We start from the raw sequence: 144,179 nt of genomic DNA, 5'->3' as shown, positions 1-144,179 counted from the left end.
TCCATATTTATATACAGTCAATGCACCCACTCCCAGTCCCCATTGATTAAGACAATTAGGCCACCGGATGTTGATGGAATGAAAAAGGTGGAACTCAACTGTGCGGGCAGTGCAGCACCCGGATAGATTTATCTTGTAGTTCATCCTCAAAAAAGGCAGCGATAGCAAGCATTTTTTGATTTGATGACTAAATAATTACCTTTGCAAGAAGATTGTTAATTATACTGTGAATACTTTCTACGCTGTCACTCAGTTTAGACAGCATTAAGGCTTTTGATATGATGCCTAACACTTTTTCATAAGTATAAGTGGTGAAAAATGGAGAATCAGCTGCTAAATATCATTATTTATCTTTCCCTTTGTTCTATCAGGCAACTGCCTGTCCCCCCTGAAAAAATATACTAGAGGAAAAGTTGTCAATCAAATTAAATGTCAGAAGGATGATCAATGATTAACCTTTTGTGCTCATATTGAAACAGACTTTACAAAGTGCTTCACAATTTGAAAAGATCATTAACAGGGAAGTAATGAATAAAAGTCATAAATTGAATCATTTATGTGTTGACACTGTTAGGATGCTTTCAACTGTTCGTCTTTCAGCCTTCTGCAATCGCAAACAAAATACAAACAGTAAATTATTGTCATTTTTACCCGGACAAGTGACTTTTGTGTCTTGACAAGTGAAAGGTAAATTTACTTGTCCGAAAGACAAGTGCTTAAAAAAGTTAATGTTGAGCCCTGCTTATTTTGTCCAAAATGACAGGTCTTACACCTGTATTACCCTTCAGTAGTTGACTTATCTAAAGATATGACATACAAATGCCCACATACTTGGTTGTGAGAAGTCCTATCCATACCATACTTAATCACATCAAGAAAACTGCAACGGCTTCACCTATTTACCATTATTCTGGCTCAACAATGAGTAGTCACGTCAGCAAATAATAAGCAGATGAAATGACAGCAATAAAACGTGTCCCAGCCATGCAGCTAGATTTTGGCCTAAATGTGCACACTCAGCTGGACCGCGCTGGTCTTGAAATGCCCATGTAGCTGTGAGGCTTACAGCCCTGCATGTCAAACAATTAACAATTATTTTTAGACACTCAACACAACATGCGCAATTGCCAACATATTAAAATGTGGGACTCGTAGGTCTGCACGCCGAATAATTTCTGTTTGCAATCATCTATGCAAATATTTATTCAGATCTTCTTGTCCAAGCAGAGAAAAGCAATAGTATTACATAATATGCTGACACATTTACAAACAAAACTCATGCTTACCTTGTCCATGTCCTCCATGTCCTTTACTCTGTTTGTCTATGGCGGTTCTGTGACCTTTGGCACTCCAGCGATTAGCCTGGAACTGGTTACTCTTCACTTGAAGCCACCTTAACGTTAGCTCATTTAATTTTCTGGAGGTTTAGATTTGAAGTTTACCATAACAATCAACTTTGCAGAGCAGTTCACTGGGTGTCCATACCTGGGATGCCATATTGGTTTAACGCAGATGGCACAGATTGGCTGAGTGTCGTAGTAATGCTGTCTCTCATGACCAATGAGAAGCACATTCTCTGGGTAGTGGAACATAACATGACAGACAGGCTGCAAGATAACGGAGTAGGAGGGTTTCCTTCTATCTCATAAAAATAGTTTCCTATTACGAGATGATTCTGTATTTTATGTGACGATTCCGTATTTTACAGGACAGGTGGCGACCTTGTGACTGTGGCATGAAACTTGTGAGTGAGCGAGTCATCCGTGCAGCCCAAGTTAGACTTCAGCTCAGGGCAGGGAGAGTGAGCACTGAGTTAGAACAAGCACAAAAGTGGTTGCTTTTCTCACAGGGCTAGGTTAATACAGTAACTTTATACATTTCCACAAGTACAGTTAATATAAGAGTTGCACAGTAGTGACATGTTGTCTCGGTTTTGCAGTTCGCGCTAACTTGCTAGCAGGTAGGACCGCCAACACAGACCGGATGTAATTACATTTTCCTGTAGCTATGTGTCATTATTGAATTTACTTGAGATGGATATTTGATTGAAACATGGAGGTGTTGCTACAGAAAGGGGAAACATCTGACACAGATTTGGACCTTCAGGATGCTACAGATGCTAAACCAGCAGCTGAGTCTGGGTTGGTCAAAACTCTTCAACAACTATTGTAAGGACTGCCTTATAATTTGTGTCAGACATTTATGTTCCCCATGGGATGAATTGCAATCATTTTGATTATCCCTTAATTTTCCATTTAGGAAATTTCACTTTGTCCAGTACTTCCCATCAGACTCAGCTGTAATTTGTGTTTAGTGCTAATTAGCGAATGTTAACATGCTAAACTAAGATAGTGAATATGGTAAACACCTGCTAAACATCAGCATGTTTAGTGTTGTCATTGTGAGCATGGTAACATGTGGGTGTTAGCATTAAAAGCTCATAGCACCGCTGTGCCTACAGCCTTACAGAGAAGCTAGCATGGCTGAACTGTAGATTCTGGATAATATCAGTTAGCTAAATGTTTAAGTCTGCATCTTTTCATCCAACTCTCTCTTTTCTCCTTCTCATTAGTGTCCGAATGGGGAGTAACAAGCATTTCCAACAGCTCCTTATACAGTTGTGTATACAGTATGAGTGTGCATACTGTATACATGAGACTGTATGTGTGTGTGTGTGTATGTATGTACACTTTTCTTCATGTGAGTGATGGAAAGCTTATTAACAGAGTGGTGAGCAACTGGGGAAAAAAAAGCACATCCTGAAAAACACACTGCATGCAAATGTGTTTGTCACTCTGACAGAATGTCTCAATTAAGGCCTGAAAAGCCGAGCGGAGCCGGTCTTAGCTGCCAGTTTCACTGACCCCCCACCCCCCAACAAACACTCACTCACTCACACACACACATTATGTTCACACACTTCCTTAAAGCGTGGCGAAGAGCTGGAAAGAACAAAGGAGAAAGAGGAAAAACTGAAGGGAAGGGGAAAGAGGAAGCCTTCAGCGGCGTGACAGCAGGGGAATCTGTACGGTGAATTGACAATTGGAGAACCACGGCGAGGCGGGATGGTAATGATAAGACTGGCTGGAGCACACACACCACTGATGCCAGCGCTAGCCGTAATGACAACAATAATGGCAAACAATAAACACTCAGATCCGACATCCCACTGCAACCCCCCCCCCCCCACACCTGCCATGTAACCGCCCCACAGTCATCCGCGCTGCTGCGAGATTTGACGGCTACTGTGGCATAACTCTCTACTGAAGCGTGGCTCATCCAGCAGAAGCCACACACACACGTAGAAAACACACTAGAGAAACACACATACATATACAGTATATAGGCGAAGTGTACATACACATTCACACAAAACACAGGCGCATAAGCACAAATATAATTGGACTTCTGTGGAGTCGCTAGCAACTAAACACATATCCACACATACTGGACAACTCTGCAAGCACACACAGACATACACACACACACATAGGCACCACAAAATTAATTTCCTGTGCAACTCACACATACGTGCACACAATTACACACCGGAACATGTGAACACACTGAACTGTCACACAGTGAAATACCGTACACACCGAGTAGAACTCACACACACACAAAACAAAGATGAACTGATCATTTTAATAGTGTGTGTAGCCGCGCACGCACGGAAGGACACGCACTCTCTCCGGTGCCACTGTAGCAGGGAGCTGATGGCGAAGAGAGGCTGATGATGGCTGATGATGGCTGATGTGGCGGTGGCTGGCTGGGTAGCCATTTAATTAATCTCCAGACAGACAGTGGCATCAGAGAGCGAGAGAGAGAGAGAGAGGTAGTAGAGGAGAGAGAGAGTGCTTAAGGAAAATAAAGATAGAGACAGAAGCAACGACAGCCACACAGGCTGTGTCTGTCTTTCTGTCAGCCCTCAGGACACATCAGAAGACACACTGCAGGAGTCTCCGAAAATCTGCGACACGCTGAATCTCAGAGGCCTGTCTCTGGCTCAGCGGAACAGTTCCAAGTCTCAGTTTATAGAATATGAAGGCACGGAGGGATGGGTTGAAGTTTGAAGGGTGGCTGGATGACTGTACAGTGAGTTGGGGGAGGACAGGGGACACTATCAACTTAGTTTTTTTTTTGTTTGATGTGTTGCAGTCTGTCGTGGAATTGAGACATCTTTTGTTCGGCCATCATTTCTGCCAAACTAAATCATCAGCACTCTTAGTTTTCTGCAGACAAGCCCTCAAAAATAAAACAATAATGCCGCTGCTGAAATGATGTGAAGGTATGCAAAATCAATCCTGAGATAAAGATTTGTCAAAATTTAGAATCACATTCATACTAAACTGTAAAGATTAAGCACAATTTTAACCCTGACTTTCTCACCCTGACTTATTTTATACTCTAATTTTGATCTGGCTGTTGGAAAATTGCATAGAAGATGTGACTTCTTTAATATTATTGGAGTATTATTTTACATGTTGTGGTTTACTAGTGGTGAGCATACTGTCCTGTCTTTCCATCTGCGGCTCCATATTTTTCTTTTTTTTCTTCTTGGATTCCAGTCAAAGTAGAATTGTGCAGAATAATTCTCTTTTTTGTCAACCATGTTTAGGGCTGAGTAAATGAAAAATGTTCAATATTCAGTGTATAATGTACAAGGTTATTATAACTGTGAATGAATGAATGTGTTATGCATATAACTATGTCCAGCCTGCACTGGCCTACAAGATACCACAGATTCATACAAGCCAGGCCCAGACTGCTGCATATACAGAAAGAAGAGAAACAACTTATACAACTTTCACAATCAAATCTTCAGACCATCATCATGTACAACAAAATTCATAAATCACTGACAGAAACATATACTTTATAATATTTTAGGAGAATTTAGAGTAAATATTAATTAAACAGGCTTTTGAAACAAAGTTAGCAAACTTCAACACATCAAAGTTAATCAGACATTACATTTTTGATCATCTGTACACCAGAATATATTTGTTTTATATATGCTAGATGGTTATATGCCAGCTACACCAACTCATTTTATCAATAATAAACTCAGTATATTCAATATTAGTGACATTCCTTTGGTTAGTACATACCCTAAATTCAAGAAAAACAATCGACAGCATCAGTCATTTGTTCAAACATCTAAAAGTGACGTGTTTTTTGTTTAATTGACCTGTAATGGTTGTGAATTATGACTTTATGTCGGTCAGGAGCAAAGACGAGACTAGTGTGATGTCATACAGCCACAAATCTTCCACTTGAAGGTGTAATGATGCGTTAACAGAAGACCACTGTTCATTTCCCTTTTCTTTTAAACATGATCCACAATTTAATCCTGACTTTGACCAAGTAGTTCTTCTTTCAACAACCATTAACAAACCTTCCCCAAACAAACAAAGTTTTTTTTTTTTAAATACAAACATTGATCTTTCCCTCACTCAACTCAACGGCCACGTTAGATCAATTAGCAAGACTGAAGTGACAATTATTGAGATGATGGTAAATTCTGAAATATAGTGTAACAGTAGCACAAGTAGGAGGAGAGTCACTGAACAGATTCAGTAATGGACATCACACAACAATATGTAAAGTTTACAACCTTAAACTGCTGGTCAAATATGAACTGAGGCAACGCAGTGTTCAGCCTTTTAACAAAGATCAGTAAAATATCACCTCAAATATTTCTGTTTGTCTGTTTCTCTGAAATTTTTGTGACAAATTGAGAAGATTTTTTTTAATTAAAGCTTTTATTACGAGGTAATTCAACATAAAACAGCTGTCAAAATGTTTTGAATAGAGGCCACAGCTCTCAGTCTCATCATCATGTGTAGTTTTAAATGCTTTTCTTTTGCTTGACTTTGTGTAAATATACTTATTCCATCCGTATACTGTAATTTTGCCATAAAGAAGCATGGATATCGGACCATAATGTCCACACATACCAGCGATAGTGTTGGACTGAGTCTCCCACAGGCCAAATTCTTTCAAGTTAGTATAAAATACAAAAATAGTTTTGTCAACATAGTATGTTGTTAGGATAGAAAAACCTCAGAAACAGCACTGAGATGATAAAACTCAAGTGAAACAATGATAATGATCTTTGGTCCATGTAGGTCTGTTTCCTGTCTTTATCTTCAAATCAGCAGAAATTAAACCAAAACCAGAAAACCACTTGTTTTTCATATCTATATTATCTGCCCCATCTAGATAGACAGATAGTACATCAAATGGTAACATTTATTACACATTAAAAAAAATTAAAAAAAATAGATATAACAATAAAAGCAAAAAACAAGTTGTTTCCTGGTTTCGGTTCAATTTCTATTCCAATTCCACAGATGTCTGTTTTTGTTTTTTTTGGGTTTTTTTGTTTTTTTTAATTCAATGGACCATCTCGCATCCTTTTTCCATGTATGTTTGCCTAATTAGAATCAGTTCAGGTTATCAGGCTCATATTGATCAGTTCTAATGAATCAATAAAACTGCATCAGATTCAGCATATCAGTGTTTGGCCACACTGATTGTATGAGATCTGTTGTTTTTTTTGTTTTTTTTTTATAAAAATAAATTTCATGTGACCTGTTTGTGATTGCACTGTGCAGTGTGTGTGTGTGTGTGTGTGTGTGTGTGTGTGTGTGTGTGTGTGTGCGTGTGTGTGTGGATTATGCTACATGCATGGGCCTGCACATGCGTGGAGTTGTGCTTACCTGTATATGGTGGGTGTGTCTATGAACCCCTGGTGTGGAGGGCCTGGTAACGGGGCTAATTGGGTGTAAAGGGAGGGGTGTGTGTGTGTGTGTGTGTTGAGATTTTACACTCTTTACATCAGCTGCACCTGATCCGGCTGCCTGATTAAGCTGTGTAATCTCCTGCATGAAACAACAGCTGACCAGCTCTCTGGGGGTGGTGGCCACACACACACTCACACACACACACTCGCACATACACTGGCACACACCTGTGCTGGTGGCCATGACAGCAGGCACCTTGCGCTCCCTGAGGAAGATATTCTCTATCACACACCTGGTATCTACAGCTCCCATGTCTCAAAGGTGAAACCTCACAACAGAAAAACAGTTGAACAAACCATGTGTGTGTGTGTGTGTGTGTGTGTGCATATGTGCGTTCTTGTGTGTGTGTTTTTCTGTACAGGTTTTGGAATAACAGCTGTGATTGTGGGAAAATGAAAATTGATATCTATTTTTCTGGAGATTTTGATCGTTCATTCACCATCATTCGTCATCTACTCTGTGCTGATTCTTCAGAAATAAGTAAATAATATTAATAAGTAGTAAACAGCCTGTAACCACCTATCAACACATTATACATATGTTCACAGTATAATTAAATAAACGCACTTGTGTTAAATTATTGTTGGCATACAGTTCATGAATGACAAAACACAAAATGTGTCATGTGACACACACAAAACCAAAAGAATTACATGAACCATGACGTTACACATACATCTACACAATTTCAGTTAACTTATCTAAATAACTGAGCACCAATAAGAACTAACTAATATTAACTAACAGGCTAACATTTGTGTTTCATTTGTGAATAGCTGATACAGCTATCTGTAGCTTTCTGTTTTTCTCTTTCTAAACTATTTATTACATGGTTCCCAGTAAAATTACAGTGTAAAATAAAAGGAAATCCATTATATTATGAGATGGCACTTTTCTTCTTTGACACTGACCCCACTGTCCAGTTTACAGACTTCTTAGATAAACTGTTGAGTAGAGTAAAAATACCTTAAATTCAGTTGAGTAGTTGGAACGTAAATTCTGGAAACCATTTATGCTCAGTATGTTGTGAGTTATTTTGCTGTATGTCTAGATTTAGTGACTTCATTCAACTGGAGGTTTTTCCTCGTGACTAAACATATACTGGACTATGAGGTACAAATGTAACTTTATTGACTCCCTAAACCTCTGGGAAACCTCATACATGCAGCTGGTGCACGTGATGTAAATCACATTACTTGCTCACAGTAATTTGCACTGTAGCACCAAATAACCTCAAACACATGAAATTTGTGTTGGTTTTCATAGATAAACCTGTTTGAGAAGTCATATTTCAAATAATGAAAAAATTATAATGTAATTGGAGTGAATCTCAATCCCTGTGGTAGAAAAAACTCCAGAAACAGTGTGAGAAACTTTCAAACGCACATTTTTTTATTTATTAATATAATTCCATTTATCTTGTCTTGAGTTTTTCAGAGAGCTTCCTACTTCTCCTGCACAAGTGTTTGTTTAGTTTAAATTCATTTATGTTGGCATATATGTAGGTAAAAGTATGTTTTATATATGTGAATGTATCTGTGTAAATATCAAATAATTAGCTTTTATAAAAAATGTCTTTAATGTGCAAAGCAGAAAAAAAAGAACTACAAAGAACCCCACTATGCCAAGACAGACTTGGCCTGCATATACTGTATAAGAACGTGTTGTTTCCATTTTTCAGAGTAAAGGTAACTAAAATCTTTAGGAATACATTTTTAAACACAGAATCACATCATCAACATGGTGAACTTCCACTGAAATCTAGTGTGGAGACTTTATCTGGTGTTTTCCTGTCTGAAGATTAAGATTTAGATTATTATGTTATTTGCAGATTATTCAAATACTACTGCTCGCACAACCCCACTGGAGGTATCTTATGTGCACACACACACAGCAACACACTCAACTCACACACGACTCCAATAACTTCCCTCCCCCAGCAGCGTGCTGTGGGAGCTGGTCAGCGGCGGCAGTCAATTGATTGAGCGCAGAGGAGGAGAAGGAGGAAGGAGCCGCAGGCCATGAGCAGCAGAGGAGGTGAAGACCTATCGGAAATCAGTGCACCATGAGCATTTCTGCCCCATATGGGCAAAACACGCGCTCAGACAGCTGCCACAGCCCTCTGCAGCCGGCCCCGTTGCACACTGAGAGGGAGAATTTTTTTCAGCGTGCAGGATCCACACTGTCAGGAGTCTGACTCCACATTATTCTGTTCACTTCTTGCTGATTTAATCAATTAGTATCCTTGAGTTCGAGGTCGCCTCTTCAGGAAAAATGGAGAAAAAATATTCATAAAGATGACACAAAAAATACACCGTGATTCAATTCAGGATGACAGATGTTTTTGTATGTGATAGCACATTTACAACAAATGATACTTTAGTAAGTGTACATCACTGCAGACCGTTTTCCAACTCATATCATAGCACACTGCATTATTGAATGCTTTTCTGATCTTCCAGACATTCATTGGATGACTTTTTATTTCATTCTGCTTTAAAAATCAACTTTAAAACTTGCTTGAGTCTCATCATGTCTGTTTCTACCGCAGTCCTGACTTTTCAAATCAAGCTGCACTTTCAGCTGCGTTTTCACACTATGATAACGCTACGTTGACAGTAATAGAAACAGGCCTGACCTGATTACTTGAATTACAAGTTTCACTATTCAAAAATAAATAATATTTTAGAATTTGAAACACTCAAGTCAGTTGTATTAATATAAACCCCAGATCATAAATATGTCTCAGGGGGCTTTAAAACCTCAACAACATACAGCAGAAGTAGCAGTAATTATAATATGGAGGAAAATCATTTCAATAATAAGTAAATAAAGCTCATAATATTAAGTACATATCCAGTATAATAAGTTGAGTTATCTTCTCCCAACCTTGAGATCCACCTGATATGATAATGTGGTTGCAAACTAATTTTACTAATCAAGTATAAAGTTCATTTAAATTGAGTTCATTTAGTACAACTCTTCAGTGAAATCCATATCTGTCATAAAAAAAAGGATAAAAGACATGAAATGCATTGATTTTAAAACCTGCAGGAGTTTCAGCAGTCATGTAAATATAAACGTAAGTGATTTGTTATAAATGGAATAAAACATGCAAAAACAGTGTCATGGCCCTTTAAGAGGAATCAGCTGCCATAATCAATGGGTTGACGAGTAGAAGTGTAGAAATACTGCACACATACTGAAACATAAAGGGTTATTACTGTAATAATTATGCACCAAAAATAGTCCTGGTTTGAGAAATACGGATATTTTTGAGGTAGTGGTCATATTTTTTAAATTCAAATGTAATGTTGCCTTAATTCCTCCTTAAACATTTTCCTCTCAGGGTAGAAAAGCATCTGAACATCACGGGACACTAAAACTCTCCACCAAAATCCCGACTGATGAAATTGTTTTACTGGTGTTAGCAGCTCTTTAACAGCAGCATCAAAGCAGCTTCCTCTGCAGGGTTTACAGACACTGACTGGGACGGATTATTTGGTCACTCTACTCCGCTTTACATCTGTGTTATGATCAAAATGCAAAGAGACCTTCAGCCCTCTTCCAGTCCCTGAGAGGAGCAACTTCTATAGATACAAGACAACAAACACACTCTCCCACTCCAAACAACATCTCCAAAGGTACAGTGCTGTGGTTAATTAGAGCCTATTTATAGACTTGGTGGTGGTGGTGGTGGTGGTTGGAGGAGGGGAGGGGGGAAGGGGCTGACACTGTGGCGAAGAGGCTGCAGTACCCGGTGGGTCCTCTGGATGCCAGTGTGGTGTCAGTAACAATGTGCCGGGAGAGGCGAGGGGAGACAGAGGGAATGGGTGATGAAAGCGATGGACGAGCCGGTTGAAGGCGAGGAGGAGCTGATGTTCAGAGGTGAAAAAGCGACTGCAATCTCTTCTTTTCTTCATGTCTCTGTTGTCGGGTCCAGCTGCACCTCCCAGTTCCTCAGAATTCTGCCGTGTGTGTGTGTGTGTGTGTGTGTGTGTGTGTGTGTGTTGAATTGTGCTTTTCACCCTCTCTGCCTGTTTTCCAGCATGTGATGGAGGTAGACCATGGTGTGGCAGACTTGTAGACTGCCTAATTAATGCTCCAGAGCCTAGGAGGTGTGTGTGTGTGTGTGTGAGAGAGAGAGAGGGAGAGAGAAAGAGAGAGAGAGAGAGAGAGGGAGTATGTGTGTATTTGCACTTCCAGTCTGTGCTCGGTGTGACTGTGTGTGTGTGTGTGTGTGTTGGCCCCCCACCCCTTCTACCTCACCCCCCCCCCCAACCCCCCGGGGCGTGAAGCAGACTGCAGGGGCTGGTGCAGGAACAGAGCTGGGATCATGGAGGCAGCACTGCAGGCATCTGCCCCCAGGAAGCAGCACCAGCCCCGTGCAGCTGGCACCAAGGCCTTCATGAGCCAGGAAATGGCACACCTCCCCGACAACCAACCCCCCCCACCCCCACCCCCCACCCCCTACACCCACACACACATCTCACACACGCCTCTTCACACTGTTCATCAAACAAGCAAACATCATCGATTCCCTCTGAAAATGATTATAAAATAACAGGGGGAGGAACCAAATGCTGGATTAGGAGGGGTTTCATTTGCTGTTTGTATGTCGCAAATGTTGGATCTTTTTATTTTTTAATATTCAGGGAGACAGCTTACATGACGAGAGTGTGTATTAAGGGAGGAACGGGTGTATTTTGAGTCTTGTGACATTAATTCTTGCCCATTTATCATGTATCCTAGCTGGAGAAAAAAAAACAAAACAGGAATGGCTTTAGAATTGTGTTCAACATATTTACATACAAAGTTCTTTGGGGAATTCAAAGATGGACAATTTGACAATTATAACCACCCCCCCTCCCTCTCACCGCCCCCCTCACTGAAAGCCTTGGATTCCCTTAAGAATACAGCGTGCATGACATAAATGCATGTGTATCTATCTGCCTCTCCCTGGATTTCATGTAAATGGAGTTTGATTTATTGTTTGCATGTGTTGTGAGTGGCTGTTTGTGTATGTGTTTGCACGTGCATGCTTGCCGTGCACGCCGGCATGTGCAGACGGCAGGCTCGGAATACATATCTGGCATGTTCTGCAGGGCGGCGTGTCCATCATCCTCTGCAGCCGGTAGACAACCAGCTGACAGAGCGACAGGCCCTCACCTTGGATTACTCCCATGCTGAGGAGGCTGCTCTGGGCCTACCCGCCAGGGCAAGCGGGGCACTAACAGGCCCAGGCCTCAGCCATCCTCTCTACACCCACACACAGGCAGGACTGCGGGGTACAATTAGGCGGACAGGACGCCATACCACCGCTCACCTGTCAGTTAGACTGGCGACGTGCGTGGGGTGCAAATTGACACAAGTGCCACAACCGGGCCGACAGGAGATCCACGGCAGGGACAAATCTCCCTAACAAACCCCAGTGTCCTGTCAGTCAGCGCAGGGGCCACCTCACATTGACCCCCCGGACCAGGCGTTGGGCTCTGCCTGTTCCTCACTGCTCCCCTGGCAGACACCGACCACCACAGGCCCTGTCACTGAGCTGAGATGACATGGTCACATGCAGGCACAGCCAGCACCACCATCAGCCTCTCAGTCATTACCTTCCATCAGCCGACCAGAAAATAGACTGATAGAATCTGTAGGGGAAAATGACCTAAAGGCCTGACCTGAAAATGGCACAAAAAGCTGAGAGATGGTGCTACTCGCTCCCAAAATAATAGTCTGTGTCAGCGCACCTGGCCACTAGCCACTGGCCATATCAGTGCCTCCCAAACGAGACAGAGGAGCACAAACTAGACAGAGATCCTGTTGAAAATTGCCTCTACCCTCAGTACTGTGGCTTAAAAGAACACAGAAGACCCACAGTAGTTTTGCTCGGCTTTACAAACAAAGTTGATCATTAGAGACGGAAATAAAAGGAAACTTCTTTGCGTGGTCGACGGAAGAACAGAGAAGGAAAAAAAAACATGATTCCTGACAAAAGATTACGGCAGGCAGGGACTGGGAGCAGGAACTCAGCTAATCCAGTTGTCTGACTGCGATCTGCCATTTGGAATGTTGAAAGGGTAATGCACCGCTAAATTTACTGACGTTTGCGCTAATCCATTTAATTCTCTTTTAAGGGGGAAAGTGTTCACATGAGTGAGCGGCGTGTTTTAATGTTGATGATTTAAAGATGGACGGAGTTATGGAAGCAGACAGATCTATGCACGCAGTCGGCCGGCCGGCCGGCCGGCCTGGGATGGAGGATGCTGTGGGTTGGAGGATAGCGGCGGGCTTGGGGTGGGGTGGGAGGGGGGTGGGGGGGGCGTTCTTTAGGTTGGCAGGATGGCCATTTTTCCTCTCTCTCTCCCACTCTTTCTGTTTCTGTCTCAAAATAGAGTTCGGAGCAGAGGAGAAAGGTAGCACTCAATTAGGCTTTCCATATCCTTTAACACAAGTAATGGTTCTCCATACTGGGGCCTATATGGGAGCCAAATGCTGGGTCTGTATGCAGGGCCGGTCCCCCTGGCGAGGCGGGCTCATCCCAGCCCATTGTTCTCTATCAGTGGACAAGGCTGATTCCTGTAATTAGCTGTCAGCGCAGAGCCCTCAGCAGCTTAGTGCTGTCCGCTCAAATCAAACTAATGAAATGCAATCCGCTCAAATGTCCTGGATGCATATCTGTAACAGGCCTGCGCACACGAGAGGGGAGGCAGGGGGAGCCTGCGCCACGGCAGGGAAACATCCCCCCTTTGCCAAACTTAGGATTCAAATCCACGCTCATTAATCCGTTAATTCAGCACATTTTTGACAGCCAATTAATGTGGATGAGGAGTGGGTGATCTGGGCAGGACAGGAGGTGCCTGAGCTCGGTAAGAGGACCAGGCGTGAGGGGGTGAAGGGCTAGTGGACCCCAGCATCACTCAACCATTTCTTTCTCCATAGTGATCCTGGCAACCAACAAGCCTCAGTGTAGTAATAATTCCCTGCACAACGGTAGCGCACATATTTATTCTCTTAATCCATGTATGAGCCGAAGATGTTTTGGATTTTTCCTCAACAGAGAGCGCTCAGACGAAGCAGAATGCAGCGCTGCCAAGAACTTTCATGCTAAATTTGACAATTTAACGTTAGACTTGTCTTATGGTAAAAACTTCCAGAAAACAGGGAGGTGATATCTATCTATTGTGTGTACACACACACACACACCAGATGAACATGTTTTCCACCTCTCTGGCTGGATTTACATGCACACACCGATGCAAAACACTGGCAAGAGTCTATATAAGATATTGCTATGGTATGCTAGTATAGTAAAAAGAAACAGCATAAGCACTTCTATAAAGGGTTAAACAAAGCTGATATATGTTAATACTGTAAATACAAAGAGACAAACCCTCAAACAGAACTTACAGTATATTGCCAAGCCAATACATATGTATTGATCCCATATATATTGTCTATTTTCGCTAAATCATTGGATATCAGAAAGTCATAAAATCCCCTGCCGATGAGAAGAGTAACATAAAAACATTTCTCATAACATAGTATGTATACACTGTTTCTTAAATATGAATCATAAGTATATTTGTCTCAGCTGATTATAAATTAAACATTTTAAATCAATTAATAGCATCAGTAAACATTAATGAGCTCAGTTTAATTATCTAATGTACTTTTCTGCTGTATGGTTTTAAACACTGGTACATTTCAAGTATTTCGGTGACTCAGATTGTTAGAAATAACTTTGTGTTTTTCAGTGATTTTAATTATGTGCAGACTGGATTTCTGTATATTAGGTTATATAGGATATTGTTTGAACCTAAAGTTTTATTTTATCACTTAAAGTACAATATATATTGATATTTTTTTGTGAGGGAATTATTTTCTCTGTTGATACGCTGGTCGCATGTCTCCCTCTGCTTTTACAGTTTTACAGTTTGAGAGCCTCAGTCTCTCTGAAAAGTGGCCTCTTACCGTCCAACTGTTGTAATCCAGATGAAAGAAGTTGATAAAAGACATGATAAAAGTGGAAGCCGCCTTCAACTGTTATCATTATACTACTTCTCACTCACAGCAGTATCAGTCTATTAAACTCTGATAGGTGGAGTTTGTTGGGTCCAGACTAAAAGCGCTATTTTAACCTCTTCCTCACATTTTTTGGAGGAAAAAAAAATCATTGATTTTACATTTCATTTTGCAGGTAACAATGTGGAAATGTGTTGTCAAATAAGCACATTTTATTAATAAAATAAATGTTACAGTTAAATATAAATCAGAGCAAAGGCAACAGAGGACAGTTCTCATGTTTGTTGTATTTATTCAATGGTGTACACACAATCAGAAAAGGTAGGAAAACCAATTTTATTATAATACATATTTGTTGGATTAATATGAATATATGTAAATAAATAGAATTCACATTTTTGCCTCCATTTCTGAACACAAACCTACATTCTTGTTTTTTTGTGTTGTTACACTGTAAGTCAGTAAACAATGTAAATAGTATATATAAAATGCAGACGTCATGCTTCCATGTGCTGACTCATGTTTATGAATGCCAGTGAAGTAAATGTACTAACACTGCTTACTCTGACTGAAGCAGGATCCTATTAGCATATTCACTTTCTGTTTACAGGCTCCCGTCTCACTTACAGTGTTTCAATTCCATTTGTTTGTGCACGGCAACGCGTTTGCTGCTTCAAATTATGCTGTCACTCATTTCATTCATCTCTTCATTCCACCTCTCCTACGTCTTGCCTTCCTTCTTACTTCCCTTCCTTTCTCTCCTGTGCCGTGCAGGCATGTGTGTGTGTGTGTGTGTGTGCAGTGTGATGTGGATATGATGGAAGCCTGAGGGCATTAAAAGCAGCCAGGGTTTTGCCGTAGTGTTGGTGGGCTCGTGGTCTCCACTGAGCCGTGATCAGATGGGTCTGGGCCGCTCGGGGACATGGCCTCAGGCGTTTGACAACACCGCCAGCCTCGCCATGTGTGAACACTTGTTCTCTTCAATTAAAACAGTCATCTGAATATTCAAATCACATTGCTTAATGACAGCTCTCCACCACGCATGCATGAAATCGAAGTAGAGGTCAATCAGCTCCGACGAGGAGCATGAATGGGCGGTCGGGTTGACCCAGACACAGAGTCGGCATTCAGAATCGCTCTCAAATATCTAATTAGTTTTTAAACAGACAAGAAAAGTGTTCAAATGTAGCAGTATCCATAATTTGTCTGTGTGTAGAACCAAGATACCTCAGAGAACATGGGACTAACAGAGTCAGAATTACAGATTTCAAATCTCCACAGCGCGGACTGGTTTAGCATACTGCCTATGCTTAAACGTATGGAATTATGCATGTTGTATTGCAAGTGCTGTATTTTTAGTTTCTCAGTTTCTTCTGGCCTGTGGCCCCTAACTTTTCAGTTTCCCAATGTTTTCATGACAGCAGCAGTTATGGAGGTGTCAAGTTGTCATGAGAATTTGAGCGGAGCTTGTTTTTGTATTCTGTTTTGGGGGGAGCTAAAAATAGAAATTATGACAGATTTCAAATTTATTTTAGTCAAAAATACACAAAAGATATATACGTAAGTTGTAGAAATCTACTGGGACCCCATCTGTGCATCAAGTCACCCCATGTGTTGTTAGCTTTTCTTTTCTTCTTCTCTCTTATTTATTTCATAATCCCTGATTTTGCAGATTTTCCTTTTTTTTGACTATATAATACTGTGAATATAATGACAAACAATGCTATAGGCAGGAATGATTCACATTTATCTGACTGTAATAACAGAATTAACATACAGTAAGTGCATGGTTTATGATATAGTACTTTTCCCCATTTTCACTATTTATTTGCTGGTTTCCCTTTAAAGAGAGAGATAGATAGATAAAGATATAAAACCAAACATACAGCGGAATTAATAAATAAATGTAGGAATCTAACCGGCACATGCACTGGAAGCGGTCTGATGTATGTACGCCATCAATTCATGTATCCTGTCAAACTCCAGCGTGTAACGTCTGAGGTTGAGTAGATACAAGGCCTGGAGTCACTGTGCTCTGATGGTGTGTGTGTGTGTGTGTGTGTGTGTGAGGCGTGTGGATATGATGCGACACGGCAGGCTTCATGCATTCACCCCGCACTGTCACACACACCGATGGAAGTGTGACCAGCCGTCACCGGCCACTTCAGGAGGAGGAGACGTCTTTTTTTAGTGTGTGTGTGTGTTTGTGTGTGTGCACATTTGTGGTATATGCATTTCTGATTCCTGATTCTGAGTGAATACACACTTGAGTAGTGAGCATGATGTCTATATGAGTGTGTAAAGGCTCACCAGTGTTCAGGCATTAGATAACTATCCTGTGATGTCTGTAGCTCCAAACTATCTTACAAAATCAGATCCATTCAGCACCTGATATGATGTGAGCATTATATAATTCCAATGTAAGGAAATTACCCACTTATGGATGTATTATATCATGAAGAGAAACTACTAGTTTGGTGGAACATATTCATTGTTGACAAAAGCATATGTCATATACACACAATGTGTTTGCATTCAAACATTAATGTCGTATTTCTATAATATTTAAAAAATGCTTCAAATGATGGAAAACATCTCCATCCATCTTATTGTGCCATTTCTGTCTATAATTGAGTCTTTAAAACTTTTTTAAATGAAAAAAAACAAAACATTAAAGCCAAATCATGCTCTCACTGGCAACAAATGGAACCTGACATTCATATCTTGAGAAGTGTTTGTTTCAAATGATTCAGATTTAATATTTAACCATTAATAACTCGCAGTGAGCACCAGCAGCTTCTTTTAAATATCATTTCTTTAAAAGTAACCAATGACTGGTGTTAGTGTCTGCTTGCAACTGGCTTTTATTCATTTTCACTTTCTATGAATATTCACTTAACTCAATGGAGCATTGATTAGTTTCAGATTTTGTCCCCCATCCATGTACTATAACACAATAAAATAAATAACCTTACTTACAACATAATAGACACCTTTAGAAAATGACCTTAAATCTGATGCTTTCTTTCTCTACATGACAAACGTAGGTTTAAATGTTTGACCTTCACACTGCACCTCATATGTAAAGATCTATTGAGAGCTTATAGATCTCGCTCTCTCCTAGAAATGATGATTGTATATAACCAAACTGTTTTCCCCTTTATGTTGTGTTAATAAACATTATTGCTGCCTGGATTATGTTCATCGGCAACTTTTTTCTAATAAATGAAGCTACAATTATGCTCCACAATGAAGTCATACATATACACATACATATTATATATAGGGGCCCCTTGACACCAGAAACCAAGGTTCACTCCCTATGTGAGGCTAAGTTTAGGTGACAAAAGCACTTCTTACTTGCACTGGTTCATATTACTGAATGATTGTGGTTTTGTTTAATGTTACTAAACACATTGTCTGCAGTGTCTTGTACTTCCAGTCATTAATAATACTGTAGTTACTATGAACCGACTTTGTATTGTAAGATGGGATATGTTTGTGGGAGAAAAAAATGAAATAGATTGTCCCTGAACATTTGACTCATACATTCAGTTTAACATGTTTGTGACTTGTCACATACATTAATGAACAACTTCTCCTGATTATGTCGACAGAAAACCTAATTCAGCCAGAATCACATTTCCTTCAAAAAGATATTTGCTGTTTCAATTTAGAAGTTTATAAAATAAATGACAAAGAGACAAGGTTGCATTGTTTCACAAGATGCAAAAACAGTCGTCGTAAAAGGCAAAATTCAGGACAATAGGTTTTATTACCATTACTGAAAAATTATAATATTGAAAATGATTACGCTGAGGACTGAACATCCAGTATCTTTACACTATTAGATCACAGTTATCTCTTTATTTACTAGTACAATAAGCAAACTGCACTGGACATGAAGCCCTTGTTCTGTAAATGGACTGGAAATGTGACATTTTGGTCTGAATGTCTTCACAGCAGCACGAGGTTGAAAAGAGAGACGAGAGATTAAATGCACGTCTACTTCCACCCTCTTAAGAGCACTGCAACACATTTATCACACTTATCCCTTATGCATAAAACATTTTTTTTTATTGTTGACTTATTCATGTAATTCTTTTAAAACAGGTCTTATTCAATCTTTTTCTTTCTAACCTACTATTATATTTTATTTATTTATTTAATTTACATTTTACGACTCACATGGTGTTTTACTTGTATCTTGTGTGCATTAGATCCATATTTACCTTGTTGTGCGTTTGTTTGCATTTGACTGCTATATAAATAAAGTTTGAATGGTTGATTGATTGAGTTAATGATGATGAAAAAAATCCATTTCTTTTATTGAATATTAACCAATAATTCCAAACTGTAGGATGCTCAAAAACCTGAGACTAAAGGTGTGTGTCTGTACAGTCTGTGTGTGTCTCAGGTGTTTCTTAACATGTGTGTGTGTGTGTGTGTGTGTGTGTGTGTGTGTGTGTGTGTGGAGCTGCACTGTGCACAGTTAGTCTGAGCTCATCTGAGCATCTGGGGAATTGAAAAAGCAGTCAAGTTGTTCATTTGAACCTGGCCATATTGAGGCCTGGTCGAGTGGGCTCAGGTATGGCAGCTTTTAAATACAGCTCATTACTCATTACTGCGGAGCCCGGGCCCTTTAATTTGTGGAGCTTGGCAGCTGGACCACCTGGCCACACATTAAACACTAAAGGCTGCTCTCCCTAATGGCCGCAGATTAGATCATTACCTTAACAAATCAGAGAGGAGTCTGCCTGGGCCGAGCTGGCAGCCAGTAGAGACGCAGAGAGAGGATGAGAGACCAGCTGAGTTTACATGCAGAGACACACATGGAATCTGACTCTGGGTCAGTGTATTGGCCAGGCTCATACAGGCTGATTGATAAACCTGCTCGAAGGATCATTTTGATTTATTACAACTTGAGTGTATTTTTACAGTCAGTAACTTTGTGCTGATCAAGTTCATTGCTGAGATTTTGGAAATCTGACACTTAAGTGTACAACAACATTGGTAAATGATAATATGATTCTATTAGGGTGCCCTGCTGGTCGACTTAAGGTGCCAACCACAACATTCCTTCTTTGTGTCCAGCCAGGGACCCTTGTTGCCTGTCATTTCCTATCTCTCCTCTTATTTCCTGTCATTTCTTTACCATCAGCTATCTAAATAATAATATGCAGTACTGTGGAAAAGATAATGGATACGAATCTAGATGTTTAGATTCGTATCCATTATGCAATACCATCAGGGAGGTGTCTGATTGGTCCTAAATTATCCATTTAGATTTCTGCTGTTTTACTCAACTTTCTAAGAAGTTAACTGATAAATTAAAACAATTTATAGCAATATTTTTGAAAGTATTCTAACTTTACTTTTAGTGCCTAAAACTTTTGCACAGTACTGTATATATTTTTAAAAATACTTCAAATGATAATAAACATCTCCTTCTGTCTTATTGTTTCTCTTTATAACTGAGTCTTTAAAACCTCACTTTTTTTAAATGAAAAAAGCTGGAATTTCTGTCTGTTTACAGATTAAAGATGACAGTCTGTATCTTGAGACATGTTGGTGCATTAGATTAAGAAAACTTTAAATGCCTCTATTTAGCATTTATAAGCATTTATAAGCATTATATAAACATTCAGTAACAAGTTTATAACACATTATAATGTAGTCGTCAGCACTGATTGACTTTGTCTTGCTGTACATATAGCAACACTGTTTTTGTTTGAGTCATTTCGTCTTTGAAGTCTGTGAAGCAGGAGAAGGAATATTATAGATTCTCTTCTAACATTCAACACTATTCAAACTGTACATATACAAACTATCAGACTGTCTAATGTGTACACGCTCTTTTCACACCCTGATCATAAACATTCTGTGTAGGGTATGTACAGTAATATTCTTGTAAAACATGAAAAATATCAGCAAAACAATTCAAAATAATATTGGAAAATGTTTGCCTGGGTCCAGACTTCACAGATGAACAAATTTAACAAATTTATTTTACATAGATGATATGTCTTCTAAATATCGCCTGACATCCCCTCCATTCTTAAAACCCCGATAAAACCAGCATGTTAGCATGGCTACGCGTCAGTGACATTAGATTCGGGGGGATACGTTGGTCTCTAGTGATTGGTTACGGAAAATCGAATCCCCCCTCTCCCATGTACAGCGGTTAGAGTGGAGGCAATGTCAGACTGAAGATGGAAATGGAGTATAATGAGTTGGCAATTCTGTCTGATATCAGGCAAGGAAAATGTGAACAAAGTGCTTCAAAACCTTTTGAAACGCTTTCAGTGGAAGTCTGGACTGCGATGGAGCCGTAACATTACTGAAACATAACACTGCAGCTTCTAGTGGACATGAAGGGCTAGATGTGACAGGTGGCAGACTTTGCTTTGTCCAGCCTCCTTCCTTCTGACTTCTCTTGACTTATGGCATTCAAGGGTTAAACAGCTGTATACCCTGACATGGTCAGACAAAGCAATGCAGTTCTGGTTAGAGATGTGCTGAGGATCACACACCTTCAGCAGCCAATGAGAGCTCAGTTAGCAGTGAGGTCAGGCAGAAGAGTTGTATTAAAATAATTTTAAGTCATATCAATGATGATGTATTTGTAGTTCAACAATGAATAACTTGTATAAAAATGTACGTACAGTATATTAACAAAAAAGAAAAATAAGGCTCATATACAAAAGTGGACATGGACTCAGAGTTCATTACACATAATTTTTCATCCCTCTTGGTTAGTCGTTCTGATTAAAACAAATCTGATTCCAGTCCCTGTGAGGGCTCTATACCCTCAACATCTTCTCCCAGATTTACATTTCAGTCAAGACATGCCCCGTCTATCTGTCTCTGTCTGTCTGTCTGCCGGTCTGTCTGTCAGGGATGCACATGAACTGACAGAGTTGAGATAGGAAAAGACAGAGGAAACATTCAGTGTGACAGAATGAGGGGCATGAGAGGTAGAGACCCACTGATAAACACAGTACCAAAGGAAATGATGTTCCACGTGCAAGCTGGCCCTGTGTGTGCGAGAGGTTTCACTCTCATGTATTCATGTTTGTGTGTGTCCATCTGAATCTGCTGTGGATGGAGCGATGCCCGTCCCCGGTCTGCAGACTATTCCTTCTGGGTCAAAACTAATTGGTGCGGCAATGTTGAGACTTTGCTCTGATAATGACCACAAGCACTCCGGCTGCTCTCGCATGACCGACCCAGCGCTGCCCACCCACTCCCTTCTGCCCCTCCCTCAGCCCCCCCACCCCTGAGCACACTTACACAGGCCAGTGCCAGGGCAAGAGAGGAGGACAGGGAGGGGAGGGGGGTTAGTGGTCAGAGCTATATTTTAAAGGATCACTATCTGCTAAAATAAGGTCAATTAAGTGCTGAACCTTTCATTACTGTACTCTACTGTGTTTTGTCCACTTCAGCCTCTTAGTACGGGGCTACTCTCCTTTACAACAGTCTACAGTGCAAAATTATTTGGACACAGCAAAGTAACAGCAAGTGGCTGAATTCTGAAGTCTTGGTCGGCAAAATACACAGATTCCCATCCCAGTGCCAGCTGGAGGTCACCTTGTGTTGAAGCCAACAGAACCACATCATCTGCAAAAAGCAGAGAAACAACCCCTGAGGTCCCAAAAATGGACCCTCTCCTCCCCTCGGCTGCACCTTGAGATTCTGTCCATGAAAATCACAAATAGAATCGGTGACAAGGGACAACTCTGGCCCGACACCCGCTGAGAATGAGCTCCCACAAGGTGCCCCGAGGGACACGGTCGTAAGTCACACGTAGAGAGGATGTGCAAACTCCCATGACCCCTCAAGTATATAGCAAGGGTGAAGAGCAGGTCCACTGACTCCTCTACTGCTATGTAAATATAAGTATCCGGTTAGATATCAGATATTAAATATTTAAGGACTCAGATTGGGAAAAGCTTGAATGGGACATTGCTACATGTGACTGAACTTGGCCTACTGCAACAGGCCATCATATAAATGGCCTAGTCAACATGCCGACCAGGAATCAGCTGCCGGTTCGACTTGTTTGCTGGGACTGTCTACCTCAAACTCATTCACATCCTTCAATTCAGAACATCAGTCGATAGTCAGAATAGATGAGGAGAGCAGAGGCGAGAATACGAGACAGTTTCCCTCCTGGATCTGTCAGATATTTACGCTTTCATGCTTTAACATCTGCACAGATGTTTCATTAAGTTTTCTCAAGTTCTTTTTTGACAGTATGTTCTGTGAGCACCACAGAAGAAATTCCTTTCACTCTCATTGCACCGGTGCACTCACGGCAAAAACACAAAACCAAAACCAAATATAAGAATGGATGTTCAGGTACTACCAAATAATACAAAATACACAAACTAAAAAGGCAAATGTCTGTTCTGTTGTATCAAATCAATTTCAATCCTGAACTGCTACTAGAGGTAAACATTGACCATTGCTGTCAATAGGTATATTGAAAGAAACCCAAAGCCATAAATTATTTAGGTAAACAAAGGGACATACTGTAATTTAAGTTGAGCAAAAGAGTCTATTTTTTACAAAAATCTTGCACTTGAATTTAGCATTATGTTGTAAATGCAGGCCTGTCTTTGTATAAATAAACTTGACCCTGTAAAACTCTCAGATTAGCCTATTTTTTTACATTTTCCTCCTTGTCCTTATGGCTGCTCCTTTGCAACCCCTCCCTCACCTTCTTCTCCTCCCACTGCTCTGTATCTATCAAGATCCCCCCACAACTGATACAGACATCCCATAGATCAGCTGCTTCCCCCCACCCCACCCCTCCACTAGCTTGACATTAAGTCCTCTCCCCTCCCAGCACCCAGTGCCGCCTGGCTCGCTGCTGTTTAACACGACAGCAGCCCAGAAAGTAAACAGGGTCATTATTCCACACCGCTACACAGCGAACAGTCCCTCTTTAGCCCAGCAGCCTCCTCCTCCCCTTCCCGCCCCACTTCCTCCTCACCCCCCTTGTTGTTTGCTCCATATTCTTTCACTCATGCATGTTGTACTGTGGCTAAAACGTGCGAGCAGGGCTCAGGGTGTAATCCAGTCAGATCCTGCGAATGCCTGCCAGGGGAGATCGCAGTAACTGTGCTCCCATGAGGAAGGGTAGCAAATACACATATGCACGCATATACATTCTCTCTCTTTCTTTCACCACATGCCCTCTTTTCCTCAACACCAGTCAGGCCGTGCTGGCTAAGTATATGCACCTGGCAGAGGATGTATTTCTCGACCTGCTGATTTACATGGGAGTTAAGCTGCTGTGATGCATGGGGCTGAAATGTGTGGGGGTGAGGAGGCATGTGAGACATGCCGCAGTTCAAAGCTACCCAGCAAGACAGGGAGAGGAGGGTTTCTGGGGCCAGAGAGGAAGCAGTGAGTGGCGGGTCAGCAGGAAGTGGGGTTTGGCCTGGATGGATATGTGAAATGAGTCCAAATGTTTGGGCATACCCACACTGGCAGAATAACAGAGATTATAGGTGTGCACCTTTGAAATCTGGCATACCTTGTACTGTCCAAATCCACCACTCATAAAGGATGTCATCACACTTTCTGCAGAATCTGAGTGGACTTCCAGCACGTCAAACTAATCAGAGGTGTGGACTCGAGTCTCATGACTTCAACTTGAGTCAGACTTAAATCATGAATCTGAACTTTAGACTCGACTTATTGGAACGAAGAAGACTTGCAACTCCATTTTGACTGTAACACCATGAACTCATAACTTCACTTGACTTTTGGAATGACTTGATATCCACGCCAAGCCAGAAGATTAAAAAAAGTGATCCTATGAAAAAGAGTACAGCAAATCAACTCTTCATTTTCTTGACAACGCACATACTTTAAATCAATCCCTTGACAGCCAATCACGTTGCAGAAGAAAAAGGTACAATTGATCAATAACGTGGTTAGAACATGAAATACAAAATTTAGGGCTTGGACTTGACTTTGGACTAACCTGTCTTGAACGTGAGACGTATTGTAACTGGCAAAACAATGAATTTACCCACTAAACTTAGAATTTATATATATATATATATATATATATATATATATATATATATATATAACCATTATTGTGAAGACATCTGTTTTTTTTATTTTTTGATGTAGTAGTTTATTTATGCAGAGATACAAATAATTGATTACAGGGTCAGAATCTCAACATTGGTCTTATCTGTGTCGGCGATAGATATTTCCAATCCCACCACATTTTTTTGGCCACCACAGACTTGACATGATGATGACTTCAGACATGTCACAGTAAGTATGACCAAATTCCATGAGGGTCCTTAAGGATGAACATTTGAAATCAACCGTGGGTGAATGGATTGATGGGTAGATATAAGCCGAATGGCAGAGACAGAGTGTGTCAGGGTCCTCTTTGTGGCAACTTTACACCAGCAGGTCTCTGAAGTGTCAACATCACACAGTTGACCACAGAAACACTCCCTTTATCTATTCCATATGTGGCTGGTGCCTCTCCAGACTTCCATATGCTGTGCTCTATCAAAGCTATCGCATTCACTTCTCTTATCAAACGACTCTGACTGCGGTTTCTCGAGGGAACATCTCACACTTCATCTGCCTAATAATAACTTATTGCTCCCATCCTGTGGCACCCTAGCAAAGTGAAGGCGACACCTCAGCAGCCACCTGAAAACATGACAATAAATGAAAACCAATCAATCAGTGGACGGGACAGCGGAGTGAAAGGGGAGGCGGAAGTGAATAATGAAAGGGAGGGGGGATCTCTTAAAGCTTTATGACATTCCTGTGTAGATGGAGGTGGGGGTCTGGTGGGGTGGAGTGGCCTCTGATGTTCTACAGTGGTCCCAGAACCCCACTTTCATTAGTGGACTGGCCCATAAAAGGGCACCCAGAGCACCTGACTGCTGGTCCAGCCAGCGCCGGCCCCCCTCTGCCTTCTTGCTTACTGCCTGCCTCCGCCACGCTGCCTGCCCTATAAAACATCTGGTGACACAAGACCTCGACTGTTTCAGCTAGATCTGCCCGCCGCACTCATAAACAGTCTCTGGTCTAATGCAAGACAGAGGTGGCGTGACAGTCCGGGGCCAGACCAGATCCAGCGCTCACGTACAGGAGACGGCGTTCAGCGTCTGCAGCCCAGGAAGCATGAGGTCTGGTGTTTACTCTAACATCAGATAAATCAGCACACAAATAATACATCAAACAGACTGGGGGAGCACATACACACACACAGTCTTATTATAGGCGACACTTAACAGCCTGCTTGATTGGTCCAGGGAGAGCTGAGACCTTTCCAGGTAACTCAGCAGGAGACTCTGGCCCTCGATTAGCCAGCCACTCCTTCCTACGCACACTGCTATCCATTGTCAAGCTAAGCAGTCACTCACATCAAACAGAATGCAATGGACAAAAAATGCAACAGCTTATGAAGGGAAAAGGGCTGAACTCAAAGAGAGATGTCTGTCCATATTTAATTTAAGGCAGGCTGCTGTCGGGGAGGCTGGGGCCGAGTGGATCAAAGGCCAGTAGCGTGCTGCTGCAGCTCCTAACCACTTAGCACCTTTTCACTGCCTTTGATCTGATAATTAAGAGGCTACTCCAAGAGCAGGTGGCACTGATAAGTGTACCGCTAAACCAACAGCAGAGTGCATGCACCGCCAAAATCCTGTTGTATAACCGGGGATACACAACACACTCAGATACATAAAGAGTCCAGCTCATCCATTCGAAGCAAAGCTAAAACACTAGCTAGCTACGTGTAAATAGCACAAGCCTCTCCAGTAAATGACAAGGCAAAGATGAAAGTCATAATAGTCTGAGCCTGATGGAGGATGTTGACTGCTGAGAGCATGGAGGGGAAACAGAAAACAGGGTGAGACAGAGGGGACTGTGGGAGAAAAAAAAGGGGGGGGCAGGGCATATTGAGGTGCCCTGTCCATTACTGAATGTGCTGGGCGATGAGGACTGCCAAGGCGGATGTGAAGAGAAAGATCCCTGTTGTTTTGTTGGCCATGGAGGAACAGGAAGCAGAGGTGTGCACACCGTGTCATTACACTGCCTTTGAAGATGTCCCTGATCGAGAGAAGTGGCTGCACATTAAAACACAGCTCAGGGGAATGCTCCAGACTACCTACAGTAAGGACAGACAGGGAGGATCACACTGCATGCTGGGAATGAATCTGTGAAGTGCCTTGTAAAATATCCCCTACTGCCAGAAAAGAATGTCAATAGTGTATTATTCTGCTAAACCCAGATGTATGTTCAATGACAAACTTTTTTTTTTTACATGCAATGGCATTTTACAAATTCTTGTTTTCTACAATATCTGTCCATCTGTCCAAACCACAGCATGATAAGAGTTAGGGAAAGATTGTGCCCATAACAAATAAACTATGGTTAAGGTATAGGTTTAAACAGGCTACACACCCATCCACCACCCCGACCTGAACACCCTTTCTTTCCACATCACAACAGTTTATAAAGGGAACACTACTTCCTGCACTGGTACTGAGCATTAAACATGGCGTTGGATGTGAACTGTGCAATTGTCCAATATGGACATAATGAAAAATACTTCAAAATATGATGAATTTTAACTACTCATTTCACACCAGTTGATTAATTCATTATGTTATTATTCTACCAATAAATTCATTTTGACCCTAAGTGAGTCTTTTATTAGATTTATATTGTCATTAGACATTTATTATACACTATATCTCATTCACTGTTTTATTTCACCTTGAGAAATACCACCAAATGCAAACTTTTACACACATTACCCACAAGTAATCCAGTGCCCAGAAACATTTCCTCACACGCTTACTGTATGTGTATTCATAACCTCTCGTTTGCTTGAGGCAATGTGTCTTTAACAAGTTAGAATGTAAATAACACACTGAGATATGTCTTACAAGTCTCTGCTGAAACAAAAACCCTCTTTTAGAGTCACACAGACTTCCTTTATTGTGTAGTTGATTCATCCTACTGGCGACTCTTTAGTGTGTCGACTTTTACAACCAAAATACATGGCCCTGTGTCTACAGTCAGCCAGTCCTGTGGAGATCAATGGCCTGGTGTGATTGGGATTACAGCTCCTATCTGAGTCCGTCACAGCAGAGGACAGGGAGGAACTCGATCTGCCTAGCGCCCTTTTGAAGTGGGTTTATGGGGGACGGTGTTGCGATGCGTCACGCCATGACAAATGAGGTAATGAGAGGCGAGATAGAGGAGAAGATATCAGCCACAGGTAGTGGACCAGCATCCTCAGATGGTTTCCATAAATCACTGCTGTGGCCTTTCCCCTCTTGACAGGAAAGCACCCAAACCGGAGAGAGGTGCCAGCACTCTCTCTTCTCTGTGGTCAACAAAACTGTCCTGGGAATAAGAGACAGACTGTAGCATATATCCTAAAAACATCCTTCTCCGGTTATACAGAAATAAGTCATTGTGAGCATTAAATTGAGCCTAAGTAGCTTTTGAATTAGTAAATAACTCCTCATGCAAATAAAAAGTTGAATTCATATGCAATAAAACCCACCTTTTCTCACTTAAATAAACTCATGGGTTCTGCTGTTACAACCTTATTCGGTAGCTTTTGGTGGCTAATGATAGCAAACTGCAGATAGATATCATTGTGTAACTAAAATGACCAAATTACTTGGACTTGATAACTCTTCTCTACTTATATACTTATACCGCAATCACTCCTGGCCACAGAGACTGTTTAGATAAAGTTACATTGGCTCAAATTCAAGTTGATCATTAAATGTCAGATGAGCTAATCAAGGATCGGATAAATGCTGCAAGAACTTGGTGCACGTTCTGTATGGAAGTCTATGATACAATGACCCTACTTCTTACTTGATTTATTACCTCAGTAAACAGTTTCCTAATGAGTTTATAGTTCAATCACTAGTTTCAAGGCTTCTACAATACTGTGTGATATTCATTTTGTAAATTATGGTCCCATTAAAAAGTAAAATAGATGATAAAGTAGGAGTATAGACATAGCTGTTGCTATTTCACAGTGTGTTTTCAGTTCATGAAAGTTAATTGTAATATTTTGGTCGCCTAAAAAAGTCTTGTTCAGCATTTGGTTGTACTAAAGTACCCTCTAAGGAGTCAGATGTTAAGTTTTTCCAGTAAGTACATTTTTGTTTCAATGGTTTCAGGCCTCTTTTTTGCCAGCAAAAATTAGCATTAGCATTATCACAGTTAACCATAGACTCTAAACGCACCATGCTAACCAAACTAGCAGCTATGGTCAGCTCCACCCTCTTGTCCAAATATGGTCGCTTCTGGCTCAAAAAATCAAAGATGGCAACGGTCAGCAGCCCACAAACCAGTGGGTGACATCACAGTGAAAATGTCTTATATGTCTATGAGTTTAGCAAACATTAGCTAGAAAATAACACACCAACACATGGACGAATTGTAATAATGGACTAAGAGTGAGAAGAGAGTTTAATCGTCTTCACAACCACTCTCTCACTCATATGAATCAATTCTCTCTTACTCATACAGATCATTCAGCAGTGGAGCTAATCAAGGACTGGATAAATGCTGCAACAACTTGGTGCACCTTCTGTGTAATTGCGAGTGTTCATGCAACAGGGAGAATGGAGATAGATGGATGGACGGATGATTTCATTATAATTTCAGTGTGACTTCTGCTGCTATCACAGTAACAAACCCTGTAGTGGCTACTACTACAGTGGATGAGTAATGATAACATATGCCGCTCAGGGAGATAGATATATTTACAACTTAACATCTTGCTAGAATGCCTCTCAAACTAGGGCTGGGTGATATCAACTGAAATCAATATCACGATTAATTGTCACATTTATCTCAATTAATCAAACAATATCATTATATTCATTTATTATTTCAAATACTAAATCATAAATACTCTAAAATGCTGCTAACTGCTCTGAATTCATTATGTTCAATAACGCTATATGGACTCATGTTCCCATAAATACATCAGGAGCTAGGGGCCAGTTTGAAGTAGCATTAGCTGCTAATGCTAATGTTACTTGCCCTGTGTTGAAGCTCCATACAGTAACCCTCCTGTCAGTGCAGACATCACCTTCATAAATTAATAGCAATATGTGTGCTTCCCCCGGCATATTTTATGATACAGCTGCACGTTTTGAAGACTGCAAATGTAAACGTCAGCCAGTGGTGAACGCTTTTGGTACTTCCATGTCTTTCAGTGTGGCAGTGTGGTGGATGGTTTGAAGCAGGTGTGTGATTGGGAAAAGTAGCGAGCCAGCAGGATAAAGGCGAGTCACACACACACTCACACAGGGGCTACAGGCACAGTGCAGAGAGATAGAGAGGGGCTTTGGGACCATCGGTTTCTGATTTTGTGCAGAATTTGGGTCTGTGGTTATTTACTGATGTAACCGAATCTCTGACTAGAATCGATTTTCCGATTACCCCTACTATTAGTTATCCGATCTGCCCGAGACACATGAAGTGACTAAATGGAAATGGGGGGAGATTTTCCAACAATTGACTGATGCTGAGGCCTTGAATTCACTGATATTCTGTTGGAAGATTCCTGAGAATGAGTTCTCAAAATTCAAACAGCGAGACGTGGGGCTGCAAACAAGCGAAACTGCCAAACACAGTTTCCTATCTCAGCGAATGGGATATAAAAGGAATATACAACACCATTTGTGTTTCCAAACCAGGCGCTGTTACTGTTGCCATTGCCATATCAGAATAGGTCAGAGTTCGTGTTTACGATAAACCAAATGATGAATTCCTTCCACACTCTGCAAATCAAGCTCCACAAACACAGAAATCCACCTCCCTGCCCCGACAGCTAGCAGCACACGGGTGAAAAAAGGTTTGGGGCAAAAAAAGAGAAGGAGAGAAAAATAATTGGACTTCCCTCCCCCCAACCTTCCATCCCTCCAACCCCCCCCACACCCCCCCATCCTCGGCCACAGACATAATTAACACTGGCCTAGTCAGGAGGCCTGGAGAGAAAATCTGCTGTTTGGACAAAAAAATGACCAGTAACATATTGTCTCCTTTATATACATGCATGCAAATAGCGCTGGTAGCTCTGTCCAATGTAATGAAGCCCTGTAAAAAAACCTGGCAAAGTCATTCATTCATAAAATCGCAATGTGTGACTATTACTCTAATTACAGAGCACGTCGGCCCCAATTAGCCCACTGCTTCTCCTCTGTTTCATTCTTGATTAACGGAGCCCTGGTAATTACAGGTTTCATTAGAGGGGGGTTTTAAGGCATTAGCTGGCCCACACAGCAAGCTGTTAACTCCATCCGTGTCCTTCCACACTGCAGATCCTTCCTTTACACGACCCGTCCATCCCTACCTCTTCCAGAGGAAGAGGAAAGGGTGAAGAAATAAATTGAGGAAAAGAAAGAGAAAGAAAGTCATGGTGACAGGAGCAGGGCTAAGGCTATGGCCAGTGCAAGCAGCAGTGCCATGTGTTAATTACACATGTAAAGCCTACTATATCCAGAGAGGACACCTGCTGGCAGGGGAAATGAGGCCAGCGCCAACGCCTGCCACATAGAGAGTCAAGTGAGCCCTCTCTCTGCCAGGGAGATGATAGCGCTCTGATTACATTTTCATACAGCGCCTGGATTGGAGGGTGCACTTAACATTCAAATAATTCTCCAGGGTGCCGTCACAGGTTGAAATTGAAATGTTCCCGGTTGAAGGGTCATCACTTAGAGCACTCAGCAGCCGCCGCCACGTCAGGTCAGTGTCGCGGCTTAAGGTGTTGCAGATGAAGAGAGACTGAGATCAAGTGGTGTGCTATGAAGTGTGCTCACATAGACACACTCGATGGATTTGATTATACTTAAAAAGGATACTCACTTATCCCTAACATCCAGCCTAACCTAAACCTCGCTGTAAAGTGACGTAAACCCTCGGCTCAACAAATAACTATAACCCGTAACCCAAACTTTAACGTAATCCCAAACCTATGTCATTATTCTCAGCCTTAGCGAACACTCACACTAACGAGCCTGGTCTCTCTCATTGTGCTTCTCCTCCTTTTCATTTCATACATGTGAAAATGGTGGAACTGAAATACAAGAAAAACACACTCAAACACCCTTTTCAATAAGTCACACACACTCTTACTCCAACAGGCTGTAGTGAAAGTGTGCTGTGTAGGGTACACGGGCCTCCTGTGTTTCACTACATTCACAGTTACTGAAAAGAAAATATCATGTTGATATCATTTTTTTTTTTCTTCCAAGTTCTTTCATGCATGTTCAAAATATTCTTTATGGATGTTTCATTGTTTCATGAATCTGACTTAATGTCCTAATTTCTTAATGTTCCTCCTGACATTAATTTTTTTGTTAGGTAACCAAAACACCACTAACATCACAACATGTTCAGTGTAATATCAGCTCAGAGTATGAATCTTTTCTATCAATTCTTTTTTAAGTGTGATATGTACCAAGTCTACACCGGTACATTCAACCTCCAGGAAATGGATCCATGATCCGTGCACTCCGAAGTCCGACCTAACAAATGAACTCTCCTTCTCCTTACCAAAGTAACTTGAAGCATTGCAACAGTTACAAACTCACCAGGGTACTGTGCTATAAGCAGTGCAGGTGGGGACTGATTGAGCTGTATGTGCTAGCTGCTGAGACAGCTGATAGCAGCCCTCATACATACTCGCTATCCTTGACATGTTCGCATAGATGCTGAACTACTGTCCATATGCCACAAAGAAAACAGAAGAAACTGCTTGGGGCTTACCAGGTTGGTCAGTTAGTCTACTGTCAGTCAGACAGTAGACTCAATGCTGGTTGGCTTATGGAGTTTTATTGCTTCTTATAAGGGCTGCATCTAATGATTATTTTCATTAATGATTAATCTGTAGATTATTAACTGTCAAATTCACAAAGCCCAAAATATAACATAAAATGTCTTGTTTTTTTTTCCAATCAACAGTCCAAAGATGTTCAGTTTACTGACACAGAGGACTAAAGAAACCAGAAAATATTAAAATTTAAGAAGCTGGAACCAGATAATTTTAGCATTCTTTAAAAAATTACTCAAAATGATGAATCGATTGTCAAAATTGTTGCAGATTAATTTCCTGTTGATGGACGAATTGATTAATTGACTCATTGTTGCAGCTCCATTTTTATTTCTGCTACTGTCATAATGCAACATACATAGAAGTTAATAGATTTTTTAATTATACAATTATCACAATAAGTAAAGTAAAACACTTATGATTTAATAAGTTATCAGCTTCATGTAGCTTACAGCTTAATATTTTGGAAGAATAATAAGGCACAAATTGCTTTACCTTGCACTTGATACCTTGTTAGGATGTCCAGCACTCTTGAGGCCTGAAAGATCCACACTGGTAATGGTGAAAAACTTGAAAGTTCAATATGTTTGGGGGTGCAGACCCGTGTACACTGACGCTTCACAACACTGTCCTGGAGTTGTTGTGTTCTTTTGGGTTTTTACGTATGTGAGTACATTTTTCGTGTGTCTTTGTTTTTTATGTTGACAAATTAGCTAGCCTTCAATTTCCCCTTGAAGTATTTTGAATTGAATTGAAATAAACTGAAAAAAAGAGCAGCATTAAAACGTTTAGTAGCTACTGCAGAATGTAGGGGCGGACCGGGACGAAAGTATCAGGTGGACGGTTGCAACATGGACCTTTTCTCTTGTAACACGGAAGTCAGGGACATGCCATGATGTCCACATACAGTACGGTACTCGTCCTTGCGATTAATGAAAAAGAGAGGAACACACATGATTTGAATACATGTGATGGGTAAGGATTTGTGACAGTTTAAACATCTTAAATTCCAACCCAGTGTTATTCATAAAAGAAAACGGTGATTTTGACACGTTGGACTAATTTCATACAGTACAATTGCAACATTTAACATGATAAATTGATTTGAGAGCAACATGGTCATTTGCTTGGAGGACTAACTGAAGCATTAATAAGTGTTATATGCCAGAAAAGTAAAGTAATCACTTGTTTTGTATCCAACCGTTACTTTTGTCCCAACAGAGAGGGGCAGAAGTAACAATGTGCAACGTCAATTTCCGGCCTTATTGCGTCCGACTAATTTATCCAAAATTTTAAAGAATGGTTGGTATCGGTAGAGGACGTGTATTTTGTTCCCATTAAATATGGTCACTCTAAATAAATGCATCTCAGTGCACACATTCACATGCTGGTGGCTCATCAGGAGGAATCCAATCATTCAGACACACACACTCACACACCAACGGCACAACCTTCAGGAACAATTTGAGGTTCAGTATCTAGCCCAAGGACACTTGGACATGCAGACTGGAGGAGCCAAGGATCGAACCACCAACCTTCTGATTAGCGGATGACCTGCTCTACCTCCTGAGCCACAGCCACCCTGTTGTAATGACACTATTTACACTATTTACATCTGCTGCAGTGATTTACTCCTGTGAGTTCTGAAAGTATGCTAGTTAAATGGCAGTCAGTGGTGTGGTGCAATCTCATCACTTCCCCCCCTGACTGTATATACAGTACCTAAAGGCCAAACAGTCTGTTAGAGCATAAAATACTAGGACAGCAATGGAAACAGTGGACTGTGGAGTCACATTCCACTACAGGCCATTTTAACAGTAGGCAATTTAATTCTTTTCATTTTTCCTTGAAATGACTGGAACAATATTCTCGATTTCAAGCGGCAAAATCAGCTGAATCCCCCCCCCATCATACCACGACTCTTTCTTGTGCTCCAACTTCTTACAAAGCTGTGCCACGTTACAATGAGCCCTGGATTAAACTCTACCAAATGAGGCCTGCTCTTTGGAAGGAAATGATATGATCAACTTCACACCCATCAGGGGAGCTTGTGTACATCTTGCCTAGGGTCTCGCATCTTCATACATATTCAAAAGCCTTTCACAGTTCATTATAAACTCACAAAATCTCTGCTCCTTCCTATCCTAGATGGCCATGTTACATTCATTAAAAGGGAGGAATACAAAGCCTCCCCAAATTATAACGATACAAATTCCTCACGCAATTAGAATTTAACTATTCACCGTCTCACATCTAGGTCTCGCATCAAAAAACATCAAACGCAAGCCTGCCTAATGGATGTCTCTCTACGTTGCACAATTAACACTCAAGGACAAACAATAAAGGAGTGGGAATCATAGCTGTCTGATGTTTAGTTTTTTTTTTTTTTGTCCTTCAAGGCCATTTGATATGCAGGTCTTAAAAGTAAACACCTTTGTTTCCCTCTATCAAGAGACGTCCCCTGAGAGAAGATAACTGGGATACAATCATACAGACCTGCTGGAGTGTTTGCTGAAGATACACCGAGACTGAAAGAGGTGTGAAGAGGGACAAATTAGGGCACAAAATAACACTCATTTAAAATGACAGATACACACGCTGTAAACTGAGACGTTAAACTTTTCCATGAAACCTGCAAGTCAAGTAAGTCAGCGTTAGTAAATACGATGATGATAGATGGGAATGAACTACGGGATTTGTAACGCGCTCCATGAGAAAGGTGATGGTCGAGCAGAGGAAATGTTTGCAAGGTAAAAGCAGCAATTAATCCGTGTAATCTCAGTGACTTTGTACATTATTTGTCTGTTATCCACGCCGATCGCTGACACGTTTTGTAACTCTGTTGGATTTTGAAAGTTTACATTTGTGATAAACAGTCGAGCCTATAAATGAAAGTGCACTGAACTTGATAGAAGGGAAAAAAGATTGCACATGCGTGTGTGTGTGTGTGTACATGTATCAGCCGGAGACTGGGTGTGTGTGGATCAGTGTATGTGTGGATGTTAGATCAAGCCAGATGATGATCTGGTTGACTGGTGTTAGCAGAGCTGATCTCACAGTTCCCGGGTTGGGGAGAGCTGAACGCCAATCGCCTCTCCTGCTGCTTCTCAGACCAAGCTGGCTGTTTCTAATGAGACAGGCGGACAGGGAGATGTCACACTGATGGGGGCGCCTGACACATGAAAATGAGAGCCCCGATCCGCATGCTGGGAAGACTGGGAGGGACCGGGAGGGTGAAGGAGTGAGAAGGGGGGGGAAGGATGGGGAGGGAGGAGGAGGGCGGCTTACCAGCTGTCAGAGGACTGAGTGACAGGTCAAGGAAGGTGGCTGAGCAGCAAAACTCCTCCAAGGGCCTTTGAGTGACAAGAGACGAAAGGCACATCGCTACATACACAGCAGTGGCTGCAAACTCTCCTGTCTGGCTTGTCTCTATCATCTGACACAACTACAAGGACCAATCCTGTTCTATTCAGGGACTCTTCACTAGCCAAGTGTATCAGCAGAACATCACTTATTGATCTACATTTAGAACTTCTGAATCTCTCATTACTTCACCCAAAATTCAAAGTGCTAGTTTTTCTTATCCAAACTCAAATTCTTTCCAATATTACTCACTTTTGATTTCAGCCTGTGATAAATACAGTGGCATCACCGACATTTACCGTCTAAATGTTGCATAGCATATTTGGCTATTCCTCCAACATGCCCTGCAGACATGCCTTTCTGAGTGATGACTGTGGGATTATCTCTCCATTACAGTGATTCTATCTGACAAGGCGTTCTGTCACATCTCAAACGGCTGCTTCCCTTGAAGAGCCAGGTGCTCTCTCCGCGTCGCTCACATCCGCACATTGCCGGAGATTTGAGACAGCCCCGCGTTACGTTTCATCTGCGGGGGAGAAAGCAAGCGCTCGGGCTCGGCGACACTCCCATCCTTCAAGGTGTTCTTGTTCCATCTGCCGGAGGGTCCGGCGGGAATACTTCTCTCTGAGCTCCTTCCTCAGTCCCAGCGAGCAGCCTTTCATGTCAGACAGGATACCAGACAGGAATCCCAGCTAGCACTCGGCTTCACTTAAGACTTACATGTTGACAGAGAGAAAGAGGAGTGTTCTCTTATCTCTGAATGGTCTCGTTTTTTTTCTTAGACAGCCCAGACTCAGATGCCAAACTCAAAACATATGCAGCATGGTAGAGGGTGGATCAAGAGGTACGTACTGTAGTTACAGCAGCAGGGAAAGAGCTGTCCTATAGGTCTGCCATAGAGCTCTGTAGTATGGATATATTATGATTTGTATTTGATTCACTCAATCATTCTTCTGGTGCATGTGTAAATGTAAAAATACTGAATGAAATAAAACTGCACAGTGCAGGGCCTTGGAGCCAATTTCACATAGTGGCCAAACCATGGAATTACATCTTCTGGGTCTGACAGGGGCCCAAGAAGCATTTTTCCCACACACAGTCACGGGTAAAGGAGCAGCTGTAAAATGGTAGATGTATTTTTTTGAGCAACTCCTCCAAAATGATTTGTTTCAGAATTTGATCCACTCGGTCCGATCACGTTTCAAAAGTCTAGAAGAACTGCACAGTTGAATTGTTTTATTCCCATTCAAATCAGCTGGAGGTCTAAACCGGAAGTTAGCTGTCTCTGCTGGCGGAAGTCTCTAGTTAGCACGCAGTATGTTTTCATCCTGGTCATTTCTTTACAGCAGGAAGTGGCTTTTCTGGCTTTGTGCACGACTGAGTAACTTTCATAGGAATAAACGTGGCCCTGCCTCTGACGCTGTACCCAGTTCTCCTTATACATCCGTGTTGTAGATCTACAAGTGAGGAGGTCAGGGTTGTTGAATGGGTCATCAAAACATCTGATACAGAAGATCACTGTGTTTCCTGATTCCTAAAAACAGTCAATGTTCATCATCGTGAATCATTGTTAGTCGTTCCCTTATGTTAACCAATTAGTTCATTTAACCCAAATCATGTTTCCCTAGCCAAGTTGTTTTCTGTGTCTAAACCTAACACTTTTATTTTTGCAACAGTGGGCACTCTGGAGGGCTCTTAACAAAGGACGTAGATTGTTGTTTCATTTGGAGAACTTGTCGGAGCTCGATATGGTAAAGTATATATGGTATGGTGGTATATGGTATAATAAGATAATCAAGCTAAAACATCTATGTGACAAATTTCAGATTCAGACACTTTCTTTAAAGAAAGGCAAACCTACATCGCAAAGCCTGACACCTACTGGTGAAAAGCAGGTGTGGGACTGGCCGTGTGCTTCTGGCTGATCTTTGCTACCAAGTGATTTCATTCTATGAAGACAGCGAATAGACAGCATCAGATGACCAACTTAACACAGAGGTTTGGTAACTATTTAATCAGATTTCATTCAAGAAATAGTTTTACATGTAAATAAACCGATAGTTAAGCCTACCAGAGATGCCTTTGCAGATAAAATACTGTAAAATCTTGAACATTGGGTTTTACGTACAGTACCTAAGCTGAAAAAAGAGCAAAGATTTTATTATTTGAGAAGGGCTTTTATGACAGACCGGCCGTCATTCCTAATTGCCCTTATTTATAGAAATGCAGTACATTAGAACATATTTTAGTAAGAAGCATCCCTGTTTTCTCCCATTTACTGTGTTAATTCGCTGTTGCTACTGTTTGCTGTTGATGCAAACTCGACAGTCTTCCAACACTTTAGGCATCTGAATCCATTCCCTGGAAGGCTTCTGAAAAATATGTATAAAATGTGACAAACATGTAGGAACTGAACTTGAAAACAAGGCAATCAGTACAGTAATTCAGATCAACAGAATGGTTTATATGGCATGGCTACATTAACATTAATCTTTTGGAAATGTATGCTGACTTTAATTATAAGGTACCAGTAAGATTTTTGCTTTATTTTTTCAAAGGAGCTTAATTGTCTTCAGAATTTGCAGTATTTTACACTATGTCACGTACAAAGCCAAGGCAGTAGTAAGAGCAGTGGTGTAGGAATGTCTCCTATCACAGTTAAGAATTGATGTTCAGTTTGACCTTACTTTACAGACAGAAGAATGACCTTAATCAGTTCCACACAGAAAGATTTGCAGATCAGCTGGGATAGGCTCCAGTCCCCTGCAACCCTGCAAAAGGATCAGCAAGTATAGATAATGGAAGGAAATTTAGGAGATAGAACACTGAGATTATTTAAGCCCGCTAAACTCTAAAACACCGTTTTCATACAAAGAAGATGTGTTCACAGAAGGCATTTCAGCTTCATCTATGCAAATTCCTTCATCCACATTAAAAAAAATGCCAAAATGGGTAATTCTCTTCCCACTGGGTATGCAAGCCAGCCACAGAAAACCAGCGAAGAAGAAACGGTATACTATTTCCATTTCCGCAGCAGCTTCCTCCCATTTTGAATGCATTGCTTATTGCAAGCAGATTACAATAACAGAAAAAAGTTTTGCGTTATGGCGTCATCACGGAACAACCAGAAAAGTAGACAATAAAGGGAACACTTGCTTGAAGCTGTCCGCCACTGTCGTTATTGTTCTTCTTCTTCCTCTTAGTTCTAGAAAACAATGAAATGCTTCACTGCTGCCACTATCTGTTTCATCACTGATACGACAGTGTTTCTACAAAGCTTTGTTTTCCCCATAAACACGAGAACATTTACACACTCTGGAGGTCATTTTTTGAAAATCTTTTTTTCTTTTGGAAAAGATGCATTTATGAATTGAACCGGCTTAATCTGGACATGTAAGTATCAGCAGATACACTGAGTATCATAGGAGAAAAAGTCAGATCAGTTCATCCCTGCCTTGCATTATATTACAGGTCAAGGTTTTTTCATTTTTGATGGTCCTTGGCAGAATTTACTTCCATTTAAAAATATTATAACTGATACTACAAGATTATCTAGTGCATTTAGGTATCTAGCATAGAGAAAACCAACACAACAAACTAATGTAAAGGGCCATAAACCAGTTAACCACTTAGAAAGAAATCATCTTTCTATTTATGAAAAATGACAACAAAACAACTTACTCTCTCGGAAGACTAATTTACAACATTAAACCTGTTTAATGCTGCGTATTACATCAGGTCTTACTCTGTTACTGCTGTGAAACCATGTTGTGGGTAACCGGATTTATACTGTACACACCCAACATTCAGTTTTTACATGAAGCACACTGTGAAGGAAAAGTGCACAATGACTTTAAAGTCTTAACCCCAAAAATACAAATGCATTTATTCTCAAATTGCTTGTTTAAGGGTCGCAAACATCAGTGTGTGATTTAATTAATGGCTTAACAGCAGGTTCTATTCTTATATTACAGAAAACATGTCGCTATATCCAGTAGGCATCTGAGAGCACAGATCAATACACATTAGTGCATTAAAAGAGACTACAAGGGGTATGTTTTATACACCATATGGCAATATTATAAGAAAAAAAAGGCTTCTTGTGCTTTTCCATTGGACCATGTGAACTATACATGTTAGCAAGATGTAATATATTTATTGATGGGTGAGTGGGTCTTGAAAGCCTGACAGAACATTCTACCCAGGTGTCTTTTATATGCGGAGAAGTCTGACAACACATGAGGTACTGCAAATAACAACAACATGGTGAATGGCATAGATTTTCCATCACAGCACAACTAAAATGGACAAAATGTGAAGAGTGTAAGAGCAGGTGGGGGGGGGGGGGGGGGGGTGAGGGGAGAGAGTGGCATCTCTGGTGAGAGCAGGAAATGGGTGCAGATGACAAAAATGGCTGAGAGAGAAAAAAAAAATGAACATGTTAGAGAAACATGGACAAAGACAGTCAGTTAGAAGAGCCCATGAAAGGCTGGAACTGAATTGGCTGGAGCAGGAATCAATACCGGTGCTTCAGCTGAAGCTTGGCTAAAGAGATGGTTGGACTGGAGAGAAAGCACATTGATGTTCAAGGTTGTTAAAACACTGTAGAGATGGTGAGCAGTAAGGGCTATCTGTCAATGAAATGTGTGTGTGTGTGTGTGTGTGTGTGTGTGTGTGTGTGTGTGTGTGTGGTGGGCAGGGAGAGGTGGCCTATGAGGCCTCACCTCTCCAGTGGAGTGGTAAATCAGCCATCAGCCATGTGACAGGCTCAGTGCCCCCCTGCTCTGCCCAATGAGACATGACCCTCTCAGCCCCCTTCCCGCCCCCTCCTTGACGGAGCTTTGATATCCCTCCTCGCTCCACTGACCAACCGATAGGAGGGGGCGCACCCGCAGCATTCCTCCAAACCAGCCGGACGGAGCAGCTGAATATATCCCATCATGCAACAAAAGCCCAGAGGAGCCACATTGGCCTTTGGAAAGGGAAGGGAGTGCATGGGGGTTGGGGGAGAGAGACGTGATGTTCACTCAGCCCCCTCGGCCTGATAGAGCCGGGTCATCAGCCGAAACTGCTGCTGACCCGGCGGGAGCCAACAACTGCTTCCTGTCTGCCGGCATTAGCGTAGCCAGCGGTGAGGATAAGCTGATTGCACCATGAGGCCACGGCACATTGACCTGGCTGCAGTCAGCTACCTGCCTCAATGTCCTGCTGGAACACAGCTGTCAACAACAGCAACACAGAGCGCTACGTTCAGTCAACAAAGACATGAGCTACAGGACACATCAATCCAAGACTGAGCAGAGACGTAGGAAAGTAAGAAATGACAGCTTGTTTTAGGTGCTAATCATTTACTGGTCAGCCTGTAAAAACAGTTTTATAATGTTCTTGTGTGGCTCTGGAGGAGCTTTGTCAACTCTGAAAAAATAAAGGGGTATGACATCTTGCATATGAAACCATGAAAAGTACTTTACAGTTATGGGGTATCTGTCTCAACAATGCATCTTAATCAGTCGGCTACTGTGGAACCCCAAATATACAACCTCATGAAGACCAAATATCAAAACAGAATTATACTTAATAAATTGACTTTTCGGGAGCATCTGTTCAGTGTGTTGGCACTTTCTTCTCTCAAGATTGTTTTTGCCTACACATGTATGTGCACACACTACCTTGAGGCCTCAAACACTACATGTGTAAAGCCTGCATCATAAACCAGGAGGTTTTAAGATATGCGAGTGCACTATGAATAAGAAGAGAGAAAAGCTTTGAAGGTGGGTTACGAACGCGGAAATGATTTTGCTGAGAGCCAGAGACGATGGCAACGATAGAAAAGTGTGCAAAAAAATGACAAGTATGGATGAGATTGATGCATCTGTACAGGTTGTTGTGAGTGGACATGTTTAATATATTTATTTGATCATTGTGAAAACAATTAAAGATCCCCCTATACATATATTAAGACATAAAAATACTCTGCTTGGAACAATAATGTGTGTCTGATATGGTTTTTCCCAGAAAAATATTGCTAAAATCAATAAAATGGCATCTACTCCAAAGTCCATTCTCAATGTTTGTGCACTGGAGGTCTCAAGTTTCCACATTATACTTGTGTAAATTGAATACTGGACCAGGATTGGCTCATAGGGCCACCCTTAAAACTCAGTGAGGACAGAGAAACTTTCCACTTTCAGCAGATGAATGTGAGAACAACCTTCTGATGTCAAACTTTTTGGGTTTTTTTTTTTAAGTTGTGTTATTGTGTTGCTTTCAACTATGGGATTTGAGTATCTGCCCCCAATGTGTGTGTATATGAATTTGTATATTTATACATATGACTAAATTCAACTCAACTCTGCACGTATCTCTCTTGAGCCCCTCGAACGCTATGGAAGTGCAGCACTAAACCACTAAGGAACTTTTTTCTGAGGATGTGATACTATCATCGTGTGCAGAACTGCTTTTGACATGCACACAATAATATATATATATATTTTATTTTCCATTTCCACATGACCCTGACACAATAAAATCCCAAGTATATCAATTCAGAAACCCCCACAACTGTGGTCCAGTGCTGTTTCATGTGTCCATATGGTTGACTGTGAACTACCAGCTACTACCTGAGCTGCAGTAGCAGTGCAGACCATTTAGACTCTGACAGTTGGCTGGAAGCAGCACTATTCACAAATCGTGGTTTGGGGCTTCGAAGTGGAAACTTGAACTTTCTATGTTCTATTCCTCTGCACTAACTAGCTAATTAGGCTGTCAAATCAGCTGTTGCATAAGGAATACCATATAAACCAGTGGAAGGAAACTGTTTTTTTTAAAGGAATACTAGAATGAAAGTTTAGCTTGTTCCTTTCAAGGAGGATAGCAGATGTAGTCTCAGAGAGTACAGGACTGAGGAAAAGTGGACCATTTTCTATGGACATTTTGATTTTTTTTTTTTTTTTTTTTTAATTTCACCATGACTCTGGGTCACTTCTGGATTCTGTTATATCCAGTTTGAATCTAAGCCAACTACAGCTGCCAGCCTCCACAAATGAACAAGCTACAAATAATTTATTACTCAAATGTAGTGGTATGATTTTGTCAGTGTGATGCAGGTCTCCAGCCTCAGATTATACGAAATTCAGCTTGTGAATGCTCCAGTACAATTTTTTTTAGATATGTGGTACCAAAGCAAAATTCTTCAGCTTTTTATTTAATCTACAGTCTCCATTTTATTGCCTTAATTGCGGACACAAAGCTTGGCTAAGATATTGCTATATGCTTAACCTTGCCTTACCTGACTGATACTCAGTTGTCTGATTACAGTTAGACGTGTGAGCTTGTGGTTCAGAATTATCTGCAGTTGAAAGATGCATGTAATAACATTACAGAATAAAAGCTGACAGTGTCAGAGTTAATGCGTTCCCAGAATTATATAAATGATCTGGCAAATTTTAGATGGCAGCATTAGTTAGGAGGGCACCTGCAATGTCAGCAATGTCAGCTCCGTGTGACAGAGCTGACTGAGCTGGCAGCGCAGACAGTGTTGTCGCTTGCAGTATCTATGGCATCAGCATCAGAGTGAAGCCACCGGGGTGTAACTCTCTGGAGGCTCAGGAGCAGGCTGCATATGTAGCGCCTCCGACACCTAATGCCACCGGCTGCAGAGAGCGCAAACACTGCCTCCGCCTCGGCACAGTCCTCCGGGACACCGACTCACTGTTGCACTCACACGCACTTAGCTTGCATCACTTCAGAACTGAAGTAAACCAAAACCCAGCGTCAGAGAGAGACAGGGATTAAGGAATTTACTTCCCCCAGCCAGGTGGAGATGAGACTTTTCAGAGGATTAAAAGCTTGAATTAAAAGTGCACTGCAAGATCAAGATCTGCTTCTGTGTGAATTGGATCTGATCTCAGACAAGCTGCATTGCAAAACTGGAAAATATTTCGTGGACAGTCAGACTGCTTAATCTCTGCGGATGAAACAAGCAATTCAGCCTAAAATACAAATTTCTATTGCCTGAACCTTTAGTTTTAGAGCTTAGTAAAAGTTACTCAACAAACAGTGCAGTGGGTGCCGTTGAGCTGAGCCATAAACCCCCAGTTCCTCCATGCAGCATGTTGTGACTGTACTGAGCAGCTCTGAGGTTTGAATGTGAAACTTAAAGCTACAATAATCAATAGTTTTACATTAACATCGGATCAGACGATGAAGGTGTACACCACCCACATCTCTTCAGTTAGCTCTACAGAGTGTTTTTGTGATTTTTCGTTAACATATTGGACTAGTTAGCGACTAGCTAGTGAACATAGTGGAGTCAGATGTTTTTCTCAGGAGTTACAGACCAAACTAGAGCTAAAAGGAGGGTGAATATTGGACTCACAATTATCGGGTGAACACATAATGGCAGATCTCTCGGTGCCTACTGGCATTAATGTATCACTACCCTGCCCATAAAGGAATAAATGGTAATATCCCTTTAGCCAGTGCATGTCAAAAGTAAGCGCTTAAATGGTGGTAATTGGATACATTTCTGTGGCAATGCAAATAAAGGCTAATTGCCACTTCCACTCCAGGCCACCGAGAAATCCTCCACCACATGGAGAAAACGGCCCGTGTCTACGCCGTGAGGCTCCCCTGAAACACATAACCCGCCTTCATTCCTATTCATAGTGCACTCGCATATCTTAAACAGCTCATTGGAATTGGTTCGCTGCCAAGCGAGTCTCTCTCCCTCTTAACAAACAAACACGACGACAATATTGCGAGTCAAGCTGTTGTTTGTTACTGGGCAGCGAGATGACGGCGGCTCTGTGACTCCCGCATCACAAACCAGTGTGTAGTGACCTGACCCACCACTGAAGGAGTGTGTGAGGATGCTGAGGATGGGAAAGGAGACATCAAACCGAGGCAGATGGGATGAAACAATGGCACAATGCAGTGTGCGTCTGTGACAGGCTGCACCAGCTGATCAAGGCAACAGCAATTTACTGGCGATGAGAGGAGATCTTGCAAACACCAAATGTTACCAAATAGCAGAGCTTTGCTTTTAAAATTACTATAATTTGTCTCCTGACAGGATCTATATGAGCAGTTTCGTTGTCTTATTATCTCCTCTATGGATGTAGCAACAGTGACTGCCTTTTATTTTCCCAAGTATTGTTCTTTATTAACTGGAACACAGAACATTACTCAGTGACATGTCAACTCCTGCAATTTACTATGTAGGATATGTTGTCTACATCCACTTAGCTAATTAAGACAGTCACAGCAGTGTAGATTTCAGGGCAGATCAAACAGTACTGTGTTGATATGGGAAACAGAGGAAGACTAGTCTCCACCAACTCTGTTATATCATAATCCCTGTTCCTTCAGTCTGATTAAAACATTTCAACAAGAGCCTGGGCTGCCTACCGTGGTAGCGCCGTAGAGAGGCTTGGTGTAGAAATATCACAGCTCCCTCATTAGTGAGAGGGGATTTCATTTGGAATATCTCACCGAGCACTTTGAGAGAAGCGGCTGTATTTACATTTAAAAGATCCAAAGTGGCCGTCTGAAGCTAGCTACCTCTTTCCTTAATTGCTGGCTTCAGTTGTCCATGAATACATCCACTTTATTACTGGCTCTCATTACTGGACGGCACCGAGGAAAGTCTCTTTCTCCTCTGTCTCCATCTCCATTTCTCCCCCCCTCTCTCCCTCTCTCTCTGTCTTCCTCTCCAGCAGGGCAGGTCCACATCAGAGTTCTCCCAGTGGCCAAAAGACACAAACAATCGAGAGGGATTAGACTGTAATCCTGTTTTTACTTTCATCTGCCACATATTCAAAGGAGAAGCTCTGTGAAGCATGGAATTCTTGAAGGATGTGCTCCATGGAAAAATAAGGGGAAGCACTGTAAACAATGCAACGGGATGGGGATTACAAGTTTTAAATGACAAGAAGACAATGAGCTTGACAACAGACGTAGACTTAGTCTATACTGAATAAATCCTCGCTTGCTCGTGGATTTACAGTGGAGGATGGTGTAGAAAGTGAACAATGTGAGGTCACTTTACTGAAGATACACATTAACCTTCTGAACCTCTTTCTTTATTTACAGACTTATGGCAAGATAAGTTTGGCCACTCAGAGATGCCATTTAATAGCATTTACACGGTACTCTACATGCTCTAGGTGAGCTATTTTTTGTGGTTTTTGTGACTGCTATTGTTTTTCTTTTTAAACTGATAATTAATATTGATAAAATGCAAAATGCTTCTGAGCCACCGGTGAATTACCAAAGGGCTTGCCAACCTCCTATCCTCACCATCCAGGACATAAGCACCAAACCTGGGGCAGCAGGGCCTTCTCCAGAGACGCTGCATCCCTCTGGAACATTCGTGACTGCCCCAATCTGTCCACGTTCAAGAGGTGATTTAAAACTCACATTTTATGTTTGATTTAACCCCCGTGCTGTTTTTTGTGCTCTATAAACAAATTGTATTATTATTCAGATTGCTCTCTTTGGATGCTGACGGTGAACAACCTGTTTTCCCTGGCTAGCAGGCCTCACAGAGAAAAAAAAACATTAAAGAAGGAATTATTTTTATTATTTGGAATCCAAATAGTTCATTTGACACATTCACAGTTGTAGAACAAAAAATATAACAGTTGTCACGCCCTCTGTCATCACCACTGGTTGATGGGAAATACATGCCGGGATACTTGGGAGCCCGAAGCCTCTTTAATAGAAAAAAGGCAGAGCAGGAACATTTCTGGGCATTTGGGTCGTACTTGGCTACATGCAGACTTCAAATTGGAAAAGAATTCAAGCTTTGAATAAGTCCAGCAGAACACAAGAATGCAGATTGAGAAAGGGCTGGACACTCAGCTGTGGGCTACATCTGAGCCCTGTGTTTTACCTACAATCTGCACACTGGAAAGTCATGCAGCTGTCAACGAGCACTTCCTGTTTGCAATCTTAACATGGTTGTACAGACAACTTTCACTGGATTACTTTTGATACTTTCTAAGCAGATGTATGGATGTTTATTGTCAACTACTATCACTGGAAAGAGTAAGTTGCACCGATTCTAGATGCATGTGACTCTGAGAGGAAAGATTTTTGATGCAAAGAAATGCTTAGAAGACAACAAAACATTTGAGACTTTTCTGTAAAACGCGGCAGTCGTGGTAGCATCAAACAACTGCAGCAATGCAACTGTGCAGTTGTTGTAATTCTTGTGGGCCCCTAAGAGTTCAATGCTGAGTAATCTAAGCTGGTGTGTATCACCGCTCCCCTGCCTGCAGGTCCCAAAGGGGAGATTGAGACTGCCATATCAACACAGGAATGACCTTGTTTCCCTCACAGGGTCCCCCCCCCCCTGCATCACACAAACACATTACAGCCCGGACAACCCACACCTGACCTGTGTCACTCAACACGAGCAACACATGCACACACACACACTGGCCTGAGCCAATCCGACACTGGCACGACGGAGAGAGGTCTCCGCTATATCCTGATGTTGAAGAAAGTCTGGGTGTACGTTTCTGCTTAATTTGGAATAAACAGAAGAAGTACAGGTTAGGTAGCATGAGCAGTGATGGCCACCATGGCTGAACAGAAAAAACAGAAAGTGGTAAATACTGCAGAGACACTTCACAGGCAGTAAACCCAACAAAAAACATGGAAAAGTGGAGTAAAAAGTCACCACCACTACACAAAGACATTGACCAATGTTAACTTTGAGCATAAAACATTTCATGATTTATTGTAGGAATGTGCTGCTCATTCAGACACTAAAAATATGATTTAAACCAAACTGAGCGTGAAAAAAAAGACGAAGCTTTGAAGAGAAATGTGAAAAGTGGCTCTGAGACTGTGTTCCATGTGGCGAATGTGTGTAGAAATTACATCTGTATCATTTATCACATTCTTTAGAGCGCGGCACAGGCTGCGTTGTCTAGCTGTCAACACTTTGCTCAGCCCAAAGCCCCGGGATTACACAGGAGCTGATGGCTGTCTGTCAGAAAGAGAGAAAACCTGAACGAATCCAGCAGCCGGAGGAGGAAGAGATTGTTGAGTACATATCGAATTTCAGACTTTAACCACAGACCAGCAGGTAGAATTTAGCGTTTACTGTATTTCTTTTGGACACATTCAAGTTTTTCAGCTGTTTCGTTTCTTTTGTTTACAAGGTGGTCACTAAGCACTGCTGTGGGTCACTCTCTCTCTATGGGACAATTTCCTCACTAAAGCCCAGGTCCCCAGGAGACCTTGAAAACCACCTTCATGTACAGGGTCCAGCTTACCTGCAAACCATCATCTCTGCATCTTCTTAAAGCGTTCCACACAACTTCCTTTGATTCCAAACCATTTGCATCATCAAGCTAACACTCTCAAACCTAGAGGGAGGTGTGCTCCGGTGCACAAGACTGATATGATGATATGATAAACATTCAAAATTGTAAAACGTATAATAATGTGAATAGCTTCAGAATGATGGATATGAGGCGCAGACAGTGTTGCATAGACTGATGTTTTGGCAACAACTTACCTTTTCCATAGTTTAAAAGAGTTAAAGCATTTCTCCAGATAAAATAAAGAAGTATATATTATAAGCTTCAAACCTAAATGACCCTGTATCACACACACAGAGCCCAACTTATTATACATATTACTGCACACTGTATACATGTGGTACTTACACATTATCACACCTACATGTCGATGTACAGACAGTCATATACAACACATGTACGTGTCTGTTTTATCTGTTCTGTAGTTTTAATCCTGATTCTGTTCCATCAACTTAATTGTTTGGCTGATTGAACATGAATTTAAAAACCTAACCAGGAATGAAGGCCGCAAATATATCACATCTGTTGCATTGCTCATCTGTATGTAACAATATTCAAAATCAAAAACATTCATCGGCTCCCAGAGCAATATAGATTCAACTTCTAAATTTGACTAATAGTCGTTAAAGCATTAAATGGTTTATTACAGTCCAGTCGGATCATCAGTTGCCAGTTTTCTAACTGGACCTAGAATAAGATCCACATCAGTCCTGCCTGGTGACCTGACACCAGTTACATATGTTTTGTTTTTAACAGTAAGTTGAAAGATTTTCAGTTTTCTCAGGTTTGTGATCAGTTACTCTGTGTGTCTGTCTGTAGTTTTGGTTTGTGTTTGTGTTGGATGATGGGTTTGTCAGCACATTTTAGTGTTTTTTCTCTTATTAATTTTATGTGAAGTAACAGGTTATATACATACTGTATACATCTGATATACAGCAAAGCACAATGGATTACTTGTAATAAAATGTGATATGTAAATAACATTGCCTGGTCTTGCCTTCATCAACAGGAGCACAGAAACTGCCCAAATCATCTTCATAATTCCTCAAATTCTTCGGCTTCTTCTTTCGTCACACTTCTCAGTGTTGCAAACCACCCAGAATATATTATGCTCACTTCATACCATCTTCTCTTCACTCTTATACCTTCTTTCCTTCCCTTTTTTCCCTCCTGACACCTGGGATCCATCTTGCCTGGGGTCCAGCCATCATCCAGGTCCCCTTTGAAAAGCAGAGATGGAAGTGAGGCCTTAAAACTTTATGGTGAGAGCCTTGGTACCACATGCCGTTTCAGTAGCAGTGCTGCTAGCGGGCCCGCCGATTTATGGCTCATGACACGCATATATTTAATTTGTAACCAAACACTTCCTCTTCCCCTCGGTTTCCTCAGAACTCTGGGACACGTCTTGTTTTCTCAGGTCAGGGGTTAAACAAAGGAAACATAGTGCTGGCTAGCTGAAGGGCCAGAGCCAGGGGGTGTGAGGGTAGCCTGCACCTCTGAGGCCAGGCCAGAGCAGACTGTGGGACACATCGGGGTTAAAGGTTTAGCTGTGATATCCGGCAGGAGGGCTAGACCACTGCGAAAACCTTAAAGTGGACAGGGAGCAGGAATCAGACCCTTTTGCATTTTATATAATGACATCTGAACATAAACTGCTGGATCATCTTACACCTCCCTCTCTGTAAGAAGCCCTCCCTGTTGTTGGCCGTGACATCTTTACTGCCCCATTGGCCATAAACCCCCCGAGGGGCGGTCCAAACACAGTTACACGCCCCACTAGCTCTCCACCTCTGTGCGGCAGTGTATAAACATATAAGTTTATTTAGTGTGAATGTCCCGCAGCGCTCACTGCTCGTCCCGTTTATAAAACTCAGCAGCCAGTGTGGACATCAGTACTGGATTTACTGGTTGTTATAAAGAACTGTTCCTCTATGCTGACTCGCAGCATGGCGGGGGGGGGGGGGGGGGGGGGGGGGGGGGGTTATCCACTGCTACAGCATGCTGCAGAAACCCCGGAGTTACTGTAACACTCATCTGCATCTGATCAGCTCTTTTCAAATATAACTGGCGTGCAAAGTAGACTTGCTAGGTTCAGTTTAGAAAATGCTTTTAGAAAACACTGCATGTCCAAATACCTCCCAGCAGCCCCTAGAGTGTGCAATTTTCATCGATAGACATTTTTAGATATACGAAATTGTTAAGTCTTAAGCCCCAGATTTATTTCTCTAGAGGAGGTGGGGTGATTTACCCGCCGTGGTCAGTGACTTTAATCCAGTCTGGAGGGTGTATGTGGGTGATTTTTGATGCCCATCCCAGTAATAATTACAGCAGCATGGATGCAGGATACTACTACTTATTCATCTACTTTTTTATCAGCTTAGTGTAAAATTTGACTTTTGTGTAAAAATAAAGGAAGTCAATAATGTGTTTGCTAATATGATAGACGGAAACATCTAAAAACACCTATGGTTCCTACTTGGGAACCAATAAGATAACAAGAAATAAATAAATAAATAAATAAAACCATCAGGAGAGCAAAACCCCATAAAAGCTCATCAAATGCTACAGGTCCTGTTTCCAACATACCCATAGATATACATACAACTATTACTTGGTTACTTTCATAATGAAGATAAGTTAAAAGAGAGATAATGATATATTCAGTAAGTTTAAGTCACACTGAATGATGTAAATATGTGTTTCATGTCTGTGTGTTAAGAGTTATGACACCAGGAAGGAGTATGATCAACTCTCCAGCACGGCCTGATGGTGGCGTCAGAGGAAACGTTGTGCCTGACACCAAAAACATGAGGGTTCATCTTCAGTGTACCATGAATTACCAATTCAAATTCCATGAATATCTGTCAACCAGTCTTCAGTATTTTATGGACAAACACGTCTCTTTCAAGTCTGAAACTACAAAATGAGTGTCCAAAAATGGATAGGGATCATCCTCTGGGGGAAAAAAGTGGGAAATTTGAAAATTCATCTATCCATCCTTTGTGCAAGAGTCGGGAAATCCACTGCAAATTTAATGATAATTCATTCATGATTTAACGGACAGACGAACATCATCGTCCTTAAGACCTGCCACTGATACATGAAAAATATGAGATGATGGACAGAAAACTATGTAAAATACTTCTCAAATGGTACAAAAATTGCCTCGACCAAGTGCTACAAGTGCCTTAACTGGCCCATTAAAAAGTTAAATCATCTCTTACAGTAGTTGCTATGAGAGGATGTTGTAGGAAAACAAATGAAATCCGTTGTCAGCTGCATTTTTAAGATACGATCTGTCTAAACATTTTACAGCTTACAGTAAATTATGTTGATAAAAACTTTACCAATTTATCATTATTTGGATGGCATGAAGTTTCTCTAACGTCAATTTCAAGTCAATAGTGTATAAACATAAAACATATATTTAAGCAGCAACATTTTTATCCACAGAACACACTGTCAACAGTTTTGATAGGAACTATTTCTCCGATAGAAAACACTTCCACTGATTATTATATTTAAATGCTTCCATCAGAGGTAAGAGAGAGAATATGTTTTTTTGTCCTTTCGCTCATTGCAACAATGACTGGATTGGTGAATTAGCTAAATAAACTTGTTAAACACTGAATAATTTAGTCTAGACACAAAGAAGTCGAAGCAGCTATGAGAGAAAGCGTATCTTTATATTACATGAAGAGTTGCAGCCGGAATCCCTCTCCACTCCATCTGCTCGGCCCAGAGAGCTGCCAACTACAGCTCAGCAACAGCACATAACACATCCACTCATTAAATCCACGCTCACATCCACAGTCAGCACCACACACTGTATATTCATTTAAGTTTAACTTTGTTTCCTGGAGAAACAGTCAAAAATGAATAGTCTGACCTGCGTATCAGTAGCAACAAACAGGAAGTCTGTTACATGATCATTTAATGTGAAATCAGATGAAATGATCTGCTTGCAGCCAACAGAGTGAGGCTCTGTGCTATAAACAGAGCTGAGGCTGAGGTCTGGGCTGCCTTTATAACTCCTGTCTCGTTTAGAGGCGTCTTTATGAGCCATTGTTCACCATATGGGGCACGTTAAAGCCAGGGACAGCAGGTAAATCACGGGCCTGGGACCAGCACACACACTCCAGCCAGCAGACTCCAGGAGGATGTGGCCAGCAGCATGTTGTATGTGTGTGTGTGTGAGAGAGAGAGAGAGAGAGAGAGAGAGAGAGAGACAGGTAAAAAGAGAGAAGCATAGAGGAAGTGGCTGGGGGCTGGTGTTTGTGTGTGTGTGGTGTGTCTGTGTGTGTGTGAGTGAGAGAGAGAGAGAGAGAAAGAGAGAGAGAGAGAGAGGGAAAGTGTGTGTTTGTTGGTTGGTTGGAACAAGGTATTGCTTCAGTGTTGACATTGAGGCTGGTTGGAAAAAGAATCCTTATTTATTTATTTATTCTCTTATATGTATTTATGATGATGATAGATTTGTGGTTGAAGAGTATCGTCTGTATCCACCAGTCACCAGTTTGACATGTTTTGTCCAATCAAATTGTTATTAGTGACATTTTTATGAAATTCTACTAAATGCAGACTCATTATTAAATATATCATCATTGGCATAAACAAAGAAAAATATCATTCAGTAATTAAAATCAGTAAATTCTTCATTTTTGTAAAGTTATTTATATTGTTAAGTTGTTTAAAGGCTGCTCAGCTCACTATACGTGTGAAAAGATAATCATTATAACAATACTTATAGAATAATGAGATTATTTAATGATGATCAAATTAATTTTATTGGTTCATTCATCCATATCAATAACCCTAACCTCACATACACATGATTAGTTTATACGTTTTATTCATTTAATTTTGGCACACATGGTCTTCCATACGCTGTCTTTCCATTGCTGATGAAGAGTTCCCCATAAAATGACTCAATACACAGTCTTAAAGCATCCGTCCCATGTCCAGTTTAGGAAGCTGTAGCTGTTGTGCACACCTCTTCTTCATCTATTCTCCCCTCCCTTTCTCCCTCCCCCGTTGCCGGGCTGCTCACCAGCAGGGGGGCCTGTAATCCCAGCAGCACCATTGTGCGGACCGGCAGGTATTTCCCCCATCGCCGCTGAGCAGCAGACTCAGCTGACTGGCAGCGCTGTGGGAGCAGGAGGAGTTCTCCTCCTCAAAGCCTGACTTCCTTACTTCCTGTCTGTCAGCTAGTCGCTTCTTGAAACACAGAACAATAAAGACAAAGATATTTGTCGCACCGATCCGGTACCGCATTATTCCTAAGATTCACATTTCAAAGTAGTGTGTGTGAGAAAATTGTGCGTTCATGTGGATGTGTATGTGTGCTTAGGTGTTTGGCTGTTTCATTCTTTCCTTCATACCTTCCATCAGCCTCAGAGATTACCACTTAGTCTCCAGCAGCTTTCCATTCAGACCAGTGGAGGGGTACACTTATTTAATCTTGACTGATCTGGCCTAACCAGTGAGTGGTTAATGTCCTGTGAGTGTGTGTGTGTGTGTGTGTGTGTGTGTGTGTGTGTGTGTGTGTGTGTGTGCTCACGCGCGCACTGGGGGCCTCCTCTGATCCTCACAGCTGTACCCTTTAGAGAAGAGGTTTCCAAAATAAGGTTGGGGGGCTTCCAAGGGTCCTTGAAGGGGTAACAAAAGGTCCCCAGAAATTCCACTATATTTTACTTTTGGACATCCTCACTAGAAAAACAACAGTATCAGTCGTTTGTTCCAGATCTGTCTTTTTAAATGTTTCTGATAAGCAACCGCTTGCAGTTGTGAGCATAATTACAAAGGAGGAAGTGCTTTTGTTATATCCCCATAAAATATCTTTTTTTTTTAACTCAGGCTATCAGTTCTATCAATTATAACACTGTACTTACCAAAATAAAAGCTGAATGCAGTAACATTGAAAATATGTCAGAGACAGGTTTGTTGACAAGCCAATAATTCATCCAGATTATATAATCCACTTTATTTGAAGGTCAAACTGAAAGTAAACTGAAACATCAGTGACAATCCCTCATCGCACATGAACACTGTGAGTGTACACCACTACAAAAAGCACGGCAGGTCAAAGTTGAACCAGGAAGTAGGTTTATGTTTACAACAGACAGTCTGTATAATTTTACTGTTCGCCTTTGTTTTCTCTTCCCAGTGACTGCGGCTAACCTGCAGGTTTGTTTATGACCCGTCTGATTGACTGACTGCTCCTCTTTTTTTGTCCCATCGGACCTATTTCATGGGATGTTGCTATATTCTGAGATATCAAAAATGACTTCAGTATGTAAAATGTTGTCATAACACATAGTGCCAATTGCCAGAGCTCTTAGAATAAAAACTAAATTATAATAAACCGCAGTTTTGTGCATCAGTCTCGATGCTTGTAGCACCCAGATAAATAGATAACAATAGGCACTGGGTTTTAGTGCAAGTCATACACTATCGGTGTGTGTTGCCCTTGGAGACAGGCTGCAGTGGATGGTTGGAATATTAAACCATGTGACTTTGACACAGTGACAGTTAAACCTTGACCACAAACTCTCTGCTAACCCTTATCTGAGTATTTTAGTTGCCTAAACTTCACCAGAACTTCACCAATGAGTTGACAGATCAGAGATCACTCATTGAGCCTTTTTTTTGTTTTGGGAGACACTGACAAGTGTCCCATCTTGCTGGTACGAGGACTTATTGTTTAAGTTACTAATGACAGAATGTATTGTAAAGAACATTATCTGAGGTTTTACTCTCACCACTGCTGTGGCAGATAAACGAGTGATCATTTTTGTTGTATTTGTGCATCCAAAGCTGATGCAGAGAGGTTCTTAGTGTTGCTACAGTAAATGTAGTGAGCGTAACTTGGGCTCTCTAAACAGTGGCACATTACTGTAGCGGCCTGTTAGAAGTTCTGTCCTGCTGCCTGTGGCCTTTGCAGCCCTGGTGGGGCGCATTTGTCCCCCCTGCACCGCTGCCCTGCCAGTTGGCAAGCCTAAGCCAGGAAACTGTCAGTGTCGATTGAGCTGAGTGGAGGAGGTCCTGCTAAAGGAGCCTTACTAGTTCCAGGGCCCACCTCTGTTTCCAAAGCATGGGAATAAAGAGCTCTGCATTCCACAGGTCTGAGCTGCCAGCTTTCCCCCTGCCCACAGTTCACGGGGAGCCCTGAATGAGATTAACAAAAGCGTTCTGTTGGACCCCTCTTGGCCGGCTTCCACGTCAACAGCTCGCAGGGTCAGGGGTCACACTAACTACATTCATTCCCAGCAGACCCCTTGCTCCAAACACAGGCTGCCAGTCGCACAAACTCCCAGCTTTTCCTCTAATCCCCCGAGATATGTCTGATCTCTCCACATGTTTCTGCTCAATTAAAGCAATATCACACCTTGCAAATGGAACAGCGAGAAAGAGAGGGAAGCAGACGAGAGCGCGGCCGCAAAGACGAACAGAGGAGAGAAAGTGAGAAAAGCGAATGAATGGAACACGGAGAGTAAAAGAGAGAGAGGATAATGGAATTATTAATCTGCTCGTGTAAGGCACTAACACATGAGTCTGCGCACCTGATGAAACACCGGAGGCAAAAGCTCAATAGTTGATGGAGGACACATGATTGGCATGGTAGTAAAGAGAATACACACACATGCAGCACACAGCGAGCGCTTATTCACAGACACACCTGCTCACTGCTTTGGCTCAACTAGAAGGTGTATTTGAAATCCATCCATGTATTTCTTCTTTATTCCTTCAACAAAGATTCGTATTTCTACATCAGATTTGTTGAATATTATAAAGCAGCAAACCATTGATTTTGAATATTTTAGCAACTACATATCACTTTAATCATTTTTATCTAAGCGATTTATTTTCCTATACTGTTACAGAGAGTGATTACAGTTCACCTTTCTTGCATTATTTGTGTCAAAGTAACATTATAATTATCTAGTTATTCACTGGAGACAATTCAGGTTAATCTGCATGTAAACTGAAATACCAGGAAATAATACTGTGTCATCAATTACAAAATTTAAAGCTACAACAATCATTTTTTTCATATGAATAAGGGCTCAAATGATTGTGTGTGATTCTGCAGCCCTGCTGAGGGTTTTACCATCCTTCAGCTCATTGTTTTGGGTGCAACGTTACTGTTTAGATTCAGTCTCACCTCTCTCATCAACCTCATTTCCAACCACAGCAGGAGAGGAAGAGTGAATATTGCACCTACATTCGTCAGGTCACCAGGAACATTGCTAGTGATGCTCTGTGTCTGCTGGAGGATTCGTTAACAGGTAAATATGGATTTGTAAATATATCAGATGCGGGTGTGATTTTCAGCCTGTTGTGCAGCTCTACACCCGAGTTATCAGACAGATTTTGAGTGATACAATAATAATTGTTTCTCATACCTTACAGAAACGAATAGCACATTGTTTGCAAGTTTTAGGTCCTAAAACTCCTTGTCGACCTCCTCGTCTTGCTCGCTCACAAGGGGCTTCATTCACTAATATGTGTATAGAAATGTTCTTACTTTGTGCACAAAATAAGTGCACACAGAAAATTACCGTCAAATCATTCCAAATTGACAGGTGCATCAGTAATTAGCGTACTACCACACCCTCATTTCTCTACATAAGGGAAGCTCTGTTGGAGCGCTGCAGCAGTGGAGAGAGCTGTCACTCAGCTGTAAAGAGGGCCGTGATGGTAAAAATGTAGAAAAACTTTTTGGATCAGAAGTAGAAGCCAGAAAAGGCAGATTTGACTGGTAAACATTGGCACAACTGTTGTCACAACTGATTGTGAATCCTGTATACAGTCTGCAAACCTGTTGCACCACTACGCAGTACGTCTGTAACAATATAAAAAGTTGGTAAATGTGTAGATCCGTGTTATTGATCTAAATAAATCTCTACTGCTGGCTGTGATGTAGTGAAAGCAGAGCGTCCCTCCCTGAACCAGCTGCATATATCACAACCACATCTGATGCTGTCACATTCCAATATGAAAGGAACTCTGATATATCAGCTATTGTCATCTAAAAGTGTGAACAGGACAATTTTAATTTATTGATAATTTCATTATATTTATGATGATTGTTTATGGTTTACATCTTAGCTATTCATTTTATAAATAAAATTTGTATTAGCAATTTCAAACTTTTAAAAGTTGTATATTTAGGCTAAATTATTTTTAAAATAATTGTGGTTCTAATATACTGTTTATATTGAATTAATATTGACTAAATCATTTTTTAAGACTGTTGGGTGTTTATGATTTGTGTGTACATATGGTCAGGCAGAGTAAGAACTAATTCAGGTAAGAACATATCGATGAATCTCAGATTTGTGTTTAAAACATTCGTACAAACAGTTTAAGCACAGATTTCTGCGTGAACACTGTTTGTGAATGAGGCCCAATATTTGAGTGAATCAGTCCTCTGCCCTCAGTAAACATGGAGTCTCTGCTCACAGTGTGAAAAAGTCACTCTGTGTTTTGGCTCACAGAGGAGGAACGTCTACTCTGTCCTGCATCTGAAAGCAGTTAGCCCAAACAGCAGCGGTAAACCAAACTGGACAGGGAGAGACTCTGAGGGGGGAGAAAGAGAGTGAGAGTAGAGAGATATATAGAAAAGGGGATGAGGGTGAGGTTGGTGGGGAGGAGGTGGGGATGGTTGGTGGGGGTTGTTCACAGAGAGGATCATACATTACTTTTTTCTCCCCCAGTATTTCTTGTCCTTGATCTCCCTGCTTTTCTTTAAGCTGGATCCAGAGCCCCGCCCTCCTGCCGAGTCTTTAGCCCAGAGGAGGGGAGGCCTCGGCCAGCTGCGGGCTTCACTGGAGCCCTGTGCGCAGAGGTGGAGGGGGGGTGGTGGTGGAGGGATGCAGGGGGGTGGGGGGTGGGGGGGATGGGGTGGAGGGGGGGGTGTGTTGTAGTGGATGGAAGCAGAGACACAGAGAGAAAGAAGCCGAGAGAGGCAGCCGATGACAGCGTGAGTGCAGCAGAGGATATTGCACTCAAAGACACAACACGGGACCCTGAGAGATTGAGTTTCAAAGCAGGAAAAAGAGCGCAGGCTTTCCACTTCCGCTGCTCAGACTGTCCGAAAACGGTCAGCAGTGGTCAAATGTGAGATGCCAAATGTACCCTGTAACACAGTGTATGACAGGACAGACCCAGAGGTTGCAACAATAGTTTAAGTGAGTTATTAATAAGTGTTATTAAGGCGTAATAGCTAATTTATAAGCCATTAATAAGAAAACATTTGGGTCGCCAGGTTGCAAGTGTTTGTAGTGTCTGAAGAAGGATAAACACCAACCTGGCAACCCAAAGTCTTATTAATGACTGATAACTGATCTATAAGGCATTAATAAAAACTATTAATAACATACAATCTATTAACCATTATGCCCTATTATGAGGTGTATGAAATCTTTTGTATTCTGTTTTCAAAAGTATAAGAAGGGCTGCAGATGTCATCATTATTTTCAATACTTTTTTTTGATTATTTGATGAATAATTTGGTCTATAAAATATTAAAACATGCCTTCACTGATTTCCCAGACGCCAAGGTGACATCTTCATATTATTTTTCTTGTCCAAAACCCTTTAATTTTCAATTTATGATGATATGAACCAGAGAAAAGCTGCAAACCCTCACATCTGAGAGGCTGTTAGCAAAAAATGTTGTATTGGGTATTTTTCGCAGATAAATGAATAGATTCACTGATCACCACGATTGTTATCAATATGACATCATGTCATTTCAGCTCTAAAATTGACAATAACAAAATGATAAATATGTTTACATATATAAATTTTTTTTCAAAAATAAATAAATAAAAAAAAAAAAATCAAGATAATAGTTTTCACCGACTGCACATCAAGAGACCTAAAGTGGAGTCTGGAGCCAAAGGTTGAGAACCTGTATTAATCCGAGCAGAGTGTCAGTCATGACACATGCAACCATAAATTCACAAGTATTCACTACATGCATGTAGGCGTTAATATGTCATTTTTTCCCATTTAGTAAATTCACAACCTTGACAATTTGTAAATGTTAAATGTATTTTACTATTAAGACTAAAAAATGATTAAATGTTACTTTACATTTTCAATTGAGTGAAAAGTAATGATTTGATTATCATAAGTGCACTCTGAGCTCTTGAATCCCTCATAAATTAAACTTTATTCACTTTATTGCAGCTCTAAACTTCACATCAACATGTACAGCTGGTCTGTTCCTTCTTCTGCAGGTCCAGAGGAGGTGTGATCTGGTAGGTTTAGGAAATTGTCCCCCTGTCATCAACAGAGGGCGCTAGGACTCAATATGTGGATCTACTCAAATTGAGCCAGAAAAGCATGTTTTTTTTTTTTGTAAATTAATATTTGCTGTGAAAACTTCTATTAAAAAAAGGGTTATGTCTGATAAAATGAGATGATTCAGGGATGGTATAAAACAAATTAAAAATGTTGGTTGTGTGGATTTTACATGTGTGTGACATCCAGGCAGCATCATGTCTAGCAGGGTTAAGTTGGATCACTACTGTGTTGGTGTGAAGGGAGATCCAGTTGCTCAGATGCAGCTGAATCACATTTGTGAAAAAGGAGGAAGAAAAAAAAAAAAAAACAAGATCACAGACATCCTCTCTCTAGTGCAAACACTCAGTGAACCAGCAGCATTACCATAAGGCGCAGCTCCAACATGTGTAACCAAACAGTCAAATCCCAGAGATGGTGTTTTATGATCTGTTTGATAACTTGTGTGAAACAGCACTCCCTGTTCATTTATAAATCCCTGGTAATCCTCGAGAGGTAGTGACAGCTGATTTAGAGACACTCAGGGCTCTGTTGGTGAAGATAAACTGAGCTACTTTCTAACAGCGAAGTCTGCTGAGGGCCTACAGAGTCTAAATCACTCTTTAAAGAGACAGGGAGCCTCGGCGTCACCAGGGGCCACGGGGGCCACGGTCAGCCCGCACTGCGTTAACTTCATATAATAAGAGTCTGCCTCGCTACTGTGTTGGCGGCGGCCGGACAGAGAGGTTCTCAAAAAAAAGTTTCCTGCAGGAAAGAAAGGGAGATAATTCATACATCTAATGGGAGCCATAAATCCCCGTATTAACTTCACCATGCCGCATAGGAGGGCACGGCCCGGAGAAATAAGAGACAGATGAGGGCAGGGAAGAAAAAGAAACATCAATTAAAAGGTAGAAGTAGAGCGGAAGGGGAGGGGGGGGAGGGGGGGGGAGTGTGGTTAACAGAAGACAACAAAACGAGGAGGAGAGATCGAGGTTCGTATCGAGACATGATCCAGACAATCGAAAGAAGAGGAGGGGGGCACCACAAAGGGAGAGAGGGTAGAGGGGACTTAGGGGTGACGGCGGGCCCCGGTGCAGGGTTGAGACAGGAGGCGAGAGGGGCCTGGTGGCAGGGCCCGGGCCTGGGTGGTGCGGCGCTAACAGGCCCCCGGGGACCCAGCGCTGCAGGACCATATGGGGAGCAGTGAAAGGGAGAGGAGCAGCGGGAGCCCCGGGCTGACAAGCCACCGCTGCCCCTGCTTCAGCTGTTCCCCTGGAGCCCCGGGGACCTGGGGATTAGAGGCACACAACAAAGACAACACATACAGGACAACACACACACACACACACACACACACACACACACACACACACACACACAGGGTGGACGCCAATAGAAGGAGTCCATCCACTAATAGTACAACAAAGACAGGTACACACTGAAACACACACACACACACACACACACATATAAACTCATTCACACACAGTGCCAAAATAAAGCAGAAAGTCCAGAATCCATCCACTTACGGACTGCAACAAAGACGACACACACACACGCACACACACACAAACACACACGCACACACACACAAACACACACAAACATGCGCGTGCACACACACACACACACACACACACACACACACACACACACACAGCGGACACAGTGCCAGTGGGAAGTGGCGAGGCCAGACTCAGTCCACTTATCTTCTAAATGATGGGCAACCTTAAAATGCAACATGAGCACTTAGACTATCAGAAAGAGAAAATGTTTATCTGGATTATAGAAACCACTTAATCTAGAGGTGTGAAAACGATCTCACCTGATAATCCCTCATCACACAGGAAAACTGCGTGTATGCCACTATGATAAGTACGGTTGATGCTTATAACAGATAATTCAACCGTTCTTCTTTGTTTTCTTTTCCAGATAAGTTTGGCTAACCGCGGGGTTTGTTTGAAATGTAATCTCCTCTTTCCTGTCCCTTCGGACTCTGTTGTAGCGATGTTGCCACATTCCCAGATCTCTGCAGTTAACTTGATAAGTTCTTATAACCAATAGGAAGTACAGCCAAACTTATGAAAATGACATACAAATTGTAACAAATCAGAATTCTCCTGGTAGTTAGAGCATCTATGCAGGCAGGGTATCATTTTGAAGGGGATTTGATCAAATCATTTTGGATTTATTCATTTGTATTTCAGGTATTTGTACAGGAACCATGTATAAAGTGCTATGCTACTAATGCTACTTGACATCAGCTGTTTCTTGGCATTTCTAAATCAAAACATACAGTCACAGAACAGCACTGAGCAAGCAAAACAAACAGAACATGACATATAATACAAAATCATACACACACAACGCCAGCTAGAAGCGTGTGTTAGGCTTGATATTGTATATTTGATTGGATTGCTAAACAGTTAGCGTGACTTAGTGAGCCTGGAGCCTCTTGAGCACCACAGTGACACAGAGCTGTAGTGCTGGCCTCCACCCACACCTCCCTCACCCGAGCTGTCAGATCAGGAGGCAGCGGACAAGGGGAAAATGAAAAGATTGGACCCGTGATATCTTTCCCGCTAGCTGCTACAACCAACAAGTTAACAAAGTCATGCACAGTTTTATATGATGAGAGGAGGGTTTAGCTAGTTGCCCCAGATCATATTTCAGTTGATAAATTGTTACATTTGACTCACAGGAAGAGAAAAGTATTTTTGACATTTTACTCCCCGAAATATTTTCAACACATATTTTAGAAATACTAAACAGGGACACAGGACAACAGTTTGGAAGATGTAAAGAGGTACATATGCTATTCTCAAACACATAATGGACACAGTGGCATTAGATGTCAATGGCAAACCCAGCAGCATCATTCAGGGAATAATGGGTACAGTATATAACTTCATATGATGGAAAAGGTAGTTTTGAAGCCACCTGCTCTGGCAATCTGCCAACTCCCTGTCAAGCCCACAACCAAACTTAATCTGCTCTTCCCTAAAACTCTACCCTGTGATCGAGCTGGTGAAAGTTACCTGTCTGGATCAAATAACGGATGGTGTTGGTGGTGGTGGTGGTGGTGGTGTGTGTGTGTGTGTGTGTGTGTGTGTGTGTGTGTGTGTGTGTGTGTGTGTGTGTGTGGGACCCAATCGGAAGCTTCACACCGCTGCTAAATCTACCCCATGGCAGCGAGTACCTGCTGCCTGCTATCTCCGTCCCTCCAGTAGGCCTAGCCCGAGGCCATGAAAGCAGCCTTGGCTAACATTAGGCTGCATTTTCTAGGGCTCAGTGAAACAGAGTACCACCTGTCCTCCTCTAATAACACAAAAAGTAGCTTTTCCCTCCTCTCCGTCTTCCATCTTCACAAAGACAATGAGCCGCTGCCTCTTTTACAACATGCATTGAGGTCGGGCTGACGGGCAAACCCTCCTTCAGGCTCAGGAGGAGGAGGAGGAGGAGGAAGAGGAGGAGGAAGGTGGGGGGGGAGGGAGGGAGGAAGAAGTCAGTGGCAGCACCTGCAGTGTCACAGCCCAGCCTGCCTGTCAACCAAACCCAGCAACCAACCTCCAATCCATCCCAGTCACTGTGTTGCCTGTCTGCCATATTGAGTCTCGAGTCTTCTTCCCAATTCCCCCAGTTCAGCTCGGTATGACAAACAGCTAATTAATTTCCCTGACACCAGGAGAAGCAAGACTCAAGCTGAGGAGGAAGACTGCCTTTAGCAAAAAAAAGAAGTGGAAGTGGTGAGATTAATTCATGAAGCTCGTTTTTTTTTTTTCTTTTTTTTTTTCTCCTGGTAGTATTTGCATGAGGAGTTCTGGCTGTGGACTTCAGTATGCGCTGTCCTCTGCTCTCTCTCTCTCCTCCTCTTCACACACACACACACACACACACACACACACACACACACACACACCAAACACACCTCTAATTCGCATTCACCTCCTCCTTGTCTGTATTTTCCTCAACTTTAGCCTTTGGCGCTCTCCCTCTCCAATGACCTCATACATCAATATGAACCAAAATGCATACATTACACTCATTAAAATTCATGTTCAATCCACTATATTCATAAGAATTAAGAAGTAAAATAATATGAGGAAAAAAAGCAGGAATGTGGCTTTAGCCTTAATTAGCCACAGAATGAACTCTGCTTTACCTGTTGAATTCAAGCTATTTATGTAGATTCAAATAATAATAGTTGAGGCTGAAAATGTAGCCCTGTAGAAGCAAACGGATTGAAAAGGAGTGTTTACATCAATTTTTCAAAACTTGTGTTTACCGTCTGATGGAGATAAAGAATTTGAATTCCTCCGTTTGTCTCTTAAAGAGAGAGAGGAGACTGATTCAGCGAGGCGATTGATCTCATTATGCCACCGCTGAAATGTTTTATGGTCATTACATCACAGCCCTGCTTGCTCCACTGCTTTATCCGTATTATGATGTATCGGATTCAATTCCTCCCCGCCGCAGATATAGAGAGGATGTCTCCGTTTCAAGTCTGTCACATGAAACAGGCCATTATTAGTTTCACACTCAAAATGATGTACAGAACGGTTACTTTAGTGAAACGATCGGCCCTTTACTTTTAACGAGAGCGTATATCATAAAGCAATATCAGGGCAATAATCGTTCATCATTATTGAGACGACGACGCTGCTTTGGGGACCTGGCAGCCGAATGGAAAACAGATTTCCTTCAGGCTGGGGCGGAGGTGTTGGCGGCTGTGTTCGCTCCGCAGAAAGAGGATGAAATCTGATTTTTAGCCCATGAAACCCAGATTTAATGATTTCTGATCAGTGTGACCAGCAAGAAGCTGCACTAAACTACTTTTGTTTTTAATTCCAGTGCAGCCCACGTGGTGGATATGTACAAAACCAGATCCCGAGGTGATCTGAACACTCCAACTGATAAATGTCATCACATTCATCTATGTGTTTTAACATGGAGCAGCTACCAAAGACACTGAGGTCATGTGTCCGCAATTTTTTTTTCTAGCAACATTCTACAATGAAACATTTGATGAATACTTTATAAGCTGATTCCAGTACTTTTTACACTCAGTATATCAAAATGAGACCAATTATAGGCCAAAAAACATTATATTCTAACTTACAGATAATATAATCAAACAGACAACCAAATAAATAACATATGAAAAATGAAGGCAAGAAATATTCCAGCACATAATTCCCAGTAAAACTCGCAAGACTGTATGGATTAAACAAATTACATATTACATGTTAAACAGTGAGCTAACATTGGGCAGAGCCAGGCTAGCTGTTTCCCCTCGCTTCCAGTCTTTATGCTAAGCTAAGCTAACGGTCTCCAGGTTGTAGCTTCATATTTCCTGTCATCTCTGAGAGTGATATCATTCTTCTTATCAGCAAAAATGTAAACGAGCGTATTTCCCAAAATGTTCAAATCATTCTTTGAACTGAGTGTTTTAGCTGCTTAACCCTAATCATCATACCTTCACCACTATTTATTAGCCACAACCGCAGTATTCCCTAACCTTCAGCAAACAACAGATACTGTAGAATGTGAGTATTTCCAAATGTTGGCATTGAATGTAAAAATGATTATAATAATTGCATGTAATTGTCCAGTATTAACATTCTGGTCTGGCAGTAGGTTTGTTAAATCATCCGGAATAAGTGAAGTTTGGTGATGTGAAAATCTCGGTTTTGTCTTCCTGAGAAAAGAGAAGCAGAAGTGTCCCAGCTTGTGTGTGTGTGTGTGTGTGTCCCAGTCCCTGAGCGTAAGGTGAGAGGGTTGTTGTGCTCTGTGTTTTATTGCACTCCAGCCTGCAACTGAGCCAGACTTTTAATTGCAGTAGCGGTGGTGGGAGGGGCTGCTGGGGCGGCTCGTCACCCTGCTGCCGTGAGCTGGGAGTCAGGGCAGGTCCTGATCCTCTCCCCGGGGGCCCAGGGGCCCAGCAAACTGTCACCTCTTCCTCCTGACGCTGCACACCTGAGGCTCCTGGCCCTGACGCCAACCCCCACCACAACCCCCCACACCCCCCCCCCCTCGCCCCCCACCCCATCCCCGGCCTTGCACCCGCCGGCCCTGCTGACATTATACAGCTCACAACGTCTGTCTATACGCGTCCGCTGATCAATAGGCTTGACTCGGAGCATATCGACGCTGGCATCGGCCTCATTGATCACATCCAGCCTCCATGGTTGGGTTTTCAAAGATAATTGGGCCCGGGAACCTGCCTCCTTATGAGTGACAGTGGGCTGAAATGATAATCAACTGGATTCAGTCCAAGTACAATCCCAGCAGGACTGGCTGGACTTGAGGCAGACGGCAGGGTTTCCTATTTTTAAAAGGGTCTTTTAGTTAAGCTGTAGCCTCCAACAGCCATTCAGGAATCATAAATACTGTATCTATGGCTAATGAAAAAGCAGCTAATATCACATCACACAACAATATGTGCAAGAATCACTAACAAAAGTGGCACTTTTATGATAAATCCAAATCGATCTTTGACTATAAATAACAAAATCATAATATGAGAGAAGCAAGGCATTGATTTAATACTTACGGCAGAGGTTCTACAACAACTAGATACCAAAAATATCCTCCCCCTGGACATTAGGTCCCCTCTCAAATTGAGTGTCTGAGAGATGATGTAAGGCTTTAATAAAAGGCCAGGCTACTTATATTGATATTCATTATTGCATGGCCTGAGCTAACCCCATTATGTTCCCATTAGGACTAATAACATATACTAGCTAACTCATTTGTTTCATTTAGCCATTCTGCATATACAAAATTAAATGACACCGGATAGTGACAAAGGGAGACAGAGTGCTTTCACTTGATTCGCACACATTCTCAACCCGTGACGCCGTTTCAAAGGTCTTAAGAGAAAAGAGAGTCATCTGAATATCAAAAGAGATCTATGGAGGATAATGAGCATGCTAAATCAATATTTCATATGTGAAGAGTGAGATTTATTGTGTACATTGTGTGTCAAGCAATTCTGTTTTGTTTTTTTTTTCCCTGACACAAATTCTTAGCTGCTTTCCAGCAGGTAGCCACAACACAGGATCAGCAGCACCAGAATAGCTTCACGAGGTAGTGATGTAGCTGGTGAATTGGGTGAATGACGGTGAGCCCAGGGCATAGGCCTATATATTCAGAGGATTCAAGAGGACTCAACCTGCTTTTGGAGGATGAAGGCTGCTAAAAATAAGCCAGAGGAGCAGAAATCACAGAGACAGAGAGAGAGAGAGAAAGAGAAAGAGGAGGAGCTGCCATCAGCAGGCTGGGCAGGGTTTTTGCCCCTCACTGATTTAAGCCAGAAAGCTCCCACATCTCGACTGCTGCCCCCTCTGCCCCTGCTGCCCCATCTCTGAGCCCAAACCCCCTGTGAGACACTGTGCCCCTGTGCTCAGGCTGTCAGGCCAGCACACCAGCTCGCTACCGAGAGGCATTATGCTAATGGGAGGGCCTCCTTCCCTCTCTCCCTCTCTCTGCGGCCCTTCACCGCTCAGTGGATCGGCTTGCCTTAGGGCCCTGCTGCTTGTTTTGACAGAGCATCCCCTGATAGTTGGGATTAGTCCAGCTTGTTTGGCTAAACTAGGAGAGGGGGATCTTAGGCTACTTTGAGTTTTTGGAGCTCCGCTGGAGCCAGATGCCTCCTGCTTTTATCCCCACCAGGAGAGGGCCTGCACCCCCCAAGGCCTGCCTACAGCCATGGGCAGCCATAACCATCCAGGCAGTGTCAGGACCCATACTGCACAAACACACGCACATGCACAGCACAGAGAAACACAATAACACTCAAAGTACACACGCACACACACATATCTACTGTACAAGACAAAATATTCACAGCACAGTCATGCAAAACCCTGAGAAAAGAAGGCAGTTGCAACCCTCAAACCCACAACCACCACAAGCCTCCTGCGATGCAACCTGGAGTTACAGGAAGAGTTGTTACACGTTCCAAGCCAGAAACTAAAACTCCAAAACAAATATGAAACCATTTGACAAACAATAAAACAAGTTCAAGAATTATAGTTATTGTTTTCTTCTTTTATTCTGGTTGCAGTATTCCTGGCAGGGTAGAGGATAAAACACCGGGGTCCCGGCGCTTCCCAGGGAAACCTTACATGAGGAAGTGCTGTTTTACGGCTACATTCCTGCTCTACATTAATGGAGGCGTCGGGCTGCTATCCCTTTGAGAGAGGCTTGAACCTCTCTATTAAAGTGGCTGACCTGTGGTCGGCGGTTCAAACAGCCGGTATGCACATTAACGTCACATTCCCGGCGTTAGCGTCTGAAGGAGGAGGAAAAGAGAATAAATAAGAGTAGGTGGAGTGATCTCCCTTTCAGCAGCCGTCCCCAACAGGAGGCCCACGCTATATTTTATTCACTAATGTCAGGTGGGTTCAGGCAGACTCAGGGTCGTCCTCAGACTGGCCTGCTCCCGTGTTTTCATCAAGGTCAGCTGGATGAAAAATAGAGCTATCCCCCTGTTAGATCAACTACAAAACACTGCTGTTGAGGCAAAATGCATGGAGAGGAAGATTTAAGAGCAGAGGAGAAGAAAGGAAAGAAAAAAGTAGACAATCAGAAAATGAGAGAAGAGGAGAAGAAAGGATGGCAAAGATGTAAAGGCCAAGAAAAGATGACATGATGGTGAGAGCGAAGGAGAAGAAAAAGAAAATCAGAAATGGAAAGAGAGAGCGAACTGAAAGCGGGAAGAAGAGAAGATGGGAAATGAGGAGAGGAGGGGAAAAAGTGGAAGAGTGAAAAGGAAGAGACATAAAGGAAAAAGGGGGCAAACAAGAGAGGACGGGAGAGGAATGAAGACGAGACAATCGATAACAAGGAAAAAAAGGAGGAGCAGAGGGAAGAGGAGATGGTGGAGGAGAGGAAAGAGGAAGAAGAATCTAGGAAAAAAAAAAAAAAGAAGAGAGGAGAGGAGGGTCTCAGGAGGGCTGGGTCACGGAGGCCCAGGGGTGATGTCAGCCTATTAAACTGATTTCACAGGTTCCCTTAACGAAGCCTCTGGCATGTTAAAGGGCAGGAAGCATCCTATTTCAGCCTTTTCTTTCCCTCCCCTTTAAAGCGGAGTGAGTGCAGGACTTATCGACAGCTCCTGACAAACAGGCGTGAAGGAGGGCAGCTGCTGGGGCGCTCCTCTCAGGACCCAAAACACAAGGTGGTATTCAGCGGCGGACCTGCCGATCTTCAAACCCCAGCCAAGCTCCATCTCATCGCTCCGCGCTGCCCTGACAGAAACCTGATCCTCAGTGTTGAGCAGCAGCAGGGTTCGACTGATTCAAGGGTTATTCAAGGCTGATACCGCTGTGGATATTTTTGGAAGAAAAGCTGCCAGTGGAGGATAGTTTACACTAGGACTCCAAATCTCTACATTTTATTCTTTTCATGATCAAAAAAAGTTTTAGTCGTAGCCCAGATCTCGATTGAGAGCAAAAGTTTGAGACAATCACAATAATTAGATTGTAGTCGAGGAACATTAAAATGTATCAGTCCAGTTTATTTCACTGTTAAATGGTTACCTACAAAGACTGTGTATATACTACTCATTTACTTCACCAAGTACATTTTGGAGGAAATGCAAGTGCTGCATGGAATGTGTTCACCGGCAAAAAGACACTCCTATACTGCAAAACAGTAGGAAGTAGGTTTGGGTGGATGGTTGTGGGCCTTTGACACCAGTATTAATATCCAACATCCTACATGTTTTCAGGTTTAGGTTTCTAAAACATGGTTTAATCCTGACAACAGGGTTGGGTTCATGCTAAGGGCTGGACCCTGTTGTCAAACATCAACGCTAATATTAAATTACTCTGCAAAAACCTGCATTTAGGCAACGCTCAGACCTCAACACCCAATCACTGTAGTTACAGTGGAGGAAAATTGACTTAAAGTTTAAAAATACACTTTGGGTTACAGTATTGATTAAAATTAGAAGTGTATTTGTTCTGTCAGACGTGAGACGGACGACTGAAAAATGTGTCTGAAACACATTTAGTGTAGACGCAGCATAAGGGCAGGAAGACGCTTCTTCTGGATGTGCATGTATGTGTACAATCAGGTATAACAGAACCAGACTCTCATTTAACATGCGGGAACGTGCCAAACACATTGTTGAGATTTGAGAGGTGGCTCATTGCAAGCACAGAGATGTTTCCATGTATCTCTGCAGGAGTACAGATGTTGAGATGTTGACTTTTCTTCATTATTTAATCAGGACTAACCTTAACTAAGTGATCTGAGTTGCCTAAACATAACCATAGTAAGGTTAACCTTGCTTTAGTTGCTTTGAGAAGATATTGTGGGGAAAAATGAAATAGATTGAAGCATTGTTCATATGAATTCAGTGTGACCGTTTTGCATTGGCGGTGTTCAATGTTCAGTGTAAATTTTAAGGGAACAGTTGGTGCCACCTTAGCAACTATACAGCTAAAAATAACCATTGTCTTAAAATTCTGCTGTTTGAATAAAATGTCACCCACTTGTATGATTATTTCGGATATGTGTGTGTTTGTGTGTGTGTGTGTATTTTGTGTGTTTGTGTGTCCTCTCTCCCCCAAACATATACACAATCTGCTGAATCGTCCTGTCTGTTATCTGCAGCTGGCACTCTGTTGCCTAGCTATCAGTCCCTGCAGCATATGCTACCAGGTGTTCTCTCCCTCTAAACGCAATCTTTCATCAAGGTAACCCAACTGCAGACAAATTAATTAGGAGAATATCAAGTCAACAGAGCCGGGCCCAGAAGTTGAAGGTGGCGTATCAAAGCGGAAAGCCAGATTTCTTGGCTTCTGTCCTCTTCTTTACTTGTCTCCCTATGAAATCTCTTCTTCCCCTTCCTCTCTCAGTGCCCAAGGCAGCACATCTACTATTACTGAAATGTTTAACGCATTGAAAACCTATTTGTTTCCGGGTCAAAGTGTCTGAAAATGTAAACAGGAAAACTAACATAATGAAAATGCAGTTTAGAACCAAAACAATGAGCTGAAAGACACTATAACAGTCAGTAGAACTGAGGGGAACTGTGAGTTCATCACTATGAACAACCCCTTTCACATGACTCATAGTCATTTCATATAAAAACATTAATTAGTACAACTTTGACCTTAACGCTCTAAGTGGTTAACTCATATTATGGCTTATACTGCATATATCCATGTTATGTGCTCTAGATACTAACCCGAGTGGTTAAATCACCTTTACACAGGAGCATGAAATTAGATTACTTATTGGTCTGGGTTCATTGTGAGTCAAGATATGATGAGGAAGGTTAGTGTGTCAATATGTGTTTATATAATATAGTAATCCATAATTATTGAAGGTTTTTTCCTCTTAACCATCCACTTGAGTCAATGGATGACGTGCATATTTTCTTTTTCCTCCATAGAAGAGCACCAGTCGGTGTAACGGACATCGAGGCAGTACTGGCAGGCACAAGCTAATGAACAGAGCCTGGCTATGCTGGCTAGCTAAGACTTGCTAGCTTGAGAAAATACAACATGTTCATTACTATACGTGTGCTTGCAGAGAGGACATTTTCAAGGAGCAGTGTGTAAAATTTACTGGCATCTAGTTGAACGGACGTGGCAGAAAAGGAATATAATATTCATAAGAATGTTTTAAATAGTGTGTAATCACCTGAAACTAAGACTCATTGTGTTTTCCTTACCTTAGAATGAGCCCTTTATATTTAGATAGGGAGCGGGTCATCTTCCATGGTGCCATGTTGCACCACCATGTTTCTACAGTAGCCCAGAACGGACAAACCAAACCCTCCAGACATATTTTAAGACATACAAATATTCCTTTTTGAATATCTTCAGTCTGTTTTTCCACAAAACGTTTCCTTGTTTAATGTTTGTTAAATTACATTTGCTCCTTTTCCCCTCAGAATCTATGAATATGCAAATATTGTTCATTTTAAACAATTAACCACTGGATGTCCCCCACTTTACTGAAAAGTCCATTCTCAGTGTATGTTTGTAAGTTTCCACATCACACGTGTGTAAGTATTATACCGGAGAGTGACTGGCTTCCAAACTAGTTGTGAAGTCATAGCAGATGAAAGTGAAGACAGCCCTCTAGTCAGTGTTGCCGGGTGGGAAAAGTTAAAGTATAGTACCAGAGGCTTAAAATTATCGTATTTTGAGGAAAACGTACGTGAGTCGTAACTAAGAGAACAAATAGGCGTAAATGTGTAATTCTGCTACCTGTGCTAGCTGCAACATGTGCTATGTTCACGGACACGCCATAAAGTCCCACTTTGAAGATGCATGGTCACAAATACAACACTAAAAAACTAAATGACTAAATGTAAAATATATTGTCAAAGGAGCCATATCGGAGAAAAAACACGCATGTTAGACGCTATTTAGATGTTGCTCTAGACATCTAGGCTACTGTCCAATTTGTTGCATCTTTCCTCTGCACCGTAGATGTGAGTTTTTAATTCCCTACAGCACAGGAAGGCAGCAAGTCATGCAACTTGCAGGACGTAGCACATACAGGTTGCCGTGTACTAAAATAAAAAGTGGGACTTTTGGCATTATTGATTACAGAAGGTAAAAAAAATCGTACAAACACGATAATTATCATACATCTGACAACGCTGCCTCTAGTGACAAACGGCACATACATCATTCTGTACAGTGAAGCTCAAATGTTGTGATGAACACATGTTTGAGTGTCGTTTCAGCCAGATGAATGATGTCAGAGTGGTGATATATATGTGATTTGCCTCTTATGGAGTGGTAGCAAAAGTGCCATTCAGCAGGCCATCTTCATATAGTGCAGCAGTGCAAGAAAGCTTTCTATGATGAGTGGCTCTTCATTTTGATAATGACCCCCCCCCCCACCTCCGCCGCCCTCCTTGTTGAGTTCACTCATAGCTAAATGTGCTATTTGGTAAATCAGGACTGAAATAAGCAAATCATCCTTTTCTTTACTATTTGTAAGGCAAATACATCTTCATATGGATTTGAGGACTCATTGCCAATCTGCTCATCACCATTCACACACACACACACACACATACAAACACACACCTCACCAGGAGGACTGGCTCGGTGCACTCAATGATAGTCTTTTCACTGTTCAGCTCTTAGCTAAATGGATCTCAGCGCCATCCCACAGACACCAGTGACCTTCAGTCATTTAGCAGGCAGTATGATAGGAACATGATATCAACACCTGAACAAAGCGCAGCGTAAAGCGCCACATCAAGCTGCTGTTTATTCATAGCGCAGTTGGTTGGGTCTGTCATCTAGAGGTCAGTCATTTGAATACTCCCCCATTACGGGCTACCGCCGTCCCTTTGCCTTCCAGTTAAAACAGCCCCACATCAGCCACTTCAAAAGAGCCCGGCTTCAAACATCGCATTTCCAATATGACAAACGTACTTCACAGCAACAGCTCTGACAAAATATGCAGCAGCTGCCTAACGTAAAGGATGAAACGTGTAAAAATCAAGACTGCGCTGCGCTCATGTCAAAGAGGAGACACAGAGAGGCAGGGAACAAGAGAGTGAGAGAAGAGGAAAAGGAAGGCAGAAGAGACAGACAGAAAAGACAGGAGACGCAAGAGAAAAGCCCAAACAGGCTTTGTTTTAATTACCAGCGCAGGAAAGGCGGAGAAAAGCAGAGATTTTTGCTCGTTAGACTATCGCTTTGGATCAAACGCTATATTTACATATCAGATTAAACCGCTCCAGCAAACGGTGAGATCTGAGCTGTGAAGGCACGGCTAACGAGAGGAAGCCATCTTCCCATTCACATTTAGTGGGGGGAATATCACTGGCAAAACAACTCATCTATACTTATTAGAAAGAGCAGCGTACAAAGAGCTGATGAAGGCTGAACTCGGAGCAGAACAGCTAGTTAGTGCAACACATACCGTACAAGTGAGCCAACAAACACCAATTGCACATCACATCACGAGGCCACCGATTTTGGAAAATTGGAAGACAGAGTGGACTGAAACCTCAACATTTTGCGACTCCTTACCGAGCCAGCCAATTAGAGGCCCTGGCAGGTCAAAGTGCATTATGGGAGGTGGTAAGAGTTTAGTAGCAGCACAAATACACTGTCAGAAATGACTCCCCCTTCTTTCATCCTCCCTTTCTTCCGTGGCCTTTCTTCTCCCCTTCTGTAGCGGGAGAAGAGCTAGCTTTGTGGCTCAAGGGATCCACACGACCGGCCATCATTATTCCCTCTCAGATGCCAGTCTTCCCTCCACCCCCGCCCCGAACACCACCACCACCACCGCCACCAGGCCTCCACAACCCCCCCCCCCCACACCACCCCACCCCTCCACCATCACCCCCCGCACAGACAGCTACATAAGCTACAAGAGGCAGAGGCTGCAGCAGTCTCTTTACTGTGTGGAATAAAGACTTCTGAGAGTGAAAACTCCATTACCACAGAGCCGCCGCTTCTCTCAGCCATCAAATGAGCGAGACAGAAAGTAAAGGACAAAAACAGCCAGTGACAAAAAGCGATGACTGATTACTGCAGTGTGTGTGTGTGTGTGTGAACTGTAGGTGTGTGTTTGTGTATTAGTCAACCAAGCTACCACTTGCAAGGCCGCCTCCAGGAGGGAAAATGTGTGGCGAAAGCAAATTCAGCATCTATTGGCATAACAATGGAAGTGATTGGAGCTAACAACCCGAATCACTAGGCACAGGGATTTGAAACATATGTCATGTTGTTGCGCATCAGTGATAAAAACTAATAACAGTATTCCCCGACTGCACTGTATGAGTGAGAATCAGACACAAAGCCCGAGCAGAGCGCCACCCCCCATCCCACAATGTCAGATATATCAGCAATGCTAATGCCCAGGCAGCATCCTGCGCTGCTCGCGCTGAACCACTGAAAAGACAACCATTTAGGCTTTAAAAGACACACATAAACAAAAAAGGAAGGAGGAGATGAAAAGAAAGGAAAAAATGAAAGAAAAGGCAAGAGGGGGAGAGGAAGAAAGAATGAAGGGAGGCCACGGTGGGTTGGGGGGGGAGTCAATTACGTATTCTGAACCTGGCCGATGTAGTCCTTGGGGATCTGCCTCCGCACCTCAGGATCTGTAAATAATTGACAGATAATATTAATTGGCTTTGGATTAGTGAGCAAGCTCAGTATCACACATTAATATTTGATCAGAGGATGATAGGGACCCTGGCAGGGGATCCGAAGGGGCAGCTGAGGCTGTTTTGTTGATTAGGCCAGAGAAGGGAGGAGACGGAGGCAAGTGGTAGCAGCAGCAGCAGCAGCAGCAACAACAGCAGATCCAGACACACACACGCACACACACACACACACACACACACACAGATGGAAACACACAGCCGTGGTTTGATGCTCCCGTTAGCTCCAGGCTGCTAAACCTCCTACTGCCAGCAAACTGCCTGCTCCTTGTTTCGCCACAAAGAATAAGGAAAGAAAAAAAAAGAGGAGGACTTCCGGAGTCGCTTTGATTGCTTTCTTCTTTTATTAGGGTGTGTGTGAGTGTGGCCTGGTAGTCAGCGCAGGGTATTATGGTGTTTTTCACGAGACTGTCCTCCCAAAAAAAAAAGACCGGATCAGTCGTTGTAGCAAGTGCCCCAAAATGACACGTTTACTCTCAAGTGACAGCGCCTCAAGTGGCCTTAGTAATTAGGTGACATTACTAGATGGAAACATGTGACCACAGTCGTCCCCTAACGCTCACTACGTGGTCATTATTGTAGCCTCTCTGAACCTAAAGGAAGTAGTCCTAACTAAGTGTTGTTGTCTAAACCTAACCAGATGTTAACTGTAGCATTGTCACACTATATTAAATATTCACTTTTCAACAGTTATGTGTGACATGTGTATGTGTCCTGCTCATAGAGGCACCAGCTCAGAAAACATTTCTACAAGTGGTTCTGGAGGACCAACGACGTATTTTGACATTTAAAGTGGAGGACTTGTTGATTTTTGATTTTTTTGCCTATGTTGGGCCATTTTTTTTGCCACTTAGATAAAATGTATTCTGTTAACGTACCATGATGATTTAAATACTGATTCAGAAGATTCACCAGCCTACAGAGAATGAAAATATTGGGGAAATATATGTTTGGAGGAGTAACTGTTCATTTATAAGATTTTTATGTTTTTACTTTCGATTTGTTCCGTTTATATTGTGACAAAAGTTAAATCAAGTCAGGTCTACTCTATTCTAAGCTTTTATCTCTCTCCCTTTCTTCTCTTGTTTGAACATTTTCATGATAAACATACATATAAAAGACATTTAAGGCTCCACTGACCCACCACCCCAAAGGGTCAAAGTAAAAGTGTGCGATACTCACACACAAAAAACAAAAGTGCTACAAGGATCAAATTATTCTACAGAGCTCGAATCAACCTCATTTAACTTGTCGGTCAATTATGTCGGATAAAAATGTTGTAAAGTTAAATTAAATAAATGTATATCTCTATAGTTATAAATAAATGATAAAAACAATATTGATAATAATGATTAGCAGTAGAGAACAAAAAAGTCGGTTTACCAGCATACGTTCAAAGAGTGATTACAATAAAAGGAATAAATAATAATAGAATAAAAAAAAATAAGCTCTCCAAAACGTATGTATAATGGTGCCTTGGATTCTGAAACATCCTCTGCTATGATGTACAGAATCATGCAAACACTTTCTGAGTAAAAAAAAGTAAGTAAAAAAATAAAACCCAGGACTAAACTTGAAGGTGCAGAGTCTTTCCTGCAGCAGCAGCAGTGATACACAGAGTGGGAAAAAACAAACAAGACAGATTTACGCAGCAAAACAAGCTGGCAGACATACACGCACAATTAAACTCATGGAGGCTAATTAAAGTGTTACTGGAAGCACGCAGCTAGAGTGTGACAACATAATGAAAGATTGAAGAGGGGAGGAGAGACACGGGACCCCCCCCTCCCAACGCCACCCCCCCCCACCACCACCACCTCCCCAACCCTTCCTTTCTCTCTGAAAACAATGCCACCTCTCCCTTTCTCCACTCGCCTCCTCTCTCTCATCTACCATATGCTGCCATTTGTTTAGTCAAATCCCCTTTAAGCAGTGCGGATCTCTGGCTCTGAGGCAGTGCTTTGCTACAACTTGGATCACTCTCCATAGACACATCGGCAGCTCATATCCCTCATGGCCCGTGTCACTTGGCCAGCTAGAAGAGTCTCCCGGGAGCAGCTTTTTATTGCTTTTCCACATCATTTGTCTGGCGATTACAGCTAGCCTCTCCTGAACCAGGGGAATAATCACAATATTTCAATTTAAAGATAGCAGGGGAGAGAGGGAGAAGGGCTAGTTTGGTTTGGAGATTGTTTGTGCACCATGCTGTGAAGAGGGTTGTGATAGGATGAGTTCTACATCGTCTCCTCCTGACAGAAACGACTGCTTAACATTAGGAGACCAGGACCTCGGTCAAAAACTGCAGCAGTGGCCCCGCAAATATTCAAACTGGACTTGATTTACCTGGCTGGGTGCAGAAAGGTTTCTGTGATACATTTGAGTTAGAATGTACAGTTTGTTAAAAAATCATTGGCAATAATTTAATATTAATGCCTGAATTATTTCTCAACAACTAAACAACGAATCAGGGAAGCCAGCCAGTTAATTTATTAATGAACTGTTCTTTACATCTAACACATGTCCCAGTAATAAAGTATATACACTATGTATAATGTTGACACTACATATTGTGGATATTTGGCAGTTAATTCAAGAAATTAATGTATTTACCACTCATGATAAGTCCAGATTGCTACTACTGTAAGTGTATTTAATACTATCATTAACTACCAGCAGGAGGTCAATCAACCTGCAACCTGTCAAATTCCAGTTTCAAAGCAAGCAAGTGTAATGTAGCTTTCATCTTGCAGGCTCCTACTATCCCAAGTCCAACAAGACAAAACCTAGTATATGATTGGACCATGCATGAAATGCTAGAGGGCCTTTATTTGAAATGACGTATACAGGAAGTGGCGACACTCAGCCGAAGCGACTGATGGCGATCAATCAGTCAGTCGGTAGCCAGTCAGTCAGTCAGTCAGTCAGTCAGTCAGTCAGTCGCCCCGCTGTTGTGGGACTAGTAAGTCTTCCAACTGTGAGCTGTAGTCAGACAACAGGTTCCATCAGCACCAAAGTCACAAATCCACCATGTTATAATTTTTCAAACGTGTTAGTGCACAATTCAAAACACAGGAGAATACAGACTTAAGTTTTTTGCTTTCTTGGTCTATTCTGTACACACAACATCTATTGGACATCTGTCTGTATTTCTGAGGTTTCTTCCATTTTTTCCCAGTTAAAGGGTTTTTTATAGGCAGTTTTTATTTATTCGAGTTGAGGGTCTAAGGACAGAGGATGTTGTACTGCTGTACAGATTGTAAAGTCTCCTGAGGCAAATTTCTGATTTGTGATATGTGGCTACACAAATAAAAACTGTCTTGACTTGACTTGTTCCCAGAGCCGTTTTACCATCGTTTGTACAATTAGTTTTGAATTTTTTCTTACTATCAACAGCTACGGGCCACTAGGACCTGTAGCATTGGCTAGTTTTTGTGATCCTTGGTAATTTGTCTACTTGTACTGTAAGAGGGTAATCAATGAACAAGAACATCACAACTGTCCTTTAAAAAAATGTAAAAAAAAACAAAAACAAAAAAACAATACGTTGCAGACACAGGCAGATGCGCAGGTTTTTGGTTTGAAATATTCTGCAGAGTACTGTATGAGCTAAGACCCGATTTTATGTATTGATTGACTTGGTGCTACATTAATATAATGCCTTGAAATGAAGTATATAGCAAATAAAAAAGCTATCACTTACCAGCATGACTCCTACGAAGGTCACCTCTGCAGGTAGGGCTGAGTGATTACGCAACACAACTACAACCGATGTATGTATACACCACATACTGTAAGAAATACCCAATAGCAGTGGTGGAAGTATTGAGTTATTTTACTTAAGTAAAAGTAGCAATACCACAACATAAAAAATACTATGTTAAAAGTAAAAGTCCTGCATTAAAAACTTGAGATAACTAAGTTTAAAAGTATTAGTGGAAAAATAAACTTCAAGTATTAAAAGTAAAAGTTCTCATCATGCAAAATGTCCCCATTCAGTGTTATATTTGTTATATGTACTGTATACTGATATACAGTGCCTGTAAAAAGTATTCACCACTTTTACAATTTGTCATGTTTTGTTGTCTTAAAACAATGAATCAAAGAGGATTTAATATGATTTTTTTGACAGACCTTTGAAAGATCTCTACAAAGTGATCTGAGTTAATTACAGGTATAAAATCCATGCATATACACATACACAACACCAGTGAAGGTTCAATATTAGTAGTGGTTGAGTCATTTTACTATAAAAAGAAAGAGCCTTACACTAACACTAACACAATCACTGAAATATTTCAGATTTGGTTGTGTGCATGTAACCATGTACCTCATCTTTAGATCATTGCTTAACATTATACTAAAATGAACTTCTTCTGTTCCACATTATGCATCGATTACCTGTAGAACCGACCTCATCCATCACTATTGTTGTCATCAGGATTATTCTCCATACCTTTGACATCAGCTGTAAAAATATTCAAATTTTGAAAATACCATCATGCATCATGGATTGGATTATATTCAATTTTGTTTTTTTTAACATCTAGTGGTTCACAAGAGGTGTCTCATGACTTCTGCTGCAGGACATCATGAATGCTGTCGCTGAACATGCTGACCTACAATAACCCTCGATGGACACATTATTTTTCTGCTTTCCTGTAGCTTAAAACCACACAGGCTACAGGAAATACAATGATGATGTGCACTAAATCTGTATAAACTTCATCTACGTGATCACAGATTATTTCAGTTCAATGGATGAGTTTTTGGCTAAAACCAAGACTTTTGGATTGATTTTGAAAACTGGTGCAAATATAATTGTTAATAAAATCTGCCATCCATGTGCACATGCGCTTTTCTGCTATAGACCACCACTGTTTATCAGTCTAAACCTTCTCTATTGATAAGCAATAATCTAAACCAATGGATTTGGGAGAAAAATAACAAAACACAAAGAGATGAAAAGCGGACGTGAATAAGGGCAATCCGTTTCAGAGAGGATTGCTTGAGACCTGTACATGGACCCCGTAATCCCATTGCTCCATTTCATGGAGTTTTACCCAGAAGAGCTTATCCCCAACATCTAACCCCTCACATACTCCACTTGGTAAGATGGGAACCAGACTTAGAGAAAGCAAAGGACTGATGGGAAAGTTCCTGAGGAGGACTGTTAAGTCCCATGAAGTTCTTTAATTAAATCTCTGGATGTAAATATACGATTGGATGTGCTTCAGAGTGGACCACATTGGTCTGCTTTCCTTGTACTTCAGCAGACACTATGCTTAATGGTCATATAAGCCTAATTTATATATTCCATTAGACATTAGACATTAGATGATTGTTTGCTTGAATGAATATACCCAATAAAAATGAGTGGAATGAATATTAAGGTGACTGGAGACTGGCTCATTAATGGTAACTTACTCATTTAGTGATCTAAAAGTAGACATCTAAATAATCTGTGTGTGGCTGCAGTGAGTTGAGTGATAGTTAGCATTGCATTATTTCAGAAGTAAGACAATGAGAACTCCCAGCTGTTCTGAAACTAAACAGCAAGTAATCTTAGAGGAACATGCAAGTGGTTTTGCATTATTAGCCCTATGGGAATCTAAAAATGGGATTAATATAGATTTTAGTATAATAATGATGAGCCATGTATTGGCATCTCAGGTGGCATTGTTTCATTGCATTGCATTACAGAATTATTCAATAAAGAGATTGATCCTGGATCCACATTTGCAGTCCAGCAACACACTGTGTTGACCAAACATGCCCATAAATCAACAAGTCCTCCAAATTAAATGACCAAATAAGTTGTTTGACCATGCACTCCACAACGACTCATAGGAGGGATTTCTAATATGCCGCCTCTATCTGCCTCTATTGTAAAAAATAATAATGTTTTATGGTGTGACAACCAGGGTTTGTGTTAGACTTTTTTTTTATGGCCAATATGGCCGTTAATATTCCAGAATTCCAGCCATATAGAACAACTACCAGACATATGTTTAAATAGCCATATAACAGCCTACATTTAAACAGCGATAAAACACAAACGCTATGATCCCAAAAATGTATTTTAGTCAGCAGAATGAACTCTTTACAAACTTTGTGAACTGAGCATATAGGCTACATCAATAACATAAAATAAATAGCCTTGCTGTTGTTAATTAAATGCAGCCATGCAGGCAGCTGCTGCTCTGCCACCACCTCCACATGCAGCGGTCTCCCCGAACCCGCCTCTCACCGAGGCCAGGGAAAAGTTAGACCTTCTACTGATCAATAACATGTTATTTAAGCGTGGAGCTCTGGGCTGATCCGTTTGTTCCACTGTGCCAATGCTGGATGTAACGTTACCTGAGAGAAAACAGTCATGTTAACTGCTGTCAAGCCAAAGTGCAGGGTTGTTGCTGGAGTATGCAGCTTTTGAATCTCGTGCCACGTGTGATTCTCTCAGTGTCTGAACAGCAGAAGCAAAACCAAACTTTTGCATAATAGAAGTTTATATTTATTTAGTTTATATTTAAGTTGTCTTAGCAAAATATCTTATAGGTCACACAATATTAGGCTATTAATGAATTTATTTATTTAAATATTTATTTGGCAATCTGCATATTTCCCACCAGACATTTTGGCTGTTGAAATTTTCATCTACACGTGATACTGGCAAAAAGCCGGTATATATCAGCTAGGGATGTGCAGAGGGCCCAGTATTTGTATTTGTATCTGTATATGTTGAGGCAGCAAAATTATTTGTATTTGTATTCAAATAAAAGTGGAAAGAGGCTTAAAAATCCTGTTTTTGTTTTTGTTTTTATCACGCTTATAATTTTAGAAAATTAAAGATGAAAATTAAAGTGATGTCCAAATTAAGAAATATGCGTCATGTAGCAGGTGGATGTGACTCCCCTCATTGAGACCTGCAGATAGACGTAACAGTGGGGCAGAGGAGAGACACTGAGATAGCGACTATAACTGACCTGCTTGCTGGTATCTGACGTTTTGTTTTTTTCTTCCCAAAAACAAATAATTTTAAAAATATTTGTATGAAACAAATATTCATAAAAAAAACCCCCACTATTTGTGCTTTGCTGAATAACGTATTTGTATTCGGGCGCACCCCTAATGCCAGCTAACCTAAACCCCAGTGACAATGTTGTGGTAAAGGTCTGGTTAGGTTAAGGTTTGGGTTAAAATGATCACTTTAAACATGGTGTGGGTTAAAGTTGCTACTGCCTTAAAGTTAGGCAACCTTTGTCATCATAGCAACAGTAAACATCATGACATTCATAGTTACGTTTTTTAAAAAACTGTCCCAACATGTGATTGGAAACGTGACACTTGCAGTTGGAAGTGGGAAGCAAACGGCGGTCTCCTGCAGCAAAGTCCAAAGTCCACTTTTTGCAAGTTAGGACCTAAAATATAAAATTATCCAAATTTTAAGTCTAGAGGCCAGGCTGTGGTCCAGTATCCAGTTTTCATAATACATTTAAACACACAGCATAATGTTGAGCGAGGTGTTGTTCTAGAGCTGGATTTTCAATGTGTGAATCAGGTTTTGTTACTTAATTCTTGTATTATGTTTACTTTTTGGACCCTTGGTACTGTTCGGATCAAATTGACTCGGGATATTATTGGGGTTTTAAAAGCAATACAGAAATAAAAATTTATATAAAAACTCATTGACATATATTGTCTGTCTCAATTCCAAAAAATGTAGATAACATATATGATTAATGGTTACAATTAATCTCTGCGAGGTCACATTTAATAATGGAAGTGTCATTCATTTTTTGTGATAAAGTTATAATTTATCATGCTTATGTTTTCATTGATGCTTTTATTTTGAACTGATATTTTCAATTGATTTTCACCTTTATCTTACTATAATCAAAGCCGTAAAGCAAATACAGGTGATGAACAACAATAAAAACACGAGAACCAAACTTAGATTGTTTTAGTCATTTCATTTTCTTTATTGGTTCCATCAACATGAGACAATCCAATATGGAACTTAACATGTGTGTGTGTGTGTGTGTATGTGTGTGTGTGTGTATGAGGGTCAATTTGACCCAAACATTGTATGAAGGACATAAATGTGCAGGGGATTGTAGCATGTGTACGCAGCGATTTATTTTGTCTTTTACATGTTCTTCACAGAAAATAAGCCAAGCCCATGAAGTTTCAGGTTGAAAAATTGTATCTTTGTATCAGTTTTCTTTTAGTTAAAATTTGAAATGGGTCAATTTGACCCAAACATCGTAATATCAAGTCAAGTCTGCCAGTTTTGTGTTGTAGATAAAGATAGTGCTTTACTTTACAGGTCCTCTAATTTTATACTGATTTCCTGGGAATGTTGTGAGTAATTTGCAGGTGTTTAATAGTTAATATTTTAGGACATTTTACAGAGAGGGCAGAACAATTTGGTACAAATTATAAGAAAAAACAGAAAAAAGTATTAAATTGATCTAGTTGGTAAGTGCCCACTCATTATAGGCTATTTGTTTCAGTGTGTAGTTTTGTGTGCTAAACCCAAGATAAGCATATTAGATTTTTTTTTTTTTTCAATAATTGCCTAAAAGTAGCTGCTGTGTAACTATTAATTCTCTGGACATTCCTTTGAAAGGATTATGTCATTTGTTCTTATATTGTGCTCAGTATAGAGTTTAAGAAACAATATACTAATACAGACTTTGACATATAAAATTATACACTAAAAATGTATTTTCTATCAGTTAAAGAAAAAAGTTTCTTCTTATAATTTGTACCAAATTGCACTAAAATGTAAACTGTAAAATGGCCTAAAAAATTACAATGAAATACCTGCAGATTACCCAGAAAATGTCCAGGAAATTACAATAAAATGAAAGGACCTATAAAATAAAGCATCACTGAGATAAAATCTCTCTGCGATGAATATGCTCTGTTTGTAGTATTTACTACAATAGAAGTATAACTTTTTTGCAAATTGAATGTAAGAGAAATGTTTAAAAAAATGTAATATAATACACAGAGTTAGCGCTTAGCATTGGGTTTCCATTAAATTAAAGGTAAGTACTCTGGTGATATAGCGAGCTTTGAAAGGGAACATCCCAAAAGGTTCCAGATTTGCAGCAACCAGATAATGGTCAGTCTCTGAGGAGAATTTGATTTGAAATCATCATCATAACATGAGCAACAAATCAAATTGAAATGACAGAGAAATATCTTGCCTCTGGCTGAGAGTACAGGAGGGCATCTTCAATCAGGAAGTAGTGAATGAAGAAGCTGTCAAACAGGAGAACATAACTTTCTATCTGTCTTCATCTGGGTGAGGGTGTGGGGAGGTGGGGGGGGGGTGTAAGTCCCCGGACGAGAGGGAGGGATGCTGCTGTGATCCAGTCGTAGCCTTTGATCCCTGGGATGACCTGAGCCACCAGCTGGACTCTGGAAATGAACACACCAGAGGCCTGTGGGACCCAATCCATCACTGTTCAGTCCTGCACCTCGCTCTGCTGCAGTGTGTGTATATACATGTGCATTCAGCAACACACACGCACAAACTCTTACATGCTCAAGCTAATTAACGGCACGATTTGCAGGGCTTGCAACTCACTAATATGTTGCTAAGCGCTACATTATGATGATACCTGGTGTTAACTCTTTGTATGTCTAATATTTAACATATTCAAACATACATGCTCATAGGCAGACCCCACACATGTACTACTGTCCAATCAAAAGAATACAAAACAAATCAGCAGCACAGTAGAAGAACACTGATTTCATAAGGAAAATCAAGTCTGGTGCAGCAATGAGGAAAAAAAGAAACCCACGATGTGACAAATTAAAAGACATACAGCGTTATGAATGAACAGAGGAAATTATGTCTGTCTTTCCAAAAGATGAATGTTGTGAGCAGTGCAGTTGGGAGCGCATGCTAAATCTCATTAGACAGAGCAATACCCAGAGCAAATTAAACCATTAGCCTCCGACATGTTTAAAGGAACACTTTAAGATCACTTCCTATTAAGGCTTGCCAGTAAACAGGCCTTTGAAATGGAGCCCTCAACTCGGAGCAGAGCAGTGTTGCAGACATCTGCCATACCCAGCCAAGCCCACAGTAAACTGCAGGGGAATGCTTTCTGTACTGCGCATCGCTCCACATAACACTCCACATGCTTGTACAAGGGGGGAAACAAACCCCGGGGATTCATGGCTTCGTAGAGTAGGAGGCATGAAAACAAGACTTAGTAGTTTGATACTGATGTCTACTGTTGGTTTCATGTAGTGAATTAATAAATACATATTGCATATCTGCATTCATTTGTAGCATGGGTGGCCACATTCACATTGTAAACCCTCACCTTGGCAGTGTTAAGTGCCTTGTTGCACCCATTTAACAAATAGTAAAACTGCAAATTTACAAAATCAAACTTGTGAATATTAAACTGTGGTTCAGCCTTGCAGTATTTTCATAAAGGCTCAAATATTAAGCTAGCACTATTTTTCTCCTCCTTCACCAAGTGATGAACCTTTAGCCTTCTCTTTAAAGCTTTAAATGATTAGTGCATTAAGGTCTACTTGTGGCATTTAACAAAAATACCAATACAGTATTAGCTCTCCCTTTAACACAAAGAGCAGGTTTCGGGAAATTACTACCATCTGCTGAAGTTAGCATAATTCACAACGGAAATGGAGACACACCCCCTGAAGTTTACTGAGAGGAACCCACGGGGAGTAAACCCCTTAACCGCCATGTAAAAACACCACATTTCAGACACAGGGCCATTTTAAAATTGCTTACATTTCTTCAGAGCAATCCTGATATATTGCCTGTACTTGTTTCGACTCCTCATGAAAATGCTGAAGCTGTAGCAAAACTCATAGATTTCCTTCATAGCACCATTCTAACTTACAGCAGAGCAGACTTGTTCGAGGTCAATTTTACTGGGAAAAACATGCTGACAAAGAAAAGGTTTATGTTTTGCTTTTAAAGTTTGTTTTTTTTTATCATTATAAAAGGAAAATTGGGTACCTAGCGCAAGAAGTGCTAGCTGCCATGGCTAAACAAACAGAAAGAAAAGAGTGCCACACCACACGTGCTGAATGTTACATTGTTCAAGTCTGTCTTAAAACAACAGTCAGGAGCCCAAATGAAAACAAACGTGTTTCATGCTGTAATTATTCCTCCTGTTCATACTGACCATTAGAATATTATGATCAGAATGTACTCACAATGGAAGTGATGGGGGACAAAATCCACAGTCCTCCTCCTGTGCAAAAATGCATTTAAAGTTTATCTGAAGCTAATATGAAGCTTCAGTCGTTCAAATGAGTCAAATCAAGTAGGTATCTTTCAACGTTACAGTCCTTTTAGTGCCAAAGTTCCTCTTTATGTTACTATACTTCCACCGCAGCTCAACAGGGAAACACTGTCCGATTGCATAAAAACTATATTACAGATATAATACACACCATCTGATATCATTCCTAAGGATATTTCGAAACCTTGATTTGAGAGTCACCACCATCTTGGGGAAGGTGTGGCACATTGTGGGAACCCCCCCCTCTCCACAACTATTGTAAGTTTGACTGGCAGTGACACTTAACATTGAAGAACACCAGCCCCCAAACATCTTTGTATAAGCTTTTATCTTTAAGACAACTCCAAGGCACACTACTCTACTATAGCTAATGTTTTCTAGCTACTGTTATTCTCCAATTTCAGTTAATAGTTAACAAGTTGACAACTATATTGTGTTTATTTAGACACTGTCACACTAAGTGAGCATATTTTAGGAGATGTGTCTATGTAAGGCTAAAAAAGTGTATTTCATAAACTGTTAACATGTTTGAAGTAATTGTGGTCATATAACCATGACCAGAACATATAACCATGTTTATGTGTCAACAGGGTCTCAGAAGCATCTCAGGCATCTTTCGATTGATTGGACACATCTTGTCTGGGTTTCCTTTTTGCAATTCTGACTCATTGGATTTTTCCTCTTTTAAAGTTGAAATCTCTGACTTTCCAACATCTGTGAAAAGCAGAGTTAATTCTTCAGTACAACGCTTTTGTACTCCGAGGTTGTGTGGTTTGGATTCTAGCGTCAGTGGTTAGGCTCTAGGGAGTTGCTTGTCTACCATGGTCGAAGCCAGCTCCATGTGTTGTGAGCAGTTTTAATAGGGTGCTGGGGAGAAATAACACTGCTGAGAGGAGCGACCATAGGCTCTCTGCAGGAGGAGTGAGAGACAGTTGTGCCAGCCCCTGGTCAGAATCACACACATTCACATTCCAGTCTAACTGGATATTGCCCCAAAGTCCCCCTGAGGAGATTAACCACAGCTGAGTGTTAACTCTTTCGATTCTGCTCGGCTACCTGCCTTTCACCAGCAGATACCTTTTCCAACACCTCTGTCAGGCTCCTTCTGCCTCCATCACCTTATGAGCCTATGAGCCCCCTCCATCACTGTGGGTGAGCAATCCCGAATTAAACTTCACTATAGTCTCAGCTAGTTTTGAAAACTGATACCAATAACTTTGGAACAGTATGCAGATTACACCAGTGCACATACACTGAAAATGAAGAGAGAGTGAGAGTGAAGTAGGAAACATCTTGTTTCAAGCAGTTAAACTTTTGTTTTTGATACGTCTCAAAAGGGAGGAGATCTTTAAACAGTATCTCAGAAATATGTCCAGCCAATCCTGGAGAACTTGCTACATGTTCAAACGCTGTTGGCAGTTGAATGAAAGGTTGTATGTAATCTATACATCAAAAAATATACAACTTTTCAATTAAACTTTATTGGTGCCTACTCATGTTTTCACTAAAAGTTATTTGTTACTCCAACAATAAACTTCAATTCTGCCCCATGAAGTTATTTTTGTTAGAATTTATCTCCATTAAATCCTCCTGGGTAACATGTGAAATTCTTACAGTTTCTAATAATGTTTTTCATACAATTCAAGATGCTATTTATTTATAATCATCTTGCAAATTCTGCAAAGCAAATGCTTCCTATGTCTGTCGGTGTTAAGTCTTCAGTATGCTTCAAAGCAAGTGCAAGTGCCATTCTGAACAGACATAAACATGTTTGCTAGTTCTTTTAAAGCACACTGAGGCTCTACAAATGGCAAACTTCTCTTTTTTCATTGGTGAAACACTTTTATTTCTTTCCATCATTTGAATTTGACTGTATTTTAAATTTCTTAGACACGATTCCCCTCAGTGTTATCTCTGCCATAATGAAACCAAACAAAATTACACTTGCATCATTAATTTTATTACTGATAAGTACCATTGTAGCATTTTCCTAAGAATCAATATACATACATACACACACACACACACACACACACACAAATATATATATCAAACTGCATGTTCTATCATGTCAGACAAGAATAACACTAACCAGCCAATATTTAACATTTAAAACAGAACATCACTGGCCCCCTTTGTCAGTGTACACCTTCCATTAACTTTGATGTTGGCTTTGTCTGCTCTCCGTCCTCTCTATCATATCATTCCCTTTTCTTCCTCAGCACTGTTGAGGCAGACAGTGATAGACTGGGTGTCATTTTCCTCTGACCTGCTGTATCCTCATTGCTCTGGTCTGTCTGCCCGAGTCTGACGTCTTCTTATCATTCTCCTACAGCTAATCTCTGCCATAAATCTCTGTGTATGTATGTATGTGCTTTATTCTGATAATAAAGCCTGGATTCTGTCCTGGCGATTCTTCAAACTTAATTGTTTACACTATTTTCTGTGGAAAACACACATTTCATACATCTTGGTCCTTGGTTAAATTTAGAGATTCAAGAGACATTTTGTTAAGTATGTATCTTTTTTTGCATTGATGTGGTGATGATTTATGTGTAAGTGGGAAATATAATGTGTAGGCACTTTCTAAAAGGCATACATTTGATTTAAATTTCATTAAGCTTGAAATAGTAACACATTTAGTAAATTAGCAAAACTATGGAAATTATAGAGCTGCATTGAAAAACAGATTTTGGTTGTCACTAAATGTCCATATTCTATTTTAGCTCACATATCACAATGTAAAAGCCATATTAGATAATGCATGTGTGGATGTCTCAGCTGTTGGCATACTGGCAACATGAAGCTGACCCTGCAAGTCCCCATATGGACAATATCTATTCACAGTATAACACTTCCCATATTTAAGACATATTATGGCTGAGCTCCTGTGTGTGTGAAGACCAGAGGGATTGCTGAATTTAAGTTCATATTTTAGGCTTTTCTCACTCCTCATATCTGACTGACTTTTAAGGGAAGATCACCAAAGATTCACAGTATTTACCGCAAAATTTCATAATCCAAAAAATGGTCTAATTTCAACTGATACTGGTCCTATTTCCTGTGTCTAAGATGTTCGTACATGCAACCCCTCAAAAACACACTCAAACATACGTGTTCTCTGTCCTGCAGGCTTGACCCCCTGGCTGTCTCACAATTAACCACTTCCTCTGTGGTGGCGATATAAAACACTGCCGTGAGTGCAGCAGGCACTGGATGCTTCACTAGCTCTGCCTCCTGTCTGAGTCCGCAGGAAGTTCTGCGTCCTTGAGATCCAACTTTTAAGCATCAAACACACAGAAAAGTCATACTAATTGATGGTGCATCTGATTAAAATGAGTGGCTAATGAGAATCGAGCCGGGAAGAATGCGAGAGAATCAGTGTTGAAGCTCAACTTTTAACCTTTCTGTCGGAGGGCGAACCACTTTGATGTTCCTTGGTCTTTTCATCAGGCCCGTTTTTGGTTATGAAAAAGGCATTTTCAAAGTACAAAGGCGAAGCTCACATTTGTAATTTGTCTCCTCTTCAGGAACAAATGGTCATCAGAAACACAGTAGGAACTATAAATAAAGCTGCAAAGTGAGAGGTGAGGGGGCTGAGGGGTGCTGTCAATCCACGGAGTAGATTGGGAGGTTCGGATCCACAGCCGTTCTGCCTGGAGTCTTACACCCAGAGCGACTATGCTGTGATCACACCCTCTGCAGACTTAGAGGCTCTCGCCTAGTTAGAGAGAGAGGGAGCGGGAATTGGTGAGGGGTGGTAGAGGTTGTACATGTGGTCGTGTGTGCGTGCGTATGTGTGTTTCGCAAGGGGTGCGAAGGGGAGTGCAGGCGGTACATGGATGGAAATAAAGGTCGAAATCCTTGACTGCAAAAACTGTCATAGCAGGGGACATGTGCAGAGCCTGTTTGCCTAATAACCTGGGTCTTGTAAAAATATGAATGTGGAATCCTCTGGAGCATATAATTTAACACCCCTATGCCAGGGGAGATGAGTGAGAATTGAAGCGAGTACACCTTGACAAAGGCTATTCTCTTGGTTTCACACCAGCAGAGCAGTACCATGCAGGGTGCTACTGCCAAGGCAAGGAGTGGCACAGCAACCAGCCTATATAAATCAAAGCTGCACAAAAAGGTCACATTCATGCAAAGTCACTCAATTTATACATCTCTTACACTTTTCCTTAACATTGCAAAACATGCTATAGAGGGCAGTACACATTACTGTTGTGTTTTTTTAAACTCAGTATCACAAACTTTTGCAAAATTGTATTCCTTAACCATAAGTTGGACTTTTTGACAAGGCTGAGAATTGTTTATGGATAAAACAAAAATGTTCCTAATGATATGAACAATGCATACAACATTGTTCATATATTATAGTTCACTACTTTATGTGTACCGGGAAGAGAAAAAAGTATGCCCACTAGAGGTGAGAGCAGAGATATTCCTGGATAACATCAGGATCTTTCTTGAGGACTTCAGATTGAACGTAAACATAACTAAACATGGCTCGAGGAGGTCTCTAAGCTAAATTCATATCAGAAAACGTGGCAGCGATGACAAACTATTTGTTTCTCTTCAGAGCTTTTTGTCATTGTTGTTGTAGTTTGTTCAGATTCACTGGGCTGTGACGAGTGTGAGCTCAACACTCTCTCACTCGTCAAATTGTCTTTTTAGAAATCAACAGGCTAAAATATTTTATCTTTTTGTCCTGGTTATTGCCAGCATGCAGCAGAACTAGGCTTCTTGCTAACACTTAACACAGAGACCATATCTCTGCACCCCTTGGATGGATCACACTGGCTCCCTGTAGAGTTCAGTTCAAGATTCTTTAAGTTATGTTTTAAACCCTCCATGGTTTGGCCTCTGTTATAATTTGTGATCTTTTAAAACCTTATTCTGCCTCAAGGCCCCTCAGGTCTGGCAACCGAATGTTGTTCAAAGTTCCATGTCCAGTCATTTTTACAATTTAGGCAAGTTCTCAATTGTTGTTGTTTTATAGTGTATATATCATTGTATATTGTAGTGTTTGACAATTATTATTTATTATTTTCTGGTTTAGGACATATTTGATATTTGACTCCCAGTTGTTGCTGCTTCTCTAACACCATATTCTGACTTAAGGTCAGAGGAATAAAGACCTTCCCTTAAATCTCTTTTAAACCATTTCTGCAGTATAAACCTCAGATACAATAACCTCTACAGGACACAGCCACTGGGTTTATACTGAACTGCAGGTGTAGCCCAGTTCAGCCTCTGAGGACCATGTGATTTTGTTCCAGACAAATGCATCCTAAGCCTCAAATTGCAGCTAAGCTAATGAAAGAGCAACAGCCCCAATGCATTGTGATAAGAAACACTGAGTGTAAACTAGAGCTGGGCGATATGGCAAAAATAATCGAGTCTTTACTTTTTTCAAGCTTGGAGTTGATTCATGATTTGATTTTTTTTTCTTACCAGATGCTTCATCTAATTAGAGCATGGACATCCACCTTAATTATGATTATCAGCATAGAAAGAGCAGAGAAGTCCACTAATTAATCTGCTCCTGTATGTGATCCTTGACATCAGCCTGACATCTGAAGACTGCTGCTAGCTAGCATTAGCTACCCAGCTACACAGCAGGGGCAGACTGAAGCAAGTAGAAACAAAGCACTTCAACTCTCGTAACCAGAAAGAATATTTCATCTACAAATGAAATGCTTCAGTCCCTCCTTTAGCTGTGACTCTTAAATTCACCATGCAATATCCAGAGACAACTATAGCCACCTGGAATCATCACAGTCCTGTAAACTGCAACAGCTTAACATGTAAGCAAGCAAGCAAAACTTATTTATATAGTATATTTCATTCCAGGTGAAAGCACAATGTGCATCACAGAGCATGAGCTACCATGGAAGTTGCAACCACAAAAACTATGTAGATAGTGTACAAGACATTACACGTAAGTTAACACAGTTAAAACAAACACATAAATAATACATGTGAGTTAAAAAAAAAAAAAGAGCAGCGACCGACCAGTAAAAAATAATAAGGGTGAATTAAAACCATTAAAAAAGTAGGAATAAAATAAAACAAAATAAGACCAACACACCAGACTACTGAAAAGCACAGCTAAAAAGGAATGTTTTCAGTTTAGCATAAAGATAAAAGCAGTTTCACCAATTTTGGTGGAGAATACCACGTGGAGAATAACTGGGCAATAACCAGAGGACCTGTTCCAGATGACCTGAGGGGTCTAGCTGGTTCATAGCTCACAAGCATGTCAAAGAGATATTGGGGTGCCAGACCATGTAGGGCCTTAAAAACAAGTGTTAAAATTTTAAAATCAATTCTAAAATTTACTGGAAGCCAGTGTAACGACTTCAGCACAGGTGTTATATGATTGTCTTCCCTTTTTCTAGTTAAAACTCTAGCAGCTGCATTCTGGAGTAGCTGCGGTCGATCAAGATGCTTTTTAGGTATTCCTATGAGCACCGCGTTACAGTAGTCTGGACGACTAGAAATAAAAGTATAGATGAGTTTTTCAGCGTCCTCCTGGGATAAAAAGCTCCTTACCTTTGCAATATTTATTAAATGATAAAACCGGTATTAATTATGCTGTTAATGTGGCTCTGGAAAGTGAGGTCAGCGACCAGGATTACATCAAGGTTTCTGACCTGTGTGTCACTTTCCAGAGACAGATGTGACAATTTAAAAATTTCTGGTCTGTTAGCCTTTGACCAGTTAACCAGGATTTCCATCTTGTGACTGTTTAACTGTAAAAATGTCTAGACATCCAGTCCTTCAGTCCAGTATCCTTGATTCTGACACTGTGTTAATAGGCCTCAGGTTATTGGTGAACTGGGAAATATACCCAGGTATCCAAAATGGTCTGGTCCTATAATGGCCCAAATCCAGCAGGCCAGAAGAAATAACTCAACCCGAGTGCGGCTGCCAGACTCATGCCATACCCGGTTTGAATGACACCCCAGAATCGGCCCAAGTACACTGGGCCAAGTCTGGCTGCTGAAACTGAACCAGCATTGCCAGCATAGGGCCACAATCACCCCAACAAAAATGGCAGACCTAGCCTATACTGGCCCGAGTCTGGGTGTCAAAACCTAACTGTCACTGCCACCATTGGGCTGCAATCACTCCAACAAAACTGCCACAACTGGCTCATACTAATTGGCCCAAATCCGGAGGTGGCTTTGCCAGAACTGGCCCATATGTAAGCTGGTTGACAGCCTGTAAAAAGTAATGACTGACCCAGTATTCTGCCAGAGCTACCCCAATATCTGCCTATGACCGACCTTGTAGCCATATTGCCAGAACTAGCAAATGTTTGATTAGTAATGCAAAACCACATATATTTAATAAAAATAAGAGTGGCCTTTCCCTTTACTAATATAACATTAGCTTGTTTGTTAAATTGAGCATACACTTACTAAATGTAACACAGAATTTAAAACATTTTTTGTGGTCAGCATAAAACTGAAATTCTAGTTGTAATGATTTGCCTTTGATATTTAGAGTGAACACAAATGATTCATTTTATTGAACATGAAAAACAATTTTTAGATTGCAAACTACCAAAATTATTGTCAAGTGCACAGTGTATGTTTTATTCATTAAAGATCCCCTCCAGACATAATTTAGGATATATAAAAAATACTGTTTTGAAGAATTTGTCTATGTTTTTTCCACAAAAAAGTTCAATTACTCACATATTTCCTAAAATTACATCTTGTCCCTCATGGAAAAATCCAGAATCTATCTTCATTTCAAAAGTTTGCCATCTGCTAAGTGTGATGTGGAAACACACTTAGCAGATAAATGTGAAAAAAGCCTACTAGTGTCAAACTTTGCACATATTGTACTTCACTCTGCACAGTGAAGCTCAAACATCCAAGCAAAGTAACAATAAGTGATTTTTTTCCCATGGCATTCCCTCCCAACCCCTGCATTACTGCATGCCTACCCCCATGACATCCATACATGTGCTACGTTATCAGTTATAAATGACACCATCAGTGTCTGTCATAGGAATTTTATTTTATCAAACAAGTTGACAAGTAACATAACTGCCAAAAATGCCCATGAATGTATCTTATGGCACCCTCCTCAAGCATGTTGCTGTAAACCTTGAATGTACCCTAAAGGATGGAAAGAGAGAGAAAAGGGGGGTGGGTAGATAGATAGATTGATTGATAGATTGAGAGATTGGTAGATAGATGGATAGATAGACTGTATCCTTCCCGGTCAACGAGGCACTGCGGCATGAGTCCAGGAGACGACAGACTGAATAAACAGGAGGGTTGTCAATAATGTGGAGGAGGAGGAGCCGGAAGATTCAGAAGACTAGAGCAGACAGGTTTGAGGCGGGACACATGGAATGATGGGTGGATCAGGAAGGTACGGGGAAGTTTCTCCACTACAAAGGGTCCAATAAATCTAGGAGACAGTTTCTTAGCATCAGACTTCAAAGACAGATCCTGAGTAGAAAGCCATATCTTGTCTCCAGGGGAGTAGTTGGGAGCAGGGGTGCAACGATGGTTGGCTTGTTGCTGATACCGGCCAGAGGCTCTCAACAGAGCTGAACGGTCTCAGTGCGAGGTCTTGTGATGCTGACAGATGTTGGCTTGAACAAATGGAACCAGGATGTCCTTCTCCTGGGATGGAGAGAGTGAGGCTGATAACCATAAAGGCACATACCTGTAGCAGAGGTCAGTAGGGTGTTACTGGCATACTCCACCCAGGGGAGTTGGACAGCCCAGGTGGATGGGTTGGCAGACACAATTTGCAGACTGGATTAACTATAGGTTTTTATGATCAGTCCAGACCAAGAAAGGCTGCTCAGCTCCTTCTAGCCAATGCCTCCAAAGCCAGTTTCACCGCCAGTCATAATATCTTGCTGCAGGGGGAGAGACGATGAAAAGGTGAAAAGTACAGGGATGTTCAAGGCGTCCACTTCGACTACACACTGCATAGATGGATCCAGCCGCATGAGGATGGGTGCAGTGGTGAAATGGTTCTTGAGTTCCAGGAAAGCTGCTTCTGCCTCAGGAGACCACTGAAACTGTCGGGAGGTTGAGATGAGAGCTGTTTATGGGGTGGTAATGCAGCTGTAGTTACAAATGAATCTCCTGTAGAAATTGGCAAAACCAAGGAATCTTTTAAGTTGCTTATGATCGTCTGGGTTGGGCCGCTCAAGGACCGCTTTTATCTTGGCTGGGTTCATCTTTACCTGTCCTTTGGCAATGATGTAACCGAGGAAAGAAACAGATGAGGCGTGAAACTCACATTTCTCCGCTTTCACAAACAGGCGGTTATCCAGGAGCTGTTGGAAAACTTAATGGACATGCTTAGAGGGGTTTCTGGAAAAATGAGGATATCATCCAAGTAGACAAACACAAAATGATCCAACATGTCCCTAAGGTCGTCATTTACCAGATTCTGGAAGACTGCAGTTGGTGAGACCGGATGGCATCACTGGATACTCAAAGTGGCCCAGGGGTGTATTGAAGGCTGTCGTCCATTCATCTTCTTTACGGATCTGAACCAAGTGGTAAGTATTGCAGAAGTCAAGCTTGGTGAAAACTGTGGCTTCTTGAAGAGGATCAAAAGCAGAATTCATAAGAGGCAGATGATATTTGTTTTTTACTGTTATATTGTTAAGATGCACGGGCAGAGAGTTTTGTCTTTTTATCCACAAAGAAGAAGCCAGCACCACTGGGTGAAGTAGAAATATAGATGATCCCTGCAGCCAAGGAGTCCTTGATGTATCTCTCCACAGCTTCCCGTTCAGGCTTGGAGAGGTTTTAGAGGCATCTGCAGGGAAGAGGTGTGCCAGGCAACATGTCGATAGCACAATTGTAATTGGCTGATCCAGATACTCAGTGGAAAGACCTAACTGCTCCAACACAACATCCGAAAAACTCTGCTCCTGAGTCAATTAATGCTGACAGTTAAGTGGACTGACCTTTCTAGGTTAGTTTGGCATGAAACTGGGTCAGAGGGCAGGGAGACACACGTAAGGCAGCATGGCTTGTTAGGATCCTCACCTCTCCCAATGAGCCTGCTCATTTAACGGACTAAGAGGACAGGAGTCAAAGAAGTGACCAGGCTGGCCACAATACAAGCATCTATTACTGGCAAGGTGGCATTAGCAATCCTCTGGACCAAGGCGGAAGCGGCCCAACTGCATAGGCTCGGCCCCTGAAAATGACTCATGCCTCTGCTTTACTCAGGGTTTTTGGGAAAGCAGCCTCCCTCTTCTCCACTCATGGAGGCGACTGTCCACATGAATGGCTAAAGAAATAAGTTTATCAAGTTTAGAGGGTTCAGGATGGGACACCAGTTCATCTTTAATTAACCCACTCAGACCATTAGAGAACACTGCTTGAAGTGACAATGTATGAAACTCAATAGCATATTCAGCCACACTCAAAAAAACCTTATGTATCTCCAGTGTGAAAACTGAGTATGATGCGGTGACAAGGGACTCCAACTCCCACACCACTGACGCCCACCCCAGAGCGTTTCCCTGGAGGAGACCCATGAGGAAGGAGATTCGCGCTCGATCCGTGGAATAGGACAGGGGCTGCTGCACAAACACAAGGTCACACTGCATTAAGAATGAACGACAAAATCCCAAATTACCAACATAATTTTACAGAGCAGGCACCCATGTTTCCCTAACTGGCGGAGAAGCTGGGGTAGCCAGGGTGGGAGAAGCAGGAGTGGAACTGACGGGTTTAACTGGCTCTGGAGGCTGGACATATTAGCTATAAGCTTGTGGAGTCCTTCCATGACATCCTACAGAGTCTGGCTGTGCTGGCTGAGAAGAGCTCCCTGGGCAGCAACTGCCTGGCAGACTACATCCAAGTCTGCTGGATTCATATTGGCCGGATTGCGCTGTCATGAATCTGAGGCAGAACCCAAATGCAGATGCTGGGCAGGCAGGTAGGCAAAAGTCTTTTACTTGGACAATTAACAGACAAGGTGAGATTGAGGCAGGCAGGGGTATTGGCTGAGATCTGGAGAGGGGTATCCAGGGGAGAGGGCTTGGCAGAGGGTATCCCAGGAATAAGAAGTATGGCCCAGGTTATGAGTGGGTCCAGTTACATGCTGAGAGAAACCAAAGGCCTCCAGCAGGTTGTTTAGCTCTCTAGAATAGTAGTCTCCAGTGTTAGCTATATGGATGATAAAGTCACAGAAATCAATGTAAAATCTAACAAAGTTTGGGACAACAGGTCATTGAACTCATTAATAAAAGTGCTAATTGTTTTTGGCGGTCTATACTCTATGTTTAATAAGACAGGAGTTGTGCATTTCAGTGTCAGTGTAAGATATTTGAATGAAGTGAACTCACCAAAAGTGTGTTTCCTGCATAAGAACATATCAGAGAAGAGTGCTGCTACACCTCCATCTCTCTAATCAGACCTAAAAACATCTAAAACGTAAAAATTCGGAGGTGATGCCTCTGCTAGTGTAAGAGTCCAGCCAAGTTTCAGTTAAAGTCCGTGTGATGAAATAATAAATACGTGTTCTGAGATTGTCACACCACAGAAAAATGTTATTAACCACCCAGCAAGATTTGAATGATTAAAACAATCGCCAAGTATATAAAGTTAGGTTTCAAAATTGTGGAAAAATAAACAGTATTCTCTTCTCTGAATTAACAAAATTCATACCCAACTCCTGTAAAAAAAAATACACAATTTAAAACAGGCCTGGTTTGTATGTGTAAGGCAAGTAACATGGATGATATTTTAAAAATAAAGTAACATTAGGAGCCACTGTTTAATTTGGCACATATTTTGTAGGTAAATGTGGACTAGTTTCAGTAAAAATGTAACTTAAATGACTAGTTAACAAGCGAACCATCACCAATCATAGGTATGTTAAATTGTCATTTTTTTCGATGGAATTCAGTGCACGTATCGTTACTCACTTCTCTGCTGAAAAGTGACTTCATTGTGGCCGTCACCCTTGGAGCAACTGCCTCTCATTCCAAGCTTTTTGGTGAAGTGCTGCCCAGAAAATGTTCTCCCTCTGGCCGGGGATCTCCCAGCTGCACAGCCGGCGCCGAAGCCAAAGTGGCAGCTGGCGGCTGGTGTCAGCCACTGCCGGTGTCGCATCCATTGACTGTACCCGTCCTCCCAGCCGAACAGCCGGTGCTGAAGCCAAGCCGCTGGCGGCTCCACCCATCAACGGAGTTTTTAAAATAATTCCTTTAGCGCTAGCATTGACCAAAAATGACCCCATTCACTAGTAACAGTGGATTATCTGACGTGAGTCCCAGTTGTCTCCGGCAAAAGTTTGTAAGACCCAGTGTAAAAATAGTAACGATGAGCATGTGTGCTCTAGTGTTTATATAGAGGGGTTTGAGTGTTAAACTGTTTTCACCATTTCAGATAGAAATGGTGAAAACAGTTTAACACTCAAACTCCACAATCCAGTATTCAGTACTACATAGTTTACAGTCTTTTCACATGTTTTCAGCAATTATTTTCTAACATGTATAATGTGTTTGAAATGAAATCTCTCATTTTCCTTTACACAGACTTTAAAAGTAATATGTCCAGCTTATGATCTGTAATTAGGTCACTGACCAGCACAGCCTTTCCTTTTGAGTTTTAAAGTTTTCTCATTCAGCCCAGTAGCTGAGACTGCAGTCTGTGAAAGAAAGCTGTTAATCTGAGTCAGATTTTGATGGTTGGCTGACCTGTGTACAGTTTTCTGTAATAAAATGGGATTTCCTACCTTAAACAACTTGAATAAGCATGGTGGGATGGAATAAGGACACAGTCTGTATGTCATTGAGGTGGAAGATACTACTGGTGCTACCTATCCTCCCAATACATCATAGGGACTGCAAGTGGAGGACAATGGTTTTGGTGAGTAATCTGGTGCCTCTGTAGTTTGGATGGAAGTTACCTTTTGGGTCCAGAAGTAGCCATTAGTGAGTACTGAAGAGACAACTGAAATTCTCACAACTTTTCCTCTGAGAGGGACTCACACCTGATAGAATACAGAGCTTTCAAAGGGTCTGAATAGTATCAGTTAGTGTCTCATAGTCCTGTTGGAGCTTAATTGACTGCATAAGTCTAATATCATTTGTGCCCACATGAACAACAATAGTTGGGTGGTCAGTAAGAACAGGGATGAGTTTTGGCACCAGGCCTGCAGCATTTGGAATTCCACAACCAACACCCTAACCCTAACTTGACAATAGAGTCCCCAGCTAAGAGAAACTCTGGTTTCCCATCTGCACAGCCTCTACTGTAGATGGCAAGGTTCGCGGGAGCTCATCAAGGCTGGAGACAGCATTCCTCGTAACATCGTTCTCAGTGACAGGTGTGTCCACTGCAGGCACGGCAGTCTGTGAGCCCCAGACCAGAGCAGTTTGCTTGGCATCAGGGGTCATTTTTGTGGCTTACCCAGAAAGGCAAGGGTGCTTGTCCCTCAGGGATACTGAATGGGAGCTGGCAGAGTTAGCACTGGGTACTGAGCATTTCCTTGCTTGCAGCACAATCCTCCGGTCGTGCACAGTGGGATGGCTGGTCGGAGCCAGGCTATCAATGAGCTCAGCTAGCGGTGCAAAGGAGTCTAAAGGAGGCAGGATATTGACATTGCCGCTTGGAGCAAAGAGATGGAGCGAGATCCTACTCTTACCCTTCACAACATCAGCCTAGGAGTTGTTTAGAGGTTCATCCCAGCAGGCTGGCTCCACAGAGCATGGTATATCGTGCCATGGAGGCTCCAGAGCAGCTAGTTGGACATTTAGCTGCATTTGAAGCTGGAGAAGGTCATTTATTATGTTCTTAATGGATAGCAGCTTGGATTTAATGCTAGAGATCTCTTACAGACACAACATGGGCCCAATGGTAGGCTTCTGTATTCTCCTCCACTAGTTTGGGATTGATGTTGTGTTAGCTCTAGGCTAGTCCAAGCTAACAAAACAGATGTAAACATTAGCCTGGCAGTCCATGTTTTGAGAAAAGTCCATTCAAAAGTTTAACTGAAGATAATATGAGGCTTCAGCCATCTGAGCCAGTCAAATAAAGTAGATATCCTCCACAGTTACTGGAATTTAAGCCTCAGTGAAGCCCACAGTTACGGTCTCTTTCATAAGAAGTTACTTATGTGTGTCTCCTAAACCATGGACAGTAGTAGTCCATCATGACTCAAGACAGCTAATTTAGCAGCTATTATCTATGTTACTTTTTGACTGAAACTAACGTTTTTGTGCATGTTGTAATAATTCAATTTTCACAATTTAGACATTTTACAAATTTAAATAAAACAATTCGTTATATCACCCAGCCCTGATGTGAACAGAACTTTTGTTTGTTTATGATGAAACTTCACATGGTACCTTTAAGCACAAATTATACTTTCCTGAGTATCCGGGTGGGTCCATACAATATAAATTATGTCATTTGCACATCTGTGATACTTCTTACAGATGTCAACATGCTGCCCAAAATGTATAACTGCATACAGCATATGTCAGCACACACAGTCCACATACAACACACTGAAGGAACGCAGGATACACAATGTAAAAATGCACAGTAAAAAGAAGTATATTAGCAATCCAAGTATTAATATGTCCTTAATGGAATGATCATTCTCATTATCAATTCCAAGACATACAGTAAACAAAGTGAAATTATTTATTGGGACCCAAACGTAATGCATGAAATATGTACTGGCTTAAATTCCAGAAGCTGCATCTGGTGGTCAATAGAAGAACTACAGCACTTCAGAGTTGGATTCACCCATCAGCTGTTGCTGCTTGGCTCCTCTGCATCATATGACAAACTACTGCCTGTTTCTAGATGTATCACTATTTGGTGTCCCTCTCAAATTTTGTGAACCCTTTATTTTCATTTTGAGATACTAAATTTGAATTAAATTAGGCTGAGCTTTTTTTTAGTCCGCACGCAATCACTGAGACTGCATTACTGTATGGACGTTGTTGAAAAGCAAATACAGGCAGTGCTATAGAGCAGCATGACCCATTCTCATTCATAGGGTCCACTGGGCACACAGCTCTTGACTGGCTCAATCTCGAGTCATTCACTCAGTTCAGTCATGGGGTTTTGGAGGACTTTTGCTGCTGGGATGGAATGAGAAACAAGAACGCTGCTTTCTTTTGTCCCCTTTTTCTCCTTCCTTGTACCAGCTCCGGCTCTGTCCTGCATCTGCTAGGCGGATTAGGCTGACAAGACGGAGGTTGCATTATGTCCTGAGGGGGCTTTACTGTAAGGTTCGCCACCAGTTCTCTCTCCCTCTGTCTCTCCCCACTTAATGTACTGCTTCACTCAAAAGCGGCTAAATCTTTGTTAACAGGGAAACTATGAACTCACAGGGAGTTAATCAGAGTCAGTGCAATGCCGGCTATTTGCATGTGAATCGGCTGTGGCTGTATACCAGGCCTCTTTATGTCATTCACTCCACAGAGCCTCAGGCTTCTGTCCTCTGAGACATCACACTGCCATAGGTGCATGTTGGGGAGAATTATCTGAACGTTCTTATATACTGCAAGGAAATCTTCTGTTAATGCATCAAATAATCAACTAGAAAAGTGATTGTAGCTTCCAGTCTGCACCAAGAAAATCCAGATTTTCCCAAACTTTCAAATGCACGTCAGGTTCTTCTCATTCTGTTTTCAGTTTAAAACATTTTCTAAATCTGCTTTATCATGATTATTCATGTTTCATGAGAAATTTTGTGCTCATTTTGCTACTTTTTTTCACACGCTGCTGTTTGTCAGATGCTTACTGTAAAATATAACAGTTAGTGGATGAATTTTAGGATATTAAATACAATTTTTCAAATGTGCTCTCATGAATTTCTTTTTCAGATGTGATGCAAAGTTGGGTAGTATCAGGAGCCATGCTAGCAAGCCATGTTCCTCCCTTAACGAAACTTCCTTGCTTATTGTTTTTCTATATGGTTTGATTTGGAAAGGTTATTGAGAGGGGGAGGAGAGGGGATGTCAAAGGAGAGAGTAAATCTGATGTGGAAATGTAGACTTAGTAGGATTTATCCATTTGAGAAAAGACCTTTTCACTTGTTTTGTTGGTTTATCCCCTAAACCCCGTCTCACCCCCCTGCCTAAAAGCTTTTGACATCTTCATCTTGTTCACAGTGGGCAGGCTTTGTTTGCTCTGCTTGAAAAAGCGGATGGGGCTCGGCCCTCCCCTCTCCGTGGCACAAGTGTAGGACTTTGCCATGGCAAAGGGGGGATTTCTCTTTCCTCCTGCCCCCTCCTTTTCCACATAACTACAATATGGTCATTGTCTGCCAGTGAATAATGTGGCCACTCGGGCAGCATGGACTGCTCCTCAGGCTTTGACTGTGAACCAGCTCTTTTCTTCAGCGTGAAAGGACTCTAATCCATGTAAATATAAGACTCCGAGTACAGCCTGGCCATGGTGGGGAGAGTGAGAGGGAGGAATGGAGGGGAGGGTCAGCAATTTAACCTTTGACCCAACAAATAAGAGGCATGTAAGTTTTAGAATTGCTCTCCAAAGAGGGGCTCCTGTGGCAGAATGAGCTTCTTTTGTAATCCTCACAGTCTGGGTCTGATTGACAGGGGCTGGGATGGGAGCACGGCGCAACACAAAACCAGGAAAAAAACAGTACCACAACTCTGCAATGAGAAAGAAGACAAATGGACGATGCTAATTATTGATTACCTCTGTCCGAGATACAGCTGTTGACTTGACATAATCTTTTCAAATTTAGGGATTTGATAAAACAAGTTTACCAGAATTAAAACATGCTCTCAGAGTGACATCAGTTTACTAAGTAAGGAATAAAAGTTTTTACTAGAGCCTTACCACAGCATCCTATAGCTTTAATACCAGGAGGAGCGGTAAAGCACAATGCTGATCAGATGGACAGAGTTTATCTGGGGCGTGTCAGAGTCAGCTGAAGCTTCCCCACTGAGAAATGACTCGTGCTACGTCTTTGAACAAGTCTGAAAGATATACAGTACCGAGAATGACAACACTGTCTAATATACTGATTAAATCACTCTCATGTTTTTCTCTCCGTCCGTTTTCAGCTCCAACCTTGAGCCCTGTTGTCTTTGAACAAATTTTTCCGGTATTTAATGGTTGCCTTTGATGATTTCAGACATTCCCATGTTGCATGCAATTTATGCATGAGGTAAAATCAAGAAATTGTACCCTAATTAGAATTTAAAATCGTAGTCATCCATATGTTTTTTTTTCTGAATCTGCTGAATAATAAACTTAAACATGTGTTAGTCTTGTCAAAGTATATCAGTTAAGACTTTGCTTATTTCATAGCATAGAATGTCTGACTATATGTACAGACTGACATCACTCAGCTGTTTATGGTCATTTCCTGCCGCTGCATGTGTAGAATAGATGGAATAAAGAATCTCCAAATATGAGCTACATTTATATATTAGTGGTGAAAAGAAACTAAGTATAAGTGCTGGGTTTTGGTTCAATTTTAATGTATTTATACTTTACTTGGGTAGTTACTTAAAATGATTAAGTTACTTTTATATTCTGCTACATTTGAGAATAAAACATTATACTTTTTATTATCTGACATCTATAGTTACTGTACTCAAATTTAAAAAAAATCACCTCTAAATCTGCAAGTTAAAAATAATGTTTAAATGCTGCCTAAATGTTAACGCATCAGAAATAATCTAATAATCTAATCTAATCTAAAATTTGATAATGTAACCTTGACAGAAATATTCAGTGGTTTTACATTTTGATTTTTCTATTTTTGCATAGATAAAGGATGTCTATACCTCACCACTTCCTACAATATTGCAATAATGCAATTATGTGGGTTATATATTATACCCACACTATTTTTTTAAAAAATAAGCACTTTTGTAAATAAAATTAAAATGTGTCATATCAGTATCATTCTTATTATTTTGAATATTGACATTTAACCTGTGCAGTTTCAGCCCTAATTGGAAATCAAACATCTGTGAATTCATAATTCACGTTCTCACTATTCTTAATACTATTATCTCACTAACACATCATCTCAGTGCTGTTTGTGTGTGTTTTTCTTTTTTTTTTCTGTGCTCCCTTATTCTTAAAGTGGAAGTTTGGTTTCATACACTGTCTTCTCACAGGCTTTTACCACAGATTTTGCCCAAATTTCCTTAAAAAACTCTGTAAATAATCAAAAACAATCTGTAACATTTAATACTTTCTATTCATGAATCTGTAATGTAATAATGTATGTATATATACAGTACATCTAGTGTATACAGGATCATTTCCAGCATATCTCTGTGCCAAATCTGGACCACCACGCCTTTTTCTGTCATTTTCCAACACTATGTCAGTGGAACATACGCTGCCTCAGTGTAAGCAGTGAGTCCTGGAATATGTTGTGCTGAAATGTGAAGAATAAAGAAGAATCAGGCTGGTGTTAACTCAGAGCCGCTGTGTTCTTCACTGCTTCCCCCCTACATTCACTCTCCTCCTGCCATTACCGTGACTACCTGTAATTTTGGACGGGTCATTAAAACAGCGGTATTCCTGTTGAGTCATCCCCCTCATCACTGTCTGCTGTGTATTTCTGGATGCTTTCAGTCAATGGTGTTTTTTTTTTCACAGCACTTCCCAGAGATCACCTGTCAATCGACCAGTATCATACTGTGACATCTATCACTCCAGTTAGTGGGGTTTGAGCTAACTATTTTTGTTCCATTACGTTTCCTCCTCTAACCTCCTCCTCCTTCTCTCTGTGGCACAGACTCTGAATTAAGTGCTGCCATCTTACCAGCTGTCACAACACTGTAGGAAATAAATGAAGTAGCTCAGAGGTCTTCTTCTAGGGAGCTTTGACCAATAAAACACAAGAGCACCCTATCGGGAAAGGTTTTATAGCACCAGTCTGCCAAGTTTTCTCTCAAGGGCCCCATAGAAATAAAGATTCATTTTCATATATTTAATATATGTTGCATAATGTGAGTGCAATGGGTTGCCAGTTTGACTGTCAATATACCTCATATCTGTGTTGTTCTTTCGCTGTATTAAAAATGTAAAAGATACAAATGAAGAAGAGGAAAGAATTTGGGTTTCTATGAAAAACTGTCATGCAGGATGCTACAATACCAGAGGCGAGCTTCTCAACTCTCTCCTCTTTCCTTCACTTCCCTCCCTTCCATTCCTCACTCGCTCTAAGTTACTTCTTGCTAGGAAACAGGAAGCAGGAAAGGAAACAAGGAAAGAAACAGCAGCTGACTCATTATTGTATAGAGCAGTGGTGTGCGCATATGAAGAAGGGAATATTTTTCCCTTCTCACACTGTCTAATTTTAGTCATCTTTAGAGAAGGAAAAAATACATTTAGAATTGGAGAAAAGTCTAAAAAAATAAGCAGAATTTTATAAACTAATTCCACTTTTCTGACTGAGGAAGAGATTTGATTAAAGGCTCTGGAAAAAGTACCTTGAGTTAACATTTTTTCTCCAAATACTGTTTCTAAGGTGAAGAATGAACTTTCTGAATAGCTGAATAGCATTTTTTTGACCCTGTAGATTCCTCTTTGGAGCCTTTTTGGGGTCCCGACCCCCAGGTTGGGAACCACTGTAGTAGATTGTTTTTAAATGGCATTTGTTTATCTGAAAACTGATCTGACAATTACATTAAATCTGCAATCTTCAGCTCTACATGGATGAGACTGACATCCGGAAGGCTCAGGTGTGCTGTCTGAACTGCTGTGTGTTTACGCTCATGTGTGCATTAAAAAGTGTGTGTGTGTGCCGGCGACTGCGTGGATGGTGCACGTACAGTGATTAGGTGATCCGCTTCCTCCCTTTCATGTGTTTTTAGTCTCCTCTGCTTTGTTCCCTTTCTTAATTACAGCAGAGCTCTCCTCAGAGACCATGTAACCCACTCCCCACTTCCACAGCAGCATCCCATTAAAGCCACGCACCCGACGCCTCCCCTCTACCTTTATGCAGAATACAATTAAAAAATGGGGGAGAGATCAAAAAGATGCCAGGAGCCTGACGAGGGTGATGTTTTTCTGAGAAATGCAGATTTGTGTTATTGATGGCTGCCCCGTTTGGAAATCATTACGGAACAAGGAGTAATCAGTGGAGCTGCATCAGCATTTTAGTCGTCGACAAGCAGCAACACCACCCCCTAACACACACATACACACACACACACACACACACACACACACACACACACACACACACACACACACATGCGTTGTCCTTGGTTACTTTCAGGGACCTTACATAGACTTCTATTCATTTCCTAGAGACCTACCCTAACCCTAACCATAACCACTATATGCCTAACCCTAACCCAAACCCTAACCTCAAGCATGAGCCAGAAAATCAGCCCAACTGGGGACACACACACACACTCATTCATGCATGCACACACACACACACACATGTGCATACACACACACACACACAAGGGCATATGCTTTCTACAAAGTGTTTAAGTTAGCTGCTCACACTGTTAGTTTATTAGTTCCATAGTGGTTATTAGGATTAGTGCACTCTGGACTTGTTGTTGTTGTATTTACCCAATTAAACAACAGCTTTAAAGTATACACGACACGAGTCTGATACCAGCTCATATTTCTGATACTTTTTCATTTAAATAAGACATGTTCTGCCAGTAACAGCTGACATAAGGTTGTATTTCCTTTGCACAGAGCAGAGCCTCAAACAACACTCTCATTAGTCTCAGTTTCAACGTCCTGAAACTGTTGTTTCACCTCGACGGGAGGAAAGTTTAGGAGCAAACACTGAATCTGTTATTTCTGATATTTTTGGCATCACAGTGGGCAGATTTGAATGATTTTATTACCGGGCATCAGTGCTCAGTGTTGACCATATAATGTGATCTGTGAGTGACTGATATGGATAAAATTATTTTTACAGTATTTGTGGTTTTATATTGTCATCAGGTTGCGACTGAGGTCAGGCGCTCACTGTTGAGCCTGAGGGGAGCGACTGCTTTTAGACTCTCAAACAAAAAAGACATTTTATTCCTCACATCATTTATACCTCCATATTAAATGAAATACAGTGGATAAAATTGCACTACTAAATAAAATATGAAAAACAATTTGCAACATTTTTTTTTTTTTTTACTTTGGGTCTCTGGTCAGAATGGTCTTGGGGTTGGGGGTTGGGGTGGGTGGGAGGTGGGGGGGGGGGGGGTAGAATCAGTACCTCTAAAATCCTGGTATGGTCCTGATTGTAATATTGATATATTTAATATAGGACATTTTAGGGAAAATCAATCATCTTTTCATGGATGTGTGTTTTTGACACTAAAGTGAATTAAATACCTGACAAATGAAGGAACCTCATCAGATTTAATATCACCTGCTTATTGATTTGTTCCACTGCCCACAATGGACTGACCTGAGACTTATTAAAGGGATAGTTACCACGATATAAAACATATGACAACATTTCTGACTTTGGACAAATCTACATTCACATTTTGCTTCAACTCTAATTTGAACCTGCAACCATCACATCTGAAAATAATAACACTGAATCCATATTAAAACTAGACTTCTCTTATATTCTTTCAACCAGACCTAATGGATAAAATGTTACAATTTAAAGAAGTGAAAAAAAATACAGTATACTCATAATTATTTGCTTATTTCTGCTGCAGCATGGATGTAACAGTGACTTGCTCCTCGTCCCATCAGTAATATTTGTCTGAAGATAATTTAAACTTAAGAAATGCTGAACAATTTGTTTCAATGTGAAATCTGTTCAGTGTTGAGCAGAGCTGCCTAAAATAAGTTTTTATTTAGACTTTGTGCAACTTTTTTAAGGCTGAAATTGTCAATGAGGTGGCCTGTTTGTAAAATGGGACGGAAGTTGAAGGCTGTATTTAAAAAAATAAAAAAAAAAAAGCATAAAAAAAATGTTTCCAGCCTGGTGTTGGTGATGGTTTTGCCTTTCGATTCCCTTCCTTGCATCTTTTTATCTTCCAGCATTGAAGATGTGAGTCAGCTTGGCCCCCATGTTAAAAAACCAGAAGCGTGTGGTTGGGTGGGAGGGAGGGTGTGTGGGGGTGAGGGGGGGGGGGGGGGGGTGTAATGTAATTAATTCAGTTTTTACCTTTTTAAATAAACGTACCATAGATGAATTAAATATTGGACTATTTTAACCAGCGCAGCTCTGTCTTAACACGCTTGATACTGTTGTTAATTATCATATTGTGACTTTTTTTTTTTTTCCTCCTCCTCTGCTCTGAAAATTGTGAGCACACATTACTGAAGATATTCCAACATATAGTCCAGACCTCGGCCAACATTTGCATAAATCATCTCTTAAATTCAGTGTAAACTCGCGCGTGTCTTCTTCAGTCTGAGAAGTGACTTAAATCAAATCCTAGAAACAAGCCAGTCCGGCTCTTCTGATACAAACACATATAAACTGATATTTTTTCCTTAATCTTACACTACCACCTAATATCATATTTCATACACGCCCGCAGACATGCCCGCTGCCGCTATGTTTAATGTATAAACCCAGCCTTATAGCAGATAGAAAACGCAGATGATAAATATGCATGTATTCAATTAAGGGTATTACAGAGGGGTGATTTGCATAAGGATTTAGGAGCTTATAACATCATATTTGTGCTATAAAACTTCACAATAGCCTAAACGCGAGCTTTTATGCGCGGGAGGGGGAGGACAGGTATTTTTTTTGAAGGAAGCGAGGAGGAGAAAAGAAATAAAAATATATCAGGAAAACGGCCAGATACAATTCTGCTATTATTATATAGCATTAATCTGCTGCCAAAATATTGTTTTTTTTATAAGCAGACATATATAAAAGAGTCAGGAGGTTGAATTACTGGATAAATTTCGTTTTTTTAATCATTTCACTAACTGGTTGAATTGACTTCAGTTCCAAACAACAAAAGCCGGAGCGGTGATGTGATAACGTGTAATTTTCTCCCACACCGCTGTAACTACCGTCTTTTGTGCAAGATCAAACCTCTCCTCCGGTGCTCAAACACGTCCTCTGATGACGAAGTCCACTCCCACCCCCCCTCCACCTCCTCCCCTCCCAATTAAGAGCAGAGAGCTAATTAAAATGAGCGGATCCGGGATCAGTTCAGCCTCTCGCTGCAGCCCCTGCTGCTGCTGCTGCTGAACCAAACTGCTCGCTGTCTGTGGTGGAAATGCAAGACTGAAGCCGCTGGGTTACAAATGACATCGAATCACAGAGAAGTTCAGGAGATGAAGCTAGACAAAAAAAAAAAAAAAGATGCTGAAATGAGGTGACACCCAGTGGCGCCAAAAATGATTTTTGCGCATTAAGACTAAGTGAAACAATGTTCACTAATGTTGTGTTAAACACACTTTCCTCTCTTATCAATAAACCTTCATCCGTTCATTTTTTGGAGTTTGATATTCTGGCGTCGTTTGACCTGATCTGCATTAATATCTCTGGAGAATTGTGACATTTACTGATGACATTTTAAGGGCCTCACTTTTCAATCTGGCCCCCAGTTTTTTTTCTAAATAAAGCTTTTTTTATATATAGTTTATAACAGTCACCCTCCACATACAATATAGGCTAAATATGAAATAACAACTATAAGTCAATACTGTGGATGTTGTTAGTAAGAAGCTAAATTAACATTCATGTGTTTTGATTTGTTTGTGTGTGTGTTTGTGTGGTTCTACGGTTTTAATTTAGTCATTTTAATCAAATTAGAAACACATGTCATATTGACAGCTGTCTGCTTCTTTATTTCATGGCTGATTTTGGAGACTTTTGTCCAGCCAGGCAGCAGGTTCAGTGCCATGAGGAGGCTGTGAGCAGCAGCAGCAGCAGCAGCAGCAGCAGCCTGCTGTTGTGGAACCCTCTCTGTGCGTCACTTGAGTAAAAGTCCCAGAAGACCTCTTCAGTGCGCGCACACACACACACACACAGCTCCAACACCTCAGCACACTCTCTCCTGCTCTGACTCTTCCTCTTCTCTTTCTTCAACTGACCTGTCAAACTGCAGCTCCGGACGGACGGAAAGATAAAAAAAAAAAAAAAAAGGGGGGGGGGACGGTGGCCGGTGGTCGGTGCGTATAACCGAGGCAGGGGCTGCTGCTTTTTTTTCCAGACCGGTCGGTAAACTATAGCCAAACAGTTCGGTGACGGCGGAACAGCCAATGAACATAAATGGTGCGTCGTGACGCAACAGGGCCCCGTTGATAAGGAGCGGAGAGTCCAACCGGGACCTGAGAAGGAGGAACGGCGGTTTTGGGGGGCCAGCAAACACTCGCCTATCATCAGTCAACGTAAAGCCAACTCCTCCTCTTCTGCTGTTACGCACATGCATCCTCCTTGGCAAAAGACAAAACACTAACTAAACAAAACAGACTACTGTAAAGGAAAAGCGCTTCTCACAGACGGCCGTCGGGATTTTAGAGATGAAAAAGCTGTTTTTCTTTTTTTTTTCTCCCATATTTTCTCTGCAAAAAAAGTAGTTTGAGCGACATAAATCAGCTGCTGTGAGCATCAACTTGGACTGTTGAACCTGGAGGAGGGGAAGAAGCTTTTTTTTTTTTGGAAATATCTTGTATTTTCTCTCTGACTGTGTGGTGCAGTAGAAGGCTGCTGCCCAGCTTTGCCAGTTGTACAGATTAACTTGTTCTGCACAACAAAAAAAGGGGAGAAATTTTGCGAATGCCTTGCAGACTGCCGAAAGCTTGAAATATTACTCCCGGTGAGGAGGAAGCATCGGTGCCGAGACCCGTGCAGCGGGAGCTTCCATAGTTGGTATGTTTATTCACCGTAAATGGAAAAGAAAAAATAGAAAGAACAATTGGTAACAGCAAAGAAATAATATCACACCTGAGAGAAAAAATAGATTCCGGTCGGCACAGCGAGAGAAGCGGAATCTGTACCCTTATTTATGAATTAATCATAGCTTATTAATAATGAGAGCTGCAGAGATTCGGATGACGGTTTCCATTGGCAGATGAGACGTAGTGTGGAGAACACGTGTCCAATTTTTCCCTCATATTTTTTCCTCCCTGATCTGGATTTCTCACTTGTCACGGCAAGAAAAGGAAAAAAACCCTCCGAAAGACTGAATTTTGAGTGGCGTTATCGCGCAGGGTTTCGCCTCTGATGGACATCTTGGCTTGCAGATCCGAAGAGAACAGTTATAATATCCTCCCCTCTGCGGCAACGATGCTTTTCCATGGCCTCCCTGGAGGCGACGTGCACGGTGTGGTGGAAGAAATGGACCGGAGAGGAAAGAGCGAGTCAGCAGCCATCAGCTCAGCCATCGATATGGGGGAATCAGAGACGGTAGGAGAGATTTCATTTGGCCTCTCGGCTTGTTAGCGCAGACAGCATGGCAGCATGGAAACATGTGACAGTGGCTGTGTACTCTTAACAGCTCCCAACACTTTGTTTCAGTCCTGAACGCTTTTTATCCTCAATTCACACACAAAAAAAGTATCAAGTAAAGGTGTCAGCTTGTTGTTTAGAGGGTTTTAAACGCCTCTCAGGCTGCTGAACTTCTCTCAAAAAGCTTAAAGCTTTTTTATTTCTTCTGCTAAAGTTTAGTCTAAAACAAAAAAAACTTCTTTTAGTCCTAAACGGACTCAAATTATTCAAGGAACAAAAAGAAAACATTTGTCCTTTAAATGTAGCAATTTATTGCTTTAAATGTGCCTTTAATGGTGCGTTCAAAACACAGGTTTATAACATGGACAGCTCAGCGCAGACTCTCAATAATTCACTAACAAAAATAAAATGTTTTTGCACAAATTTGCACAAACATTAAGAGTAAAAATCCGGCTTAACTCTCGTAATCTTTTCTGTGTAGAAAGTGTCTGCTGGCATAAAATTCTTTATTTAAACAGATTATTATTCAGTCAAAATAAACACCTGGAATTATTAGAAAGAGTTCAGTAATAATTACTAACAGCACTGCAATGAAAATGAAATAAATATGAGAAATGAAATTTTAATTCTGCTTCCATCTTCATTTTTCAAATGATTTTGTGGGAGGCTTCACGTGCGTGTGTGCGTGCACGTGTGTTTGTGTCTTGTTTTGTAGGCCTTAAATGACTGAATCCTTTATCATAAACATCTCTGTGTGTCTTATTGAATCTTCTATCAATATTATCAGAGAAATTAACAGCAGAGCTTCTCCACCAAAAATAATGATTTCTATAATTTCATTCAGTGTGTTAAAGCTTCCTAATAGTGACTTTATGTAAATTACTTAACTTCATGTTTTTTTTTTTTTTTCATTTCCTGTTGTAGTCTGGCACTATGAGAAATATTATAATGGCCTTATGGTAGCTTTTATAATCCTCTGTAGTCGCGGTGTAATTCATATTATTCATACTGTAGTCAGTTAGTATTTTATTTATTGTAACTAAAGCATTTTCATATTTCTAATTCCTGACATTTATCTTTTTTACTGAATTACATTTGTGTTTCTAAAATTATGAATAATATTTTAACATCCCAGCAATATTCCTTTGTAGCGTTATTGAAGTTGTAAAGACGAAAATACATTACTGTTATATTAATATAACAGGCTATAATATCTCTATAATCTTCCTCAGCAGTGAGATCTGACTGAACTTTCTTATTTCTCTGATGATAATATTCTGAGTCTGATGACTTTCTAGATTTTGATATTTTATTTCCTCTCCCGTCTTATAATCACTCCATATTGTCAGGATGCTGTAATAAATCCTTTGCCCTGTATTTTAATGTCCTAACGCTGTCCTCGTGCCTCTCTTTGCAGTCCATGCCGTGTATGAACAGCGAGCGCGTCGCTCTGTGCGCGGGCTGCGGCAGGAAGATCGCGGACCGCTACTACCTGCTGGCCGTGGACAAACAGTGGCACATGCGCTGCCTCAAGTGCTGCGAGTGTAAACTCAACCTGGAGTCTGAGCTCACCTGCTTCAGCAAGGACGGAAGCATCTACTGCAAGGAGGACTACTACAGGTAGGAGGGCGCGCAGGGCCTGGAGCCCCTCAGTCCACCTACAAGTGTCCACGATTCTCCTGTTTAAATGGGCAGCAGAGATAAATATCTGTTTCCTAGGATGGTAACTCTGCTTAGTGAAGATTTATACAGTTCGTACAACATAAAGGACCAAAGATGCAATGTTCTTCTTTTAACGATGCAAAAACAAACAAATGCAAAAGCTCAAAATTCGGTTTTAAATTTTTAAAAAAAGGGCCATGATTGAAACATTATTTCTTTCTCAAAAGTCATATCCTGATAGGTTAATATGAGTTTTCTTTTGTACTGATGACAGCTGACATTTTCTGCCATAATTCCATAATATATTTGTTTGTTTTCATGACAAATAATGTCGTTATTGTTCATGTGTTTTTCTCTCAGCGAAACACTGTTATCTACAGGAAGTACGGTAGCCTTCTAGGACAGAAAGAAAAGAAAAGAAAAGAAAAGGAGAGAAATAAATTATTTTTTGAGGTGTTAAAACTCTCCACTGAAAGCCAGATAATGAAATAGCTACTTTCAGTGTTAGCATCTCTCTGGGGGAGGATGACCCCCTTCCCCTCCCTCCCCCCCTCTCTCTTCACCAGCCCCAGCCTTCACTGACAGGGAGGCCCTTTAAAAACCAAATTATTCTTCAACTGGAAATATAAAAACATTCAATCTGTATGTTTTGTTTCAAACCTCTAACAATCGGCAGCTGGCTGATAATATCCAGATGAAATTAAATTGCAGTATCTTCTAACACATGTAGGCTACTAGTGTAAGTTCAGGGAAACTTTAGGCTCAGTGTGTGTTTGGCTGCGTTAAAGTTCGGGATGCATCACAGAACATCCAGGCTGCTACACACACACTCACACACACCCCACAGCAGCAGGCCCCGCCAGGCTGCGTGTCCAGCCGCTGATGAGGTTTCTGTGTTGTCCGCAGAAGATTTTCGGTGCAGAGATGCGCTCGGTGCCACCTGGGGATCTCAGCCTCGGAGATGGTGATGCGGGCCCGGGACCTGGTCTACCACCTCAACTGCTTCACCTGCACCACCTGCAGCAAGATGCTCACCACCGGGGACCACTTTGGCATGAAGGACAGTCTGGTGTACTGTCGGCTGCACTTTGAGACTCTCATCCAGGGAGAATATCAGACACATTTTAACCACGCGGACGTTGTCCCGCACAAAGGCCTGGGCCCGGCCAACACGCTCGGACTATCCTACTTCAACGGCGTGGGGACAGTGCAGAAAGGCCGGCCCAGGAAGAGGAAAAGCCCCGGGCCGGGGGCCGAGCTGGCTGCTTATAACGCAGGTAAGACGGACATTTCTAGAAGGGCGGGACGATGAGAAACAAGGATATGTTGCGGCTAAATAAAGTATTTTTAGAAAATTCATTATTAATTCATAAACAATTCGTGCTTTATCTGGAATTTACGTCAAATAATCATTACATTTGCTCTAAAACAGGGAAAAAAGTTAAAAAAAAAAAAAAAAAAAAAAAAAGATATGTGCCTGTTGGCGTGTAGAGAGCCCTGCAGCGTGAATATGAGCTGATTCAGACTGACAGACTTCATTAATGAAACATTCCTATAGGGACTTTTATAGTGTCTGTGCTCTGCATGAACATAACTTTATCATAGAATACAGAATACACTGCTGTAATATTTCTATAGTATGTCCAGTGTATCATAACTTTATCACAGAGGCTGTATAGTGTCACTATGATATTAATTTAACATCTCTAAAGGGACGCGTTGCGCCAAATATATCCTCTATTGATCTGGTTGCTTTATTTTGAAAGATCTTCGGTCTTCAGTGATATTCAGTGATTAATTGTATGTGTACTTGTGTTATTTTTGTTCATATAGAAGCTGAGATTTTCTACTGAGATACTGAGATAAGGGTTTGTGTCAGAAAGAACAGCAACATATTTATGTTGAGGCCAAACATGGCGCATGAATAAGTCTTAATAACAGTGAGAGAAGCTTGTAGGCCAGCAGTGTCTGATCAGGAAGGATTAAAACTAAACTATCTGAGAGAAAAGATCATCGCACAAAACACTGATTCAGGTTATTAACATAAGTTTGTAAAAATGAATCAATTCAGGCTTTAAAACATTTATTACAAACAGTTTTAATATGTCAAATATGTGGATTGAAGTTTTCATGTACATTTCATAGAAGCATCTTACATAAAGTTTATAAACTGAATGAAAAAAAATGTAAAAAAACAAAACAACAACAACTGGTATGCAGTTAAATATCACATTATCAAGATTATTAAATCTAAATGATCGTCTTAAAAAAAAGAAAGAAAAGTTGTTGTTGGCTGCTGGTTTTGAAGTCATGTTTCAGTTTAGTGAGTCTGTTAGAAAAAAAAAATCTCCCATGTCCTCTTTGGAGGATAAAAAAAAAAAAAAAAAAAGTTTTTTGATGTTCCGGCTTTTGCGTTCACCCTTTTCCACTTGTCAGGCTCCATAGACATCTACAGACCCTAACACCCCCCCCCCCCCCCCCCCCCCCACACACACACACACACACACACACACACCCCTCCCCAACCACACACACACACACACACACACACACACACACACTGCTGGAGCCTTTTTGCATTGGGACATGGCCAAACTGGGTGTGTACCAGAGAGATCAATGTGATTTGATGAGTTATTCACTGGAAGAGAGAGCAGGGAATAATAACTTTCTTACAGCACTATCTGCTTGGAATCTCTCTCTTTTTTTATGCTTTGACTTCAGTTAATTAACCTTCCAATTATTCTCATAAACAACATGTTGATTACAATCTATACAGCGTGTCAGAACCCAGGACAGAACAAGAGGAGAATCATCAAATTATTTCTCCTTTTAATTATTACTGATTCTCATTTACACAAAACTTTTGAACAGTATCACTTCTGTAAGCTGCAACAAGTGAAATAATTATATAAATATATATTTTTACTTATTTTAACACTGTGTTTTTTTATCTTCTTCCTGGTTCCAGCTATTGTTTCTTCAAATAAACAGCATCACTTTCTTTATTTTAAGATATTCTTTTTTATTAAATCAATGAATTCAAACAAGTCAAATGATTTCAGCTTGTAGTGACGGACTTTACTTTAAGAAAATGAAAATTTTCAATCATTTTAAGAGCACAAGATGTCATCATCTAGATAAAAGCAGAGAAGGGAGCTAAATGTCAGAGTAAGTCACAACCAGGAAAAAAAATAACAAAAATAAATGTAGCTTTTTTTTGTGATTGTGGGTATTTAGTTAAAATAAACAGTGAGAACTAAATGAATGTGAAAGCAGCTCTAGGAAGAGGATGAAGAGGCAGTGCGCCCTCTTCTGTTCTCAACCAGAAACAGCATCAAAGCTTCACCTGAACAAATCACATGAGAACATGTGGCGACCCCGAGGAGCAGCGCTCAGCTCCAGGATGTTATTAACACAGTGGATGAGACTGTCTGTAGGAGGATGAGTAGTAGAGACGAGCAGGAAAACGTCTACAGGCTGCTTTTTTTTTGTTAAAATGCTGCAGCATATGCTTTGGCCAGAAAGCAGCATTTGTTCTGCCTGGTGTGTATGGGCTAATTAAGTGAAGTGTTATTCTGATGGTTTTCACTCACTTCATATTCATCATTTGCAGCGTTCTGATATTGAACACGAACTGTTATGCATGCAGCAACACTTTGGCCGTTGCCAAGAAATTTGCAGGCTGGGACAAATACATGTGTGTTGTGTGTATGTGTGTGTGTGTGTGTAAGTGTGTGTGTGTGTGCTGAAGCCAGACTAGCACCTCCTCCCAGGATAGACAGACAGACAGAGATGAAGATAAGACAGACTGAGGAGGTGCAGACTGCGAGCTGCGATCTGCAGCTGGAAGAAACAGCTGTCAGGTCACTGTGTCAATTTGGATCAGATTGATTTTATGGATTGAAGTGACTGAAAAGGAATCCAGGCTGACGTGAGAACAAATGAATTGAACATATGAACGATGACATAAAAAAAAATCTTGAAAAAAGGTTCAAAACGATATTTTTAACAACAAATTTGCAGTTTGAAGCATTTTAAAACTTTTATCTTTCTTACTTTCTGCCTATTTTTTTTTTTCTCTCTCCTCAAGCTTCACATTCAGTATAAATGCTTGCATCACCTTCCTCACTCACTCATGCCCTTCATGGTCAAGCAGCCTCAGGGTCAGGGTCTTATGGGGGGGTGGGGGGGGGGTCGCTTGATATGCAAAGCTTTGGGGGATTTCTTGATTTTTCTTTGATACGTTAAAAATAAGTGCATTCAATAGGTGTAAAATGCAGTTTATCCTTTCTATATGATGCATTTGGGGCTGCTTCTGTGCACACAAATGGAATACACATTGATTATCGGGGTCATGAGAGATGCAGGATCTAAAGCGGGGTCAGAAAAGCTAGAAAAACCCCCAAAATGTCCAATAGAAGCAGGAGAGGAACGAACAAACCAAAACGATGATGATGATCTTTCTAATCAGCTCTTCTCTTTCTCTTCCTCTCGGCCCTGTAGCTCTGAGCTGCAACGAGAACGACGGCGAGTCCATGGACCGGGACTCCCAGTACAGCTCCAGTCAGAAGACCAAGCGCATGCGAACGTCCTTCAAGCATCACCAGCTGAGGACCATGAAGTCCTACTTCGCCATCAACCACAACCCAGACGCCAAGGACCTCAAGCAGCTCGCCCAGAAGACCGGCCTCACCAAGCGGGTCTTACAGGTAATCAGAGCAGGCCTATATGCTTCCCTTTACGCAGGGGGGGGGAAGGAGACAAACGCCAACGAGGGTGAAGGAATTTCACTTGTTTCCAATGCAAATCAGCCTGCGTCCAAGTGTAAAATATATGAAGTGAGTTTTTCCTGAGAGAAGCCAAATCAGCTGCTTTATTTTAACATATTGCTGTTTTTCATGCCGCTGAAATTCTTGGAAGACTTTCACGAAGCTGAAAACAAGCTGAGCAAATTCAGAAAGGGGATTTTCTTTCTCTCTTTCTTTCTTTCTTTCTTTGAAAAGATGTAGAATTTCTGATTTCCTTCAGGCAAAACAAACAGTTAAAACTCAATAATATGTGTTCATATTAGAATGCAAAAATCTCCTGAAAATGAAAGCAAAAGCCGTAAAAGAAATGTAATCTATTTCAGTGGACATCGTGATGTTATGTCGAGGACTGAGGGATGAAAAACAAAAGCTCTGTAGTACACGCAAAGAAAGAGAAAAGCACAACAGAGCGTTTGATTTCCACAGAAGACGACAGCAAATTATCCGGGGGACTGAGAAGAAGAAATGAGACAAAAAGGTTTCTGAATCAAAAATTTTTTTGAGAAGAAGAAGAAGAAGAAGAAAAAAAAAAAAAATCATCCCGCTGCTTTAATTAACGCTCGCAGAAAACAAAGCAGTCGTTTTGCTTTGATGCGTTTGAGTTTTCATGCCTGTTATTCCAGCTGAAGCGCCTCTCTCTCTCTCTCTCTCTCTCTCTCCCCGCTTGTTTCCCATGGCTCCGTCATGATTCCATCACTAACACGCTCCAACACTCAGCTCAGCACAGACCGTTGCCTCAGTCACTCCACATCTCACACGCTACTTTTTTTATTATTTTATTATTAGAAAAGACAGCAGAGATTAAATGTATAAAATTAAGTCCAGAAAATAAGAATAAAGCCACATCAGGGACGCTTGAGAAACTCGACGGTTGGCTCCAAAACTGGGGTGCGGGGGCCCTCTGGGGGTCTTTAAAGGGGTCACCGGGGGCTTCGGCAAAATGACGAGAAAACCATTAATTCCATTGTCATTGCAAATATGAGCATAATGGCTGCTTTTATCCCCATACGCAGCGTAGACACCTCCATGATTATCTTCTCAAAGCATCAGTGAACACAGGGAGCCAAGGCTCTCTATTTTCTTGTGCAAACATAAAAGAAAAGGCTTTATTTTTCTATAGCTACCACTGCCTTTCTCCTCTGTGACTAGCCATAAGAAGTAAAGGCTTTTCTAAGTTTTGCACACAGTAGAAGAAGAGTGCCCCGGCTTTGTGTTTTTAAGTGTTCTTTTATCTTTGACTCCAGTCAGAGTATCTGCAAACAGACTTAAAACAGACACGAGGAGACGCTCACTGGTGTGTGTGCTCTTCACTTAAAGCTAATAGTGAATGGTGGTGGTAGTGGTGGTAATGTGGGTCTGCTTGCGGTTCTGGGACATCAAAATGTTTTAAGGAGCGTATCAGGATTTTACTGCAAATTATCCTCCAAACTACAAACAACAAAATACATGGTTCCCCGATCGACTGGCCCTCCCTGTCTGCAGGATGACATTGTTTGTCAGTAGTAAAGATGTTATTTTTCCTAATAATAAAATGATTTATGTGACTATTCTCATCAATCACAGCTGTGTTTAAAGTTTGGTTAGGTTTAGTTGGGGAAACGTCATACATAGTGTGGGTTAAAATAACTTCCTGGTTAAAGCTGTGTTATTAATATACATTTGTTTTTGCTGCTTGGGGGCAGAATTGAAGTCACGTGTTGAATCCTCATAAAGTTGACATGTTAGCAAATGATCACACATCCAGCAGACTGGCAGCAGTAGTAGAGTTAGTTGGTTTCAGTCTGCACCGACTCCTCAGGGAAACATCTGGCTGTTTATTCACCAGCTAGTTGTTAACTTTGTCTGTCTGATGTTCGGTGCTGGGCAGGTAGTGTACAGTCAGTGACTTCACGGTGAGGGATTGCACATGGTCATAGTTAGTAGAAAACAGGAAATGAACGGCGGTCATTCGTGTCAGTCGACCTATCAATCCACATAAATCTCTTCCTTTTTCGAGGCTCTGTAACAATGTGATGCTGCTGCCTTTACTTCTGACAAACTAGAGTCACACATTTCATCAGGGAAATGTAAAGATGAGTCTTATTTAGACGTTTGAACTGATGCTGTTGTTTTTCTTGGGAGGACAGTTTCAGTTATCTTTATGTTACAGTTAACCATACTGTCTGACATCCCTGAATGTTTTTTTTTTCTTCTAGGCAGCCATAAGTCTCCATTCATTCATTTCATCACACTATGAATATTAACTTGCAGAGACTTGAAACAATGCTTAAGAATACAGTAGGTAATGAGAGTGAACATCACATCTCCTTTTATTAGCGTCACTATTATTATTATTATGATTATTATTGCGTGGTGATGCAGTTGAAAAGCCTGAGCTGCATTCAGCAAAAATAAAAGAAGACACGATGCCGACTGCGTTCACTGTGACCCGTTACGTTTCGACAGGTTGATCGTCACGCCGTGTAGCTAGCTGACTGTTATCAATGGCTGCGTGGAAGACAGGAAATCTGATTGTGTGTTTAACAAATGCTGTTGGAAAGTATACATGATTTATATTTAAAGAGTTAAAATGTGCAACAAAAAAAAGATCATTTAACCAGCAAAGGTTGAAGCAGGTGGTGCATATTTCTCATTTATCTTTAGTGGTATCTAGCAATGCAGATACTGTAGTTTTGGTTTTATTTATATTTGAGATTACTATAGTCCCAATGAAAACTGTTAATAAAGTGCTTGATGATCAGTAGCAGGGATGCTGTTCCTGGAGAGAGATGTTTTTGAACATCATTCTTTATTTCTGTGAGCATCACATGTTGAGTAGACAGACATCTCAAAACCTGAACAAATAAAACCAAAACTATCTGTACGGTTAGATACCTATAGAGGTAAACGATGAACGATATCCAACATATCCCAAACCCACAAATACACCACCTGAAATGACCCTTTAGGAACCTCTGGTGAACGCTTTTATATTAATCTTTGTATGTTAGTTTGTTGTCCTACCGTAACACTAACATCAGTAATCTCATGGAGAATCTGTGGTACGATACATTTTATTGAATATTTTATTTATCGGCAGGTCTGGTTCCAAAATGCTCGAGCCAAGTTCAGGAGGAACTTGCTGCGGCAGGAGAGCACCGGCGTGGACAAGGCGTCCGACGGCTCCACGCTGCAGGGCGGGACGCCGTCAGGCCCGGCCTCAGAGATCTCCAACGCCTCCATGAGCCCCTCCAGCACCCCCACCACCCTGACAGACTTGACCAACCCCACCATGCCCACCGTCACCTCCGTGCTCACCTCGGTGCCGGGCGGCATGGACGTCCACGAGTGCAGGAGCCCATCACAGACCACGCTGACCAGCCTCTTCTGATGGACGGAGCCTCGTCACATCCCCTCCTCATCCTCCTTCCCCCACCACCCACCCCCCACACCCCCCCAACACCTCTGCTCCACCCTGCTGGATTCTAAAACTGAGCACAATTGACTCCTTTGAACATTAAACGGATTAGAAAAGAAAAGGTAACAGAAACAAAAAAAGAAAAAAAGATTTCATTTTGCTCTGAGCCCATTAGAGACTATTTGCATAGTGAGGCGGCCAAGCCTTACAGATGGAACAGTTGTTGTTATTTTGATGTTGTTGTCTTGTCGAGAACTGAGGAGACTTGATTTGCATTTTTCAATGTTTACAGAAAGAGACTGCGGGGGGAAAAAAACTGCTTAATTTTTGGAAATTCATTTTTTCCAGCACAGTATTTATGTTGTTGTACAAGAGTCACTGTTAGAAGGATTGTAAAAAAATCTTTTTTTTTTTTTGGGAAATCTGAGATTAAACACAGGTTACAATATCCTACGACTGCCATGTGCCTTACAGTCCATTTTATCTTAACTGCTGTTCTCAGATGTCGACCAAGATCAGACAGGAATGATTCGACTCAGAAGAGAAGATAAAGAGGGGTAAACCACCCTTACGGCTTGTGCGCATGAGTGTGTGTGTGTGTGTGTGTGTGTGTGTTGTGGTTAGTTCCTATTTGTGTTCATGTGTCCGCACATGTGTATTGTACGTACAGTGCTACACATCCTGCAGTGCTTTAATTTAAAATGTTCCATTTCGAGGTTATGCCTGATGAGAGTTACGGCAAACTAATTATTCTCCTGGTCGTTGTGTTCTTGATTTGACTCTTTTTTTTTTTATTTTTTTTTTATCTTCCTCACTTTGACGAGAGCTGGATTCTGTTTGAATGGAGTTAAAATCTGCTGTACACGAGGACACGATGCATCAGTACCAGTTTAATGCACTATTAGTGGAACACAGGTCAGGTAACGTTTCAGAAGAATTCTTGTGTTTTCAACCTTTAGTCACATAAATCTGAGTTACTTATAGCTCATATTCCACGTATGTGGGATAAAACAAACCGTGAAGTATTCAGAAATACTGCTTGAACTGATTGAAACCACAACTATAATTTGGAATTCACAGATTTTCAAAGCATATTCTCTCTGTATTTGATATAAAAGGGGTCAGCTCAGCACTGATGAGGCTGCTTCTAGCAACAACAGTCCACTACATGAATAACTTTAGTTTATATGGAAACAAGTTAAAATACTTCACCGTTCTTTCCTGGTCACTGAAAATGTCCTTTTAAACTACAGTCAGAATCCGTAACTTTTTTTTTTTCTTCTGAAGCAAGTGAGAAATATTGACTGTTAGGGTGCAATACTATTACTCATGTCTACGGATCATTTGGGCCATTCCACTGCTGTCCAGATCATTTCACTAGACTCAAGAAAATCTTTTCATTAGCAGTTAAAATACTGTAGGTGGAATTATCTGACATTAACAGCAGATATATTTTTTTTTTAATTTTTTCACAGAATGTTGAGTTGAAATGACATGTCAAGGTGAATATTTTGTGTATGATAGAAAACACAAGCTGTGAATGGGAGAGAGGAGCTGCTGGTGAAACATACTGACCCGTCCCAGACTGCTGTAATGACTCAGACAGAGCTGCTGTGTGCTCCTGCACATTCTTGTACACATCCCTGTTGTCTTCAGTTCTGTATGAAATATAAACACTATGAATTATAACACTTTTCTTTTGGAAGATCATTTGTGCCTCCAAGTCCAAGTGTTCTTCATCTACTGATGTGTACGTACTTCGCTGTATACACACAGTGGTGGGTACCTCTGATTGGCCGATGGGATTTACCTCTAAACCAGACGTATGAGTGGAACTGTAGTGAAGTTCAGCCACCGAGAGGTCGGGGAGAAATCCACCTTAAAACAACACAGTTTAGAAGAAACTTGTTCTCTACTCCAACATCCCCGGTCATAACCACCTGACCACCAACCACTCACCTGTTTAATGCGCATGCAGAATTTTTTTTTAATGCCAACATGTTTCTTCTTGACTGAGGTAGAAAAGTTAGTGTGTCAATACAGAAACTGACACAGAATACAGAACATGATTAGATCTGCCTCCATTCCTTCTTCTTCTTCTTCTCTTATTTCTGGCAGTGTAGATGCTGTATCAGTGCATTAAGCCCATAAATTAAGTAAAACCCATCACCTGATCCACTTTTTTAGGCAATTTGTTTGAAATTTGTGCAACATATCTATAGAAACCTACACAACAGTATCTTCATTTCCATGTATCTGCTTTTCATTGAAGGCAACCAGTTTGGTGGACTGGTGGATTTACAGGCCTACCAGGCGTAGAACCAGGGTATGAAGGGAACAGGGTCCTCTCAGTTTGAAGAGACTATTATCATTTCTTGTTGGAAAACCACAGGCCTCAGTCAGAAACAGGACTGTCCCCGTACATTTTTAAATAACAGTTTCATGGCATTTCTGTTTTTATTTAATAGTTGACAGACAGGAGTGTGACATACAACATATATAACCTGCATCACAGGATACTGTGATAACAAAATACTGAAGTTCAGATGCAACTTTCAGTCACAAGTAGCATTGTACAGTTATAGTTTCTAGAGGGGTTCACATGTTTGTGACCAGTGATCCAACGTCTCATAGTCTGTCCGTAAGCCAGTGAAAGGCATGCTGGGAACACTACCTATCTAAAAGTAGACAAAGCAAGTGCAAGATATTTTTTTTATCATTATTATTTTTATTTATCAATTATAATATCTAACAATATCTAACTTAGCATACATACAACCTTCATTAGGTTCAGACCATCATGTTAATAGTCTTCCTGCAGACCTGACCTGACCTCTGCAGGCAAAGCCACAACTTTAAAAACGGACTCATTATCATGCTCCTTCCATACAGCCAGACATTTCTATATCATGCGTCATAGTGAAGTGTGTGTGTGTGTGTGTGTGTCTGTCTGTGCATATTATGTTTGATTACCCCGTTTCATAAGTACTGTTACATTCATCCGCTTTCACCAAGTGTGGCACTAAAAACAAAAAAAAAAAAAAAAGAACCTTCACTTCCTCGATCACTTTAAATAAGCATCTGTGCCAAAGCTGAGAGTGATAGTAGCTGGCAGCTCTCCCGAAAGTGTAATCATAAAAAATCTGTTTTCATGAGCAGCTTTTCCTCACTGTGCTCAATTTTCTCATGGCACCAGCAGCAGGGACTTGAGCTATCATAAAGGTAGGAAGATTTTCCACTTAAAATATCAGTTTACAACCCGTTCCAACACGGAAGTTTAACAAGGAGGCGGTGGGCGGGCGTGTGGTGGAGGGAGAGGTCTAGAGTATAGCTCTCTTATAGCTACACTTTGTAAGCAAAACATGAATTATGAAAAACAGACCTTAACTTCCCCTGCAGTGCATAATTAGAAATGGGTGTATATAAAAAAAAAAAAAGAGAGAAGTTCCTCGCTGCGTACAGACTGTAATTATCTCTGCACTGTTGTGTGGAGTTGGGTGATGTGATCATGAACAGAAAACACTCCGAGTGACAAAATCTGCTCATCTTTTATCCAGAGTATTGATCACATCTCTACAGGTCTGTCTGTGTGTTCGGTAAGTTAAAATGTAAAGTGTGTGTGTGTATGTTTAGAGCCTTAAATCCAGGAAATCAGTCAGGTCAGACAGACGTACGGATGCCTCGGCCGGGCCCGACTAAAACAGCATCTCTGTGCGATATAAGGACAAAACATAGGCTAGTTCAGGCTATAAATTCTCAGTGTTAGAAAAACATATTTGGCTGCCTGCTTCATGTTAATGTGTGATGTGAATTTGATCCAGTAATTACAGGGAAAGGAAGAGCCTTGGCGAGCATCACAGAGAAATACCACAACAGGCTCATAACCCAAAATTTACTGTGTGTTAATGGATGCTTATGTTTTTATTTTCCCAGAAATTGTTATTCTAAGGACAATAAACTGTGTATTAAGGATTTTCCAGAGCAGCTGGAGAGGATTCAAGGCCTTAACAAAACCTGCTGCTTTTTTACAACCGACTCTATCTACTGTAGCTTCTAAATAAGTTGAATGCTTTTATTGTCTCCAACTGCCGCCTGCATGGCTGTCTGTTTATATGACACAGAATGGCAGCCATTAATCCAGATTTGACCTTTAAGTTATTATTACGTAAAAGGAGGGTAAAGATAAAGTAGAAATAATGACTTTTAAAGGCTCATACCAGCGCTCTTATATGATTTATCTCATTTTCTTTACTTTACAAACGATCATTTCTTAAGAGAAACCACAGATTTTATCTGTGGGTCTTTTTCTACCTTCATTGGTTTCCGTTCATCTCTGTACATTAGGAAAATCTAAAGTCGACATGCTGTACTTTTCTAGTGTCTGCAAAACTGCAAAACTGACAATGAATTGAAAAGATTAGTCAATTAATCGGTTGTCAAAAAATGAATGGACAACTTTTTTTAATTAATAATTTAAATGCCAGATATTCTCTGGTTCCAGATTCTGAAAAGTGAGGATTTTATTTTATTTTTTATATATTAGTTCATTTGATTTTTATTATTAACAACAGCTTAAAATAACATGATACAGATGTGTTGCCGAGGCTCATTTGCGATCGCTGTCCCTCGTTAAGGCTTTTCTACTGTTTACTTCTTTCTTTGTCACATGTGATGGTAAATAAATCTCACGGAGCTTTTTCACTTTTTTCAAAATTTTATAGCCAAAACATTTAATTGATTAAATAAAACAATCATCAGCAGATTTTTTGCTATAATCTGATCTTACTAAAAAAGTATTGATATATCTTATTCCTCCGTGTCATAGAGCTCTATTGTTGCCCGAAAAACTATTAAAAACACATCAGTGAGTCATGCTGCTGCACTGGGTGACATGTTCCTTCATTACCATGAACACACACTGTAGTTTATTTTGACTCAATCCCACACACACCGTCTTGCTGCCAAAAATATTCACTAGAGCACCAAATGTGCTCTAGTGAATATTTCTGCTGAAAATAGTCCTCGACAAAATGCACTATTTCCTCCTGTTTGAGTAACGTTTACTAAACAACTACGGTGACCATCTGTTTTAGAAAACGACTGAACCTCTCTCGCAAAAGTCAAACTTTATATTTGTGACGTAAAGATTTAGATGTTCAGTGGGGCTTCGTGACACAGACAGGGCAGATCGAGAGGCAGACTGACATGTTGTTTTCACTGGATTTGTTGACAATAAGAAATATAAGAAAGAATAACATCACCCTTATCCTTTAAGTTAGAGACTTTCCATATCATTTTGCATTTCAATTCAAAAGCATTCAACCATATTACCATGTCAATCTGGTCAAATTAAAAGCAGCGTGTTGGTCATAGTAATAGTTAAACTAACTAATTGATTTTCATAGTTAAACTAATAGAAACAATGAAATTCATAAAGAATATTCATAAACTCTGACACATTGTGATATGCTTTAGAAAATAATCTAAAGTAATGCAAAATGTCACCATGCAAAAACTCTAGTATGGTAAAGAAAAACATCCAGAAGTGTTAACATTCCATTAAAGTTAAGTTATCACACGAGTAATAACACTTATTACTCATTACTCTTTATTGTGGGCAGGGATTTCATGGACTGACCCTCCTAACTACCTATCATTTTTTTTCCCTAACAGTCTGCTCTGCAGGATCTGTTGTATTCACTACGGAACTAGAGCCACATCCGCATTTGCATTTCAGGCATTTAGCTGGCACACTTCTGCAGAGTGACGCACATCCACTTACAGCTACTTACAGAATAGCAGAAGAGGCTTAAATTCCTGGATCACCAACATTACAAGCAACCAACAGTAAGTAGAGCAAGGGTCAACGTCATACACACACACACACACACACACATACACATACAACTCTCCAGCCTGTCCTGATTCACGGCCTGTTCTCCCAGCCCAGCTTTCCCAGAGAGGCGGGTGCCAGGCAGGCTTGGTGCCGAGGGCTTTTAGGTCTCATGTTAGGTGTCTGAGCCAGAATCTACAGAGGATGCCAAATACGCCGACCAGATGTACCCACACACTCGTATAAAGTGGTGTGATGAAGGCTTTAATAGAAAGAGGCCAGTCTTAACAACACATGACAGGCAATATAGAAACACTGGGCCCTGTAAAGTTTAATATGCAGGAACAGTGCCAAATTTCAGCATAAGAGCAGCCCTCTAAATACTCTGAATTTTGTTCTTTGAACTGGGGGGATGGATCCAAATGCTACAGACATGCCTGTTATTTATCACAACCAGCCGTCCAATTAATATGTCATCCATTTATATTCACATGCAGTTCAAGTGCTGGACTGGTTGGTGAGTTAGCTATATCATTTATTCATTTGACTTTTTAAAATAAGAGCATGCGTTCGTGTTGCTCTTTGCTTTCGCTCTCTGAACACAGAGTCGAGGAAGATAATCAAGTCAAACTAAGGTCCAGTCATGATTGTTCTTATCAAATTGAATTGAATTAAAAGGCTGGTTAAATTAAACATTTGTTTTGTAAAAGTCATTGAGTGTTTTGGCTGAAAAAGGCTCCAACCTTTGATTCGATAGAGCCTTCTAACAAACAAACAAACATAAAAAACAATCTGACAGTAAATATACACTCTGGCAGGAACACTAAATATTAGGGATGTGCAGAGAGCCCAGTATTTGTATTTGTATCAATATTGTTGAGGCAGCAAAATTATTTGTATTTATATTCAAATAAAAGTGGAACAAGGCTTAAAAATCCTGTTTTTGTTTTTATTACACTTTTCATTTTAGAAAATTAAAGTGTTACAATAAGTGTTCATGAATAAACTACCTTATGAAGGAGATCATTGTGGACTGCACTGACTACTGAGCTAAAACTTGATTCATCACCTCATTGCAGACAGACCTCTACCTATTTATACACCCATAACACAGAGACAGCACACCGTGTAACGTGTACAGAAGAACTTCAAAGGCCATTATTGCTTTGCACTTTTCATTTATTGCCTATTTTTTACAACCTAACTTTGTGGAAAGGAGAAGAGGAACAACAGGTAATGGAGAGTCCCTTCGGAGTACTTTGTGTGTGTCAGTAGCTCAGCTTTATCTCTGGGGAACACCCCCAACTCCAGGATTTAGGAAACGTGCGTCATGTAGCAGGCGGATGTGACCCCCCTGGTTAAGACCTGCTGATCGACGTAACAGCGGAGCAGAGGAGAGACACTGAGATATTAATGTAACCGACCTGCACGCTGGTATTTGACTTTTGTTTTTTTTCTTCCCAAAAACAAATAATTTTTTAAATACTTGTTTGAAACAAATATTTTTCTAAACAAAACAAAACAAAACACTATTTGTGTTTTGCTGAATAATTCTTTTTGATAATAAATGATCAAATGAAGGTATGTCTCATCACTGTAATACAAATAAGAATTTGTAATTTCAACAAATTAGCACAAAACACATAGTTCAGTTAGGGACTGTATGAAAGTTATTAGGAGGGTAATTTTTTTTTTCCTTTGGCTGAGGGGAGGATGACCGGCCACGGACCAGCCATATAACTGCAGTTATACAACGTCATGTGATGCTATTGGGGCCAAAAAGACTTTTTCCCATAGACTTACATTGTGAAAGAGACATCTGTAAATCAGTGGAAAATTTTTTTGAGCATCACAACCCTGTGAAATGACTCATCTCTCTGTGATCCGTTTGGTCTGATCACATTTCAACAGTCTAGAAGAGCTGCATGATTGAATTGTTTTATCCCTGTTCAAGTTAACCAGTGGCCAATATCTCCCAGTCTCATTTGTTCTCTCCTGAATTTCAGGTCAGTAAGGTACAAAAACAGCAGGAATGTCAATGCTCAGTACGCTAACTGTAAGTTTTATGATTTCAAGCAGGCACGTTATTTGGTGGCGGTGAAAGATGTTGTGTAAAATGAAAAGAGTACCACATAGCGTTAGTCACAGTAATGGTGGTAGCGCTAATTTGCTAGCAGCTACTATTAGCTCTGGTGACTCTCTGTATATTTTGCTTTGTTTGGTTTATTTTGGTTTAATTGGCTCCAGCACTGGACCAGTTCTTGTTCCAAATTACAGTATAGTTTGAGTGCATATCCATGGAAAAGCCAAATCATTCAGTGGTTTTGAAAAATTGTATACATTTTATGTTGTTTAGTCCACTGTATACTAGCTACTTCTCCAGGGCCTGTAAAGGTTAACCAACAAGAAAAGTCTTCTAAAAGATGAGCTTATTTGTTATTGCTTAAAGTGTAATATTTGCAGATGTGACAAGAAACTATTAAGATGGAATACATTAATAAGTTGATGATATAAATAGATTTATTTTTCTGATAAAAAGACATTGAATATACAATGATGCAAATGGAAATAGATGCACTTGGTGGAGAAATAGGCTTAATAAATGACAGCAGAGCCACGTCTCTCTTTCAGGTCATTCACTGTCACATTGGTGCTGCCAGGTGATACCTTTAACATTTTCAAATCACAAACAATGAACAACAGCATTAAAACATGAGTCTTGCAGGTAAAACATGAGACTCATGTAGCTGTTATATCAGTTTAGTGTGGGGTGTATTTGATTTGACTGTAACTGAGTAACTGGGCGGAGATGAGCTTCCTGAATTTGCACCCAAAATGCTGTCAAAACCTTAATTTCAATTTCAACCACTTCCTCCATGATCATCCACCAGGAAAAAGGCCCATGGTGGCATGAGAGAGAGCACACAGTTAAAGCACCGCAAATAACCATCGAAATCTGACAAAACACTCAATGCAGAGTGAAAAACGAGAGACATCCTCAGAGTGAGACAGATGAAAGAGCAGGGGGAGTTAACGGATGAATAGTTATAATTAGAATTAAAATCAAACATCCCAGGATGAGTGGAAAGTATTGTTCTTGCAACTGCATTTATACCCTTTTTTTTTTTTTTACTTAAATGTAACTTAACCATGTCATGTGATGCTACTTCAGTACCAGCAAATATTACTGGGACCACTACAGCAAATTGCAGATGAACATTTAATATCCAGACACTACCACTGACTATCCCTGTAACAAACTGGCCCCAGTTTCACACATTGACCATACAGGGTACAGCCATAGGTTTGACCTGGTCTTGTTTGAACAATATATGGTCAGTTCAATAATTCACATCCTCACGCCCCTCAGCATTTTGCAGCAGTTATGTGTGCCATAAATTTTGTAATTGTAATTCTGTTGTGGCATTATTGGCTTTATAATTGTTACATGAAGATATTAAGGTTTAAATCTTGGTATATAGTTAAGTCAAAGGGAGGGTTCAAAGAAAATACCAATAACAATAAAATAAGTTGTTATTATGCTTTTCTGTGTCTCTCTCTCTTCTTCCCCTCCTTCTTTCTCTCAAACCAACCAGTCAAGGCAGATGGCCGCCCACCTAGAGCCCAGTTCTGCTTGAGATTTCTTCCCATTAAAGTGCTGCTCATGGGGGGAATGTTGGGTCTCTGTAAAATAAAGAGCACAGTCTAGACCTGCTCTATGTGAAAAGTGCCCTGAGATAACTTCTTAGCACTATATAAATTGAATTGAATTGAACTGAACTGAATAGCATTAGTGAGGTCTGTTTTTTTTTTTTTTTTAATAAAATTAAATATAAGATTCAGCCCCCTCCCCACCCCAATCATTTTCTTACAGCCCCTTAGTTGGTGTTAAGGTTTCTCTTTTATTTTGTGTTAGGTTTAGATGAATTGTAGTTATGGTTTTGCTGACTCTACAGTACATAAATGCCCTCGTTGAGTCCACATAATCTGCTCAACAGAGTAGATTATGTGGATTATGTGGACAGAGTTGAATTGAGGCTGATTGGTTGAAGACTTTTTTTTTTTCAGATCATATGAAGCTGCTGGATGAATTTCCATTTTCATTGTGTTCAGGTGAGGTTATGCCATCTGCCCAGGAGACAGTAGAGTGTCTGATGAACAATGGACAGGGCTGCTGCTTTAGCCTTGATTCCTCCTGAGAAACTAGATTCACTTGGATGGGAGGGGAGGGGTAAGAGGGGGGTGGAGAACTTGAATGTAATATGTAATGAAAATGAGCTGGGTTCCGATTCCTGTTCCCTTGGTCATTATGTGGCCATTTAGGCCAGCTTTAGCCCCTCGCCTCTCACCCTGAGGGCCTCTCCATCTCAGAGCTAGCAGCTAATTAGCATGAGGAGGCTCAGCTAATGCAGAGACGGCTCTCCCTCTGATCACATTCACTCAATGGCTGAGGATGCATGGAGAGATGAAATTAGAGTGATTAATTAGGCTTTGACACTCCGCCAAAGGTTCTCAATTTAGCGCTGTCACATCAATAAAAAAGGCATCTCCTTAGCCGCATGCCGGGGCGACCTAAAGGAAAACGACGTGGGGGTATTACCAACAATTAAGACCAATTAGTGGGAGCAACTCTCCTATGGGAAGACATATATAAACACATGACAGAGCACTTGAAAAGTTGCTCCAAAGTTGCCTACTAAAGGGAGCATATCCACCTTCACATCACATTTTCAACAAACTATTGACACGATTACATCTGAGCACTGTCACCTCTGTTATGTATGAATGCTTAATTTCTTAACATTGATTTTTTTTCTTAACAAATGCAAATTAATTGCGCTTGTGTTGTACAATCAAAATATAGATTCCATAGTGTACAATAGTCATCACCGCTTATTCTGGCTAATTGCTCATTTTTAATGATTCTAATCCATCTGAAGTGGCATTAATCCAGTTGTTGTTAGATACAGGATAACAACCACTGTGGTCATTGTTCATAAAGCGCTGCAGCATCATGTTAGGAAGAATCAATTTAGGAGGACATAACAAAGGTTAACAAGATTAGCAAAGACTACAGTATAGAGTAGCACAAGAGAGGTTGTCTTGTGTCTTACATTCTAAATATTCATATTCTCATAGTCTTCCACTGAATGATTATTTATGGGTTTTTTTTGCATGTTTCTGGTTAGTAGTTAATGCCACACTTTAAGAAATGTGACAGAGTGACAGAGACAGTCCCAACCAGAAAAACAACTGCATTAAAACAATGTTTACATTTTCCCACCATGCAACATAAAACTGTGCTTGTGTGAATAATGAGTGTCCTCTACAGCATAACAGCAGCATGGTCCTTGGTTGGAACAATGCATTCAGTAGGAGGAAGTAGTGTGATGGTATTACATATAAAGTCTTAGGGAGAAAGTTTTGGTTACCTAAAATTAACCAAATGTTAACCATATAAATGGCAGATCAGAAAACACTCATACATGTCATTGGGAACATTTGTTTGTTTTGAAAGGCGCTGATAGATTAGCTTTTGTATGAGGACGGATTTAAAATATCTTAAGAGATAATTCTTTAAACAACAAAATTATGATGCTATGGTTCTCCAAATTACACACTGAAATCTGGGAAATCAACAGTCTAGCCAGATTATTTAACATTATTTAACATACAGCGCAGAACTGTTACATATAAACGAACGTCTATTACATACGAGCCACTGCCAATATATCACTGCCAAATAAATCTCGGTATTTCTCACTATACTGGGGATTTTAATCTGGTGTCAATTTGACGTTCCTCCGCTGGCTGAGTGAGGGCAAACTGTGCGTTCTCTATGGACAGAGCGTGCACAGTAGAGACTTCTGAATGGATCAAATTCTGATGGTGAAACGTTCATTTTGCGGGCATCGTGTGACGCTCAAAACTATTTATCCACCGTTTTACAGCTCCAACAGTAGTGACGGTGTAGGCTACGGCGGAGCCTATGACATAAGCAATTGTTGACTGTGTTTTTGTAATTACTCTCACTGCCAGAGGGGGGAGACAAAAGGTCCACACTGCAGGTTTAAATCACTGTAGTGGGAGGTCAAACTGAAAGTGAATGTGGCGGAAGTATCGGTTATAATCCCTCATTGCAAAAGAGACTTGAGGATGGATAACTGGTGGTTCTACCGTACACCTTTGTTTCCTCTTCCAAATGAATTTGGCTAACGTAGTGGTTTGTTTAAAACCTGACTGTTCGTGTTTCTTGACCTGTCAGACTTCTTTTTAGCAACGTCACCATGTTCTCAGGGCTCTGCAGTTAATTTGGTGAGTAGATGACGTCATTACTGATAGGAACGATGGCCAGAACTACAAACATTAAACCAACGTTGTTGTGAACTGGACATTTTCTGGATTGTTTTCTTGATCTAAAGGAATCCAGTTGTTGCTATTGCTAAATGCTATATGTCTCCTTTAAATTGTTGTTTTACCATAGCAATAATCAATTTTGAAAGTAATTACCAAGTATTACCAAAGCTTGCACTATTTGATGTATTTTATTCACATTGATAAAATAGTGACGTGTGTACAGATTCAGGTTTCGTTAAGGATTCTTGCACATTACACTGAATGGTGAAAAAGCTAACTTCACCATCTACTAAATTCCGCCAGACTTTGCCTCTCTATTACCTGGTCCTCTAAGGATTTGAGTTGGCAGTGGGATTGGCTTTGACTAAAACTATATCTATAGCCTGTGTCTTCAGTCAAACACCTGACTTTTTTAATACTCTTGCAGCTTAAAACAAAACCCAAACGTTCCACAGATCTCAACTGTCTTCACCTTGACAGAAAAGGAGGAGAGCTCATTTAATCCAATCCAGCCATTACCATGTCTACGGGAAAGGACTGCCTTGAACAACCAGAGTAGAAACACCGCTTCATTATCCACCTTCCCAGGTGACAAATCCTCCCTGAATAGAGCAGAATGTAAAAGTTTCCCTGGGACAAGCCGGGCTCCTGCACTATTTAGATATGTAGTGAAGTGCTGTCAGGGCGGAATGCGAGGTGCTCGGCGGCGCGCGGCAGGTTTGGAGATCTGTACTTAACATGGCGGCGCACGAAGCCGGGTGGGGAGCTGCCGGGCTCTCTCTGCAGGTGCCGCTGTCAGCAGAGAGGTGGCATTTCCTGGTCTGACGCTGACAGAGGCTGTCTGCAGGCAGCAGGAGCACAGCCAGACTGACACCCTGTTTATTCACAGATGACATCCGGGCCGGGGATGGGTGTCACTGGCATTTTGATTCACCTAGCAATGCGAAAACTTCCCTGAAACACCGTGTGATGAAGTCTTTGTAGAGTACACATAACCAGAATAATTGAGGTGTTCCAGTGTGTGTGTGGGCCCCATCATCCCAGCCACCCGGCTGTGCGGGGATGGAACTAACACACACACACACACACACATACATGCACAGCAGAGACAAAGAGAACACATTTTCACACATATAGTTCCACCCACACATTGAGTGTAAAATCAGTCCCAGATTTGCTGCCCCACAAAACCAAAATTTTCTCTATAAAAGCTGTAGATACCATAAATGTACCATAACCTGAAAATAAAATACCCACCTGCTCTCACAGCCTGTCTAACACCTGTCAGTGTCAGACAATATTATTGTTGAAGCCAATGAAAATGTGCATGATTTGAATTTAGGCAGATAAATATAGTGCAGAGTGAAACCATTTTGCTTTCTATTTATGTGAAGAATATACTTTATAATATCACCTTGAGTTAGCCAGGTAGCCTGTAGCTTAGCTCAGAGATTTATGAGCATAGTGATATTGCTAAAAAGAAGTCAGACAGTGTAAGAAACACACACAGTCAGATGATCAGAGAGGTTAAACCAAACTACCTAACCCACTTAAAATAACAACAAATAACATGCAGATTGGTCGCAAAAGTGTCTGTATGGAGACTTAATAGCAGTGCAATATATCAGTAAAGAGCAATATTGTGTTTGCCCTGCAGTGCTGGGAAGAAATTTGGCCCCTCAAAGCCTCCCTGAGAAATTATGTGATGGACTTTGAGGAGGAGAAGAAAAATCATTTGGCAATCGGTCCGAAGACAAACCCAAAACCACTGTTACAGTAATAAAAAAATGATATTTGGCAGGTTTTGGGGGCAGATTTAACAGCTTTTATCACACAGGTATGACCAAAAAATAATTACAAAAAACCTTTTTCAGCCTTGTTGTAATGAACTGACATGTTATTTGGTTTTGTCAGTCATCACTACCTGTGCAAGTCATTGCATGTTGAGCTTAGCAGTGTCCAGTCTCAAACGCGCTAAGGAGAGGAAAGGAGAGACCAATCAATTGGGATGTAGCCTAACTTTTCATCGGCGAAAAACAGCCTTAATGGTATAAAACTAACCAAAATGATCTCAAGCCAACCACAACTGAAAAACCACACAAAATGGCAACACTTACTGATAAAAAAATGATAGAAATAATGATAAAAATAAGATTCAAGGAGAAATGAAATAGAATGATCCTTTAAAGCATCCTAAAGAAACAAATATTTACTACAGTTTTCTGACTGAGTGTTAAAGTAGTGGAGATGTGAGTGAGCCTTTGAGGAAATAGGTGGTGAAAAGGTCAAAAGCCGCTTTAAAGAGCTGAGCTCCATTTGCTGTCTGTTTCATCCGGCAAGCACGCAAGTTAATTCCAGTGAAAGAGGAGACGTTCATCTTTGCAGTGGCAGGAACGCTATTTTTAGCTGAGATGAGTTGTCCCCCGAACCCGCTGTAGTGTCCAAGTCAAAGGTTCTGAAGGGGTTTTAATGTGGTACATGCACACATGGACTGACAGCACACACACAGTATCGCCTGGTGGTACCTGAATGTGTCTTAACTTGATCTCATCTCTACTCAAGGGCCTCTGGGACACTCTGAAGGACCACTGGAGATCTCACTTTGAGAACAACATTTAACAACAATTACATTAATAATTTGGCTATTAGGCGATTAAAGTAAAAAGTTGGGACATGTTGATGGCATTCAGCTTAATTTTAAAGTTCATAAACTTTGGACATTTCACAAAGAATGAATTCCAACTCCAAGGACTCGACTGTGTTTTAGGATACATGGTGACAGTGAGCCATTAAAGTTGAAGCTATGATATGATGAGTTTGAGATGAAGAGTATGTCCTCTTTTGTTGGATGGAAACACCTTTACCTCATGTTATCATACACTTCCTCATCTATTCTTTGAGCTACCAAGAAGTTCATCATTAAAAAAAAGTATTCCAATAAAATGTATCATCACCTGCTTAGTGATAAATATGTACTTTTTTAGTTTACATCCCTGAATGAGGCTTTTGTGAAAAATCACCATGTGCTCTGTCACATAATTGAAACATTATTTACAGAATAGTTATTATTCTGTGTCATTCATGGTAAATTTATCAGACTTCATTCTTGCTCTCAATTTAATAATTTGTGCTCTTGATTTAAGGAATTCACCCTCATTTTATTCTGTCATCCTGCCTACATCCTTGCTATTGATTGCTTGGATTTAATAAGATTTTACTTCTATCTTGGAGTAAGATATGATATGTGGATATACTTTTGGCTTGTACGCACAACACTGCGTCATCTGTGAGATCCCTTATAACTGACTTTCACTGTAAAAACTTTCATGCAGTTCATAAAAACTCGGGGTTGCTGGCAAACCTGAAGTAAATCAAACAAGTTTTACCTGCTTTTCATTCAACACACATACAAGCACATAAAAAAGTAACTGACGTTACAGGGGAAATGACTTCATTGCTTTCTTCAAACTTCAGGCTGAATGCTTTTGGTAACCTCTACAAGAGGGGAACAGGCAAAATAGATAAATCAAGAGCACTAATTATTAAATCTAGAAGACAAACTGCAAACTGCTGTTCCAGCAGCAGTTTTTTAAAACGCTGAATTTGGTTACCATGGGGTATTAAATTTAAGAGACATGGCAGTTAATAAGTTGTATAGTGGTATTTCATTAATGGCCACAAGGTGGGGCTATTGGTGCGGTTCTTCAATATGTCGTGCACATTCTCATGGAAAACTTGTGTACAAGATTTAATGTTATCAAAGACAACAGACCTGCAGAAATAGCATGTTTAAGTGTTGCTTCAGCACCCTCTGGAAGCTGAAAACTATTGAAAATCTATCAAGACTAATGATGCCTGCAGGTGGGATCGAACCATCACGGAGAACTTGTGTACCAAGTTTCATTTTATTAAAGACAACAGAATTGTAGAAATATCATGTTATAATATTACAGTAGCTTCCCCGTGGCTAGAATTGTATCAAATGTTACACACTTGTGCAGTGTGGCTGTATGTGCAGAAGAGTTTTGGCCCGTTAAGTGCATCAGGCCACGCCTTCAAAAGTTTGGTGACCAATTACAGACAAACGGTTAGCGTTACTCAAACACGAGATCATACGTTTTGTTCGGGATGATCTAAATATGGTATGTACCAAGTTTGGTGAAGATTAGATGAAATATGTGCCAAAAGGACCAAAAAATGTGTTTATCAAAACAGTGGAAAATTTTTCCAGGTGCAAATCAGTCGAATCAGCTTCATTCAAGGAATAAACTGTGTAAATATTGTTTTGCCATGCCTCACGGTTCATGAGATGTTAGCCAAAACAAAAAACACATAATAACTGACCACATGGTGGTGCTATAGGTACCATGTTGTATTATGTTAAGCATTTCCACATTGGGCAGCTGTCCGTAAAGTATGAATACTTTAGCACTTAGTTTTTAAGATATCAACTTTCAAATATTCCTCCCATAGACATTCGATTGTAAATCTTAATACTTTAAAAAAATATATAAAACCACTGAAACATGTTAAAATAAAGAAAAGTAATAGCATACGTCTCCTTAAGAAGTACATTTTGACATTGAAACAAAGTTTGTAGGACAAACGGTACAGAAGTAGATGCCAAAAAATGGCAAAATAATATAGAATAAAGATATAAAGAAAGACAGAAGAGTTTCCGAAGAAAATGAGTGTGAGAGCTGCAAGCTGTTGGCTGCTGCAAGCTGTGGCTCCAGCAGCAGTTTTTAAATTATTTTAGTGCCACGTACAGGTGAAACGGTATCGAATGCTACAGACTTGTTCAGCATCCCCATGTGTACAACTTTGCTGAATTTGATTACCATGGAATATTACATTAAAAAGATATGGCAGTTAATAAGTAGTATGGTAGTCTTTTACTAATGGCCACAAAGTGGGGCTATCGTTGCCATAATCCAGTATGCCGTGCAGATTCTCATGGAGAACTTGTATACCAAGTTTCATTTTATTAAAGACAACAGACTTGCAGAAATATCATGTTTTAATGTTACTTTAGCAGCCTCTGGAAGCTGAATAGTATTGAAAATCTATCAACATTAATGATGCCTGCAGGTGGGATCGAACCTACGACCTCCTGTTTGTAAGACAGCCACGCTATGCTGTGCAGCTCTCACACAATAATAAAGAGCAAAGATAACATAGTGTGAGAGCTCACGCAATTAGGTGTTTCTTCTCCGTGGCCCCTCCAACAATCATGTGATAATGTAAACTATGAAAGTGCAAACAGCTTTTGTCAGGGGCCAGATTTTTACTGACAGGGGGACAGGGGGTCGCTATTTGCCTCCCACTTGCTTACACTGTAGTGACTGATCATTGATCATGTAGGTCAGATGGTGCAACATTTAAACATGAAATAGTGCAGGTTATTCATCTAAGAATAAACAGTAACCTCAGATTTAGTATGAAAGTATTCTTCTTTCTTGTCCAAGGATGATGGATGAGTATACACTTCACTTTCATTCAGGTATAAATATAGCATCGAAGAAGATTTCTGTACATTTGATTCCATGTAGTGTTAAATAGGCACACTTAAAATCTACTTGTGGTTCTAAAGCTGCACTGTAGGCATCTTTGTACATTTGTAGCTCCACGTAGCATTAAAAGGTAAGTGTTAACATAATCTTATGATAACTTCCAAAACCTTCAAATCCTTCAAGGTGACATTTGTAAACTGCTGCAGTGCTGCTGAGCACATTGATGCTTCCTTTTTGTTCCTCAAAGATTTGTTTTTGTGACGATTTGAAAAAGATTTTCTGCAGACTATTCTCACATGCTCTGAAGTTTTGATATGTCGTTGCCGGGGGTGGAGCACTGATTTTAAAAGGGTGGGGGTTCTAGGGGTGGGACATGAGCACCGCAACCCCCCCGCCTTCGACCCCCGTTCCAGTCTCCACAACATGCTAAATCAAAAAGAATGTCATACATTTATACAGTTTTTTCAACTACTATGTAACCACTGCTTCAGCTTACCATAAAATAACTACTGAGACCATATGAGTATAACAACTCTGGTAGTAGTTTACTGTATATATCCAGTTATTTGTATGAACTGCTGGACTGGAGCATAGCTATCCTTATTATACTTCAGATAATCATAGAGTATCCTTATCCTACTTCCTTACATACCTTATAGACATGAAATTAAAGGAAACTTACAGTTCCATTAATTATCAAATGGATAGTTATAGATGCAAAACAAATTGAACCCTGGTAACAAATCAATATCCTCAAATAATTGGCTTAATAACATTAACAATTACAGGTTCAACCTGGAAATGTATTATGTTGCCCTTAAAACTTAAAGAGTCCTTTCTGAGTCCAAGGACTAGTAGAACCGAAACAGTCTTCAGTTGAAAATAAAAGTGTCTCTTTTAGTAGGACTCCAAAGGGGTCCTTTAATTGTCTTTAATTGGGAAATTAAATACCAAAAGTTGTCCAGGAGGTTTTGGAGCAGCAGCCATCAGTTCCTGTCCAATAGCTGCAGGGGACAATCAGTCCCTCTTCATGCGAAGTCTACCTCAAAGCTAACAGGAGAAAATCACATCAGCAGGTGGTTTGAGGCTAGTAAGTGCAGAGTGAGCTGCTAGCTCTTACAGGCTAACTGCTAACACACCTACAACCATCTGAGTCTTTTTTAAACTCAATAATAAACAGTAACATTACTGTGCAAACTATAGCTCATTGTAATTAATATTATTATTATTAATAATTCAACATTGTAACAATAATATTATAAATTAAATTACGGTCTAGATCTGCTCTATGTGAAAAGTACCTTGAGATGACTTTTGTTGTGATTTGGCACTATATAAATAAAATTGAATTGAATAAAATTAAATTAATATTATATGCAAAACACACATTACTCCCTAAAATAAGGAGTAAAACTATGACATCAAAAGCAACATTTTCCTTTGAACTATGTGAGTTTATATTCTGGACACAGAGGTAACTTGTACACTAACTTGTACTTCTTGCCAAAGTCCTCCTAGCATGGTGGCTAATCAGCAATTAGCTTAACTCGCGATTGGCGATTAGCATGCTAATACACATTAATTTGGTTGTTAAAACTTTACCAGAGGGCAGGCAGCACATTACCATAAGACAGACAATGTTACACAGCTTAAATATGAATCTTTACAAACCAAATTTGCCACCTGGCTGCATTTAGGATAGCCTATTTCATTTATGTTCAATGACTAATGTTAGCTGAGCTGACATCACATAAGAAGACAAATTTACAAAAGAAAATTCTACATTACTAACTAGTTAAATAGTCATTTCATACCTCTGATCTGTTATTCCCTAACCTGTTATTACAGCAAGTAACAGATGCACAGTTTCTGAATGCACGCCATAACTTTACTGTACTTCAGCTGTTTACTTTTCCTTGGCCTGGTGGGTTGGTCAACTGGCTGTGATCAATCAATCTAATAGGTTTTCATGTAGGGGGAACTCAGTTTTGTTTCATCAGTGACTACCCATAACACCCCCAGCTGCAACACGCCTGGTCATTGCCTTAATGAAGAAAATCAGCCAAACACTGGGATTTCACAAACTGTGGCAATGTGCAGTGTCTCAATTCTCCTCCTTGCTTTGATCATATAGAAATCTTAACTTCTGCAGCCCCAACCGTGAAAACAATCCACTTGACAAAATAAGAGCCAAATTAAAATCTCTGGCACATGTTCTTCCAGATAAGGCTGAGCATACAGTGTGCTGCGCATGGAGAATGCAAAAAAGAATATTAAGCATGAACAACTGTTATTCCTCACTTTATAATACAGACACACAGCGTGAACAAAAGGCACAAACACACACACAGGAGGGGCACGGCTATAAATAAAGTCAGCTTATAGAGCCAAGGAGCAGTGGCATATGATTGGAGGGAACGTTCACATGAGAAAGGTTACAACTAGCCAGTGGCCCATTTGTCTTGTTTGGATACAAACTACTTGATTCCCCAAATGAGTGGTGAGGAATCCAGTGACACCAGCACTTAATCACAGCCTGTTCACCATTATAAATCAGTTGAACTACTGACACCTGAACTTTATTCTATGCACACTGTAAAGGCCACAGGCGCAGGCTCACGCTATTAGCAGCGGGCTGATCCATTGTGTGTGCATTCAGGTCAGAAATCAGGGCATGGGATACACGCTGCATGCATCACCCGAGCAGTCGTGAGTGCAGAAACAATAATATGACAAGAGAGGAACCACCGTAAAGGACAAATATCAACATAGAGGATTTTTCTCATATTTTTATTTAAAAAAAGGTAGAAAATTGGGAGTAAATTGTAAGAATAAGAAAACACATATGCATCATCTGCTACCAGCTTCGTATTGCTGTCGTTGGGTCTACAGTTTGCTGTCTATCTCTTAACAGCAGGGCCTGAGATGGATGATTTTATTTGTAATTAGAATAAGACACTAATGCAAAGTCTTACAGTATATCATCACTGTTGGGGTGAAATTTTGAAAAGTCCCACAAAAATAAACATCAATGTTTTTTACTTGCGTATGGGATATTAAGCCATATGTGTGTCCTTTTACATCATTCAGCCATGGATGTTGAACAACTGAAAATGTTAACAGTGCAATCAGTTTGCATCTTATGGACAAATTAAATAAAAATATGTACAGAAATTACCTAATTTTTGGTCTTGAATTATTTAATATGTGCTCTGGATTTAATAATTTGTGCACACAAATGAACAGAACAAAGTGTTAAACAATATTTTAATATATCTTATCAATATAGGATGTCAAAGAGTACTTTCATACTCAGAGGATTGGTTCGCAATGTTTCAACTCTGTCTTAAGACAACAGTCAGGTGCCCATATAAACACATAAAACCAGTCATTGTAGGGCATTAAGATATCCCTTCCTAACATGTTTTCAAATGTTAATGTGAAGTTTGAGTTAGACTATCCCTTCACAGCAGCTCTACAAGGAAACACAAAGAGGAAATTCCATACAAAAAAGACTTACTTACTTTGGAAAATACCCTCTTTGTGTCTAATGCAGACTAAATTTTGGAATATATTTTTGCACAGATCAACAACTGTACATAGGAAGTGTGTTAGGAAGGGATATCTTAATGACACAACAATAATAAGAGGAACAATTTCAATGACCAAAGCCTGTTTTATGTGTTTATATGGGTACCTGACTGTTGTCTTCAGACAAACTTTGAAACACACATTTCCTCATGATTCATAGAGGCTGGTGTTGAATGCTGCCATTCAACCAGACAGAGACTGCCTAAAAAAGATGGATTTCAGTTCAAGTAAACGTTTGTGGTGTGAAAGCAGAGCAGACCAACCCCAGGATTTAGTGGCTGTAATTTAAGCATGGATTGAAATGCTAAACTAACATCAAATCTGCTGATAGTGAAATGTCAAGAGAGCTATCAGTCTAAGTGACGTATATGATCATGCAGGAGCATTTGGCAGTTGTGGCATGTGTGTGCTCAGTTCATGTTGTGTGTGTGTATCTGTGTATTTTGGCAATTCCACATTAAAACCTGAGTGAAATGTAGCAGCCACACAGTGACTGTTCCCTCTTTACTATTATGGTACAAGACAGCTCTTTTTCATCTTGTTCCTACCTGTCTGCCATTATTTACAACTATGAGGTCCAGTTTCAGTTTCTGCCACTAATAATGCTCATTATCAGTTATTTGTCAGTGAACCCTGTGTGACACCAGAAAAGATAAAAATCCCAGATAAAGTTAAGCAAAGTGCAGCATTACTTGCCGTCAGTCACCAGAATTTGATTTCTCCATGTGGATCCATATAAGCACTGGTGATGCTAAATGACATCAGCAAAACTGTCCATCAGTCCATGTGACTTCATGTTTACGTCTCTTTCTTCCTCTGTCAAAAACACAAAATGAACTAGAACTAAGAGGTGACATTGAATCTTTTGTTTTGGTCTTGGTCCAGACTGAACTACAGCGTGAAGATTGCAAGTCAAAATATATCCACGTGTCTCCGTCCAAAATCAAAACAAAACTCTAATGAAAACAGGTTGGCTCAGTTATATTAGACTGAATGTTTATTTTGTACTACATTAGGCTACACTGTGGTATACAGTATGTGCAGCTAACTGATAACAACCAAAGCTGTAGCGCTGTAGCATCACAGTTGTTTTAAAAGGGTTGTTGAGGGGACTAGGACAATCGCAATGAATGCTATACCCAAACAATGTTATTATGAAGGAATTAATTCTTTATGTGTAGGCACCTCATTACCAAAACACAACTAAAAGCCTGCTGCTAACACTCTGACTGCTAACTGACCGGAGTAGACACAAGAACAAGAGCACAAATGACTCATTTGTGTGCATGAATTAAATATTTCCAGGGCTTAATAATGTTTGTGCACAAATTAAGCAATTTAAAGGAAATTACCAGTAGTGATTACTACTTGTAATTATATTAATTAAAAATAACATTTACTTCTGACACCTGCTGGTCTCTGTAGCATCTCACTTTTCTTTTGTTGACATACTTTTGTTGTAATCTTTTGACAA

General features: G+C 40.8%; 1 protein-coding gene and 1 long non-coding RNA gene across 3 annotated transcripts; one reads left to right on the top strand and one right to left on the bottom strand.

Moving 5' to 3' along the window:
* Positions 1-83,124: 83,124 nt before the first annotated feature.
* LOC122970411 lies at positions 83,125-108,382 on the bottom strand. The gene is made up of 3 exons (XR_006399197.1): positions 108,372-108,382; positions 97,590-97,599; positions 83,125-83,350 (listed from the first exon to the last, which is right to left on the bottom strand). It is a non-coding gene; the product is annotated as an uncharacterized LOC122970411 (long non-coding RNA).
* A 1,825-nt stretch (positions 108,383-110,207) lies between these two features.
* On the top strand, positions 110,208-123,100 carry lhx2b (LIM homeobox 2b). 2 transcript variants are annotated; one of them, XM_044362777.1, is made up of 5 exons: positions 110,208-111,500; positions 112,960-113,162; positions 114,114-114,481; positions 117,710-117,915; positions 121,094-123,100. In XM_044362777.1, the coding sequence occupies exons 1-5, from the start codon at positions 111,318-111,320 to the stop codon at positions 121,382-121,384; spliced, it is 1,251 nt and encodes a 416-aa protein (XP_044218712.1). In that variant the 5' UTR covers positions 110,208-111,317; the 3' UTR covers positions 121,385-123,100. The 2 variants fall into 2 exon arrangements, with proteins under 2 accessions (XP_044218712.1, XP_044218703.1); XM_044362768.1 differs by having other exon boundaries at positions 110,209-111,500; positions 114,111-114,481.
* The last annotated feature ends 21,079 nt before the right edge of the window (positions 123,101-144,179 follow it).

The sequence above is a fragment of the Thunnus albacares genome, chromosome 2 (assembly GCF_914725855.1).
Source record: "Thunnus albacares chromosome 2, fThuAlb1.1, whole genome shotgun sequence".
In the NCBI taxonomy this organism is placed as follows: domain Eukaryota; kingdom Metazoa; phylum Chordata; class Actinopteri; order Scombriformes; family Scombridae; genus Thunnus; species Thunnus albacares.
This window is presented reverse-complemented; position numbering and strand designations above follow the sequence as displayed.

Bases quoted from the DNA above. Each gene is read 5' to 3' on its own strand.
- lhx2b (XM_044362768.1), top strand. From the start codon at position 111,318: ATGGACATCTTGGCTTGCAGATCCGAAGAGAACAGTTATAATATCCTC. The intron at 111,501-112,959 runs GTAGGAGAGATT...CTCTCTTTGCAG, and splicing joins ATATGGGGGAATCAGAGACG to TCCATGCCGTGTATGAACAG. The intron at 113,163-114,110 runs GTAGGAGGGCGC...TGTTGTCCGCAG, and splicing joins TGCAAGGAGGACTACTACAG to AAGATTTTCGGTGCAGAGAT.